Source organism: Acipenser ruthenus, chromosome 57, assembly GCF_902713425.1.
Source record: "Acipenser ruthenus chromosome 57, fAciRut3.2 maternal haplotype, whole genome shotgun sequence".
NCBI classification, from domain to species: domain Eukaryota; kingdom Metazoa; phylum Chordata; class Actinopteri; order Acipenseriformes; family Acipenseridae; genus Acipenser; species Acipenser ruthenus.
This window is the reverse complement of record NC_081245.1, coordinates 2,172,075-2,315,546: the sequence shown is the minus strand read 5'-3', so window position 1 is coordinate 2,315,546 and position 143,472 is coordinate 2,172,075.

Sequence of the window (143,472 nt, the reverse complement as noted above, 5' to 3'; positions counted from 1 at the left end):
TGCGGAAATGGGAGGGAGCGTTAATGAGACAATGCTGGGGGCTGGTGGGAGCCTGTTATAACGGTGAAAAACGTCAGTCGAAGGGGGTCGGAACGCAGTGTGACCGAGAGGGCGAGGTTACTGGGCCATCAAGGGCAGATGTTACTCCCGCCCCGCTCAATATACCGGACATGTGGCACTCGAATGTGAACCTAGTGTGGGAGCAGGACAATGACCCATCACTGGTGCACATTCGGGGACAAGTCCGGTCCATTGAAGGTAAGGATGTTGAAGGCGCTGGGGCACTAGTATTTTCACACTTCATTATCAAGGGGCAATTACTATATAGGGTAAACCTGGCCGCGGGCACAGGACATCCTGTAACACAATTATTGGTCCCCCCGTCTTGTCGGCTGGAGGTCATGAGGCTGGCGCATGATATCCCTTTTGCGGGGCACCTCGGAGTTGACAAGACAAGGGAACGGATATTGGCTCGATTCTTTTGGCCAGGTCTTTATAAGGAAGTGTCGAAATATGTAGCCACATGCCCAGACTGCCAGAGAGTAGCGCCGGGTCGAGTGCGCCCCGCCCCTTTGGTCCCACTGCCGATTATTTCCACCCCCTTTGAACGCATCGCAGTGGACATAGTCGGCCCTTTGCTACCTTCTGACTCTGGGTATACGCATATATTAGTGGTGGTAGATTACGCAACGCGATACCCAGAGGCAGTTCCATTGAGGTCCACTAGTGCTGCTGCGATAGCCAAAGAACTAGTGCAGATTATGGCAAGAGTAGGGATCCCCAACGAGATATTGACTGATCATGGAACTAATTTCTTGTCAAATACGCTACAGCAGGTATATAAATTACTAAAAATACGTCCCATCAGAACGTCGGTTTACCATCCACAGACGGACGGTTTGGTGGAACGTTTTAATCAGACTCTAAAGGCGATGCTGAGACGATTTGTGAATCAGGAGCAAAAACATTGGGCATCGCTTCTTCCCTACCTCCTTTTTGCAGTGAGAGAGGTGCCGCAGAGTTCGACAGGGTTCTCCCCCTTCGAGCTCTTGTACGGCCGACAGCCTCACGGCATCCTCGATCTGTTGAGAGAGGGGTGGGAGGAGCACAAAGGCTCGTCCAAAAATGTAGTGCAGCATGTGCTCCTACTGAGAGATCGCCTAGATTTGGTCGGTCGTTTGGCCCAAGACAATCTCAGATCGGCTCAGCATCGACAACAGCAGCATTACAATCAAAATGCATTAATCCGAACTTTTCGACCTGGAGACAAGGTAATGCTGCTACTTCCCTCAGCGGAATCCAAACTATGTGCTAAATGGCAAGGGCCATATGAGGTGATTCGGGCTATAGGAAAGGTAAATTACGAAATTAAACAGCCCGATCGCCGTAACAAAAAAGAAATTTATCACATAAATTTATTAAAGCCCTGGCAGGCAAGAGAGGTGTTATTTATAGCCCCAGGCAATATAGAGGATGATTTAGGGCCCGAGCTAGAACCCTCTAGCACAAAGAACATTTCGATGGGGGAACAGTTACTTCCTGATCAGCAACGTGAACTACGTAGGTTAATTGAGGAATTTAGCGATGTTTTTTCTAACACGCCCGGTAGAACTAACCTCGCTGAATATGACATTATCTCTCCCCCAGGTGTCACAGTGCGAGAGAGACCTTACCGGATCCCGGAAAGTCGACGGAGTGGCGTTCGCAAAGAGGTATGGGACATGCTCGAACTTGGGGTGATTGAGCCTTCCAGGAGCGAGTGGTGCAGTCCAATTGTGATAGTGGCCAAAAAGGACGGCACCAACCGCTTCTGCGTTGATTTCCGCAAGGTAAACGCTATTGCCAAGTTTGATGCGTATCCCATGCCTCGGGTCGACGAACTCCTAGATAGACTGGGGACGACGAGGTTCATCTCCACTCTGGATCTGACGAAAGGATATTGGCAGATCCCGTTAACTCGTAGGTCTAGAGAGAAAACCGCATTTTCAACACCAGAGGGGCTGTTTCATTTTACAACTATGCCGTTTGGGTTACATGGTGCGCCTGCTGCCTTCCAGAGACTGATGGACCAGGTTTTACACCCACATCGTGAATATGCTGCAGCGTATATTGATGATGTGGTCATTTACAGCTCCACCTGGCGAGAGCATTTGGCTAGGATCACAGCCGTCCTTCAGTCTCTAAGGGCAGCCCGGCTGACAGCTAACTTGCGAAAATGTGCGTTTGCCAAAAGAGAAACACAATATTTGGGATTTGTAATGGGGAATGGCAGGGTGAAACCCGTTGTCTCCAAGGTCCAGGCCTTGGTAGACGCGGCAATCCCCAAAACCAAGGCTCAAGTGCGGTCGCTACTGGGGTTAGCCGGTTATTACCGCCGCTTTATCCCCGAGTATGCCACAGTGGTTAATCCCTTAGTTGACCTCACCAAAAAGAGCGCACCAAATTTAATTAAATGGTCAGAAGAATGTCAGGGGGCGTTTAATACTGTTAAGCAGAGACTTTGCCAGGCCCCTGCTCTCATCACTCCAGACTTCACTAAGAGATTCATCCTCCACACCTATGCTTCGGATGTCGGTTTGGGTGCAGTCCTGTCTCAAATGGTAGGCGGAGTAGAACACCCTGTTTTGTACATAAGTAAAAAAATGCTCCCTCGGGAGCGCAACTACTCCGTCGTCGAAAAAGAGTGTTTGGCCATGAAATGGGCTACTCACTCTTTAAGATACTACCTGCTGGGACACTCATTTGATCTTGTCACTGACCACGCCCCACTCAAGTGGTTAAGCACAATAAAGGACAGCAATGCCCGGATAACTCGGTGGTATCTGGCATTGCAGCCCTTCATGTACCATATGGTACACCGTGCAGGGAAAGACCACCAAAATGCGGATTATTTTTCCCAGGAGGGGGTAGTAATGGGAAAGGTAGGTTTAGCCGAGTGTTCCTTCGGCTCCACTCTGAGCGGTGGGATATGTGACAGAGATCGAATGAGTCTTAGTGTTAGATCTCCCTCTCGACCTGTGAGAGCACGGTATACGAGGAACAGAGTACCCTTAATGAAATGGCACGACAATTTATTCCGTAGGGTAGATGGAAGTCGGTCAGTTCGGAAGGGGGCGGAGCCATGGCACCCGAGCTCAGTGACCCAGACGGTAAGCGGCGTGGCATCCGAGGACTGGAGGAGCGGATGCGCTCGTTAACCTCGGGGTCATGGGCGAGGGTATAAATAGGGGGCATGGCTTGAGTGATCTGTTCCTTTGCATATGGTTAAATTATATGACCAAGAAGGAGCCCGTTTGTGAAATCGACCGTGAGTGTTTTGTGTCTGTGTCCTAACACTGTGTGTCTTGTGTGTTGTTTCACTAAAGATTACTGAGCACGATCCGGAGCTGCAGCCGCAGGCCAGCGACAAACCCGGACTTCACCACTCACCTTTTCACTACTGGAACTGTCTTTTGTTTTGCACCTTTTAGCACTTGAATCACGCACTGTCTTTGTGTTTGTGTTTAGTGTGGGTGTCGGAACGGGACTTTGGGGTTGCGGGTCAAACCCGTAGGATTATAACGAGAAGTGATATATGCTGCTGTATCACTTCCAGCACCATTATTATTTACAGGTTTTGCCTTGAGGCTCTGGACATTTATTAATTTAAATAAACACCCTTGCACCTGTACCAACGTTTGTCTGTGTGATTATTCTGCACTGCACTCACCTGCACGTCATTACCACTTTGCCACATGGGCACATGCCTGGCAGGCTGGTTTATAATGGGCACATGCCTGGCAGGCTGGTTTATAATGGGCACATGCCTGGCAGGCTGGTTTATCTTGGGCACATGCCTGGCAGGCTGGTTTATATTGGGTGTTTATAATGGGCACTTGCCTGGCAGGCTGGTTTATATTGGGCACATGCCTGGCAGGCTGGTTTATATTGGTTGTTTATAATGGGCACTTGCCTGGCAGGCTGGTTTATATTGGGCACATGCCTGGCAGGCTGGTTTATATTGGGCACATGTCTGACAGGCTGGTTTATAATGGGCACATGTCTGGCAGGCTGGTTTATAATGGGCACATGCCTGGCAGGCTGGTTTATATTGGGTGTTTATAATGGGCACTTGCCTGGCAGGCTGGTTTATATTGGGTGTTTATAATGGGCACTTGCCTGGCAGGCTGGTTTATATTGGGCACATGCCTGGCAGGCTGGTTTATAAGGGGCACGTGGCTGGCAGGCTGATTAAAAAAATTGTGATTGAAAAAAAAAAAATGCTATAGCTTGCCATTATCATAATTTTATTCAGATATTTTTTTTCTCAGAGAAATGCCTCTCTGAAAGTGTAGGAAGTGTACTTCAGTCACTGGTAAGTATGAATTATTGTTTGTGAATAAATAATTATATTTTATCAAATTACTGAATAGTTTATGTAAAGAGCCACTATCGTAGTTTGTAGAAAATGTTATATGGCCTAATGTGTTGGTATGACTATCAGTAAAGTATCTGATTTTTTTTTTCTAACAACTTATAACACTTTAAAATGTAAACTCCACAATAATGTCTTCAGTATTGCTGCTCATGGACAGCACTTTGGTGCATACATTTTAAAGTGTTATAAGTTGTTAGAAAGGATGTTAACAATGAAAGAGAAAATATCAGGTACTTTACTGATGCAGTTGGACTAACACATTAGGCCATATACCAACACATTAGACCATATACCAACATTTTCTACAACCTACCATAGTGGCTCTTTAAAGCAAGTAACGTAGTGTTATTTACAAGTAAGGTGTTGTATTTTTTTCCTTCAGTGAAAAATCATGCTGACAAAGCTCATGCTACATCAGCAACCCCTGCTGCTTGTTCAGAAAGCGACACTGCTTCCCCACTGCCACAGGCATGCCCTCCTTCCTCCAGCACAGTCGCTGTGTCACTTCAGCATCCATCTGTATCACTGGCTTTGCCTCGCCCAGCTGTATTACCCGACAGCATGGATACACCACAAGTATTTGCTGAAGTTGAGATCCTTCTCCCTCTTTCTTTCAACAAGAGAAAGAAAAGGTAATATAACATAAATAAACAGATTAATGTGATATTGGAACATTCCATAATTTAAATATTCTCAAATTCATTCCAAAGGCTTAATGCAGAATTAAATTAATTCTGAATTAAGTAAATACCTTTTTATGGTTTCATTAAATTTACATTTGTGTATCAATTTTGCAATGTTGGCCATATTTTGTATCTTATTATTCTTATACCTTTCCCCCAAAGATACAATGTGACAGCAGAGGAGATCAGGAGAAGGATAGGTCCACCTGAGAATATGTCAGCCAATTCCCTGGTTGCATATCTAAGGGTAGATAAAAATAAAAAGAGTGAGCTTAAAAAGAAGATTGAAGAGACAGTTGGCGTTAGTCCTGGCCCAACAACCACTGTAACCTCCCTGTGTTCCAAACTGACTGAGGGTACATTAGTAAATGTCCAGTGCAATGTCAACACACTAAAACATTGATATATTTTATCAATCAGTATTATAACACATGGTAAAATATACAGACCACTGCATTCAACAGCTTCAAAATACCTTATCTCAATATTATAGTGTGGGTAGCCTTGTTTTTAAAACCTAACAATCTAATTATATGTTTCCATTCTAAGTTGTCTTGCATTCAGGCATCAGCTTAAGTCAAATGTAACATGCAAACAGTAAACATTATATTTATCATGAAATAAATCCATTATTTCTGAATATAGAAAAATGTAATGCCAGTCTTATTGTACGTTAAAAGTTGATTGTTACAATAGTAACACTTTTCTGTCTTCAGGAGAAGCCTGTGATTTAGGTGTGGGCATCGGCAAGTTGGCAGTAAGGATGATTCCTTTTGACAGGATCGCATTTTTGGAGGGCTCGATCACAACCAAAGATGTTGCCATTGGAAAGCTTCATGAATTTAAGTATGTTTCTTTACAGTTTTACACTAGTGATGAAAAACGCAGGTGTAGTGTAACCAAAACGTTAAATTACATCAAATCTGTAACAAAAAATATACACTATGAATATGAAATATAGAAAAAGTAAAATCAGACCAAAATATCTCCCATGTACAAAACAATAAAGTTAGAAAGAGGGGTCAACCAGAGAAAGATATGATTGCAATCAAATGTGCGAAATTGTAAAAAGACTTAATTAAACTATATATTTTACCTCTCCAGTTTGTTATGCATGGCACTCATTTTGTGGAAGCACAATTATATCATATTAAATATAGAAGGCAGGATTTGCACTCTGCCTTTACCCGCTATGCCACTTGTGAGCCCCAGATTATTATTTTTAAAGTGTAAAGGTACACATTAAAACTTCTAAATAGACTTGCAGATTTTCTCAGGATGATTTTTTCTGCTGGGCGTCTCAATATTTTTTGTTTTTATTTCATACCATTGCAAGATAAAATGTTTGGAGCTAAAAACAATCCTCATTAAATATTGGGTAAAATCAGTGTCTGAGGCTAAAAGCAGCTTACATAAAACCACATGACTGGTTTATTGAGTATTGCAGTGTGAATTGTATTATTCATTCTTTAAAAAAAAATATATATATATATATATATATATATATATATATATATTTCTTTTTTGTTTCTCAATGGCAGGGAAACCATCAAGAATACAACAGACCAAATTAAAGAAAGTGCTACGGACTTTGACATGGCTACTCATGGACTGGGCTTTCAAATGCTTGATGTTTACAGTTCTGTACTTCAAAAATGTGCTGATTCCCAGATAGAAAAACTGCAGAATGTGTAGTTTTAGATGACACTGAAAATAAGGCATCCTTTGCATATATGTTCATTATTTTAAAAAAAGGGCTTGTTCAAAACATTAAGAACAATTCTAAGCAAAGGAAACCTAAAGTAGCATTTTCTGTAAGGCATTTTCTTTTCTTTTCTAGACAAGCTCTTAAATATATATATTTAAAAATGTACCATAAAAATACATAAATAAAGGTACTGTACAACATCTCATGTCTATAGTTTCTTGTTTTATTTGTTTATGGTTTAAATATTAGCAGTATTAAAATGTAAAACTGCACATACATGCTTCAGCAGACTGATACAGAGCAATACAAAGTACTGGACCCAACTGTGGAAAAAAGTGCTGTACAGAAGAACCCTCCCCACTTCTCAGCTCTAATGACACCCTGACACGTTCCCCCTTTGAAAGAAATTCAGTTCAGGCTTAGATTTTTATGTTAACAATTTGCTTTTACACTACTCGCTACTTAAAGATTGCACATTCTATTTGCTACAAATCATATTTTTACAACTTCTATTTACAAAGTGTTACAATAATGCATATTTAAGTTTTATTTAAGTAATCTGATTAAGAGACAAAAGGGAGACATACCATATCAAATATCGACCAACTTGGCCAGAATACAATCATCAGCAATTAGAACTATGCAACATATATTTTATTTTTGATAACATGCTGCCACTATAAATATAAATAGCTATTTCACTCTTACTTGAAGAGACCTTTGAGGTCCTTAACGGTTGTAATTAACCTCTATACTTAGTCCAGTTTTGTGTGCTTTCTGTAATTCAAAAATAAAGACATGGGCTCATAACAGCACACGTTCAGCTCGATTTTACTATCTGATTCTTTGCTCTGCTACCAATTATTCTTTTTCTAAAGGAACAGACTTTGAATTTGGAATCAGGTCTATGGGTATATAAAGCTTGATTAAGGGGTTCTTTGAGCTGATATGAATGCATGTCTATAGCATGGCTTCTTGCTCTTTCAATGCGTTTTCTGTAAGCATGCAGCCTTATACTTTTTATTTTATTGCTGGCCATGCTATACTGTCCAAATGCTAGTTGGTGTGCACGTTTTACTACAGCATTCAACTGGAGATTCCTTATAATCACTGCTGTCACACCACTCCTTTAAGCCTGAAATCATCTTCTTTACACACAGCTGTTTATTGTGTGATTGACAATTTGCTGTGGTATTCGCAAAGCAGTCATTTACCTCTTGGTTAGGGTTCTGTGTACCAATTAACTCAGAAAGTCTTAGACAGACACATATTTCTCCAAGACTATTGGCAAGACAGGTACACTGTTGGTTTTGCACATGTACTACTCCAAAACTACCAGCACAATGTACAATTAAATGTTTTCCATCCCACTCATAGCAATGCTGTTCAGTTAGTGAACTGGCTAATTCTTTTCGAATTCCATCAATATCAATCCCCTGTTCTTTGCACATAATTTTTGCAAACTCAATATGCTTGCACAAATTACCCCTTTCAGAAACGGCGCATTCACATTTCATGCTAATTAAATCCACAGCATAACATTTTGCTTTATCTGCTTCTGAAGGCACTGTGCAATGGCCACCTGATTTGTAAACAATTATTTTGAAGGCCTTTGTTCTTCATACGTAATGCAGATACTGCAGTATCCTGTGTTTTGGAATCAGAAATCCTCTGAGCACCCTGAAGATCTTCCAGATACCTGCACCATATACAAGACAGAATACAATTAGTAGAGCAGTATTTTATTATTCACATGCTAAAAGTTATGGGTTGTGTAAATTATATACATGACAAAAATGCATTTACCTGTGGTACACTATCTCCTTATTTGAACAAATACTGAAATAAATGTACACAACAACTTTATGTTCTAGAAAATTACAAATATAAAGTATAATGTATTTATTTTTTGAAATTCAACACTCATTTGCGACACTAGACCACATAAAAATGCTAGTATTGGAAATGTCAAAGCCATATGCTATTTTTCTCACTACAAGCCCAGAGCGCCCACCCCCTAGCGTACACATCGTTTGGAGGAGTCGATGCAGCTAGAAATGCCAACGCCCTGAACCTGCAGGCGCCTTGTCAATTGTGCGCCGCCCTCTCAGAACTCCTGGCCAAAGCTGGCAATGGCGTAGGCAGGATTCGAGACAAGTCTGTCTCTTGCCTATAGTGCTGCAACTTATGTTTTTGTTTTAATCACTATTTTTACATAATGCATACCTCTCAACAAGGTTGTTCGTTTCACTGTCTTGGTGGTAAACTCTCCGTCCAAAATTGGCCCACATGTCTGCATTTCGAAACCAATGGTCCTGTAGATACTGTGAAATTACTGAACTGCCAGTTTCTCTGTCTATTTTGACAATCACTTCCTTTGACATCTTTTCAAACTCGGCAGCCTAAAATGAATAAAAATAAATAAAAAAAATGTTAACAGAAAGACATGCATACCAAATAATTTTTTTTCAACAAATACACGTTTGTCAATATACAAATTCTATTAAAAAGATGGGTAGTTTAATTATGGTAAATGGATTATCCATGAATGAGCAACAGTATGTCATTATTGTGGTGAGAAGGAAATTAAAAAACAAACTTTGAACTCATCAATAAAGATCAGCACCTTATGACATTTGCTAACGTGGAAGAAAGGAAAAAGAAACTTACTGTACTGCATTGTTTTAAGGCAATCATAGACCTAATCACTTCATTTTTTGCAGACAGATTCTGACTGCATCCTCCATCACGTCGGACAATCCATCTGTGTACCGCCTTTAAAAAACAAAAAACTAAACGTTGATAATTATCACTGTCTAAGTCTGTGTTAGAAAGTACTATAGCACATGGTCTGTTTTTTGTTTGCTTTCAAAATTGTAACTATTGTACACTGATTTTTTAAAACTTATTGTATATTAGTTTTTTAATTAGTTTTGAATTTGTTATGTATCATGGATTGTGTAAATTACACAATAATAATGATCATTATAATAAATCAAGTATAATCAAATCTAAGTATGAAGACACATGTAAAATGCAATTGGAATGAACAGTTTTCTGATTCTGCTACTTTGTTTCACTTTTGTTAGATCACATTAAGGAACAATGTTTTCATTTTTTATCAATCAGATTGTCATTCAATTCCCTTCCTGTAACCTTCAGACTTAGGAGATACCAAATTTCTACCATAAAATCTTTTTTTTATTTTATAATGCACACAAGTTTGCATTCTGTCATTTTGCCAAAAGCTGGTCTGGGAGGAGGCAGATATTTTTCTGAATATATAAAGCAGGGGTAGGCACCCCTGGTCCTGGAGTGCCACAGACCAGTGTTTCCCAACCCTGGTCCTGGAGGACCCCCTAACCTGCTGGTTTTTGTTCCAACCGAGCTTGCAATTACTTAATTGACCTAATAATTTGCCTAATCAGAGCCTAATCAGAGCCTTTTAATTATTTTAAACAGTTGGGGTTCCAAGTTAGGCATAACATTGTATAAGGAACTTGAATTCTCCAACTTTTTATAAGTTACATGATTTAAAAAGTCCAGTTTAAACTATTACTTAAATTAAGGGTTCAATTAAGTAATTGAGAGCTTGTTGGAACAAAAACCAGCAGGGTAGGTGGTCCTCCAGGACCAGGGTTGGGAAGCACTGCCACAAACACTTCAGTTTTTTGTTTACCCCAAGACCCTTAATAAATTCATTGACTCATTGATTAGCTTAATTTATCAGAATTACCATTTGTTCCAGGGATTTAATAATTGATGATTAAGAGATACCTACAAACTCTGCAGGATTGTGGCACTCCACTTTTCTCTATTAAATTTCATTTGCCATGTGTCTGCCCAATTTTGAATGCTGTCTAGATCATTTTGAATGACCTTTGCTGCTGCAACAGTGTTTGCCACTCCTCCTATTTTTGTGTCGTCTGCAAATTTAACGAGTTTGCTTACTATACCAGAGTCTAAATCATTAATGTAGATTAGGAATAGCAGAGGACCTAATACTGATCCCTGTGGTACACCACTGGTTACCTCACTCCATTTCGAGGTTTCTCCTCTAATCAGTACTTTCTGTTTTCTACTTGTTAACCACTCCCTAATCCATGTGCATGCATTTCCTTGAATCCCTACTGCGTTCAGTTCGAGAATTAATCTTTTATGCGGGACTTTGTCAAAAGCTTTCTGGAAATCTAAATAGACCATGTCGTATGCTTTGCAGTTATCCATTTTCAATGTTGCATCCTCAAAAAAGTCAAGTAGGTTAGTTAGACATGATCTCCCTTTCCTAAAACCATGCTGGCTGTCTCCCAGGATATTGTTACCATATAGGTAATTTTCCATTTTGGATCTTATTATAGTTTCCATAAGTTTACATATAATAGAAGTCAGGCTTACTGGTCTGTAGTTACCTGATTCGGTTTTGTCTCCCTTTTTGTGGATCGGTATTACGTTTGCTATTTTCCAGTCTGTCAGTACATCCCCTGTGTCAAGAGACTGTTGCATGATCTTGGTTAGCGGTTTGTAAATAACTTCTTTCATTTCTTTGAGTACTATTGGGAGGATCTCATCTGGCCCAGGGGATTTGTTTATTTTAAGAGCTCCTAGTCCCTTTAACACTTCTGCCTCTGTTATGCTAAAGTTATTTAAAATTGGATAGGAACAGGTCGACATGTGGGGCATGTTGTCCGTGTCCTCTTTTGTAAAAACCTGTGAAAAGTAATCATTTAATATATTTGCTATTTTTTTTTCCTTCATCTATGATTTTGCCATTTGTGTCTCTTAGACATTTAACTTCCTCTTAGAATGTTCTCTTGCTGTTAAAATATTGGAAAAACATTTTGGAATTGGTTTTAGCCTCCTTAGCAATATTGATTTCTATCTCTTTCTTGGCCTTTCTAACTTCCTTTTTGACTTGTGTTTGCAGTTCCAAGTACTCTTTTTGTGTACTTTGTTTTTGGTCCCTTTTAAACGCTCTGTAAAGTGCCTTTTTTCGCTGAATATTTTTTTTAATTGATCTATCCATTTTGTTTTACATTTAGATTTGTCTACTTTTGGGATGTAATTGTTTTGTGCCTCTAGTACTACATTTTTAAAAAACAGCCATCCTGCCAAACTACACCTGCCATCTTCCCAGCATGGAGCTGGTGCAGCACGCACACCAGCCCCATCGACCCCATGCGGGGTCAAAGCGGCTGGCCAATCGACACCTGCCACCTTCGCTGCACTCGCACGGACCCAGCGACCCCGCGTGGGGTCCTGGCAAATCGCCAAACGACACCTGCCATCTTCACAGCATGCGCACGGGCCCCAGCAACCTGTGCGGGGTCCCAGCGGTTCGTCAAACAACACCTATCACCTTCCCAGTGCGCGCATGGGGCCCAGCGACCCTGCGTGGGGTGCCAGCGGCTCGCCAAACGACACCTGCCATCTTCCCAGCGCACACAAGAGACCCAGCGACCCAGCTCGGGGTCCCAGCGGTTCGCTAAGCGACACCTGGCACATTCTCAGAGCACGCACAGGGCCCAGCGACCCACGGGGTGCCAGCGGTTCGCCAAACGACACCTGCCACCTTCCCAGCATGCGCACGGGCCCCAGCGACCCCGCGCTGGGGTCCCAGCGGCTCGCCAAACGACACCTGCCACCTTCCCAGCATGCGCACGGACACCAACGACACCGCGCCGGGTCCCAGTGGCTCGCCAAATGACAGCTGTCAACTTCCCAGCACTCGTACGGACCCCATCGACCCTGCACGGGGTCCCAGTGGCTCGACAAACGAAACCTGCCATCTTCCCACCGCGCAGAAGGGGCCCAGCGACAACACGCGGGATCCCAGCGGCTTGCCAAACAACACTTGCCTCCTTCTCTGCACGCGCACGGACCCCAGTGACACTGCGCAAGGTCCAAGCGGCTTGCCAAACGACAGCTGTCACCTTCCCAGCGTGCACACGGGCCCCATCGACCCGGCACGTGGTCCCAGCAGCAATCCAGACGACACCTGGCACCATCCCTCTGCACGCACAGGCCCCAGCGACCCCGCGCGGGGTCATAGCGGCTTGCCAAACATTACCTAGCAGCTAGCCAAACGGTCACTGTCGCCTCCGCAGCATGTGCACGGGCCCCAGCAACCCCGCGCGGGGTCCCAGCGGTTCACCAAAAGGTCCCTATCGGCTCCCCAGCGCACGCACGGGCCCCAGCAACCCCGCTAGGGGTCCCAGCAGCTCGCCAAACAGTCCCTGGCACCTCCCCAACGAGCGCACGGGCCCCATCAACCCCGGGCGGGGTCCCAGTGGCTCGCCAAATAGACCCTGGCACCTCCCTAAAACGCGTACGGGCCCCAGCGGCTCGCCAAATGGTTTCTGGCACCTCCCCTGCGAGTGCACGGGCTATAGCAACCCTGTGCGGGGACCCAGTGGCTCGCCAGATGGTACCTGGCACCTCCCCAGCATGCATACGGGCCCCAGAGACTTTGCACTGGGTCCCAGCGTCTCGCCAAAAGCTCCCTGTCGCCTCCCCAGTACGCGCACAGGCCCCAGCGACCCCGCTCGGGGTCCCAGCGGCTTGCCAAACTGTCCCTGGCATCTACTCAGCGTACACGGGCTCCAGCGGCTCACCAAATGGTCCCTGGCACCTCCACAGCGAGCACACGGGCCCCAGCGACCCAGTGCAGTGTCCCAGTTGCTCGCCAAATAGTCCCTGGCACCTCCCCAGCACGCGTACAGGCCACAGCGATTTCGCATGGGGTCCTAGTGGCTCGCCAAATGGTCCCTGACGTCTCCCCAGCAAGCGCACAGGCCCCAGGGACCCAGTGAGGTGTACCAGTGGCTCGCCAAATAGTCCCTGGCACCTCTCCAGTGCACATATGGGCCCTAGCAACCTTGCGCGGGACCCCAGCAGCTCGCCAAATGGTCCCTGGACCTCCCCAGTGAGCACACGGGCCCCAGCGACCCCGAGCGGGGTCCAGTGGCTCGCCAAATGGTTCCTGGCACCTCCCTAAAACGTGTACGCGCCCCAGCAGCACGCCAAATAGTCCCTGTTGCCTCACCAGCGAGTGCACGGGCCCCTGCAACCACGCAGGGGGTCCTAGCGGCTGGCCAAACGGTCTCTGGTGCCTCTCCATGACGTGCACGGGCCACAGCGACCCCGCGCAGCGTCCCAGCGGCTCGCCAAATGGTCTCTGGCACCTCCCCAGTGAACGCACAGGCCTCAGCGACCCCGCGCCGGGTGCAAGTGGTTTGCCAAATGGTCCTTGGCACCTCCCCAGCACGTATACGGGCCCCAGCGGCTCGCCAAACGATTCCTGTCGCCTCTCCAGCGAGCATATGGGTCCCAGCGACCCCAAGCGGGGTCAAAGCCGCTCATCAAGCGGTCCCTGGTGCCTCCCCAGTGCGCACAGGACCCAGCGGCTCGCCAAAAGCTCCCTGTCGCCTCCCCAGTACGTGCACAGGCTCCAGCGACCCCGCTCGGGGTCCCAGCGGCTCGCCAAACTGTCCCTGGCATCTCCCCAGCGTACACGGGCTCCTGCGGCTCACCAAATGGTCCCTGGCACCTCCCCAGCAAGCACACGGGCCCCAGCGACCAGGAGCAGGGTCCCAGTGGCTCGCCAAATAGTCCCTGACACCTCCCTAAAACGTGTACGGGCCCCAGCGGCTCGCCAAACGGTCCCTGTCACCTCCCCAGCGAGTGCACGGGCCCCAGCGACCCCGCGCGGGGTCACAGCGGTTCGCCAAATGGTCCATGGCCCCTCCCTATAGCATGTACGAGGCGCAGCGACCCCGCGTGGGGTCCCAAGGGCTCGATAAATGGTCCCTGGCACTTCCCCAGCGAGCGTACGGACCACTCGGGGTCCCAGCAGCTCACCAAGCGGTCTCTGTCACCTCCCGAGCGTGTGCACGTCCCTAGCAAACACTTGCAGCCCGCCAAATGGTCACTGGCACCTCCCCAGCACAGGCACAGGCCACAGCGCAGGGTCCCAGTGGCTCGGCAAACGGTCACTGGTGCCACTCCAGCTTGTGCACAGGCCCCAGCGACCCCGCGAGGGGTCTCAGCAGCCTGCCAAATGGTAACTGGCACCTCCAGATCGCACCCACGGGCTCTATCGACTTCGAGCCGGGTCCCAGCGGCTCAACAAACGGTACCTGGCTACTTCCCCAGCGCGCGCACGGGCCCCAGCGACCCTGCGCGGGGTCCCAGCAGCCTGCCAAACTGTTCCTGGCGCCTCCCCAGTGCGCTTACGGCCCCCACCGACCCAGCGCGGGGACCCAGCGACTCGCCAAATGGTACCTGGCACCTCCCTAGCACGCGCACGGGCCCCAGCGACGTGGGGACGGGGTCGCTGGGGCCCTTGCGCGTGCTGGGGAGGTGCCAGGGACCATTGGTGAGCCGCTGGGACCCAGTGCCAAGTCGCTGGGGTCCGTGCACGCGCTGTGGAGGTGACAGTGACCATTTGGCGGGCTGCTGGGACCCCGTACTGTGTCGCTGGGGACCGTGCGTGCGCTGTGGAGGTTCGAGGGACTGTTTGAACCGCTGGGACCTCGCGCAAAGTCGCTGGAGCCCGTGGGCGTGATGGGGATCTGCCAGGGAGCATTTGCCAAGCCGCGGGACCCTGCGCGGAGTCACTGTGGCCCGTGATCGTGCTGGGGAGGTGCCAGAGACCATTTGACGAGCCACTGGGACCCCGCACGCGGTTGCTGAGCAACGTACGCACGATAGGGAGGTGCCAGGGACCAATTGGCAAACTGCTGTGAACCTGCATGTGGTCACTGGGGCCCGTGAGCGTGCTGGGGAGGTCCAGGAACAATTTGGCAAGCTGCTGGGACTCCATGCAGGGTCGCTGGGGCCCGTGCGCGCACTGGAGAGGTGCCTGGGACCGTTTGGCGAGCCAATGGGACCCCGCACTGAGTCGCTGGTGCCCGTGCACGCGCTGTGGAGGTGCCAGGGAAAATTTGGCAAGCCGTTGGGACACCGTGCGGCATCGCTGGGGCCCGTGCCCGTGCTGGGGAGGTGACAGTGACCATTTGGCGGGCTGCTGGGACCCCGCATGGCATCGCTGGGGTCCGTGCACGTGCTGGGGAGGGGCCAGGGACCGTTTGTTGAACCGCTGGGAACCCGCGTGAAGTCGCTGGGGCTCGCTGGCGCGCTGGGGAAGTGCCAGGGACCATTTGGCAAGCCACTGGGATCCCATGCGTGTGCTGGGGAGGTGCCAGGGACCATTTGGCGAGCCACTGGGACCCCGCACAGGGTCGCTGGGATCTGTGCGTGCGCTGTGCAGGTGCCAGGGACCATTTGGCGAGCCACTGGGACCCCACATGGCGTCGCTTGGGCATGTGCATGCGCTGAGGAAGTGCCAGGGACTGTTTTTTGAGCCGCTGGGACCCCGCGTGAAGTTGCTTGGGCCAGTGGGCACTCTGCGGAAGTGCCAGGGACCATTTGGCGAGCCGCTGTGAACCAACGGGGGGTCGCTGGGGTCCGTGCGCTTGCTGGGGAGGTGACAGTGACCATTTGTCGGGCTGCTGGGACCCCAAGCGGCATCGCTGGGGACAGTGCGCGTGCTGGGGAGGGGCCAGGGACTGTCTGTTTAGCCGCTGGGGCCCGTGGGCGTGCTGGGGAAGTGCCAGGGACCATTTGGCAAGCCACTGGGATCACCCGCGTGGTCTCTGGGTCCCATGCGTTTGCTGGGGAGGTGCCAGAGATCATTTGTGGAAGCGACATCGTGGGAGAAGTACAGTCATGGACAAGTACAGCGCAGTTAGAAGCACAAAGGAGGAATTACATCTTTAAATTAAATCTGGAGTAAATCTGGAGTTGCTTTAATCTGAAAACATTGCAGCTTAAAGCCTTACCGCTGAGTGTATTTTTCTGATAACAAGCTGAAACTCGCAGCAGCTGATTCAAATTCTGCGGCGTTCTGAGACACGGGGGGCAGAGCCCGCAGCACTAGCACAAACAAACAAAAGACAGGCAGTCTTCCCAGCATCAGCGTGTGGAAGCGACATCATGGGAGAAGTACAGTCGTGGACAAGTACAGCGCAGTTAGAAGCAGTTTGAAGGCATGTTGACAGCTGCAGAAGCTAAACTAAACTTCTAAAATAAAAAAAAAAATGGTCTTCAAGCCAGTAATCTGTGACAACTGCATGATGTGGGAAATCCGAGAAAACCCAACAGAGCTCAACCAAGTTTGTGTAAAGTGCTGCACGATCCAGGACTTGCTTCAATGATAAGCCTGCTAGAAAAGGAGCTGGAGGAAATGAGACAGCAACAGGAGCTTGAGGAGCTGACACACCCACAATTCATGGAAGTCTGCACCCCTAGCAGACTGAAAGCCACCAGGGAGATGGAAGAGAGTTGAAACAGCTGGATTCAGATATGCAGAAGCAGGGGCCCCTGCGCTCGCTGGTGAGGTGCCAGGGACCGTTTGGCGAGTCGCTGGGACCCCGCGCAGGGTAGCTGGTGCACGTCCGTGCGCTGGGGAAGTACCAGGGACTATTTGGCGATCCTCTGGGACCCTACGCAGGGTCGCTGGGGCCCATGCGTGTGCTGGGGAGGTGCCAGGGATCATTTGGCGAGCCGCTGGGACCAAGGTCGGGGTCGCTGGGGCCCGTGCACAGTCTGGGGAGGTACCAGGGACAGTTTGGGGAGCCGTTGGGACCCCACGTGAGATCGCTGGTGTACGTGCGCGTGCTGGAGAGCTGCCAGAGACCGTTTGGCGAGCCGCTGGGACCCTGCACGAGGTCGCTGGGGCCCATGCTCGCGCTGGTGAGGTGCCATGGACCATTTGGCGAGCTGCTGGGACCCCACTCAGGGTCGCTGGGGCCTGTGCGCATGCAGGGGAGGTGCCAGGGACCGTTTGGCGAGCCGCTGGAACCCCGCGCGGGGTCGATTGGCCCCTTGCGTTCGCTGGGGAGGTGCCAGGGACCAATTGGTAAGCCGCTCGGACCCCGCGCGGGGTTGTTGGAGCCTGTGCGCGTGCTGCAGAGGTGCCAGGGACCGTTTGGCATGTTGCTGGGACCCTGCGCGGTGTCACTGGTTCCCGTGTGCGTGCTGGTGAGATGCCAGGGACCATTTGGCGAGCAGCTGGGACCCCGTGCGGTGTCACTGGGGCCCGTGTGCCTGCTGGGGAGGCGCCAGGGACGGTTTGGCGAGCCGTTGGGACCCTGCGTGAGGTCGCTTGGCCCCGTGAGCGTGTTGGGGAGGTGACAGGGAGCATTTGGCGAGCAGCTAAGACCCCGATTTGTGTTGCTAGTGTCCGTGAGCACGCTGGGGAGGTGCCAGGGACCTTTTGGCGAGCCGCTGGGACCCGGCGCGAAGTCACTAGGGCCCATGCGTGCGCTGGGGATGTGCCAGGGACCATTTGCCAGCCGCTGGGACCCCGCGCGGGGTCGTTGGGCCCCGTGCGCGTGCTGGGGAGGTGTCAGGGACCGTTTGGCGAGCCTCTGGAACCCCGCACTGGGTCGCTGGGCACCATGCACGTACTGCGGAGGTGCCAGGGACCATTTGGCGAGTCGCTTTTGACCACGAGCGAAGTCACTAGGGCCCGTGCGCGTGTCAGGGACAATTTGCGAGCCGCTAGGACCCTGTGTGGGGTCGCTGCACCCAAAGCTCGTGCTGGGGATGTGTCAGGGACCTTTTGCATGCTGATGGGATACCGCGCAAGGTCGCTGGATCCCGGCGCGAAGTCGCTGGGGCCCATGCGTGCGATGGGGACAATTTGCGAGCCCCTAGGACCCTGCGTGGGGTCGCTGCACCCAAAGCTCGTGCTGGGGATGTGCCAGGGACTATTTGTGAGCCGCTAGGACCCCGCATGTGGTCGCTTGGCCCAGTGCGTGTGCTGGGGAGGTCCCAGGGATATTTTGGCGAGCCGCTGGGACCCCACGCGAGGTCGCTGGGCCCAGTGTACGCGCTGGGGTGGTACCAGGGATCATTTGGTTTGCCGCAGGGACCCCGCGTGGGGTCGCTGGGCCCAGTGCCATGGATGTGACAGGGACCGTTTGGAGAGCCGCTGAGATCCCGCCCGGGGTTGCTGGGGCCCGTGCGCGCGCTGGGGATGTGCCAGGGAACATTTGCGAGCAGCTGGGACCACGCACGCAGTCACTGGGCCCCGTGCGCATCCTAGGGTGGTGCCAGGGACCATTTAGCTTGCTGCTGGGACCTCACGTGCGGTTGCTGGGCCGAGTGTGCGCATTGGGGAGGTGCCAGTGACCGTTTGGCGAGCTGCTAAGACCCCGTGCGTGGTCTCTTGGGCCCGTGTCTGCACTGGGGAGTGGCAGGGAGAATTTGGCGAGCCGTTTGGATACCGCGTGAAGTCACTAGGGCCCGTGCGTGCGCTGAGGATGTGCCAGGGACCATTTGTGAGCCGCTGAGACCCCGCGCTGGGTCATTGTGCCCTGTGCGCGTGCTGCAGAGGTGCCAGGGACCGTTTGGTGAGCCGCTGGAACCCCGCACTGGGTCGCTGGGCACCGTGCACGCATTGCGGAGGTGCCAGGGACCATTTGGCGAGTCGCTTTTGACCACGAGCGAAGTCGCTAGGGCCCGTGCGCGTGCCAGGGACAATTTGCAAGCCGCTAGGACCCTGCGTGGGGTCGCTGCGCCCAGAGCTCGTGCTGGGGATGTGTCAGGGACCTTTTGCGTGCTGATGGGATACCGCGCAAGGTCGCTGGATCCCGGCGCGAAGTCGCTGGGGCCCGTGCGTGCGCTGGGGACAATTTGCGAGCCCCTAGGACCCTGCGTGGGGTCGCTGCACCCAAAGCTCGTGCTGGGGATGTGCCAGGGACTATTTGCGAGCCGCTAGGACCCCGCATGTGGTCGCTGGGCCCAGTGCGTGTGCTGGGGAGGTCCCAGGGATATTTTGGCGAGCCGCTGGGACCCCACGCGGGGTCGCTGGGCCCAGTGTACGCGCTGGGGTGGTACCAGGGATCATTTAGTTTGTCGCAGGGACCCCGCACTGGGTCGCTGGGGCCCGTGCGCGTGCAGGGGATGTGCCAGTGACCGTTTGGCGAGCTGCTGGGACCCAGCATGGGGTCACTGGGCCCAGTGCACGTGCTGCGGAGGTGCCAGGATCCGTTTGGCATGCCACTGGTACCCCGTGAGGGGTCGCTGGGCCCAGTGCATGTGCTGGGGAGGTGCCAGGGACATTTTGGCAAGCTGCAGGGACCTATCACGGGGTCGCTGGGGACCGTGCACGTGCTAGGGAGTTGCCAGGGACCGTTTGCAAGGCAACTGGACTCCGCGTGGGGTCGCTGCTGCACGTGCGCAAGCTGGGGACATGACAGGGACCATCTGGCGAGCCGCTGGAACCCAGCACGGGGTCACTGGGCCCCGTGAGCGCGCTGTGGAGGTGCCAGGGACCATTTGGCGAGCCGCTTGCACCCCGCCCCGGGTCGCTGTGGCCCATGCGATTGCTGGGGAGTTGCCAGGGACCGATTGGCAAGCCGCTGGGACCCTACGCAAAGTCACTGGGGCCTGTGTGCGTGCTGGGGATGTGCCAGGGAACATTTGGCGAGCTGCTGGGATCCTGCGCGAGGTCACTGGGTCCCGTGCACGCGCTGTGGAAGTGGTAGGGACAGTTTGGCGAGCCGCTGGGACACGGCGTGGGGCCGCTGGGGCCCGTGCGCGTGCTGGTGCGGTTCCAGGGACCATTTGGCGAGCTGCTGGGATCCCGCGTGGGTTCGCTGGGCCCCGTGTGTGCACTGCGGAGGTGCAAGGGACATTTGGCGAGACGCTGGGACCCAGCGTGTGTGCTGGGGAGGTGCCAAGGACATTTTGGCGAGCCACTGGCACACCACGCGGGGTTGCTGGGGCCTGGGCGCATGCTGGGGAGGTTCCAGGGACCATTTGGCATGCCCCGCTGGGACACCACGCGAGGTCGCTGGGGCCCGTGCGCGTGCTGGGGAGGTTCCAGGGACCGTTTGGCAAGCTGCTGGGACCTCGAGCGGGGTCGCTGGGGCCCGTGCACGTGCTGGGGAGGTGCCAGGGACCATTTGTCGAGCCACTGGGACCCCGCGCGGGGTCGCTGGGCCCAGTGCGTGCGCTGGGGAGGGGCCAGGGACCAATTGGCAAGCCGCTGGGACCCCACGTGGGGTCACTGGGCCCAATGCATGCGCTGGGGAGGTACCAGGGACCATTTGGTGAGTCGCAGGGACCCCGCACCTGGTCGCTGTGGCCCGTGCGCATGCTGGGGAGGTGCCAGGGACAGTTTGCGTTCCCCAGGGACCCTGCGCGGGGTCTCTGGGCAGAGTGCGCATGCTGAGGAGATACCACGGACCGTTTGGCGAGCCGCTAGGACCCAGCACGCGTTCGCTGGTGCCTGTGCGCGTGCTGCGGAGGTTCCAATGACCGTTTGGCGAGCCGCTGGGACCTCGAGAGGGGTCGCTGGGGCCTGTGCGTGCACTGGGGAAGTGCCAGGGACCAATTGGCAAGCCGCTGGGACCCCACGTGGGGTCACTGGGCCCAATGCATGCGCTGGGGAGGTACCAGGGACCATTTGGTGAGTAGCAGGGACCCTGCACCCGGTCGCTGGGGCCTGCGCGCATGCAGGGGAGGTGCCAGGGACCGTTTGGCGAGCCGCTGGAACCCCGCGCGGGGTCGATTGGCCCCTTGCGTTCGCTGGGGAGGTGCCAGGGACCAATTGGTAAGCCGCTCGGACCCCGCGCGGGGTTGTTGGAGCCTGTGCGCGTGCTGCAGAGGTGCCAGGGACCGTTTGGCATGTTGCTGGGACCCTGCGCGGTGTCACTGGTTCCCGTGTGCGTGCTGGTGAGATGCCAGGGACCATTTGGCGAGCAGCTGGGACCCCGTGCGGTGTCACTGGGGCCCGTGTGCCTTATGGGGAGGCGCCAGGGACGGTTTGTCGAGCCGTTGGGACCCTGCGTGAGGTCGCTTGGCCCCGTGAGCGTGTTGGGGAGGTGACAGGGAGCATTTGGCGAGCAGCTAAGACCCCGATTTGTGTTGCTAGTGTCCGTGAGCACGCTGGGGATGTGCCAGGGACCATTTGCCAGCCGCTGGGCGTCGTTAGGTCCCGTGCGTGCGCTGCGGAGTGGCCAGAGACCATTTGGTGAGCCGCTGGGACCCCACGCGAAGTCACTGGGGCCCTTGCATGCACTGGGGATGTGCCAGGGATTATTCAGCGAGCCGCTGGGACCCCGCGCAAAGTCGCTGGGGCCCGTGCACACGCTGGGGATGTGCCAGGTACCAATTGGCGAGCCTCTGGGACCTTGCGCAAGGTCGCTGGGGCCCGAGCAATTGCTGGGGAGGTGCCAGGGACCGTTTGTCGAGCCGCTGGAACCCTACCCGAAGTCGCTGGTGCCCGTGCGTGTGCTGGGGATGTGCCAGGGACCATTTGGCAAGCCGCTCGGACCCCACGCTGGGTCTCTATGGCCCGTGTGCGCACTGGGGAGGTGCCAGGGAGCATTTGGCGAGCCGCTGGGACCCCGCGTGGGGTCGCTGGGCTCCATGCGTGAGCTGGGGAGGGGCCAGGGAGCATTTGGCGAGCCGCTGGGACCCTGCGCGAAGTCGCTGGGGCCTGAGCGATCGCTGGGGAGGTGCCAGGACCGTTTGTCGAGCTGCTGGAACCCCACGCGAAGTCGCTGGGGCCTGTACGTGCGCTGGGGAGGGGCCAGGGACCATTTTGGCGAGCCACTGGGACACCGTGCGGGGTTGCTGGGCCCCGTGCGCGAGCTGGGGAGGAGCCAGGTACCATTTGGAGAGCCGCTGGGACCCAGCGCGGGGTCAGTGGGCCCCGTGCACGCGCTGGAGTGGTGCCAGGGACCATTTGGCAAGCCACTGGGACCCCGCACAAAGTCGCTAGGGCCCGTGAGCGCGCTGGGAATGTGTCAGGGTCCATTTGCTAGCTGCTGGAACCCTGCGCAAAGTCAATGGGCCCCGTGCGCGCTAGGGAGGGGCCAGGGACCATTTGGCAAGCTGCTGGGACCCCGCGCGAAGTTGCTGGGGCCCGTGCATGCGCTGTGGATGTGCCAGGGTCCATTTGGCGAGCCTCTGGGACCCTGCGTGGGGTCGCTGCACCCAAAGCTCGTGCTGGGGATGTGCCAGGGACTATTTGCGAGCCGCTAGGACCCCGCATGTGGTCGCTGGGCCCAGTGCGTGTGCTGGGGAGGTCCCAGGGATATTTTGGCGAGCCGCTGGGACCCCACGCGGGGTCGCTGGGCCCAGTGTACGCGCTGGGGTGGTACCAGGGATCATTTAGTTTGTCGCAGGGACCCCGCACTGGGTCGCTGGGGCCCGTGCGCGTGCAGGGGATGTGCCAGTGACCGTTTGGCGAGCTGCTGGGACCCAGCATGGGGTCACTGGGCCCAGTGCACGTGCTGCGGAGGTGCCAGGATCCGTTTGGCATGCCACTGGTACCCCGTGAGGGGTCGCTGGGCCCAGTGCATGTGCTGGGGAGGTGCCAGGGACATTTTGGCAAGCTGCAGGGACCTATCACGGGGTCGCTGGGGACCGTGCACGTGCTAGGGAGTTGCCAGGGACCGTTTGCAAGGCAACTGGACTCCGCGTGGGGTCGCTGCTGCACGTGCGCAAGCTGGGGACATGACAGGGACCATCTGGCGAGCCGCTGGAACCCAGCACGGGGTCACTGGGCCCCGTGAGCGCGCTGTGGAGGTGCCAGGGACCATTTGGCGAGCCGCTTGCACCCCGCCCCGGGTCGCTGTGGCCCATGCGATTGCTGGGGAGTTGCCAGGGACCGATTGGCAAGCCGCTGGGACCCTACGCAAAGTCACTGGGGCCTGTGTGCGTGCTGGGGATGTGCCAGGGAACATTTGGCGAGCTGCTGGGATCCTGCGCGAGGTCACTGGGTCCCGTGCACGCGCTGTGGAAGTGGTAGGGACAGTTTGGCGAGCCGCTGGGACACGGCGTGGGGCCGCTGGGGCCCGTGCGCGTGCTGGTGCGGTTCCAGGGACCATTTGGCGAGCTGCTGGGATCCCGCGTGGGTTCGCTGGGCCCCGTGTGTGCACTGCGGAGGTGCAAGGGACATTTGGCGAGACGCTGGGACCCAGCGTGTGTGCTGGGGAGGTGCCAAGGACATTTTGGCGAGCCACTGGCACACCACGCGGGGTTGCTGGGGCCTGGGCGCATGCTGGGGAGGTTCCAGGGACCATTTGGCATGCCCCGCTGGGACACCACGCGAGGTCGCTGGGGCCCGTGCGCGTGCTGGGGAGGTTCCAGGGACCGTTTGGCAAGCTGCTGGGACCTCGAGCGGGGTCGCTGGGGCCCGTGCACGTGCTGGGGAGGTGCCAGGGACCATTTGTCGAGCCACTGGGACCCCGCGCGGGGTCGCTGGGCCCAGTGCGTGCGCTGGGGAGGGGCCAGGGACCAATTGGCAAGCCGCTGGGACCCCACGTGGGGTCACTGGGCCCAATGCATGCGCTGGGGAGGTACCAGGGACCATTTGGTGAGTCGCAGGGACCCCGCACCTGGTCGCTGTGGCCCGTGCGCATGCTGGGGAGGTGCCAGGGACAGTTTGCGTTCCCCAGGGACCCTGCGCGGGGTCTCTGGGCAGAGTGCGCATGCTGAGGAGATACCACGGACCGTTTGGCGAGCCGCTAGGACCCAGCACGCGTTCGCTGGTGCCTGTGCGCGTGCTGCGGAGGTTCCAATGACCGTTTGGCGAGCCGCTGGGACCTCGAGAGGGGTCGCTGGGGCCTGTGCGTGCACTGGGGAAGTGCCAGGGACCAATTGGCAAGCCGCTGGGACCCCACGTGGGGTCACTGGGCCCAATGCATGCGCTGGGGAGGTACCAGGGACCATTTGGTGAGTAGCAGGGACCCTGCACCCGGTCGCTGGGGCCTGCGCGCATGCAGGGGAGGTGCCAGGGACCGTTTGGCGAGCCGCTGGAACCCCGCGCGGGGTCGATTGGCCCCTTGCGTTCGCTGGGGAGGTGCCAGGGACCAATTGGTAAGCCGCTCGGACCCCGCGCGGGGTTGTTGGAGCCTGTGCGCGTGCTGCAGAGGTGCCAGGGACCGTTTGGCATGTTGCTGGGACCCTGCGCGGTGTCACTGGTTCCCGTGTGCGTGCTGGTGAGATGCCAGGGACCATTTGGCGAGCAGCTGGGACCCCGTGCGGTGTCACTGGGGCCCGTGTGCCTTATGGGGAGGCGCCAGGGACGGTTTGTCGAGCCGTTGGGACCCTGCGTGAGGTCGCTTGGCCCCGTGAGCGTGTTGGGGAGGTGACAGGGAGCATTTGGCGAGCAGCTAAGACCCCGATTTGTGTTGCTAGTGTCCGTGAGCACGCTGGGGATGTGCCAGGGACCATTTGCCAGCCGCTGGGCGTCGTTAGGTCCCGTGCGTGCGCTGCGGAGTGGCCAGAGACCATTTGGTGAGCCGCTGGGACCCCACGCGAAGTCACTGGGGCCCTTGCATGCACTGGGGATGTGCCAGGGATTATTCAGCGAGCCGCTGGGACCCCGCGCAAAGTCGCTGGGGCCCGTGCACACGCTGGGGATGTGCCAGGTACCAATTGGCGAGCCTCTGGGACCTTGCGCAAGGTCGCTGGGGCCCGAGCAATTGCTGGGGAGGTGCCAGGGACCGTTTGTCGAGCCGCTGGAACCCTACCCGAAGTCGCTGGTGCCCGTGCGTGTGCTGGGGATGTGCCAGGGACCATTTGGCAAGCCGCTCGGACCCCACGCTGGGTCTCTATGGCCCGTGTGCGCACTGGGGAGGTGCCAGGGAGCATTTGGCGAGCCGCTGGGACCCCGCGTGGGGTCGCTGGGCTCCATGCGTGAGCTGGGGAGGGGCCAGGGAGCATTTGGCGAGCCGCTGGGACCCTGCGCGAAGTCGCTGGGGCCTGAGCGATCGCTGGGGAGGTGCCAGGACCGTTTGTCGAGCTGCTGGAACCCCACGCGAAGTCGCTGGGGCCTGTACGTGCGCTGGGGAGGGGCCAGGGACCATTTTGGCGAGCCACTGGGACACCGTGCGGGGTTGCTGGGCCCCGTGCGCGAGCTGGGGAGGAGCCAGGTACCATTTGGAGAGCCGCTGGGACCCAGCGCGGGGTCAGTGGGCCCCGTGCACGCGCTGGAGTGGTGCCAGGGACCATTTGGCAAGCCACTGGGACCCCGCACAAAGTCGCTAGGGCCCGTGAGCGCGCTGGGAATGTGTCAGGGTCCATTTGCTAGCTGCTGGAACCCTGCGCAAAGTCAATGGGCCCCGTGCGCGCTAGGGAGGGGCCAGGGACCATTTGGCAAGCTGCTGGGACCCCGCGCGAAGTTGCTGGGGCCCGTGCATGCGCTGTGGATGTGCCAGGGTCCATTTGGCGAGCCTCTGGGACACCGCGCGGGGTTGCTGGGCCCGGTGCGCAAGCTGGGGAGGAGCCAGGGACTATTTGGCAAGCCACTGGGACCCCGCGCAAAGTCGCTGGGGTCCGTGCTGTCACGAAATCCGCGTGTTCAGATTTCTTTACGTACTCTTTATATTTGCTCAGCACACACTCTTATCTCAGGGGAGACGTTAGGAGGACAGAGATGTTATTACTCCTAGTGGGATATAGTTCGTGCTCTGGACCCGCAGATACGGATGACTAATATAGTACCCAAGAAATTGACAGACTCATGTATCTAAAGTGTTTTTTATGAATCAGAGTATGATCAGTACTCCTTCGGTTTATTAACAGTTAAATATTGGATTGAGTAGCTACAGGCTACTTCACATCCCCAGCTGACAGACGTTCTGGGCAGTCCAGTGTCTTAACAGATATTAACGTTAACACTTTAATACATCTTTATGTATTCGTGCAGCCTGCAGGCTTGGCCACGACCACGACACTAAAAAACACCCAGTAGCCTATTTCAGCACATTCAACAAATGTTCTCCTATTCTCTAAACATAGCGTGAGTCACCCATAGCAACACATGCTATACATACAAAATAATAATTGACTAATGCTTACCCTTTAATATAAATCGTAAAAGGATATGACTGTCTTCACTAGGCAAATGAAACTGAGTTAAATCAGTTCAATTGTGTCGGTCTGCAGAAGATGGACCACCTTACCCTGTCTGGGATGAGTGTGGTACTCCATTGTAATTACTTTGGAGTTATATAGGTTTTTCATCTCATTGGAATACTACATGGGATGCCTCAATTAAATCCAGTCATTAATCTAGTGAGACAGCTCTTATCCCTTTTACAAATAATAGTTTTCAAAAGATCCGGACTAACTTTTCAGAATTAATAGGTGTCATGTACCAATAAATTCAAGACTTCACATTTGTTCAACTCTATGATCTCATTCCTTGCTTTCCTCCCGAGCCCCTCCTTTATCTGAAAAGTCAAGTGAACCAAAGTTCCCAGGATCTTGGTTTATAATATAATATAAAAACACTACTGTTTATATGTGCATGCAAAACACTATTTATATATGTGTTATATATGAGAGATGTTCTTAATATGTGACATCATCTTCTAATTGATTATATTTTGCTAAATTAAAGGTATGTGTTTGTAACAGGGGGAGACCTGTGCTGACTCTTCTGATGTGTTCATAGTGCTGCAGGGAGAGGGCAGCAGTGATTAAGTTCACTTTTTAGCCAGAATGGTGCTTTTTATCAAGCGTCATGCTTTCTGAAGATAAGATATACAAGCGGTAAATCGTTCATTATATATTTTCTTTGAAATTCCCAGATTGCTAAGTACTTAATTAGAAACATATGTAGACTGACCTATTTCATGGAGCAAGAGAGCCACCTACTGGCGGTACAAGGATACTCTTTCTTTATCCCTCCTTCAACACTTCATTTTTATATGACAGTACATTCCATATTTAAAATTGCCTAGTACATATCCACACGTTCCCAGCAGGATTCAGCTTCTGTACCAGGTTTCGCTCTAGTTGTTTCCACAACAAGTCCCTTGATCCAATGTTTCTCCAGCACAGGTGTGGATTTCCATGGTCTGATTTCATTCCTATAAGATACTTAGAAACGTTTAGCTGTACATATTATTTCTAAATATTTCCTTTTGTTCACACAGGGTCATTTTGAAAGGTATGCCTTCCATCCTGAATACTGAAGGAGGTCAAAACTCACTGTGATTCATATTTTTGGGCACTCAGTTGTTGCCTTGCCCTACATCATCAATTGGCAAACTTAACATAACTGAATCTGAATCAGTTGATAAACCGTGCACTGTAGCTTACTGAGATCCTCCATGCAATGGAGTCCAATGTTTTACTACATGGAATAACTAGTTCAGCATCACCTGCGACAGTGCACACGCTGGGGATGTGCCAGGTACAAATTGGCGAGCCTCTGGGACTCTGCGCAATGTCGCTGGGGCCCGAGCGATCGCTGGGGAGGTGTCAGGGACCGTTTGTCGAGCCACTGGAACCCCACGCGAAGTAGCTGGGGCCCGTGCGTGTGCTGGGGATGTGCCAGGGACCATTTGCCGAGCTGCTCGGACCCCGCGCGGGGTCTCTATGGCCCGTATGTGCGCTGAGGAGGTGCCAGGGTCCATTTGGCGAGCCTCTAGAACCCAGCGCGGGGTCGTTGGTCCTCGTGCGCAGGCTGGGGAGGGGCCTGGGAGCATTTGGCGAGCCGCTGGGCCCCCACGCGAAGTCGCTGGACCCCGTGCATGCCCTGGGGATGTGCCAGGGACCATTTGCGAGCTGCTGGGAACCTGCGCGAGGTCGCTGGGGTCTTTGCGATCGCTGGTGAGGTGCCAGGGACCATTTGCCGCTTGGACCCCTGGCTGGGTCGCTGGGCCCCGTGCGCTATGGGGAGGTGCCAGGGATTATTCGGCGAGCCGGTGGGACTCCGCACGAGGTCGTTGGGGCCCGTACACGCGCTGGGGAGGGGCCAGGGACCATTTGGCGAGCCGCTGGGACCCTGCGCAAAGTCGCTGTTGCTCGTGGGCACACTGGTGATGTGTCAGGGACCATTTGGCGAGCCTCTGGGATCCTGTGCGAGGTCGCTGGGCCTCGTGTGCATGCTGGGGAGGGGTCAGAGACCATTTCCCGAGCCGCTGGGACCCCGCGCAAAGTTACTTGGTCCGATGCGCTCTAGGGAGGGGCCAGGGACCATCTGGCAAGCTGCTGGGACCCAGAGCGAAGTCGCTAGGGCCCATGAATGCGCTGGGGATGTGCCAGGGACCCTTTAGCGAGCTGCTGGGACCCTGCGCGGGGTTGCTGGGCCCCATGCGCGACCTGGGGAGGAGCCAGATACGATTTGACAAGCCGCTGGGACCCCGCACGAAGTCGCTGGGGCCCGTGCGCACACTGGGGATGTGCCCGGTACCAATTGGAGAGCCTCTGGGACCCTGCGCAAGGTCGCTGGGGCCTTTGCGATCACTGGGTAGGTGCTAGGGACCATTTTGTGAGCCGCTGGGACCCCTCGCGGGGTCGCTGTGCCCCGTGCGCTCTGGGGAGGTGCCAGGGATTATTCGGTGAGCCGCTGGGACCCCGCGTGAAGTCGAGGGGGCCTGTGCGCGCGCTGGTGAGGGGCCAGGGACCATTTGGCGAACCGCTGGGACCCCGCACGAAGTCGCTGGGGCCTGTGAGCACGCTGGGGATGTGCCAGGTACCATTTGGCGAGCCTCTGGGATCCTGTGCGAGGTTGTTGTGCCTCGTGCACACGCTGGGGATGTGCCAGGGACCATTTGGTCAAGAAGCTGGACCCCCGCCAGGGACCATTTGGCGAGCCGCTGGGAACCCGCACAAAATCACTGGGCCTGGTGCATGCTAGGGAGGGGCCAGGGACCATTTGGCAAGATGTTGGGACCCTGCGCGAAGTCGCCAGGGCCCATGCATGTGCTGGGGATGTGCCAGGGACGGTTTGCTGAGCCGCTGGGCCCCCGCACGGGGTCGCTGGGCCCCGTGCGTGCGCCCGGGTGGAGCCATATACCATTAGGCGAGCCGCTGGGACCATGCGAAAAGTCGCTGGGGCCTGTTTTCATGCTGGGGATATGCCAGCGACCATTTGTTGAGCTGCTGGGACCCCGCGAGGGGTCGCTTGGCCCCTTGCGCACGCTGGGGAGGTTCCAGGTACCATTTGGCTAGCCACTGGGACCCACCGTGGGGTCGCTGGGTCCCGTCAGTGTGCTTTGGAGAGGCCCAGGGAACCGCTGGGAGCCCGTACGACGTCGCTGGAGCGCGTGCGCGTGCTGGGGATGTGCCAGGGACCATTTTCGAGCCAATGGGACCCTGTGTGTGGTTGCTGGGCCCTGTGCGTGCGCTGGGTAGGAGCCAGGGACCATTTGGTGAGCCGCTGGGACCCCACACGGGGTTGCTGGGGCCCGTGCGCTTGCTAGTGAGGTGCAAGGGTCCATTTGACAAGCTTCTGGGACCCCGTCCGGGGTCGCTGGGTCCCCAGTGCTCACTGTGAAGGTGCCAGGGACCATTTGGAGAGCCACTGGGACCCAGCGCGAGGTCACTGGGCCCCATGTGTATGCTGGGGGGTGTCAGGGACCGTTTGGCGTGCCTCTAGGACCCTGTGCGAGGTCGATGGTGCCCGTGCGATCGCTTGGGAGGTGTCAGGGACCGTTTGGCGAGCCGCTTGGACCCTGCGCGAAGTCGCTAGGCTCCGTGCACGCACTGGGGATGTACCAGGGACCATTTGCGAGCTGCTGGGACCCCGCGCGAAGTTGCTGGGGCCCATGCGCGTGCTGGTGAGGTGCAAGGGACCATTTTGCGAGCCGCTGGGACCCTGCACAGGGTCACTGGGCCCCCTGCGCGCTGGGGAGGAGCCAGGTACCATTTGGCGAGCTGCTGGGACCCTGCGCGAATTCGCAGGGGCCCATGCGCTTGCTGGTGAGGTGCCAGGGTCCATTTGGTGAGCTGCTGGGACCCCACGCGAAGTTTCTGTGTCCCGAGCGCGCACTGGGGATGTGCCAGGGACCATTTGCGAGCTGCTGGGACACCACGTGAAGTCGCTGGGGCCCGTGCGCACACTGGGGATATGCCAGGGACCATTTGCGAGCCACTGGGACCCTGCGCATGGTTGCTGTGCCATGTGCGTGCGCTGGGTAAGAGCCAGGGACAATTTGGCGAGCCTCTGGGACCCTGCGCGAGGTTGCTGCGGTCGATGCGCATGCTGGTGATGTGCCAGGGTCCATTTTCCGAGCAACTGGGACCCCATACAGGGTCGCTGGGCCCTGTGCGAGCTGGGGAGGTGCCAGGGACCATTTGTGAGCTGCTGGGACACCGCCCGAAGTCGCTGGTGTCTGTGCATGTGCTGGGGAGGTGCCATGGATATTTGGCGAGCAGCTGGGAACTAGCGCGGGGTCGTTGGGCCCCCTGCGCGCTAGGGAGGGGCCAGGGACCATTTTGCAAGCTTCTGGGACCCCGCGCGAAGTTGCTGGGGCCCGTGCATACGCTGGGGAGGAGCCAGGTACCATCTGGCGAGCTGTTGGGACCCTGCGCGAAGTCGCTTGGGCCCATGCGCTTGCTGGTGAGGTGCCAGGGTCCATTTGCCGAGCAGCTGGTACCCCTTGCGGGTTCGCTGGGCCCCGAGCGCGCTGGGGAGGTGCCAGGGACCATTTGGCAAGCTGCTGGGACCACACGCGAAGTTTCTGTGTCCCGTGCGCGCTAGGGAGGGGCCATTGACCATTTGGCAAGCCGCTGGGACCCTGCGCGAAGTAGCTGGGGCCCGTGCGCGCACTGGGGATGTGCCAGGGACCATTTGGCGAGCCGCTGGGACCCCTCATGGGGTGGCTGGGGCCAGTGCGCGCGCTGGGGATGTGCCAGAGACAATTTGGAGAGCCGCTGGGACCATGCGCGAGGTTGCTGCGGCCAATGCGCATGGTGGTGAGGTGCCAGGGACCATTTGTAGAGCTGCTGGGACCCCACGCGAAGTTACTGGGCCCCATGCGCGATAGGAAAGGGCCAGGGACCATATGGCAAGTCGCTGCGACCCCATGTGAAGTAGCTGGGGCCCAAGCGTGCTCTGGGGATGTGCCAGGGACCATTTTCCGAGCAGCTGGGACCCCATACAGGGTCGCTGGGCCCTGTGCGCGCTGGGGAGTTGCCAGGGACCATTTGTGAGCTGCTGGGACAACGCCCGAAGTCGCTGGTGTCTGTGCGTGTGCTGGGGAGGTGCCAGGGATCATATGGCGAGCTGCTCATACCCCACGCGGGGTCTCTGGGCCCCGTGTGCGAGCTGGGGAGGTGCCAGGAATCATTTGGCGAGCCGCTGGGACGCCGCATGAAGTCGCTGGGGCCCCGTGCGCGTGCTGGGAGGGGCCAGGGACTGTTTGGCGAGCTGCTGGAACACCGCACAAAGTCACTGGGGCCCTTGTATGCACTGGGGATGTGCCAAGGACCATTTGGCAAGCTGCTGGGACCCCACGCGAAGTCACTGGGGCCCTTGCGCCCGCTGGGGATGTGCCAGGTACCAATTGGAGAGCCTCTGGGATCCTGCGCAAGGTCGCTGGGGCCCGAGCGATGGCTGGGGAGGTGCCAGGGACCATTTGTCGAGCTGCTGGAACCCCACGCGGGGTCGCTGGGCCCAGTGCGTGCGCTGGGGAGGGGCCAGGGACCAATTGGCAAGCCGCTGGGACCCCACGTGGGGTCACTGGGCCCAATGCATGCGCTGGGGAGGTACCAGGGACCATTTGGTGAGTAGCAGGGACCCTGCACCCGGTCGCTGGGGCCTGTGCGCATGCAGGGGAGGTGCCAGGGACCGTTTGGCGAGCCGCTGGAACCCCGCGCGGGGTCGATTGGCCCCTTGCGTTCGCTGGGGAGGTGCCAGGGACCAATTGGTAAGCCGCTCGGACCCCGCGCGGGGTTGTTGGAGCCTGTGCGTGTGCTGCAGAGGTGCCAGGGACCGTTTGGCATGTTGCTGGGACCCTGCGCGGTGTCACTGGTTCCCGTGTGCGTGCTGGTGAGATGCCAGGGACCATTTGGCGAGCAGCTGGGACCCCGTGCGGTGTCACTGGGGCCCGTGTGCCTTATGGGGAGGCGCCAGGGACGGTTTGTCGAGCCGTTGGGACCCTGCGTGAGGTCGCTTGGCCCCGTGAGCGTGTTGACGAGGTGACAGGGAGCATTTGGCGAGCAGCTAAGACCCCGATTTGTGTTGCTAGTGTCCGTGAGCACGCTGGGGAGGTGCCAGGGACCTTTTGGCGATCCGCTGGGACCCGGCGCGAAGTCACTAGGGCCCATGCGTGCGCTGGGGATGTGCCAGGGACCATTTGCCAGCCGCTGGGACCCCGTTCGGCGTCGTTAGGTCCCGTGCGTGCGCTGCGGAGTGGCCAGAGACCATTTGGTGAGCCGCTGGGACCCCACGCGAAGTCACTGGGGCCCTTGCATGCACTGGGGATGTGCCAGGGATTATTCAGCGAGCCGCTGGGACCCCGCGCAAAGTCGCTGGGGCCCGTGCACACGCTGGGGATGTGCCAGGTACCAATTGGCGAGCCTCTGGGACCTTGCGCAAGGTCGCTGGGGCCCGAGCAATTGCTGGGGAGGTGCCAGGGACCGTTTGTCGAGCCGCTGGAACCCTACCCGAAGTCGCTGGTGCCCGTGCGTGTGCTGGGGATGTGCCAGGGACCATTTGGCAAGCCGCTCGGACCCCACGCTGGGTCTCTATGGCCCGTGTGCGCACTGGGGAGGTGCCAGGGAGCATTTGGCGAGCCGCTGGGACCCCGCGTGGGGTCGCTGGGCTCCATGCGTGAGCTGGGGAGGGGCAAGGGAGCATTTGGCGAGCCGCTGGGACCCTGCGCGAAGTCGCTGGGGCCTGAGCGATCGCTGGGGAGGTGCCAGGACCGTTTGTCGAGCTGCTGGAACCCCACGCGAAGTCGCTGGGGCCTGTACGTGCGCTGGGGAGGGGCCAGGGACCATTTTGGCGAGCCACTGGGACACCGTGCGGGGTTGCTGGGCCCCGTGCGCGAGCTGGGGAGGAGCCAGGTACCATTTGGAGAGCCGCTGGGACCCAGCGCGGGGTCAGTGGGCCCCGTGCACGCGCTGGAGTGGTGCCAGGGACCATTTGGCAAGCCACTGGGACCCCGCACAAAGTCGCTAGGGCCCGTGAGCGCGCTGGGGATGTGTCAGGGTCCATTTGCTAGCCGCTGGAACCCTGCGCAAAGTCAATGGGCCCCGTGCGCGCTAGGGAGGGGCCAGGGACCATTTGGCAAGCTGCTGGGACCCCGCGCGAAGTTGCTGGGGCCCGTGCATGCGCTGTGGATGTGCCAGGGACCATTTGGCGAGCCTCTGGGATCCTGTGCGAGGTCGCTAGGCTCCGTGCACACACTGGGGATGTACCAGGGACCATTTGCGAGCTGCTGGGACCCCGCGCGAAGTTGCTGGGGCCCATGCGCGTGCTGGTGAGGTGCAAGGGACCATTTTGCGAGCCGCTGGGACCCTGCACAGGGTCACTGGGCCCCCTGCGCGCTGGGGAGGAGCCAGGTACCATTTGGCGAGCTGCTGGGACCCTGCGCGAATTCGCAGGGGCCCATGCGCTTGCTGGTGAGGTGCCAGGGTCCATTTGGTGAGCTGCTGGGACCCCACGCGAAGTTTCTGTGTCCCGAGCGCGCACTGGGGATGTGCCAGGGACCATTTGCGAGCTGCTGGGACACCACGTGAAGTCGCTGGGGCCCGTGCGCACACTGGGGATATGCCAGGGACCATTTGCGAGCCACTGGGACCCTGCGCATGGTTGCTGTGCCATGTGCGTGCGCTGGGTAAGAGCCAGGGACAATTTGGCGAGCCTCTGGGACCCTGCGCGAGGTTGCTGCGGTCGATGCGCATGCTGGTGATGTGCCAGGGTCCATTTTCCGAGCAACTGGGACCCCATACAGGGTCGCTGGGCCCTGTGCGAGCTGGGGAGGTGCCAGGGACCATTTGTGAGCTGCTGGGACACCGCCCGAAGTCGCTGGTGTCTGTGCATGTGCTGGGGAGGTGCCATGGATATTTGGCGAGCAGCTGGGAACTAGCGCGGGGTCGTTGGGCCCCCTGCGCGCTAGGGAGGGGCCAGGGACCATTTTGCAAGCTTCTGGGACCCCGCGCGAAGTTGCTGGGGCCCGTGCATACGCTGGGGAGGAGCCAGGTACCATCTGGCGAGCTGTTGGGACCCTGCGCGAAGTCGCTTGGGCCCATGCGCTTGCTGGTGAGGTGCCAGGGTCCATTTGCCGAGCAGCTGGTACCCCTTGCGGGTTCGCTGGGCCCCGAGCGCGCTGGGGAGTTGCCAGGGACCATTTGTGAGCTGCTGGGACAACGCCCGAAGTCGCTGGTGTCTGTGCGTGTGCTGGGGAGGTGCCAGGGATCATATGGCGAGCTGCTCATACCCCACGCGGGGTCTCTGGGCCCCGTGTGCGAGCTGGGGAGGTGCCAGGAATCATTTGGCGAGCCGCTGGGACGCCGCATGAAGTCGCTGGGGCCCCGTGCGCGTGCTGGGAGGGGCCAGGGACTGTTTGGCGAGCTGCTGGAACACCGCACAAAGTCACTGGGGCCCTTGTATGCACTGGGGATGTGCCAAGGACCATTTGGCAAGCTGCTGGGACCCCACGCGAAGTCACTGGGGCCCTTGCGCACGCTGGGGATGTGCCAGGGACCATTTGCGAGCCGCTGGGACTCCGCTCGTGGTTGCTGGGCCCTGTGCCCTTGCTGGGTAGGATCCAGGGACCATTTAGTGAGCCGGTGGGACGTCACAGGGGCCCGTGCGCCCGCTGGGGATGTGCCAGGTACCAATTGGAGAGCCTCTGGGATCCTGCGCAAGGTCGCTGGGGCCCAAGCGATGGCTGGGGAGGTGCCAGGGACCATTTGTCGAGCTGCTGGAACCCCGCACGAAGTCGCTGGGGCCCGTGCGCACACTGGGGATGTGCCAGGGACCATTTACAAGCCGCTGGGACTCTGCGTGGGGTCGCTGGGCCCAGTGCGTGCGCTGGGACCGATGCGCATGCTGGTGAGGTGCCAGGGTCCATTTGCCGAGCAGCTGGGACCCCGTACGGGGTCGTTGGGCCCCGTGCACGGCCTGGGGAGGAGCCAGGTATCATTTGGCGAGCTGCTGGGACCCTGTGCAAAGTCGCTGGCGCCCATGCGGATGCTGGTGAGGTGCCAGGTACCATTTGGCGAGCTGCTGGGACCCACCGCGGGGTTGCTGGGCCCCGTGGGTGCGCTTTGGAGGAGACAGGGACCATTTGGCGAGCTGCTGGGAGCCTACACGACGTTGCTGAGGCCCCTGCGCGCGCTGGGTAGCAGGCAGGGACCATTTGGCGAGCCGCTTGACCCCTGCGTGGGGTCTCTGGTGCCCGTGTGCACGCTGGGGATGTGCCAGGGATCATTTGGCGAGACGCTGGGATCTCGCACGGGGTCGCTGAGCACCGTGCGCGGGCTGGGGAAGTGCCAGGTATCATTTGCGAGCCGCTGGGACCCCGCGCGTGGTTGCTGGGCCATGTGTGCGCTCTTGGTAAGAGCCAGGGACCATTTGGCGAGCTGCTGGTACCCCGCACGTAGTAGCTTGGGCCCGTGTTGAGCTGGGGAGGTGCCAGGGACCGTTTGTTGAGCCGCTGGGAGCCCGCGCGAAGTCACTGTAGCCAGCGGACTCTCTGGGGAGGTGCAAGGGAGCATTTGGCAAAAAGCTAAAACACCGCGCGGGGTCGCTGGGGCCCTTGTGCGTGGTGGGGAGGTGGCAGGGACCGTTTAGCAAGCTGCAGGGACCCAGTGCCAAGTCGCTGGGGCCCGAGCGCGTGCTCGGGAGGTGCCAGGGACCGTGGAAAGTCACTGCGACCCCAACGCGGGGTCGCTGGGGTCCGTGCGCGCTGAGGAGGTGCAAGGGTGCATTTGGACAGCCGATGGGACCCCGTGCGTGGTCTCTGGGAACAGTGCGCGTTCTGGGGAGGTGCCAGAGACCATTTGGCGAGCTGCTGGGACCCTGCACAAAGTCACTGTGGTCCGTGCGCACGCTGGGGAGGTGCCCGGGATCATTTGACGAGCCGCTGGGACCCCGTGCTGGGTCGCTGGGGTCCGTGCGCGCGTTGGGGACTTGCCAGGGACCGTTGGGTGAGCCGCTGGGAACTTGTGCAGGTGCTGCAGAGGTGCCAGGGACCATTAGGCTAGCCGCTGGTACCCCGCGCGGCGTTGCTTGGGCCTGTGCATGGGCTGGGGAGGTGCCAGGGAGCATTTGGCAAGCCGCAAGGACCCCGCGCGGTCCCATCGGATCGCTAAATGGTCCCTGCCACCTCCCCATCGCGCGCATTGGTACCAGCGTCCCTGGGCGGGGTTCCAGCGGCTCGCCAAATGGTCACTGGCATCTCCCTAGTACACGCACGGGCCAAAGCGACCCTGCGCGGGGTCCCAGCGGCTCACCAAATTGTCACTTGCACCTCCCCAGAATCCGCACGGGCCCCAGGGACCCTGCGCCTGGTCCCAGCGGCTCGTGAAACGGTCTCTGGCACCTCTCCAGTGTGCGCACGGGGCCCAGTATCCTGTGCGAGGTACCAACAGCTCGCCAAACGGTCCTTCTGGCACCTCCCCAGCATCCACACGGGCAACAGCGACACAGCGCGGGGTCCCAGCAGCTCGCCAAATGGTCCCTGTCACCTACCCAGTGCGCGCACTGACCCCAGCAACCTCGCGCAGGGTCCCAGCAGCCCGCCATATGTTCCCTGGCACCTCCGCAGCACGGGCACGGGCCCCAGCGACCCCTCGCTGGGTCCAAGCGGCTCTCCAAATGATCCCTGGCACCTCCCCGCGCGCGCACGGACCCCAGCGACCCCGCGTTGGGGTCGCAGTGACTTTCCAAATGGTCCCTGGCACCTCCCCAGCACGCGCACGGGCCACAGCGACACCACGCGGTGTCGCAGCGGCTCGCAAAACGGTCCCTGGCATCTCTCCAGTGTGCGCACGGGCCCCTGCGACCCCTCTCTGGGTCGAAGTGGCTCGGCCAACGGTCCCTGGCACCACCCCAGCACGCGCACAGTCCCCAGCTACCCCCGCATGAGGTCCCAGCGACTTGCCAAATGGTCCCTGGCACCTCCCCAGCTCATGCATGGACCCCAGCAACTTCACGCTTAGTCCCAGCAGCTCGCCAAACGGTATCTGGCACCTCCCCAGCACGCGCACGGGCCCGGGCCCCAGCGACCCCACGCTGGGGTCGCAGTGGCTTGCCAAACAGTCCCAGTCACCTCCCCAGTGTGTGCTCGGGTGCCAGCAACCCCGCGTGGTGTCCTAGCGACTAGCCAAATGGTCCCTGGCACCTCCACAACACACGCCCTTGCCTCAGCCACCCAGCACGGGTTCCCAGCGGCTCGCCAAACTGTTCCTGGCACCTCCTTAGCACGCACAAGGACCCCAGCGACCACTCGCGGGGTCCAAGCGGCTCACCAAATGGTCCCTGGCACCTGAGCAGCGCACGCACGGGCCTCAGCGACACTGCACGGTGTCCCAACGGCTCGCCAAGCAGTGCCTGGCACCTCTCCATCGCGAGCACGGGCCCCAGTGACCCTGCGGGGGTCCCAGTGGCTCGCCAAATTGTCCCTGGCACCTCCCCAGCGCATGCACGGGCCCCAGTGACTTCAAGCTGGGTCCCAGCTGCTAGACATAATGTCCTTGGCACCTCCCAAGCATGGGCACAGGCCCCAGCGGCTCGCCAAATGGTCCCTGGAACATCCCCAGCACGCGTACGGGCCCCAGCGACCCTGCGCGGGGTCCCAGCGGCTCCCCAAACAGTCCTTGGCACCTCCACAGCGCGTAAAAGGGGCCCAGGGACCCCGCGCACTGTCCCAGTGGTTCACCAAACGGTCCCTGGCACCTCGTGCGGGGACCCAGCGGCTTGCCAAATGGTACCTGGCACCTACCCAGCGAGCGCACTGGTACCAGCCACCCCGCGCGGGGGCCCAGTTGCTCGCCAAACGGTCTGTGGCACCTCTCCAGTGCATGCATGGGCCCCAGTGACTCGCCAAATGGTCCCTGGCACCTCCCCAGCACGCGTACGGGCCCCAGCGACTTCGCGCGGGGTCCCAGCAGCCTGGCAAATGGTCCCTGTCGCCTCCCCAGCGCGCGCACGGACCTCAGCAACCGTGCGCAGGGTCCCAGCGGCTCACCAAATAGTCCCTGGCACTTCCACAGGGCGTGTACGGGGCCCAGCGACGCCGCACGTGGTCACAGTGGCTTGCCAAACGGTCCCTGGTACCTCTAGAGCCTGCGCACGGGCCCTAGCGACCCCGTGCGGGGTCCCAGAGGCTCCCCAAACAGACCTTGGCACCTCACCAACACACGCACAGGCCCCAGCGAACCCTTGCGGGGTCCGAGCGGCTCGCCAAATGGTCCCCGGCACCTCCCAAGCACGCACAGGGCCCAGCGACCCCTTGTGTGGTCTCACCGGCTCGCGAAATGATCCCTGGCACCTCCCCAGCACGTGCAGAGGGCCCAGCGACCCCGCGCGGGGTCCCAGCGACTCGCCAAATGGTCCCTGGCACCTCCTCAGTGCACGCTCGGGCCCTAGCGACCCCGCACTGGGTCCCAGCTGCTCGTCAAATGGTCCCTGACTCCAACCCAGCACATGCACAGGGCCCTGCAACCACACGCGGAGTCACAGCGGCTCGCAAATGGTCCTTGGCACCTCCCCAGCACCCGCACGGGGTCCAGCGACTTCACGCTGGGTCCTAGCGGCTCGCCAAATGGTCCCTGGCACCTCCCCAGTGCGCGCTCGGGCCCCAGTTACCCCGCACGGGGTCCCAGTTGTTCGACGAATGGTCCCTGGCACATCCTCAGCACGCACGGGGCCCAGCGACCCCATGCGGGGTCCAAGCGGTTCTCAAAATGGTCCCTGGCACCTCCCCAGCACGTGCACAGGCCCCAGTGAATTTGCGTGGGGTTCCAGCGGCTCGCCAAATACTCCCTGGCACCTCCCCAGCGATAGCACAGGCCCTAGCGACCTCGAGCAGGGTCCCAGAGGCACGCCAAATGGTCCCTGGCACATTCCCAGGGCGCGAACAGGCCCCAGCGGCTCACCAAATGGTCCCTGACACCTCACCAGCACGCTCACAGGCCACAGCGACCCCGTGCGGGGTCCCAGCGGCAAATGGTCCCTGGCAAATTCGTAGCGAGCACGGGTCCCAGCGACTTCGCGCGGGGTGCCAGCGGCTTGCCAAATGGTCCCTGACACCTCACCAGCAAGCGCACGGGCCTCAGCGACCCCGCGCAGGGTCCCAACGGCTTGCCAAATGGTCCCTGGGCCGTCACCAGGTCGCGCACGGGTACCAGCGACCCCGTGTGGGGTCCCAGCGGCTAGAGAAATGGTCCCTGGCCCTTCCCCAGCGTCGCACGGGGTCCCAGCAGCTCGCCAAATGGTCCCTGGCACTTGCCCAGCGCGTGCACAGGGCCCAGCGGGTTCCGAGTGGCTCGACAAATGGTACCTGGCTACTCCCCAGCGTGCGCATGGGCCCCAGAGACCCCGCACGGGGTTCAAGCGACTCACCAAATGATCCCTGGCACCTCCACAGCAAGCGCATGGGCCCCAGCGACTTCGCATGGGGTTCCAGCGGCTCGCCAAACAGTCCTTGGCACTTCTGTAGCGATTGCATGGGCCACAGTGACCTCGCGCAGGGTGCCAGATACTCGCCAAATGGTCCCTGGCACATCAACACCGCACGCATAAGCCCCAGCAACTTTATGTGGGGTCCCAGCGCCTCCCCAAATGGTACCTGGCTCCTCCCCAGCGCACACACTGGGCCCAACAATCCCGTGCTGGTTCCCACTGGCTCGCCGAAAGGTCCCAGTCACCTCCCCAGTGTGTGCTCGGGTGCCAGCAACCCCGCGTGGTGTCCTAGCGACTAGCCAAATGGTCCCTGGCACCTCCACAACACACGCCCTTGCCTCAGCCACCCAGCACGGGTTCCCAGCGGCTCGCCAAACGGTTCCTGGCACCTCCTTAGCACGCACAAGGACCCCCAGGGCCCAGGGACCCCGCGCACTGTCCCAGTGGTTCACCAAACGGTCCCTGGCACCTCGTGCGGGGACCCAGCGGCTTGCCAAATGGTACCTGGCACCTACCCAGCGAGCGCACTGGTGCCAGCCACCCCGCGCGGGGTCCCAGTTGCTCGCCAAACGGTCTGTGGCACCTCTCCAGTGCATGCATGGGCTCCAGCGGCTCGCCAAATGGTCCCTGGCACCTCCCCAGCACGCGTACGGGCCCCAGCGACTTCGCGCGGGGTCCCAGCAGCCTGGCAAATGGTCCCTGTCGGCGTGTACGGGGCCCAGCGACCCCGCACGTGGTCACAGTTGCTTGCCAAACGGTCCCTGGTACCTCTAGAGCCTGCGCACGGGCCCTAGCGACCCCGCGCGGGGTCCCAGAGGCTCCCCAAACAGACCTTGGCACCTCCCAAGCACGCACAGGGCCCAGCGACCCCTTGTGTGGTCTCACCGGCTCGCGAAATGATCCCTGGCACCTCCCCAGCACGTGCAGAGGGCCCAGCGACCCCACGCGGGGTCCCAGAGGCTCCCCAAACAGACCTTGGCACCTCCCAAGCACGCACAGGGCCCAGCGACCCCTTGTGTGGTCTCACCGGCTCGCGAAATGATCCCTGGCACCTCCCCAGCACGTGCACAGGGCCCTGCAACCACACGCGGGGTCACAGCGGCTCGCAAATGGTCCTCCCCAGCACCCGCACGGGGTCCAGCGACTTCACGCTGGGTCCTAGCGGCTCGCCAAATGGTGCCTGGCACCTCCCCAGTGCGCGCTCGGGCCCCAGTTACCCCGCACGGGGTCCCAGTTGTTCGACGAATGGTCCCTGGCACATCCTCAGCAGTCACGGGGCCCAGCGACCCCATGCGGGGTCCAAGCGGTTCTCAAAATGGTCCCTGGCACCTCCCCAGCACGTGCACAGGCCCCAGCGACCTCGAGCAGGGTCCCAGAGGCACGCCAAATGGTCCCTGGCACATTCCCAGGGCGCGACCAGGCCCCAGCGGCTCACCAAATGGTCCCTGACACCTCACCAGCACGCGTACGGGCCCCAGCGACCCCGTGCGGGGTCCCAGCAGCAAATGGTCCCTGGCAAATTCGTAGCGAGCACGGGTCCCAGCGATTTCGCGCGGGGTGCCAGCGGCTCGCCAAATGGTCCCTGACACCTCACCAGCACGCGCACAGGCCTCAGCGACCCCGCGCAGGGTCCCAACGGCTTGCCAAATGGTCCCTGGGCCGTCACCAGGTCGCGCACGGGTACCAGCGACCCCGTGTGGGGTCCCAGCGGCTAGAGAAATGGTCCCTGGCCCTTCCCCAGCGTCGCACGGGGTCCCAGCCGCTCGCCAAATGGTCCCTGGCACTTGCCCAGCGCGTGCACGGGGCCCAGCGGGTTCCGAGTGGCTCAACAAATGGTTCCTGGCTACTCCCCAGCGTGCGCATGGGCCCCAGAGACCCCGCACGGGGTTCAAGCGACTCACCAAATGATCCCTGGCACCTCCCCAGCAAGCGCATGGGCCCCAGCGACTTCGCATGGGGTTCCAGCGGCTCGCCAAACAGTCCTTGGCACTTCTGTAGCGATTGCATGGGCCACAGTGACCTCGCGCAGGGTGCCAGATACTCGCCAAATGGTCCCTGGCACATCAACACCGCACGCATAAGCCCCAGCGACTTTATGTGGGGTCCCAGCGCCTCCCCAAATGGTACCTGGCTCCCCCCCAGCGCAGACACTGGGCCCAACAACCCCGTGCTGGTTCCCACTGGCTCGCCGAAAGGTCCCTGGCACCTCCCCAGCGCGTGCACGGGGCCCAGCAACCCCCAGCGGGGTCCGAGCGGCTCTCCAAATGGTCCCTGGCACCTCCCCTGCATGCGCACGGGCCCCAGCGACTTCTCGTTGGGTTCCAGCAGCTCGCCGAACTGTCCCTAGCACCTCCCCAGCGATCGCATGGGCCCCAGCGACCTCGCGCCGGGTCCCAGAGGCTCGCCAAATGGTCCCTAGCACATCCCCACCACGCAGACAGACGCCAGCGATTCGGGCGGGGTCCTAGCAGCTCCCCAAATGGTACCCGGCTTCTCCCCAGCACATGCACGGGGCCCAGTGACCCCACGCAAGGTCCCAGCGGCTCGCCGAATGGTCCCTGGCACCTCTCCAGGGCGCACAGGTCCCTGCGACCCTTCCCGGGGTCTCAGTGACCTGCCTAATGGTCCCGGGCATCTCCCCAGCGTGCGCAGGCCCCAGAGACCCCGCACGGGGTCCAAGCGACTCGCCAAATGGTCCCTGGCACCTCCCCAGCAAGCGTAAGGGTCCCAGCGGCTCGCCAAACTCTCCCTGGCACCTCCACAGCACACACACGGTACCCAGTGACCCCGCGCAGGGTCCCAGTGGCTCGCCAAACGGTCCTTGGCGCCGCCCCAGTGCACACATGGACCCTAGCGACACCACGCGGTGTCCCAGCAGATCGCAAACAGTCCCTGGCACCTCCCCAGCACACGCACGGGGCTAGCGACCCCGCGCTGGGTTCCAGTGGCTCACCAAATGGTCCTTGGCACCTCCCCAACGCGCGCACGAGCCCCAGGGACCCAGCGTGGGGTCCCAGCTGATCGCCACACGGTCCCTTGCACCTACCTAGATCGCATACGGGCCGCAGCGACTTTGCGCCGGATCTCAGTGGCTTGCCAAACGGTCCCTGGCACCTCCCCAGCATGCGCACGGACCCCAGTGACCCAGCGCGGGGTCCCAGCGGCACGCAAATCGGTCCCTGGCACATCTCCGACACACGTACGGGCCCCAGCGACCCAGCACGGGGTCCCAGAGGCTCGCGAAACGGTCCCTGGCCCCTCCCCAGCGCACGCACTAGCAGAGCGACCCCTAGTGGGGATCCAGCGGCTCGCCAAACGGTCCCTGGCACCTCCCCAGCAGGCGCACGGGCCACAGTGACCCCGCGTTGGGTCCCAGCGGCTCACCAAATGGTCCCTGGCACATCCCCAGCGCGCGCACAGGACTCAGCGACCCAGCGCGAGGTCAAAGCGGCTCGCCAAGCGGTCCCTGGCACCTCCCCAGCACGCACACGGGCACCAGCGACCGCGTGTGGTGTCCCAGCGGCTCACAAAACGGTCCATGATGCCTCCCCAGTGCATTCACGGGCCCCATTGACCCTGCGCGGGATCCCAGCGGCTCGCCAAATTGTCCCTGGCACCTCCCCAGTGCATGCACGGGTCCCAGCGACATCGCACTGGGTCCCAGTGGCTCGCAAACAGTCCCTGGAACCTCCCCAGCGCAAGCACAGGCACCAGCGACTTCATGCGGGGTCCCAGAGGCTCGCCACACGGTCCCTGTTGCCTCCCCAGCACGTGCACGGTCCTAGCAACACCTCGCAGGGTCCCAGCGGCTCTCCAAACAGTCCTTGGCACCTCCCCAGCACGCGCACGGGCCCAAACGACTTTCTCCGGCGTCCCAGCAGCTCGCCAAGCGGTCCCTGGCACCTCCCCAGCACGCACACGGGCACCAGCGACCGCGTGTGGTGTCCCAGCGGCTCACAAAACGGTCCATGATGCCTCCCCAGTGCATTCACGGGCCCCATTGACCCTGCGCGGGATCCCAGCGGCTCGCCAAATTGTCCCTGGCACCTCCCCAGTGCATGCACGGGTCCCAGCGACATCGCACTGGGTCCCAGTGGCTCGCAAACAGTCCCTGGAACCTCCCCAGCGCAAGCACAGGTACCAGCGACTTCATGCGGGGTCCCAGAGGCTCGCCACACGGTCCCTGGCCTCCCCAGCACGTGCACGGTCCTAGCAACACCTCGCAGGGTCCCAGCGGCTCTCCAAACGGTCCTTGGCACCTCCCCAGCACGCGCACGGGCCCAAACGACTTTCTCCGGCGTCCCAGCAGCTCGCCAAACGGTCCCTGGCAACTCCCGAGCTCGCGTACGTGCTCCAGCGACTCCGCGCAGGATACCAGCAGCTCGGAAAATGGTACCTAAAGCCTCCCCAGTGCACGCACGTGCCCCAGCGATACCTTGCGGGGTCACAGCGACTTGCCAAATGGTCCCTGGCACCACCACAACATGCGCCCATGCTCCAGCGACCCAGCACGGGGTACCAGCGGCTCGACAAACAGTCCCTACCACAAACCCAGCAGCATGGGCCCCAGCGACCCAGAGCGGGGTCCTAGCTGCTCACCAAACTGTCCCTGGCACCTCTCCATGCGCATGCATGTGCCCCAACGACTACGCGCGGGGTCCCAGCGGCTCGACAAACGGTCCCTGACACCTCTCCAGCACGCATACGGGCCACAGCAACTTTGCCCGGCATCCAAGCGGCTCACCCAACGGTCCCTGGCACCTCCCCAGCGCGTGCACGGGCCTCAGCGACCCTGCGCGTGGTCCCAGAGGCTCGCCAAACGGTCCATGGCACCTCTCCAGCACACGCACGGGCCCCAGCTACCCTGCGTGGAGTCCCAGTGGCTCAACAAATGGTCCATGGCACCTCCCCAACAGACGCACCTGTCCCAGCGACACCGCGCGGGATCCCAGTGGCTCACAAAATGGTACCTGGAGCCTACCCAGTGCAAGCACGTGCCCCAGCGACCCCACGCGGGGTTCCAGCGGCTCGACAAACGGTCCCTGGCACCTCCTCAGCACGCACACGGGATCCAGCGACTTCGCGTGGGGATCCAGTTACTCGCCAAACGGTCTCTGGCACCTCTCCAGCACGCGCACGGACCCCAGCGGCTCGCCAAATGGTCCCTGGCACCTCCCAAGCTCGCGTATGTGCCCCAGTGGCCCAGAGACTCCCCAAACGGTCCCTGTTGCCTCCCCAGCGTGTGCACGGGCCCCAGCAACACCTCGCGGGTTCCCAGCGGCTCGCCAAACGATCCCTGGCACCTCACCATCACGCGCACGGGCCCCAGCTACCCCGCGCAGGGTACCAGCGGCTCGCAAAACGGTCCATGGCACCTCTCCAGCGCGCACGGGCCCCAGCAACTCAGCACAGGGTCCTAGCTGCTCGTCATACGTTCCCTGGCACATCCCAAGCGCACGTGCCCTAGCGACCCTATGCGTGGTCCCAGCGGCTCGCCCAACGTTCCCTGTTGCCTCCCCAGCACATGCACCGGCCCTAGCAACACCTCGCGGGGTCCCAGCAGTTCGCCAAACGGTCCCTGGCACCTCCCCAGCACGCGCACGGGGCCTAGCAACACCGCGCGGGTTCCCAGCGGCTCACCAAACGGTCCCTGACACTTCCCCAGCGCACGCAGGTGCCCCAGCGACCCAGTGCGGGGTCCCAGCGGCTTGTCAAACAGTCCCTGGCACCTCCCCAGCACACGCATGGGCCACAGCGACCCAGCGCGAAGTAACAGCGGCTTGCCAAACGACACCTGGCACCTCCCCAGCACGCGCACGTGGCCTAGCAACCTTACGTGGGGTCCCAGCAGCTCGCCAAATGATCCCTGGAACCTCCCCAGAACGCACACGGGCCCCAGCGGCCCATGAAATGTTCCCTGGCACCTCCCCAGCGCACAAACGGGCCACAGCAACCCCGATCGGGGTCCCAGCAGATCAGCAAATGGTCCCTGGCACCTCCCCAGCGCATGAACAGGCCCCAGCAAATCAGCCCGGGGTCCCAGTGGCTCAACAAACAGTCCCTAGCACCTCCCCAGTGCGCGCACGGGCCCAGCAACGCCGCGCGGGGTCCAAGCGCTTCGCCAAATGTTCCCTGGCACCTCCACTGCAGGCGCACGGGCCCAGCGATCCTGAGTGGGGTCCCATCGGCTCGTCAAATTGTCCCTAGCACCTCCCCAGCGTGTGCACGGGCCCAGCAAATTTGCGCTGGGTCCCAGCCGCTCGCCAAACGTTCCCTGGCACCACCCCAGCACACGCACGGGCCCCAGTGGCTCTCCAAATGGTCCCTGGCACCTCTGCAGTGCGTGCACAGACCGCAGCGACTTCGCGCGGGGTCCCAGAGGCTCGCCAAACGGTCTCTGTCGCCTCCCAGCGTGCGCACGGGCCCCAGCGACCCCGCGCTGAGTACCAGCGGCTCACCAAAGGGTGCCTGGCACCACCCCAGCACAAGCGCGGACCCCTGCGACCCCGCGCGCGGTCCCAGCAGCTCTCCAAATAGTCCCTGGCGCCTCCGTATAGCACGCACGTGGCCCAGCGACCCCGCGTGTGGTCCCAACAGTTCGCCAGATGCTCCCTGGCACTTCCCCATCACATGCACGGACCACAGTGACGTCAAGCGGGGTCAATCCCGTGCGGGCTCCAAGCGGCTTGCAAATAGTCCCTGGCCACTCGCCAGCGCGCACACGGGCCCCAGAGACACCGCACAGGGTCTTAGCAGCTCAACAAACGGTCCCTGGCACCTCCCCAGTGAACGCACGGTCTCCAGCGACCTCGTGCAGGGTCCAAGCCGCTCGCCAAATGATCTCTGGCACCTCCCCAGCGCGCACTCAGCTCAATGACTGTACGCGGGGTCTCAGCAGCACGCCAAATGGTCCCTGGCACCTCCCCAGCATGCACACGGGCTCGGCCAAACGGTCCCTGGCCACTCCCTAACGCGAGTACCGGGCCCAGCGGCCTCGCGCAGTTTCCCAGCAACTCGCCAAATGGTTCATGGCACCACCTCAGCGCGCGCACGGGCACAAAGACCCTGCGCGGGGTCCCAGCGGCTCGCCAAACGGTCCCTGGCACCTCCCCCGTGAATGCACTATCTCCAGCGACCTCACGCAGGGTACCAGCAGCTCGCCAAATGGTCCCTGGCACTTCCCAAGTGCGCGTACATGGCACAGCTACCCTGAGCGGAGTCTCAGTGGCTCAACAAATGGTCCCTGGCACATTCCCAGCGCACGCACGGGCCCCAGCGACTTCGCGGGGGGGTCCCAGCTGCTCGCCAAATGGTCCCTGGCCCCTCCCCAGCGGCCACATGGGGCCCAGCGACCACGCACGGGGCAGCAGTGTGGAGTAGTGGTTAGGGCTCTGGACTCTTGACCGGAGGGTTGTGGGTTCAATCCTCAGTGGGGGACACTGCTGTTGTACCCCTGAGCAAGGTACTTTACCTAGATTGCTCCAGTAAAAACCCAACTGTATAAATGGGTAATTGTATGTAAAAATAATGTGATATGTGAAATAATGTATAATGTGATATGTTGTAACAATTGTAAGTCGCCCTGGATAAGGGCGTCTGCTAAGAAATAAATAATAATAATAATAATAATAATAATACCAGCAGCAAGCTAAACGGTCCCTGGCACCTCCCCAGCACGCTCACAGTGCCCAGCGACCACGCCGGGGTCTCAGTGGCACGTTAAACGGTCCCTGGCACCTCCCCAGCACAAGCACGGGTCCCAGCGACCACGCACGGGGTACCAGCGGCATGCTAAACGGTCCCTGGCACCTCCCCAGCGCGCACACTGGGCCCAGCGACCTCACGCGGGGTCCAAGTGGCACGCCAAATGGTCCCTGGAACCTCCCCAGTGCGCACGGGACCCAGCGACCCAAAGCGGGATCTCAGCAGCTCGCAAATGGTCCCTGGCACTCCCCAGCGCAAGCACGGGCCCCAGCGATTTCGTGCGGGGTCCCAGCAGGTAGCCAAATGGTCCCTGGCACTCCCCAGCGCATGCACGGGGCCCTAGTGACTTCTTGCGGGGTCCGAAAGGCTCTCCAAGTGGTCCTGGCACCTCCCCAGCGCGCGGACAGGCCCCAGAGACCCCGCACGGGGTCTTAGCAGCTCGCCAAACGGTCCCTGGCACCTGCCCAGTGAACGCACGGTCTCCAGCGACCTCGTGCAGGGTCCAAGCAGCTCGCCAAACGGTCCCTGGCACCTGCCCAGTGAACGCACGGTCTCCAGCGACCTCGCGCTGGGGCCCAGCGGCTCGCCAAATGATCCCTGGCCCCTCCCCAACGGCCACACGGGCCCCATAGACCCCGCGCTGGGTCCGAGCGACTCGCTAAATGGTCCCTGGCACCTCCCCAGCACGCGCAAGGGGCTCAGCCACCCTGCGCGGTGTCCCAGCGGCTTGCCAAACAATCGCTGAAACTTCCCCAGCGTACGCACTTGGCCCAGCGACCCCGCGCGGGATCCCAGCGGCTCGCAAATGTTCCCTGGCCCCTCCCCAGCGCACGCACGTCCTTCAAAGACCCCGTGCTGGGTCCGACCGCTTCACAAAATGGTCCCTGGTCCCTCCCCAGCGCGCGCAAGGACCCCATAGACAAGGCGCGGGGACCGAATGGCACACCAAATGGTCCCTGGCCCAGCCTCAGCGCGCGCACGGGGCCCAGCGACCTCGTGAAGAGTCCAAGCAGCTCGCCAAATGGTCACTGACACCTCCCCAGCGCGTGCACAAGTCCCAGTGACACCACGTGGGGTCCCAGCAGCTCGCCAAAATCTCCCTGGCACCTCCCCAGCGCGCACACTGGGCCCAGCGACCTCACGCGGGGTCCAAGCGGCACGCCAAATGGTCCCTGGAACCTCCCCAGTGCGCACGGGACCCAGCGACCCAAAGCGGGATCCCAGCAGCTCGCAAATGGTCCCTGGCACTCCCCAGCGCGAGCACGGGCCCCAGCGATTTCGTGCGGGGTCCCAGCGGGTAGCCAAATGGCAAATGGTCCCTGGCACTCCCCAGCGCATGCACGGGGACCAGCGACCCAGCGAGGGGTCCCAGCGGCTCCCCAAACGGTCCCTGGCACATCCCCAGCACCCACGCAGGCCCCAGCCACCTCGTGCAGGCACCAAACAGCTTGCCAAATAGTCCCTGGCACCTCACCAGCATGAGCACGGGCCCCAGCGAACCCATGCGGGATTTCAGCGGCTCGCGAAACGGTCCCTTGCACCTCCCCAGCACGCACACGGGCACCAGCGACCGCGTGCGGGGTCCCAGCGGCTTACCAAACGGTCCCTGGTACCTCTGCTGCACGCCTACCGGGCCCATCGACCCCGCGTGGGGTTCCAGCGGCAAGCCAAATGGTCCCTGGTACCTCCCCAGCCCACGCACGGCGACCAGAGACCGAGTGCGGGGTCAAAGCAGCTCGAGAAATGATCCCTGGCACCTCCCCAGCACGGGCACGGGCCCCAGCGACCCCGCGCGGTGTGTCAGCTGCTCGCCAAACGATCCCTTGTACCTCCCCAGCACGCCCACCGGGCCCAGCGACCCCGCGCTGGGTCCCAGAGGCACGCAAATGTTCTCTGACACATCCCAAGCGCATGCACGTGCCCCAACGACTACGCGCGGGGTCCCAGCGGCTCGCCAAATGGTCCCTGGCACATCCCCAGCGCGCGAACGGGCTTCAAAGACCCCGCGCTAGGTCCCAACGTCTTGGCAAACACTCCCTTGCACCTCCCCAGCACGCGCACAGGCCCCAGCGACCTCGCACGGGGTCCCAGCGGCACGCCACATGGTACTTGGCACCTCCGCAGCACTCCCACCAGGCCCATCGACATCGCACGGGGTCCCAGCGGCTCGCCAAATGGTCCCTGGCCACTCTCCAGAGCACGCACTGGGCCCAGCGACTACGCTTGGGATCCCAGCGTCTCGCCAAATGGTCCCTGGTACCACCCCAGCACGCGCACTGGGTCCAGCGACCGCCCGCGGGGTCCCAGCGGCTCACCAAATGCTCCCTGGCACATCTCCAGCGCGCGCACTGGGCCCAGCGACCACACGCGGGGTCCCAGCGGCTAGCCAAATGGTCGCTAGCACCTCCGCAGCACTCCCACCAGGCCCATCGACATCGCACGGGGTTCCAGCGGCTCGCCAAACGGTCCCTTGCACATCCCCAGCGCGCACATGGGCCCTAGCGGCTTCGCGCGGGGTCCCAGCGGCTCGCCAAATGGTCCCTGGCCACTCTCCAGCGCACGCACTGGGCCCAGCGACTACGCTTGGGATCCCAGCGTCTCGCCAAATGGTCCCTGGTACCTCCCCAGCACGCGCACTGGGTCCAGCGACCACCCGCGGGGTCCAGCGACCGCCCGCGGGGTCCCAGCGGCTCACCAAATGCTCCCTGGCACATCTCCACCGCGCGCACTGGGACCAGCGACCACACGCGGGGTCCCAGCGGCTAGCCAAATGGTCGCTAGCACCTCCCCAGCCCGCGCACAGGCACCAGAGACCGAGTCCGTGGTCAAAGCAGCTCGAGAAATGGTCCCTGGCACCTCCCTAGCACGATCACGGGCCCCAGCGACCGCGTGCGGGGTCCCAGTGGCTTGCCAAACGGTCCCTGGTACCTCCGCTGCACGCTTACCGGGCCCATCGACCCCGCGTGGGGTTCCAGCGGCAAGCCAAACGGTCCTTGGCACATCCCCAGCACGCGCACGGACACCAGCGACCCCATGCGGGATTTCAGCTGCTCGCCAAACGGTCCCTGGCACATCCCCAGCACGCGCACAGGGCCCAGTGACCCCGCGCGGGGACCCAGAGGCTCGCCAAATGGTCCCTTGCACCTCCCCAGCCCGCGCACAGGCACCAGAGACCGAGTCCGTGGTCAAAGCAGCTTGAGAAATGGTCCCTGGCACCTCCCCAGCACGATCACGGGCTCCAGCGACCACGCGCGGTGTGTCAGCTGCTCGCCAAATGATCCCTGGTACCTCCCCAGCACGCCCACCGGGCCAGCGACCCCGCGCTGGGTCCCAGCAGCACACAAATGTTCCCAGGCACATCCCAAGCGCACGCACGTGCCCCAACGACTACGCGCAGGGTCCCAGCGGCTCGCCAAATGGTCCCTGGCACATCCCCAGCGCGCGCACGGGCTTCAAAGACCCCACGCTAGGTCCCAACGTCTTGGCAAACACTCCCTTGCACCTCCACAGCACGCGCACAGGCCCCAGCGACCTCACATGGGGTCCCAGCGGCACGCCAGACGGTACTTGGCACCTCCGCAGCACTCCCACCAGGCCCATCGACATCGCACGGGGTTCCAGCGGCTCGCCAAACGGTCCCTTGCACATCCCCAGCGCGCGCATGGGCCCTAGCGGCTTCGCGCGGGGTCCCAGCGGCTCGCCAAATGGTCCCTGGCCACTCTCCAGCGCACGCACTGGGCCCAGCGACTACGCTCGGGATCCCAGCGTCTCGCCAAATGGTCCCTGGTACCTTCCCAGCACACGCACTGGGTCCAGCGACCACCCGCGGGGTCCCAGCGGCTCACCAAATGCAAACTGGCACATCTCCAGCACGCGCATTGGGCCCAGCGACCACAAGCGGGGTCCCAGCGGCTAGCCAAATGGTCGCTAGCACCTCCCTAGCGCACACGGGGCCCAGCGACCTCGTGCAGGGTTCAAGCAGCTCGCCAAATGGTCACTGGCACCTCCCCAGCACGTGCACATGCCCCAGTGACCTCGAGCAGGGTACCAGCACACACGGGGCCCAGCGACCTCGTGCAGGGTCCAAGCAGCTCGCCAAATGGTCACTGGCACCTCCCCAGCGTGTGCACAGGCCCCAGTGACCTCGAGCAGGGTACCAGCGGCTCGCCAAACTGTCCCTGGCACATCCCCAGCGGCTCGCGCGGCCCAGCGACCTCGTGCAGGGTCCAAGCAGCTCGCCAAATGGTCACTGGCACCTCCCCAGCGTGTGCACAGGCCCCAGTGACCTCGAGCAGGGTACCAGCGGCTCGCCAAACTGTCCCTGGCACATCCCCAGCGGCTCGCGCGGCCCAGCGACCTCGTGCAGGGTCCAAGCAGCTCGCCAAATGGTCACTGGCACCTCCCCAGCATGTGCACAGGCCCCAGTGACCTCGAGCAGGGTACCAGCGGCTCGCCAAACTGTCCCTGGCACCTCCCCAACACGGGCATGGACCCCAGCGTCCCCGCGCGGTGTGTCAGCTGCTCGCCAAACGATCCCTGGTACCTCCCCAGCGCGCGCACGGGCTTCAAAGACCCCGCGCTAGGTCCCAACGTCTTGGCAAACACTCCCTTGCACCTCCCCAGCACGCGCACAGGCCCTAGCGACCTCGCACGGGGTCCCAGCGGCACGCCACACGGTACTTGGCACCTCCGCAGCACTCCCACCAGGCCCATCGACATCGCACGGGGTTCCAGCGGCTCGCCAAATGCTCCCTGGCACATCTCCATTGCGCGCACTGGGCCCAGCGACCACAAGCGGGGTCCCAGCGGCTAGCCAAATGGTCGCTAGCACCTCCCTAGCGCACATGGGGCCCAGCGACCTCGTGCAGGGTTCAAGCAGCTCGCCAAATGGTCACTGGCACCTCCCCAGCACGTGCACATGCCCCAGTGACCTCGAGCAGGGTACCAGCGGCTCGCCAAACTGTCCCTGGCACCTCCCCAGCACGCACACAGGAAATAGCGACCACGTGCAGGGTCCCAGCGGCTTGCCAAACAGTCCCTGGTACCTCTGCTGCACGCCCACTGGGCCCATCGACCCCGCGTGGGGTTCCAGCGGCAAGCCAAACTGTCCCTGGCACATCCCCAGCACGCGCACGGGCACCAGCGACCCCATGCGGGATTTCAGCGGCTCGCCATACGGTCCCTGGCACATCCCCAGCACGAGCACTGGGCCCAGCAAACCCGCGCGGGACCCATAGGCTCGCCAAATGGTCCCTGGCACCTCCCCAGCCCACGCACGGGCACCAGAGACCGAGTGCGGGGTCAAAGCAGCTCGAGAAATCCCCGGCCACTCTCCAGCGCACGCACTGGGCCCAGCGACTATGCTCGGGATCCCAGCGTCTCGCCAAATGGTCCCTGGTACCTCCCCAGCATGTGCACTGGGTCCAGCGACCACCCGCGGGGTCCCAGCGGCTCACCAAATGCAAACTGGCACATCTCCAGAGAGTGCACTGGGCCCAGCGACCACACGCGGGGTCCCAGCGGCTAGCCAAATGGTCGCTAGCACCTCCCTAGCGCGCACTGGGCCCAGCGACCTTGTGCAGGGTCCAAGCAGCTCGCCAAATGGTCACTGGCACCTCCCCAGCACGAGCACTGGGCCCAGCAACCCCGCGCGGGGACCCAGCGGCACGCCATACAGTCTCTGGCACCGCCCCACCACGCGCATAGGGCCCAGCAAACCCGCGCGGGACCCAGAGGCTCGCCAAATGGTCCCTGGCACCTCCCCAGCCCACGCACGGGCACCAGAGACTGAGTGCGGGGTCAAAGCAGCTCGAGAAATCCCCGGCCACTCTCCAGCGCACGCACTGGGCCCAGCGACTACGCTCGGGATCCCAGCGTCTCGCCAAATGGTCCCTGGTACCTCCCCAGCACGCGCACTGGGTCCAGCGACCACCCGCGGGGTCCCAGCGGCTCACCAAATGCAAACTGGCACATCTCCAGCGCGCGCACTGGGACCAGCGACCACACGCGGGGTCCCAGCGGCTAGCCAAATGGTCGCTAGCACCTCCCTAGCGCGCACTGGGCCCAGCGACCTTGTGCAGGGTCCAAGCAGCTCGCCAAATGGTCACTGGCACCTCCCCAGCACGAGCACGGGCACCAGAGAACGAGTGCGGGGTCAAAGCAGCTAGAGAAATGGTCCCTGGCACATCCCCAGCACGGGCACGGGCCCCAGCGACCCCGCGCGGTGTGTCAGCTGCTTGCCAAACGATCCCTGGTACCACCCCAGCACGCACGGGTTTCAAAGACCCCGCGCTGGGTCCGACCGGTTCACCAAATGGTCCTTGGTCCCTCACCAGCGCGCGCAAGGGCCCCAGAGACCACGTGCTGGGTTAGAGCGGCTCAACAAATGGTCCCTGGCCCCGCCCCAGCGTGCGCACGGGGCCAACCGACCTCGTGTAGGGTCCAAGCGGCTCGCCAAATAGTCCCTGGCACCTACCCAGTGCGTGCACGGGGCCCATCGACCACACGCGGGGTACCGGCGGCTCAGCAAATGGTCCCTGGCACCACCCAAGCACACAGACTGGGCCCAGCGATCGCACACGGGGTACCAGCGGCTCGCCAAATGGTCGCTGGCACCTCCCTAGCGCGCACAGAGCGCAGCGACGCTGTGTGGGGTCCCAGCGGCTCGCTAAATGGACCCTGGCCCCTCCCCAGCACTCGTAGAGACTTCGCCTGGGGTCCAAGCAGCTCGCCAAACTGTCCCTGGAACCTCCCCAGTGCACGCACGGGTCCCAGCGACCCCGCGCGGGATTTCAGCGGCTCGCCAAACGGTCCCTGGCACATCCCCAGCACGAGCACTGGGCCCAGCGACCCCGAGCAGGGTCAAAGCGGCTCGAGAAATGGTCCCTGGCACCTCGCCAGCAAACGCACAGTCTCCAGCGACCTCGCGCAGGGTCCCAGCGGCTCACAAAAATATCCCTGGCACCTCCCCATTGCGCGCACTGGGCTCAGCGACGGCACGCGGGGTACCAGCGGCTCAGCAAATGGTCCCTGGCACCACCTCAGCACACGGACTGGGCCCAGCGGCCGCACATGGGTCCCAGCGGCTCGACAAATCGTCACTGGCACCTCCCCAGCGCGTGCATGGGCCCCAGTGACTTTGCGTGGGGTCCAAGCAGCTCGCCAAACTGTCCCTGGCACCTCCTCAGTGCGCACACGGGTCCCATCGACCCCACGCGGTCCAAGCGGCTCGCCAAATGGTCCCTGGCATATCCCCAGCGAGCGCAGGGGGCCCCAACGACCTAAGAACATAAGAACATAAGAAAGTTTACAAACGAGAGGAGGCCATTCAGCCCATCTTGCTCGTTTGGTTGTTAGTAGCTTATTGATCCCAGAATCTCATCAAGCAGCTTCTTGAAGGATCCCAGGGTGTCAGCTTCAACAAAATTACTGGGGAGTTGGTACCAGACCCTCACAATTCTCTGTGTAAAAAAGTGCCTCCTATTTTCTGTTCTGAATGCCCCTTTATCTAATCTCCATTTATGACCCCTGGTCCTTGTTTCTTTTTTCAGGTCAAAGAAGTCCCCTGGGTTGATATTGTCTATACCTTTTAGGATTTTGAATGTTTGAATCAGATCGCCGCGTAGTCTTCTTTGTTCAAGACTGAATAGATTCAATACTTTTAGCCTGTCTGCATACGACATGCCTTTTAAACGCGAGATAATTCTGGTTGCTCTTCTTTGCACTCTTTCTAGAGCAGCAATATCCTTTTTGCAACGAGTTGACCAGAACTGAACACAATATTCAAGGTGAGGTCTTCCTAATGCATTGTAGAGTTTTAACATTACTTCCCTTGATTTAAATTCAACACTTCTCACAATATATCCGAGCATCTTGTTAGCCTTTTTTATAGCTACCCCACATTGTCTAGATGAAGACAATTCTGAGTCAACATAAACTCCTTGGAACTTTTTCATAGTTCCCCTCTTCAATTTCACTATCTCCCATATGATATTTATAATGCACATTTTTATTGCCCGCATGCAATACTTTACACTTTTCTCTATTAAATTTCATTTGCCATGTGTCTGCCCAATTCTGAATGCTGTCTAGATCATTTTGAATGACCTTTGCTGCTTCAACAGTGTTTGTCACTTCTCCTATTTTTGTGTCGTCTGCAAATTTATCAAGTTTGCTTACTATACCATAATCTAAATCATGAATGTAGATTAGGAACAGCAGACATAATAATGATCCCTGTGGTACACCACTAGTTACCTCGCTCCATTTTGAGGTTTCTCTTCTTATCAGTACTTTCTGTTTTTTACATGTTAACCACTCCCTAATCCATGTGCATGCATTTCCTTGAATCCCTACTGCGTTCAGTTTGAGAATTAATCTTTTATGCAGGACTTTGTCAAAAGCTTTCTGGAAATCTAAATAGACCATGTCGTATGCTTTGCAGTTATCCATTTTCAATGTTGCATCCTCAAAAAAGTCAAGTAGGTTAGTGAGACACGATCTCCCTTTCCTAAAACCATGCTGGCTGTCTCCCAGGATATTGTTACCATATAGGTAATTTTCCATTTTGGATCTTATTATAGTTTCCATAAGTTTACATATAATAGAAGTCAGGCTTATTGGTCTGTAGTTACCTGGTTTGGTTTTGTCTCCCTTTTTGTGGATCGGTATTACGTTTGCTATTTTCCAGTCTGTCGGTACAACCCCTGTCTCAAGACTGTTGCATGATCTTGGTTAGTGGTTTGTAAATAACTTCTTTCATTTCTTTGAGTACTATTGGGCAGCAGTGTGGAGTAGTGGTTAGGGCTCTGGACTCTTGACCGGAGGGTTGTGGGTTCAATCCCCAGTGAGGGACACTGCTGTTGTACCCTTGAGCAAGGTACTTTACCTAGATTGCTCCAGTTAAAACCCAACTGTATAAATGGGTAATTGTATGTAAAATAATGTGATATCTGTATAATGTGAAATAATGTATAATGTGATATCTTGTAACAATTGTAAGTCGCCCTGGATAAGGGCGTCTGCTAAGAAATATATAATAATAAAATAATAATACTATTGGGAGGATCTCATCTGGCCCAGGGGATTTGTTTATTTTAAGAGCTCCAAGTCCCTTTAACACTTCTGCCTCTGTTATGCTAAAGTTATTTAAAATTGGATAGGAACAGGTTGACATGTCGGGCATGTTGTCTGTGTCCTCCTTTGTAAAAACCTTCGAAAAGTAATCATTTAATATTTTTTTTTTCTTCATCTGTGATTTTGCCATTTGTGTCTCTTAGACATTTAACCTCCGCTTTGAATGTTCTCTTGCTGTTGTAATATTGGAAAAATATTTTGGAATTGGTTTTAGCCCCCTTAGCATTATTGATTTCTATCTCTCTCTTGGCCTTCTTAACTTCCTTTTTAACTTCCTTTTTGTGTTTGCAGTTCCAAGTACTCTTTCTGTGTGATTTGTTTTTGGTCCCTTTTAAATGCTCTGTAAAGTGCCTTTTTTCGCTGAATATTTTTTTAATTGATCTATTAAACCATTTTGGCCATTTTGTTTTAGATTTAGATTTGGCTACTTTTGGGATGTAATTGTTTTGCGCCTCTAGTACTACATTTTTAAAAAAACAGCCATCCTTTTTCTGTGGATGTTTTCTCTATTTTACTCCAATCTACTTCTGTTAGTCTCTGTTTCATACCTTCATAGTTTGCTTTTCTAAAATTGTAAGCCTTAGCTTTAGTCATTACTTTTGGGGTTTTAAAAAATATTTCAAATGAGACCATGTTGTGGTCTGAGTTTGCCAATGGCTCTCTGACCTCTGTTTTAGTTATTCTGTCTTCATTATTTGAAAAGACTAAGTCAAGGCATGCCTCCCCTCTAGTCGGTGCCTTGACAAATTGCGTTAGGAAGCAGTCATTTGTCATTTCCACCATCTCAATTTCGTCCTTCGTGCCCCCCATCGGGTTTTCCCATTTTATATAGGGGAAGTTGAAGTCCCCCATTAGTATGGCTTCTCCTTTTCTACACGCATATTGAACATCCCCAGCGAACGCACGGGACCCATCTACGCAGCGCGGGGTCCCAGCGGATCGACAAATCATCACTGGCACCTCCCCAGCGCGTGCATGGACCCCAGCGACTTCGTGTGGCGTCCAAGCGGCTCGCCAAATGGTCCCTGGCACCTCCCCAGCACGCGCACTAGGCCCAGCGACCCCGCGCAGGGTCCCAGCGGCTCGCAAATGGTCACTGGCACATCCCCAGCACACACACGGGACCCAGAGACATCGCGCAGGGTCCTAGCGCCTCGCCAAATAGTCCCTGGCACCTCCCCAGCGAACGTACGGTCTCCAGCGACCCCGCGCAGGATCCAAGCGGCTTGCCAAATGGTCCCTGCCCCCCCCCCAACACGCACACAGGCCCCAACGACCGCGCAGGTTCAAAAGCGGTTCGCCAAAATATCCCTGGCACCTCCCCAGCGTGCGCACAGGGCCTAGCGACCCAGCGCGGGGTCCCAACGACTCGCCAAATGGTCCCTGGTCCCTCCCCAGATCGCGCACAGGCCCCAGAGTCCCCGCGCAGGGTCTGAGCGGCTCGCTAAATGGTCCCTGGCACCTCCCCAGCATGCGCACGGGCACCACCGAACACGTGCGGGGTCAGAGCGGCTCGCCAAATACTCCCTGGCACTTCCCCTGCACGCGCACGAGCACCAGCGATCCCGCGCAGGGTCTTAACGGCTCTCCAAATGGTCCCAGACACCTCCCCAGCGTACACACACTCTCCAGCGACCTCGTGCAGTGTCCAAGCGGCTCGCCAAATGGTCCCTGGCACCTCCCCAGCACACGCACGGGCCCCAGAGTCCCCGCGCAGGGTTCGAGTGGCTCTCCAAATGGTCCCTGGCACCTACCCAGCGCGCGCACGGACACCAGCGACTTCACGCGGGGTCCCAGCGGCATGCCAAACGGTCCCTGGCACCTCCCCAGCGCGCACATGCCCCAGTATCCCCGTGTGAGGTCCCAGCGGCACGCAAAATGGTCCCTGGCAACTCCCCAGCACGTGCACGAGACCACGCAACCCCACGCGGGGTCCCAGCAGCTCACCAATTTGTCCCTGGAACTGCCCCAGCATGCGAACGGGCCCCAGAGACATGGCACGCGGTCCCAGCAGCATGCCAAACGGTCCCTGACACCTCCGCAGCACGCGCACGGGACCCAGCGACCCCGCGCGGGGTCCCAGCGGCTCTCCAAATGGTCCTTGGCACATCCCCAGCACGGGCACTGGGCCCAGCGAACCCACGCGGGGTCCCAGCGGCTCGACAAACAGTCCCTGGCACCTCCCCAGCACACACATGGGGTCAAACGACAGCGCGTAGGGTCTCAGCTGCTCGCCAAACGGTCCCTGGCATCTCCCTTGTGCGAGCACGGGGCCCAGCAAACGTGAGTGGGGTCCCAGCGGCTCACCAACTGGTCCCTGGCACTTCCCCAGCACGCGCACGGGCCCCAGCGACCCCGCACGGGGTCCCAGCGGCTTGCCAAACGGACCCTGTCACCTCCCCAGCATGCACACTGGGCCCAGCGACTTCACGCAGGGTTCAACTGGCTCGCAAACCGGTCCTTGGCACCTCCCCAGTGCGCGCACGGACACCAGCGACCGCGTGCCGGGTCCAAGCAGCTCGCCAAATGGTCCCTGGCAACTCCCCAACACGCGTACGGGCATCAGCGACTTCGCCAGGGGTCCCAGCGGCTCGCCAAACATTCCCTGGCACCTCCGCAGCATGCGCACGTGCACCAGCAACCCCATGCAGGGTCCCAACGGCTCACCAAACCGTCCCTGGCACCTCCCCAGCACGCACACGGGCCCCAGCGACCCCGCACAGGGTCCCAGCGGCTCGCAAATGCTCCCTGGCACCTCCCCAGCACACGCACGGGCACCAGCGACTTCGTGCGGAGTCCCACCAGATCGGCAAACGGTCCTTGGCACCTCCCCAGCGCGTGCACGGACACCAACGACTGCGTGCCGGGTCCGAGCGGCTCGCCAACTGGTCTCTGGCACCTCCCCGGCGCAAGCACGAGCACCACTGACCGCAGGCGGGGTCCGATCGGCTCGCCAAATACTCCCTGGCACCTCCCCAGCACGCGCACGGGCCCCAGAGACCCTGCGTAGGGTCTTAGCACCTCGCGAAACTGTCCCTGGCACCACCCATGCGAACGCTCGGTCTCCAGCGACCTCGCGCAGGGTCCCAGCGGCACCTCCCCAGCAGACGCACTGGTCCCAGAGACCCTGCATTGGGTCCTGGCGGCTCTCTAAACGGTCCCTGGCACCACCCCAGTGAACGCTCGGTCTCCAGCAACCTCGCGCAGTGTCCCAGCGGCTCGCCAAACGGTCCCTGGCACCTCCCCAGCACGCACACAGGGCCAAACGAACGCGCGCAGGGTCTCAACCGCTCGCCAACTGGTCTCTGGCACCACCCTGGCGCGAGCACGGGCACCACTGACCGCAGGCGGGGTCCGATCGACTCGCCAAATACTCCCTGGCACCTCCCCAGCACGCGCACGGGCCCCAGAGACCCTGCGTAGGGCCTTAGCACCTTGCGAAACTGTCCCTGGCACCACCCATGCGAACGCTCGGTCTCCAGCGACCTCGCGCAGGGTCCCAGCGGCACCTCCCCAGCAGACGCACTGGCCCCATAGACCCTGCATTGGGTACGGGGTCCCAGCGGCTCGCCAAACGGACCCTGGCACCTCCCCAGCACGCACACTGGGCCCAGCGACCCCGCGCGGGATCCCAGCAGGTCGCAAATGGTCCCTGGTACCTCCCCAGCACGCGCACGGGCACCAGCGACTTCGCGCTGGGACCGAGCGGCTCGCCAAACTGTCCCTGGCACATGGGGCCAAACGACAGCGCGCAGGGTCTCAGCTGCTCGCCAAACGGTCCCTGGCATCTCCCTTGTGCGAGCACGGGGCCCAGCAAACGTGAGTGGGGTCCAACTGGCTCATAAAAAGGTCCTTGGCACCTCCCCAGCGCTCGCACGGACACCAGCGACCGCGTGCCGGGTCCAAGCAGCTCGCCAAATGGTCCCTGGCAACTCCCCAGCACACGTACGGGCATCAGCGACTTCGCCAGGGGTCCCAGTGGCTCGCCAAACGGTCCATGGCACCTCCCCAGCGCGTGTACGTGCACCAGCGACCCCGCGCGGCGTCCCAGCGGCTCGCCAAACATTCCCTGGCACCTCCGCAGCATGCGCACGTGCACCTGCAACCCCATGCAGGGTCCCAACGGCTCACCAAACCGTCCCTGGCACCTCCCCAGCAAGCACACAGGCCCCATCGACCCCGCACAGGGTCCCAGCGGCTCGCAAATATTCCCTGGCACCTCCCCAGCGCGTGCACGGACACCAACGACTGCGTGCCGGGTCCGAGCAGCTCGCCAACTGGTCTCTGGCACCTCCCTGGCGCGAGCACGGGCACCACTGACCGCAGGCGGGGTCCGATCGGCTCGCCAAATACTCCCTGGCACCTCCCCAGCACGCGCACGGGCCCCAGAGACCCTGCGTAGGGCCTTAGCACCTCGCGAAACTGTCCCTGGCACCACCCATGCGAACGCTCGGTCTCCAGTGACCTCGCGCAGGGTCCCAGCGGCACCTCCCCAGCAGACGCACTGGCCCCATAGACCCTGCATTGGGTACGGGGTCCCAGCGGCTCGCCAAACGGACCCTGGCACCTCCCCAGCACGCACACTGGGCCCAGCGACCCCGTGCGGGATCCCAGCGGGTCGCAAATGGTCCCTGGCACCTCCCCAGCATGCGCACGGGCACGAGCGACTTTGCACGGGGTCGAACCGGCTCGCCAACGGTTCCTTGGCACCTCCCCAGCGCACGCACGGACACCAGCGACTGCGTGCTGGGACTGAGCGGCTCGCTAAACGGTTCCTGGCACCTCCCCAGCACGCACATGGGGCCAAACGACAGCACGCAGGGTCTCAGCCGCTCGCCAATCGGTCCCTGGCATCTCCCTTGTGCGAGCACGGGGCCCAGCAAATGTGAGTGGGGTCCAACTGGCTCGCAAACCGGTCCTTGGCACCTCCCCAGCACGCACACGGGGCAGGACGACCCCGCGCAGGGTCTGAGGGGCTTGCTAAATGGTCCCTGGCACCTCCCCAGCGCGCGCACGGGCACCACCGAACGCGTGCGGGGTCAGAGTGGCTCGCCAAATACTCCCTGACACTTCCCCTGCACGCACACGAGCACCAGCGATCCCGCGCAGGGTCTTAACGGCACTACAAATAGTCCCTGGCACCTCCCCAGCACACGCACGGGCCCCAGAGTCCCCGCGCGGGGTTCGAGTGGCTCTCCAAATGGTCCCTGGCACCTCCCCAGCGCGCACATGCCCCAGTGTCCCCGCGTGAGGTCCCAGCGGCACGTAAAATGGTCCCTGGCACCTCCCCAGCGCGTGCATGGGACCACGCAACCCCACACGGGGTCCCAGCAGGTCACCAATTTGTCCCTGGCACTGCTCCAGCATGCGAACGTGCCCCAGAGACATGGCACGGGGTCCCAGCAGCATGCCAAACGGTCCCTGGCACATCCCCAGCATGGGCACTGGGCCCAGCAAACCCGCGCGGGGTCCCAGCGGCTCGAGAAATGGTCACTGGCACCTCCCCAGTGCGCACAAGCCCCAGTGTCCCCGCGTGAGGTCCCAGCGGCACACCAAATGGTCCCTGGCACCTCCCCAGTGCGCGCACGGGACCCTGCAACCCCACGCGGGGTCCCAGCAGCTCGCCAATTGGTCCCTGTCACCCCCCCCAGATCGCGCACAGGCCCCAGAGTCCCCGCGCAGGGTCTGAGCGGCTCGCTAAATGGTCCCTGGCACCTCCCCAGCATGCGCACGGGCACCACCGAACACGTGCGGGGTCAGAGCGGCTCGCCAAATACTCCCTGGCACTTCCCCTGCACGCGCACGAGCACCAGCGATCCCGCGCAGGGTCTTAACGGCTCTCCAAATAGTCCCAGACACCTCCCCAGCGTACACACACTCTCCAGCGACCTCGTGCAGTGTCCAAGCGGCTCGCCAAATGGTCCCTGGCACCTCCCCAGCACACGGACGGGCCCCAGAGTCCCCGCGCGGGGTTCGAGTGGCTCTCCAAATGGTCCCTGGCACCTACCCAGCGCGCGCCCGGACACCAGCGACTTCACGCGGGGTCCCAGCGGCATGCCAAACGGTCCCTGGCACCTCCCCAGTGCGCACAAGCCCCAGTGTCCCCGCGTGAGGTCCCAGCGGCACACCAAATGGTCCCTGGCACCTCCCCAGTGCGCGCACGGGACCCTGCGACCCCACGCGGGGTCCCAGCAGCTCGCCAATTGGTCCCTGTCACCTCCCCAGCACGCGAACGGGCCCCAGTGACATGGCGCGGGGTCCCAGCGGCTCTCCAAACGGTCCTTGGCACATCCCCAGAACGGGTACTGGGCCCAGTGAACCCGCGCGGGGTCCCAGCGGCTCGCCAAATAGTCACTGGCCCCTCCCCAGCACACGCACCGGGCCCAACGACCCCGTGCGGGGCCCCAGCTGCTCGTCAAATGGTCCCTGGCACCTCCCCAGCGAATGCACTGGCCCCAGTGACTTCGCGTTGTGTCCCAGCGGCTTGCCAAATGGTCCTTGGCCACTCCCCAGCACGCGCACAGGGCCCAGCACGCGCACGGGAACCCAGCGGCTTGCCTAATGGTCCCTGGCACCTCCGCAACGCGCTCAGGGGCCCCAGAGACCCTGCGCGGGGTCCGAGCAGCTCGCCAAACGGACCCTGGCACCTCCCCAGCACGCACACTGGGCCTAGCGACCCCGCGCGGGATCCCAGCAGGTCGCAAATGGTCCCTGGCACCTCCCCAGCACGCACACGGGCACGAGCGACTTTGCACGGGGACGAACCGGCTCGCCAACGGTTCCTTGGCACCTCCCCAGCGCACGCACGGACACCAGCGACTGCGTGCTGGGACTGAGCGGCTCGCTAAACGGTTCCTGGCACCTCCCCAGCACGCACATGGGGCCAAACGACAGCACGCAGGGTCTCAGCCGCTCGCCAATCGGTCCCTGGCATCTCCCTTGTGCGAGCACGGGGCCCAGCAAACGTGAGTGGGGTCCAACTGGCTCGCAAACCGGTCCTTGGCACCTCCCCAGCACGCACACGGGGCAGGACGACCCCGCGCAGGGTCTGAGGGGCTTGCTAAATGGTCCCTGGCACCTCCCCAGCGAGCGCACGGGCACCACCGAACGCGTGCGGGGTCAGAGTGGCTCGCCAAATACTCCCTGACACTTCCCCTGCACGCACACGAGCACCAGCGATCCCGCGCAGGGTCTTAACGGCACTACAAACGGTCCCAGACACCTCCCCAGCTTACACACACTCTCCAGCGACCTCGTGCAATGTCCAAGCGGCTCGCCAAATGGTCCCTGGCACCTCCCCTGCACACGCACGGGCCCCAGAGTCCCCACGCGGGGTTCGAGTGGCTCTCCAAATGGTCCCTGGCACCTCCCCAGCGCGCACATGCCCCAGTGTCCCCGCGTGAGGTCCCAGCGGCACGTAAAATGGTCCCTGGCACCTCCCCAGCGCGTGCATGGGACCACGCAACCCCACACGGGGTCCCAGCAGGTCACCAATTTGTCCCTGGCACTGCTCCAGCATGCGAACGGGCCCCAGAGACATGGCACGGGGTCCCAGCAGCATGCCAAACGGTCCCTGGCACCTCCGCAGCACGCGCACGGGACCCAGCGACCCCGCGCGGGGTCCCAGCGGCTCTCCAAATGGTCCTTGGCACATCCCCAGCATGGGCACTGGGCCCAGCAAACCCGCGCGGGGTCCCACCGGCTCGACAAATGGTCACTGGCACCTCCCCAGTGCGCACAAGCCCCAGTGTCCCCGCGTGAGGTCCCAGCGGCACACCAAATGGTCCCTGGCACCTCCCCAGTGCGCGCACGGGACCCTGCGACCCCACGCGGGGTCCCAGCAGCTCGCCAATTGGTCCCTGTCACCTCCCCAGCACGCGAACGGGCCCCAGCGACATGGCGCGGGGTCCCAGCGGCTCTCCAAACGGTCCTTGGCACATCCCCAGAACGGGTACTGGGCCCAGTGAACCCGCGCGGGGTCCCAGCGGCTCGCCAAATAGTCACTGGCCCCACCCCAGCACACGCACCGGGCCCAACGACCCCGTGCGGGGCCCCAGCTGCTCGTCAAATGGTCCCTGGCACCTCCCCAGCGAATGCACTGGCCCCAGTGACTTCGCGTTGTGTCCCAGCGGCTTGCCAAATGGTCCTTGGCCACTCCCCAGCACGCGCACAGGGCCCAGCACGCGCACGGGAACCCAGCGGCTTGCCTAATGGTCCCTGGCACCTCCGCAACGCGCTCAGGGGCCCCAGAGACCCTGCGCGGGGTCCGAGCAGCTCGCCAAATGGTCTCTGGCACCTACCCCAGCGTGCACACTGGCCCCAGAGAAACCGCGCGGTGTCTTAGAGTCCCGCCAAACGGTCCCTGGCACCTCCCCAGCGAACGCACAGGCCCCAATGACTTTACGTTGTGTCCCAGCGGCTCACCAAATAGTCCCTGGCCCCTCCCCAACGCGCGCAACGGCCCCAGAGACCTTGCGCGGTGTCTTAGCGGCCCGCCAAACGGTCCCTGTCACCTCCCCAGTGCGCGCAGGGCCCCAGCGACCCCGCATGGGGTCCCAGCGCCTCGCCAAATGGTCTCTGGCACCTCCCCAGCACGCGCACATCCACCAGCGACTTCGCGCGGGGTATCACCGGATCGGCAACCGGTCCCTGGCACCTCACCAGCGCGTGCACGGACACCAGCGACTGCGTGCCGGGTCCGAGTGGCTCGCCAAATGGTCAATGGCACCTCCCCATCACGTGTACAGGCATCAGCGACTTCGCGCGGGGTCCCAGCGGCTCGCCAACTGGTCCCTGGCAACTCACAAGCACGCGCACGGGCCCCAGCGACCCCGTAACGAGGTCCCAGCGGCTCGCCAAACGGTCCCTGGCACCAACGCAGCATGTGAACGTGCACCGGCAACCACATGCGGGGTTCCAACTGCCCAACAAACCGTCCCTGGCACCTCCCCAGCACGCACACTGGGCCCAGCGACCCCTCGCGGGGTCCCAGTGGCTCGCCAAATAGTCACTGGCACCTACCTAGCACGCAAGGGGCCCAACGACCCTGCGTGGAGTCCCAGCGGCTCGCCAACAGGTCCCTGGCACCTCCCCAGTGTACGCACAGGCACCACCGACCATGTGCGGGGTCCGAGCGGCTCGCCAAATACTCCCTTGCCCCTCCCTAGCAAGCGCACGGGGTCCAGCGGCAGTGCACGGGGTCCCAGCGGCTTGCCTAAAGGTCACTGGCACCACCCAAGCGCGCACACGGGCCCCAGCTACTTCGCGCATGGTCGAAGCGCCTTTCCAAACTTGCCCTGGCACATCCCCAGCGCGTACGTGCACCAGTGACCCAACGCGTGGTCCCAACAGCTCGCCAAACCGTCCCTGGCGCCTCCCCAGCGCACGCACGGGGCCCAGCGGCTCGCCAAATGGTCCCTGGCACCTCCCTAACGAGCGCAGGGGCCCCAGCGACCTCTCGCAGATTCCCAGCGACCCGCCAAAATATCCCTAGCACCTCCCCAGCACGCGTACTTGCACCAGCGACCCCGTACGGGGTCCCAGCGGCTTGCCAAACGGACCCTGGCACCTCACCAGCATGCGCACGGACCCCGGCAACCCCGTGCGGGGTCCCAGCAGGTCTCCAAATGGTACCTGGCTCGTCTCTAGCGCGGGCACGGGTCTCCTAGTGGCTCGCCAAATGGCCCCCGGCACATCCCCAGCGATCGCACGCGCCCCAGCGGCTCACCTAGCGGTCCCTGGCACCTCCCCAGTGCGCGCACGGGTCCCGGTGACTTCCAGCGGGGTCCCAGCAGTTTCCCAAATGATCCCTGGCACGTCCCCAGGGATTGCACGGGCCCCAGCAACCTAGCGCAGGGTCCCAGAGGCTTGCCATATGGTCCCTGGCACATCCCCAGTGCATACATGGGCCCAAGTAACCACGCGCGGGGTCCTAGCGGCTTGCAAATGGTCCCTGGCACATCCACAGGGAACGCACGGGTCCCAGCGACTTCCCGCGGTGTCCCAGAGGCTTCCCAAATGGTACCTGGCCCCTCCCCAGCACGCGCACGGGCCCCAGCGACTTCGCGCGGGTTCCCAGCGGCTTGCAAATGGTCCCTGGCACATCCCCAGCCCGTGCACGGGCCCCTGCGACACCGCGCGGGATCCCAGCGGCTCGCCTAATGCTCCCTGGCACCTCCCCAGAGCGCGCGCGGGGACCCAGCACCTCGCCTAATGCTCCTTGGCACCTCCCCAGAGTGCGCGCGGGGACCTAGAGCCTAGTCAAATGGTCCCTGGCTCCTCCCCACACCGTGCACGGGGTCCAGCGACCCCGCGCATTGTCCCAGTGACTCGCCAAATGGTCCCTGGCACATCCCCAGCGCGAGCACGGGCCCCAGCAACTTCGACCGGGATCCCAGCGGCTCGCCAAATGGTACCTGGCTCCTCCCCAGTGCGCGCACGGTGCCCAGCGAACCCGTGCAGGGTTCCATCGGCTCGCCAAATGTTCCCTGGCACCTCCCCAGTGCACGCACTGGGCCCAGCGACCCAGTTTGGGGTCCCACCGGCTCGCCAAATGGTCCCTGGCACCTCACCAGCATGCGCACGGGCCCCGGCAACCCCATGCTGGGTCCCAGCAGCTCGCCAAATGGTCCCTGGCTCGTCTCTAGCGCGGGCACAGGTCTCATAGTGGCTCGCCAAATGGTCCCCGGCACATCCACAGCGAGCGCACGGGTCCCAGCGACTTCACACAGGGTCCCAGCGGCTCGCCAAATGATCCCTGGCACCTCCACAGCACACGCACGGGCCCCAGCGACTTCGCGTGGGGTTCCAGCGGCTCGCCAAACGGTCCCTGGCACGTCCCAAGGGATCGCAAGGGCCCCAGCGTCCTCGCACAGGGTCCCAGAGGCTCGCCAAATGGTCCCTGGCACATCCCCAGTGAATACACAGGCCCCAGTCACCATGCACGGGGTCCTAGCAGCTTACAAACGGCCCCTGGCACATCCACAGCGAACATACGGGCTCCAGCGACTTCGCGCAAGGTCCCAGCAGCTCGCAAATGGTCCATGGCATATCCCCAGCGAGTGCACGGGCTTCAGCGACTTCCCGCGGGGTCCTAGCGTACTCCCAAATGGGCCCTCCCCAGCACGCGCATGGGCCCCAGTGACTTTGCCCAGGTTCCAAGCGGCTCGACAAATGTTCCCTGGCACATCCCCAGCGAGCGCATGAGGACCAGCGACCCCGCGTGGGGTACCAGCGGCTCGCCAAAGGGTCCATGGCACCTCCCCAGCGGACGCACGGTCTCCAGCGACCTCGTGCACGGTCAAAGCTGCTCGCCAAAGGGTCCCTGGCACCTCCCCAGTGAACACACGGTCTCCAGCGACCTAGCGCAATGTCTCCCCAACGAGCACAGATTCCCAGCGACCTCGCGTAGGGTCCAAGCGGCATGTCAAACGGTCCCTGGCATCTACCCAGCGTGCGCAAAGGGCCCAGCGCCCCCACGCGGGGTTCCAGCGGCTCGCCAAATGCTCCCTGGCACCTCCCATGCGCGCGCACGGGGCCCAGCGACCTCGCACGGGGTCCCAGCGGCTCACCAAATGGTCGCAGGCGCCTCCCTACTTCACGCTCGGGCCCCAGCGACCCCGCACGGGGTCCCAGCGGCCCGCCAAATCGTCCCTGGCACCTCCCATGCGCGTGCACGGGGCCCAGCGACCTCGCACAGGGTCCCAGCGGCTCACCAAATGGTCGCAGGCGCCTCCCTACTTCACGCTCGGGCCCCAGCGACCTCGCACGGGGTCCCAGCGGCTCACCAAATGGTCGCAGGCGCCTCCCTAGTTCACGTTCGGGCCCCAGCGAACACGCACGTGGTACCAGCGGCTCGCCAAATGGTCCCTGGCCCCTCCCCAGCGAACGCAAGTGGCCCAGCGACCCCGCACGGAGTCCCAGTGGTTCGCCAAATGGTCCCTGGCACCACCCATGCGCTTGCACGGGGCCCAGCATCCTCGCGGTGGGTCCCAGCGGCTAGCCAAATGGTACCTGGAACCTCCCCAGTGCGCGCACGGGCCCCAGCGACCTCGTGCGGGGTCCCAGCAGCTCGCCAAATGGTACCTGGCACCTCACCAGCATGCGCATGGGTGCCAGCGACTTCGTGCAAGGTCCCTCCATACTGAAAATAAATATATTTTTAATATATGGAATTATATATTTTTTAAACCTGAAATGTATTAATAATATATTTTCTTAAACATGACATGTTGCTTAAATATATTTATAATATGCTATAAATGTATTTTGTAAATCAACATATTGACATTTATACATTTTATGTTTCTAAATTATATTCAAAATACATTGTAAAATATGTTGTAAATAAATGTATTCACATTAATATATTTAAAAGTGTATCCAGTATAACTGATATATTGTTACAAAAAATTATATTTTAAATATATTTAAAATATGTTTAAGCAAATACATTGTAAATATATTTTCAATATGATGAAAACGGGCCAATTTTGTAATATGTTAAATATATTTTATATAACGTTACATACATAATACATATATTTTTCCATATATTTTATCATTCCCAAAGAGTTTTATATGAATAATATATTTACAAAAATATATTTAAAATATATATTTTTTTAGTATGGGCCAGCTGCTCGTCAAGCATAGGCCTCAGCGCACGCACTGGTCCCAGCGACCCCACGCAGGGTCCCAGCGGCTCGCGAAGTGGTCCCTGGCACATCCCCAGCGAACGCAGGGCCCCAGCGAACGCAGGGCCCCAGCGACCTCGCGCATGGTCCCAGGGGCTCGCCGAATGGTCACTGGCACCTCCCCAGTGTGCGCAAAGGGCCCAGCGCCCCCATCGATAGCACGAGCCTCAGCGACCTCATCCAAGGTTCCAGCGGCTCGCCAAATGGTTCCTGGCACCTCCGAAAAGTGCGCACGGGGCCCAGCAACCCCACGCGGGTTCCCAGCGACTCGCGAAATATTCCCTGGCACTCCCCTGGCACATCCCCAGCGCACGGACGACTTTGCACGGGGTTCCAGAGGCTCGCCAAATGCTCCCTGGCACCTCCCCATCGATAGCACGGACCCCAGCGACCTCGTGCAAGGTCCCAGCGACTCGCCAAATGGTACCTGGCTCCTTCCCAGAGCGCGCACGGGGCCGAGCGACTTCGCGTGGGGTTCCAGCGGCTCGCCAAATGGTTTCTGGCACCTCCGAAAAGTGCGCACGGGGCCCAGCAACCCCACACGGGTTCCCAGCGACTTGCGAAATATTCCCTGGCACTCCCCAGCGATCGCACAGGCCCCAATGACCTCTCGCAGGGTCCCAGACGCTCGCCAAATGGTACCTGGAACATCCCCAGCTGGCGCATGGGCCCCAGTGACTTTGCGTGAGGTCTAAGCAGCTCGCAAAATGGTCCCTGGCACCTCCCCAGCGCGCGCACATAGCCCAGGGACCCCTCGCGGGGTCCCAGCAGCTCGCCAAATGGTCGCTGGCACCTCCGCGGCGCACACAAAGGCCCCAGCTACCAGGTGTGGTCCCAGCGGCTCCCCAAAAGGTCTCTGCCCCCTCCCCAGCGCGCGCACGGGGCCCAGCGACCCCACGCAGGGTCCCGGCGACCTCGTGCAAGGTCCCAGAGGCTCACCAAATGGTCCCTGGCACATCTCCAGTACGCGCACGGAGCCCAACGACTCTGCCCGGGTTCCCAGCGGTTTGCAAATGGTCCGTGGCACATCCCCAGCCCGTGTACGGGCCCAAGCGACACCGCGCAGGATCCCAGCGGCTCGCCATATGCTCCCTGGCACCTCCCCAGAGCACACGCGTGGACCCAGCGACTCGCCAAATGGTCCCTGGCCCCTCCCCAGCACGTGCACAGGGCCCAGCGACCCTGTGCGGGGTTCCAGAGACTCGCCAAATGGTCCCTGGCAAATCCCTAGCGCGCACTGGGCCCAGCGACCTCACGCAGGGTCCCAGCGATTCGCCAAATGGTCCCTGGCACATCCTCAGCACGCTCACAGGCCCCAACTAACTTTGCGCGAGGTCCCAGCGGCTCGCCAAATGGTCCCTGGCCCCTCCCCAGTGCACGCTCGTGCACCAGCGACCCCGCAAGGGGTCCCAGCTGCTCATCAAATTGTCACTGGCACCTCACCAGCATGCGCACGGACCCCAGCGACACCGCGCAGGATCCCAGCGGCTCGCCAAATGCTCCCTGGCACCTCCCATGCGCGCGCACGGGGCCCAGCAACCTCGCACGGGGTCCCAGCGGCTCACCAAATGGTCGCAGGCGCCTCCCTACTTCACGCTCGGGCCCCAGCGGCCCGCCAAATGGTCGCAGGTGCCTCCCTAGTTCACGTTCGAGCCCCAGCGAACACGCACGTGGTACCAGCGGCTCGCCAAATGGTCCCTGGCCCCTCCCCAGCAAGCGCAAGTGGCCCAGCGACCCCGCACGGAGTCCCAGTGGTTCGCCAAATGGTCCCTGGCACCACCCATGCACTTGCACGGGGCCCAGCAACCTCCCGGTGGGTCCCAGCAGCTCGCCAAATGGTACCTGGCACCTCACCAGCATGCACATGGGTGCCAGCGACTTCGTGCAAGGTCCCCCCATACTGAAAATAAATATATTTTTAATATATGGAATTATATATTTTTTAAACCTGAAATGTATTAATAATATATTTTCTTAAACATGACATGTTGCTTAAATATATTTATAATATGCTATAAATGTATTTTGTAAATCAACATATTGACATTTATACATTTTATGTTTCTAAATTATATTCAAAATACATTGTAAAATATGTTGTAAATAAATGTATTCACATTAATATATTTAAAAGTGTATCCAGTATAATTGATATATTGTTACAAAAAATTATATTTTAAATATATTTAAAATATGTTTAAGCAAATACATTGTAAATATATTTTCAATATGATGAAAACGGGCCAATTTTGTAATATGTTAAATATATTTTATATAACGTTACATACATAATACATATATTTTTCCATATATTTTATCATTCCCAAAGAGTTTTATATGAATAATATATTTACAAAAATATATTTAAAATATATATTTTTTTAGTATGGGCCAGCTGCTCGTCAAATGGACCCTGGGACCTCACCAGCATAGGCCTCAGCGCACGCACTGGTCCCAGCGACCCCACGCAGGGTCCCAGCGGCTCGCGAAGTGGTCCCTGGCACATCCCCAGCGAACGCAGGGCCCCAGCGACCTCGCGCATGGTCCCAGGGGCTCGCCGAATGGTCACTGGCACCTCCCCAGTGTGCGCACGGGGCCCAGCGTCCCCGCGTGGGGACCCTGCGGCTCGCAAATGGTCCCTGGCACCTCCTCATTGCGCGCACAGGGCCCAGCGACCCCACGTGGGGTCCCACCGACTCACCAAATGATCCCTGGCACCTCCCCAGCGCACGCACAGGCCCCAGAGTCCCTGTGCGGGGTCTAAGCAGCTCGCCAAAGGGTCCCTGGCACCTCCCCAGCGAACGCACGGTCTCCAGCGACCTCGCACAATGTCCAAGCGGCTCGTCAAATGGTCCCTGGCACCTCCCCAGCGAACGCACAGGCCCTAGCGACTTCGCGTGGGGTCCCAGCAGCTCGCCACACGGTCCCTGGCACATCCCTAGTGAGCACGGACCCCAGATGCTTTGTGCAGGGTCCCAGCTGCTCGACAAATGGTTACTAGCACCTCACCAGCACGAGCACGGGGCCCAGCGACCCCACGTCGGATCCCAGCGGTTCTCCAAATGGTCCCTGGTACCTCCGCAGCGCGCACAGGGCCCTGCGACCCCGCTTTGGGTCCCAGCAGTTGGTCCCAAATGGTCCCTGGAACTTCCCCAGTGCGCGTACGTACACCAGCAACCCCACGCGGGGTCCCAACGGCTCGTCAAACCATTCCTGTCGCCTCCCCAGCGCATGCACGGCTCCCAGTGACCACGTGCGGGGTCCCAGCGGTTCGCCAAGTGGTCCCTTGCATCTCCCCAACGAGCGCAGAGCCCAAGCGACCTCACGCAGGGTCCCACCGGCTCGTCAAACGGTCCCTGGCATCTCCCCAGCACTCGCACAGGGCCCAGCGACCTCAGGCGGGGTCCCACCGACTCGCCAAATGGTCCCTGGCACCTCCTCAACAAACGCACGGTCTACAGTGACCTTGTGCAGGGTTCAAGCTGCTCGCCAAATGGTCCCTGTCACCATCCCATCGTGCGCACAGGCCCCAGCGACCGTGCAGGTTCCAAGCGGCTCACCGAAATATCCCTGGCACCTCCACAGTGTGCACACTGGGGCCAGCGACCGCACGCGGGGTCCCAGCGGCTCGCCAAATGGTCCCTGGCACCTCCCCGACGCGACCACGGGCCCCAGCGACTTCTCGTGGGGTCCCAGCGGCTCACCAAATGGTCCCTGGCACCGCCACAGCGAGCGCAGAGGCCCCAGCGACCTCGCGCAGATTCCCAGCAGCTCGCATAAAAGTCCCTGGCAGCTCCCCAGCATGCACACGGACAGTAGCGACACCACGCGTGGTCAAAGCGGCTCGCCAAAGGGTCCATGGCACCTCCCCAGCGGACGCACGGTCTCCAGCAACCTCGTGCATGGTCCAAGCTGCTCGTCAAAGGGTCCCTGGCACCTCCCCAGTGAACACACGGTCTCCAGCGACCTAGCACAATGTCTCCCCAACGAGCACAGATTCCCAGCGACCTCGCGTAGGGTCCAAGCGGCACGTCAAACGGTCCCTGGCATCTACCCAGCGTGCGCAAAGGGCCCAGCGCCCCCACGCGGGGTTCCAACGGCTCTCCAAAAGGTCCCTGGCATCTCTTCAGCGAGCGCACGGGCCCCAGCGACTTCGCGTGGGGTCCAGGCAGCTCGCCAAAGGGTCCCTGGCACCTCCCCAGCGAATGCACGGTCTCCAGCGACCTAGCGCAATGTCCAAGCGGCTCGCCAAATGGTCACTGGCACCTCCCCAGCACGCTTACGGGCCCCACTGACACCGCGCGGGGTCCCAGCGGCTCGCCAAATGCTCCCTGGCCCCTCCCTGCACGCGCACAGAGCCCAGCGATCCCGCTCTGGGTAAGTCCGACTCGCCAAATGATCCCTTGCTCCTCCCCAGCGAGCGAAGGAGCCCCAGCGACCTCGCGCAGGGTCCCAGCGCCTCGCAAAACGGTGCCTGGCAGCTCCCCAGCACGCGCACGGACACTAGCGACCCCACGCGGGGTCCCAGCGGCTATCCAAATGGTCTCTGGCACCTCCCCAGGGCGCGAACAGGGCCCAGCGACCCCGCGCAGGGTCCAAGCGGCTTGCCAATTGGTGCCTTGCATCTCCCCAGCACGCGCACAGGGCCCAACGTCCCCGCCCGGGTCACAGCGGTTCGCCAAATGGTCCCTGGCACCTCCCCAGCGCGCGAAATGGGGCTAGCGACCGCACGTGGGGTCCCAGCGGCTCGGCAAATCGTCCCTGCCACCTCCCCAGCACGAGCATGGACCCCAGCGATTTCGTGCAGGGTCCCAGCGGCCCGCCAAATGGTCCCTGGCAGCTTTCCAGCAAGCGCACGTACACCAGCGACCCCGCGCGGGGTCCCAGCGGCTCGCAAATGGTCCCTGGCACATCCCCAGCACGAGCATGGACCCCAGCGATTTCGTGCAGGGTCCCAGCGGCTCGCAAATGGTCCCTGGCACATCCCCAGCGCGTGCACGGGACCAAGCGACTTCGCGCGGGGTCCCAGCAGCTCACCAAATGCTCCCAGGCCACCTCCGCAGCACAGGCACGGGGCCCAGCGATCCCACGCGGGGTAAGAGCGACTCTCCAAATGGTCCCTGGCCCCTCCCCAGCGCGCGCACGGGGCCCAGCGACCCCGAGCAGTGTCTCAGAGGCTCACCAAATGGTCCCTGGCACCTCCCCAGCGCACGCACGGACCCCAGCAACTTTGCGCAGGGTCCCAGCTGCTCGCCAAATGGTCCCTGGCAGCTCCCCAGCGCGAGCACGGGCCCCAGCGATTTCTCGTGGGGTCCCAGTGGCTGGCCAAAATATCCCTGGCACAACCCAAATGCGATCACGAGCCACAGCAACCCCACGCGTGGTTCGAGCGACTCGCCAAATGGTCCCTAGCCTCTCCCCAGTGGGCGCACGGGGCCCAGCGACCCCGTGCGTGGTCCCAGCAGCTCGCCAAATGGTCCCTGGCACCTCCCAAGCACACGCACGGGCACCAGCGACCGCGTGCGGGGTCCAAGCAGCTCACCAAAGGGTCCCTGGCACCTCCCCAGCGAACGCACGGTCTCCAGCGACCTCGCGCAATGTCCAAGCGGCTCGCCAAATGGTCCCTTGCACCTCCCCAGCGAACGCACAGGCCCCAGCGACCCCACTTGGGGTCCCAGCGGCTCGCCAAAATATCCCTGGCACCTCCCAAGCGCGCGCACGTGCACCAGCGAATGCGTGCGAGGTCCCAGCGGCTCACCACACGGTCCCTGGAACCTCTCCAGCGCATGCACGAGGCCCAGCGACACCGCGCAGGATCCCAGCGGCTCGCCAAATAGTCCCTGACCCCTCCCAGTGTGTGCACAGGGCCCAGCGACCCCACGCAGGGTCCAAGCGACTCGCCAAATGGTCCCTGGCCCCTCTGCAGTGAGTGCAGGGGCCCCAGCAACCTCGTGCAGGGACCCAGCGGCTCACCAAACGGTCCCTGGCTGCTTCCCGGATCACGCTCGGACACTAGCGACCCTACGCTGGGTCCAAGCGGCTCGCCAAATGGTTCATGGCACCTCTCCAGCGCGCTCACAGGGCCCAGTGACGGCATCCACCGTCCGAGCGGCTCGCCAAATATTACCTGCCACCTCCGCAGCACAGGCACGGGGCCCACCGACCCCGCGCAGAGTCCCAGCAACTCGACAAACGGTGCCTGGCAGCTCCCCAGCACGCGCACGGACACTAGCGACCCCACGTGGGGTCCCAGCGGCTATCCAAATGGTCTCTGGCACCTCCCCAGGGCGCGAACAGGGCCCAGCGACCCCGCGCAGGGTCCAAGCGGCTTGCCAATTGGTGCCTTGCATCTCCCCAGCACGCGCACAGGGCCCAACGTCCCCGCCCGGGTCACAGCGGTTCGCCAAATGGTCCCTGGCACCTCCCCAGCGCGCCCGGGCACCAGCGACCATGTGCGGGGTCTGAGCGGCTCGCCAAATGGTCCCTGGCACATCCCCAGCACGAGCACGGGCCCCAGCGACTTCGCGTGTGGTCCCAGCGGCTCGCTAAACACTCCCTGGCACCTCCCCAGTGAGCGTAGGGGCCCCTGCAACCTCGCGCAGGCTCCCAGTGGCACGCCAAACGGTCCCTGGCATCTCCCCAATGACCACAGTGGCCCAAGCGACCTCGCACAGGGTCCCAGCGGCTCACAAAACGATCCCTGGCACCTCTCCAGCGCACACACGGGCGCCAGAGACCCAGCGCGGGGAACCAGCTGCTCGCCAAAGGGTCCCTGGCACCTCCCCAGCACGTGCAGAGGCCCCAGCGACCCAGCATGGGGTACCACCGGCTCGCCAAAATGTCACTGGCACCTCCCCAGCGCGCGCACAGACCCCAGCGACCCAGCGTGGGGTCCCAGCGGCTCGCCAAATGTTCTCTGGCACCTCCCAAGCACGCACGGGCACCAGCGACCATGTGCGGGGTCTGAGGCTCGTCAAATGGTCCCTTGCACCTCCCCAGCACGAGCACGGGCCCCAGCGACTTCGCGTGTGGTCCCAGCGGCTCGCTAAAGGGTCCCTGGCACCTCCTCAGTGCGCAAGGGGCCCAGCGTCCCCGTGCGTGGTCCCATCGACTCACCAAATGGTCCCTGGCACCTAACCAGCGGACGCACAGTATCCAGCGACCCCGTACAGGGTCCAAGTGCCTCGCCAAATGGTCACTGGCACCTCCCCAGCGCACGCACATACCCCAGCGACCGCGCAGGTTCCAAGCAGCTTGCCAAAATGTCCCTGGCTTCTCCCCAGCGCACGCATGGGCCCCAGCGACACAGCGCGGGGGCCCATCGGCTCACCAAATGATTCCTGGCACTTCCCCAGAGTGAGCATGGGCACCAGCGACTTCTCATGGGGTCCCAGCGACTCGCCAAACGGTCGCTGGCACCTCCCCAACGAGCGCAGGGGCCCAGCGACGTCGCGCAGGGTCCCAGCGGCTCGCCAAACATTCCCTGGCAGCTTCCTAGCGCACGGACATTAGCGACCCCACGCGGGGTCCAAGCAGCTCGTCAAATGATCCCTGGCACATTCCCAGCGAGCGCACGGGGCCCAGCGACCCCGTGCGGGGTACCAGCGACTCGCCAAATGTTCACTGGCATCTCCCCAGCACGCGCACTGGGGCCAGCGACCGCATGTGGGGTCCCAGCGGCTCAGCAAAATGTCCCTAGCACGTACCCAGCGTACGCATGGGCCCCAGCGACCCAGGGCAGGGTCCCAGTGGCTCACTAAATGATCCCTCTCACCTCCCCAGCGCGCGCACGGGGCCCAGTGACCGCGTGCGCCGTCTGAGCGGCACGCCAAATATTACCTGCCACCTCCCCAGCACAGGCACGGGCCCCACAAACCCAGCGCAAGGTGCCAGCAGCTCGCCAAAAGGTCCCTGTCACCTCCACAGCACGTGCACTGGGCTCAGCAACCCCGTGCAGGGTCCGAGCGGCTCTCCAAACGGTCCCTGGCTACTCCCCAGCTTGCGCAGAGAACCAACGACCCCACACGGGGACCAAGCGACTTGCAGAATAGTCCCTGGCCACTCACAGCGCACGCACGGGGCCCAGCGACCCAGCGTGAGGTCCCAGCGGCTCGCCAAATGTTCCCTGGCACCTCCCAAACGCGCACGGGCACCAACGACCATGTGCGGGGTCTGAGCGGCTCGCCAAATGGTCCCTAGCACTTCCCCAGCGCACGCACGGGCCCCAGCGACTTCGCACGGTGTCCCAGCGGCACGCCAAACGGTCCTTGGCACCTCCCCAGCACGCGCACGGGCCCCAGCGACTTTGCGCGGTGTCCCAGCGGCATGCCAAACGGTCCTTGGCACCTCCGCAGCATGCGCACCGGTCCCATCGAACCCACGCGGGGTGCCAGCAGCTCACCAAACTGTCCCAGGCACCTCCGCAGCATGCGCACTGGGCCCAACAACCACGTGCAGGGTCTCAGCGGCTCGCAAATGGTCCCTGACACTTTCCCATTGCGCGCATGGGCCCTAGTGACTTTGCGCGTGGTCCCAGCGGCTCGCCAATTGGTCCCTTGTACCTCCCCAGCACGCACACTGGGCCCAGCGACCCAGTGCGGGGTCCCAGCAGCTAGCAAATGTTCCCTGGCACATCCCCAGCACGAGCACTGGGCTTTGCAACCCCGCGCGGGTTCCCAGTGACTCACCAAATGGTCCCTAGCACCTCCCCAGCGCACGCAATGGCTCCAGTGAACGCGCGCTGGGTCCTAGAGGCATGCCAAATGGTCCCTGGCACCTCCCCAGCGCACACACGGACACTAGCAACGCCAGGCAGGGTCCAGTGGCTCGCCAAACTGTCCCTGGCGCATCCCCCGTGCGTACACGGGCCCCACCGACCCGGCGCAGGGTCCGAGCAGGTCGCCAAATGGTCCCAGGCACCTCCCCAACACACACACGGACACTAGCAACGGCAGGCAGGGTCCAGTGGCTCGCCAAACTGTTAAAGGCGCCTCCCCCGTGCATACACGGGCCCCAGCAACCCGGTGCGGGGTCCGAGAGGCTCGCCAAATGGTCCCTGGCACCTCCCTGTGGCAATGTGCCCCACCCCTGTGTTCATTTGTGTGTTATATGTTGTATGTTGCTGTGGTGTGTTAATGTTGGTGTATAGAGATGGCTGCACGGGATATAAATGGGTGTGTGCAGCACGAGTTATTTTAAATGTATAATTGTATTTAGGCACGAAGATGGCACATCACTTCACGTGCATTTAAAGTATTTAATATGTGAGCACGAGGTTGCACATAATTAATTCACGTGCTGGGATTCAAGTCAATAATTAATTAGTAATTGAATCCTGGCACAACAGTATATATAGGTGCACGTTTCACTCACTCGGTGAGTGGAGAAAAAAAGGAGGTAAAACAAACGAGAATAAAAAGAATAATAATAACAACTGTTTAAACTCACCGTGTTTGTCTGTCTGTGCATCCACCGTTTGTTAAGTGATAGTCCGTTTTGTTTGTCTATTTATTTTGGCCTCAAGTGCCGAGTCCTGTGTTTTGTTTTGTTCAAACCTTTTATTACAATAAAACAGCACAAGCAAGCGCATTTACCATTTCATCCATCGTCTGCCTGTGTACTCCTTTCTGGTCTGACGTAACCACTAGAGCCTGCTTGTCACACTCCCCAACACGCACACGGGCCCCAGCGACTTCGCGTGGCGTTAAAGCGGCACGCCAAACGGTCCCTGACACCTCCCCAGCGATTGCACGGACCCCAGCGACCTCGCGCAGGGTCCCAGATGCTCGCCAAATTGTCCCTGGCACATCCCCAGCGCGTGCACGGGACCAAGCGACTTCGCGCGGGGTCCCAGCAGCTCACCAAATGCTCCCAGGCCACTCCCAGCATGCGCTCGGGGCCCAGCGATCCCACGCGGGGTAAGAGCGACTCTCCAAATGGTCCCTGGCCCCTCCCCAGCGCACGCACGGACCCCAGCGACTTTGCGCAGGGTCCCAGCTGCTCGCCAAATGGTCCCTCGAACCTCCCCAGCGCGCGTACGTACACCAGCGACACCACGCGGGTTCCCAACAGCTCGCCAGACCATTCCTGGCGTCTCCCCAGCACACGCACTGGGCCCAGTGACCCCGTGCGGGGACCCAGCAGCTCACCAAACGGTCCCTGGCATCTCCCCAACAAGCGCAGAGCCCCAGCGACCTCATGCAGGGTCCCAGCAGCTCGTCAAACGGTCCCTGGCGTCTTCCCCATTGCGCACAGGCCCCAGCGACCTTGCGCGTGGTCCCACCAACTCGCCAAATGGTCCCTGGCAGCTCCCCAGCGCGAGCACGGGCCCCAGCGATTTCTCGTGGGGTCCCAGCGGCTGGCCAAAATATCCCTGGCACAATCCAAATGCGATCACGAGCCACAGCAACCCCGCGCGTGGTTCGAGCAACTCGCCAAATGGTCCCTAGCCTCTCCCCAGTGGGCGCACGGGGCCCAGCGACCCCGTGCGTGGTCCCAGCAGCTCGCCAAATGGTCCCTGGCACCTCCCAAGCACACGTACGGTCTCCAGCGACCTCGCGCAATGTCCAGGCGGCTCGCCAAATGGTCTCTTGCACCTCCCCAGCGAACGCACAGGCCCCAGCGACCCCACTTGGGGTCCCAGCGGTTCGCCAAAATATCCCTGGCACCTCCCAAGTGCGCGCACGTGCACCAGCGAATGCGTGCGGGGTCTGAGCGGTTCGCCAAATGGTCCCTGGCAGCTCCCCAGCACGAGCACGGGCCCCAGCGACTTTGCGTGAGGTCCCAGCGGCTCACCACACGGTCCCTGGAACCTCTCCAGCGCGTGCACGAGGCCCAGTGACCCCGCGCAGGATCCCAGCGGCTCGCCAAATAGTCCCTGACCCCTCCCAGTGTGTGCACAGGGCCCAGCGACCCCACGCAGGGTCCAAGCAACTCGCCAAATGGTCCCTGGCCCCTCCCCAGCGAGTGCAGGGGCCCCAGCAACCTCGTGCAGGGTCCCAGCGGCTCACCAAACGGTCCCTGGCTGCTTCCCGGATCGCGCTCGGACACTAGCGACCCTACGCTGGGTCCAAGCGGCTCGCCAAATGGTTCATGGCACCTCTCCAGCGCGCGCACAGGGCCCAGTGACGGCATCCACCGTCCGAGCGGCTCGCCAAATATTACCTGCCGCCTCCGCAGCACGCGCACTGGGCCCAGCAACCCCGCACAGGGTCCGAGCGGTTAGCCAAACGGTCCCTGGCTACTCCCCAGGGAGCGCACAGACACTAGCGACCGCACGCGGGGTCCAAATGGCTTGCAAAATGGTCTCTGGCCCCTCCTAGCACACGCACGGGGCCCAACAACACCCCGCGGGGTCCCAGCGGCTTGCCAAATGTTCTCTGGCACCTCCCAAGCGCGCCCGGGCACCAGCGACCATGTACGGGGTCTGAGCGGCTCGCCAAATGGTCCCTGGCACATCCCCAGCACGAGCACGGGCCCCTGCAACCTCGCGCAGGCTCCCAGCGGCTCGCCAAACGGTCCCTGGCATCTCCCCAATGAAAACAGTGGCCCAAGCGACCTCGCGCAGGGTCCCAGCGGCTCACAAAACGATCCCTGGCACCTCTCCAGCGCACACACGGGCGCCAGAGACCCAGCGCGGGGAACCAGCTGCTCGCCAAAGGGTCCCTGGCACCTCCCCAGCACATGCAGAGGCCCCAGCGACCCAGCGTGGGGTACCACCGGCTCGCCAAAATGTCACTGGCACCTCCCCAGCGCGCGCACAGACCCCAGCGACCCAGCGTGGGGTCCCAGCGGCTCGCCAAATGTTCTCTGGCACCTCCCAAGCACGCACGGGCACCAGCGACCATGTGCGGGGTCTGAGGCTCGTCAAATGGTCCCTTGCACCTCCCCAGCACGAGCACGGGCCCCAGCGACTTCGCGTGTGGTCCCAGCGGCTCGCTAAAGGGTCCCTGGCACCTCCCCAGTGCGCAAGGGGCCCAGCGTCCCCGTGCGTGGTCCCATCGACTCACCAAATGGTCCCTGGCACCTAACCAGTGGACGCACAGTATCCAGCGACCCCGTACAGGGTCCAAGTGCCTCGCCAAATGGTCACTGGCACCTCCCCAGCGCACGCACATACCCCAGCGACCGCGCAGGTTCCAAGCAGCTCGCTAAAATGTCCCTGGCATCTCCCCAGCGCACGCATGGGCCCCAGCGACACAGCGCGGGGGCCCATCGGCTCACCAAATGATTCCTGGCACTTCCCCAGAGTGAGCATGGGCACCAGCGACTTCTCATGGGGTCCCAGCGACTCGCCAAACGGTCGCTGGCACCTCCCCAACGAGCGCAGGGGCCCAGCGACGTCGCGCAGGGTCCCAGCGGCTCGCCAAACATTCCCTGGCAGCTTCCTAGCGCACGGACATTAGCGACCCCACGCGGGGTCCAAGCAGCTCGTCAAATGATCCCTGGCACATTCCCAGCGACCCCGTGCGGGGTACCAGCGACTTGCCAAATGTTCACTGGCATCTCCCCAGCACGCGCACTGGGGCCAGCGACCGCATGTGGGGTCCCAGCGGCTCGGCAAAATGTCCCTAGCACGTACCCAGCGTACGCATGGGCCCCAGCGACCCAGGGCAGGGTCCCAGTGGCTCACTAAATGATCCCTCTCACCTCCCCAGCGCGCGCACGGGGCCCAGTGACCGCGTGCGCCGTCTGAGCGGCACGCCAAATATTACCTGCCACCTCCAGCACGAGTTATTTTAAATGTATAATTGTATTTAGGCACGAAGATGGCACATCACTTCACGTGCATTTAAAGTATTTAATATGTGAGCACGAGGTTGCACATAATTAATTCACGTGCTGGGATTCAAGTCAATAATTAATTAGTAATTGAATCCTGGCACAACAGTATATATAGGTGCACGTTTCACTCACTCAGGGTTGTGTGTTCGGTGAGTGGAGAAAAAAAGGAGGTAAAAAAACGAGAATAAAAAGAATAATAATAACAACTGTTTAAACTCACCGTGTTTGTCTGTCTGTGCATCCACCGTTTGTTAAGTGTTAGTCTGTTTTGTTTGTCTATTTATTTTGGCCTCAAGTGCCGTGTCCTGTGTTTTGTTTTGTTCAAACCTTTTATTTTACAATAAAAAAGCACAAGCAAGCGCATTTACCATTTCATCCACCGTCTGTCTGTGTACTCCTTTCTGGTCTGACGTAATCACTAGAGCCTGCTTGTCACACTCCCCAACACGCACACAGGCCCCAGCGACTTCGCGTGTGGTTCCAGAGGCACGCCAAACGGTCCCTGACACCTCCCCAGCGATTGCACGGACCCCAGCGACCTCGCGCAGGGTCGCAGATGCTCGCCAAATTGTCCCTGGCACATCCCCAGCGTGCGCACGGGCCCCAACGACTTACCGCGTGGTCTCAGTGGCTAGCCAAATGGTCCCTGGTACCTCCCCAGAGCACGCACTGGGCCCAGCAACCCCACGGGGGAACCCAGAGGCTTGCGAAATGGTCCCTGGCACCTCCCCAGCGCGCGCATGGGCCCCAGCGACTTCGCGCGGGTTCCCAGCGGCTCGCCAAAGGATACCTGGCTCCTCCCCAGCGCAGGAGTGTGGCACAGCGACACCATGCCGGGTCCCAGCGACTCGCCGAATGGTCTCTGGCACCTCCCAAGTGCACGCACAGTGCCCAGCGACTTCGCGCAGGGTTCCAGTGGCTCGCCAAACGGTCCCTGGCACCTCCCCAGCAATCGCACGGACACCAGCGGCTCGCGAAATGGTCCCTGGCACCTCCCCAGCGCGCGCACGGGCCCCAGCAACTTCGCATGGGGTCCCAGCACATAGAGGCATGGCAAAACACATGAAGGTATTGTAAATCACAGGGAAGAATTTTACATCACAGAGAGGTATGGTAAAGCATAGATAAGCATTGTTAAGCACAGAGAGGTCTGGTAAAGCATTTTGGAAGTATTGTAAATCACTGAGATGTATGGTAAAGCACAGGGAACCATTGTAATGCACAGATAGGTATTGTTATAGCAGTTTGAAGTATTTTAAATCATAGAGAGGTATGGTAAAGCACAAAGAAGCATTCTAAAGCAAAGACATGTATGATAAAGCTCAGGGAAGCATTTTATAGCATGAAGAGGTCTGGTAAAGCATAGGGAAGCATTGTTAAGCACATAGAGGTCTGGTAAAGCATAGGGAAGTATTGTAAATCACTGAGATGTATGGTAAAGCACAGGGAACCATTGTAACGCACAGATAAGTATTCTTATAGCAGTGGGAAGTATTGTAAATCACAGAGAGGTATGGGAAAACACAGGGAAGCATTGTAATGCACAGATAGGTATGGTAAAGGACAGGGAAGCATTGTAAGGCACAGGCATACATTGCAAAGTACAGACAGGTATGGTAAAGCACAAGGAGGCATTGCAATCCACAGAGATACATTGCAAAGCACAGAGAGGTATGGCAAAACACATGAAGGTATTGTAAATCACAGGGAAGAATTTCCCAGCGACCTCATCCAAGGTTCCAGTGGCTCGCCAAATGGTTCCTGGCACCTCCGAAAAGTGCGCACGGGGCCCAGCAACCCCACGCGGGTTCCCCGCGACTCGCGAAATATTCCCTGGCACATCCCCAGCGCACAGACGGGCCCCAACGACTTTGCACGGGGTTCCAGAGGCTCGCCAAATGCTCCCTGGCACCTCCCCATCGATAGCACGGACCCCAGCGACCTCGTGCAAGGTCCTAGCGACTCGCCAAATGGTACCTGGCTCCTTCCCAGCTGGCGCACGGGGCCCAACGACTCTGCGCGGGGTTCCAGCAGCTCGCCAAATGGTACCTGGCTCCTCACCAGCACGCTCACTGGGCCCAGAGACCTCGCGCAGGGTCCCAGAGGCTCACCAAATGGTCCCTAACACATCCCCAGCACGCGCACAGGCCCCAACGAGATCGCGTGGGGTCCCAGCAGCTCACCAAATGGTACCTGGCTCCTCCACAGCGCGGTCATGTGGCACAGTGACCCCATATGTCGGGTCCCAGCGGCTCTCAGAATTGTCCCTGGCACCTCCCAAGCATGCGCACAGTGCCCAGCGAACCCGCGCGGGGTCCCAGCGGCTCGCCAAATGCTCCCTGGCACCTCCCCAGCAATCGCACGGGCCCCAGAGACTTTGGGCAGGGTCCCAGAGGCTTGCGAAATTGTCCTTGGTACCTCCCCAGCTTGTGCATGTTGGCCAACGACCCCGTGCGGGGTCCCAGCGGCTCACCGAATGGTCCCTGGCACCTCCTCAACGCGCGCACGGTGCCCAGTAACCCCGCGCGGGGTCCCAGCAACTCGCCAAATGGTACCTGGCACCACCCCAGCGCGCGCACGGGCGCCAGCGACTTCGCGCGGGGTCCCAGCAGCTCACAAATGGTCCCTGGCACATCCCCAGCACGCACAGGGCTCAACGACCACACGCTGGGTCCCAGCGAATCGCCAAGCACAGAGAGGTATGGCAAAACACATGAAGGTATTGTAAATCACAGGGAAGAATTTCCCAGCGACCTCATCCAAGGTTCCAGTGGCTCGCCAAATGGTTCCTGGCACCTCCGAAAAGTGCGCACGGGGCCCAGCAACCCCACGCGGGTTCCCCGCGACTCGCGAAATATTCCCTGGCACATCCCCAGCGCACAGACGGGCCCCAACGACTTTGCACGGGGTTCCAGAGGCTCGCCAAATGCTCCCTGGCACCTCCCCATCGATAGCACGGACCCCAGCGACCTCGTGCAAGGTCCTAGCGACTCGCCAAATGGTACCTGGCTCCTTCCCAGAGCGCGCACGGGGCCGAGCGACTTCGCGTGGGGTTCCAGCGGCTCGCCAAATGGTTTCTGGCACCTCTGAAAAGTGCACACGGGGCCCAGCAACCCCACGCGGGTTCCCAGCGACTCTCGAAATATTCCCTGGCACTCCCCAGCGATCGCACAGGCCCCAATGACCTCTCGCAGGGTCCCAGACGCTCGCCAAATGGTCCCTGGAACATCCCCAGCTGGCGCACGGGGCCCAACGACTCTGCGCGGGGTTCCAGCAGCTCGCCAAATGGTACCTGGCTCCTCACCAGCACGCTCACTGGGCCCAGAGACCTCGCGCAGGGTCCCAGAGGCTCACCAAATGGTCCCTAACACATCCCCAGCACGCGCACAGGCCCCAACGAGATCGCGTGGGGTCCCAGCGGCTCACCAAATGGTACCTGGCTCCTCCACAGCGCGGTCATGTGGCACAGTGACCCCATATGTCGGGTCCCAGCGGCTCTCAGAATTGTCCCTGGCACCTCCCAAGCATGCGCACAGTGCCCAGCGAACCCGCGCGGGGTCCCAGCGGCTCGCCAAATGCTCCCTGGCACCTCCCCAGCAATCGCACGGGCCCCAGAGACTTTGGGCAGGGTCCCAGAGGCTTGCGAAATTGTCCTTGGTACCACCCCAGCGCGCGCACGGGCGCCAGCGACTTCGCGCGGGGTCCCAGCAGCTCACAAATGGTCCCTGGCACATCCCCAGCACGCACAGGGCTCAACGACCACACGCTGGGTCCCAGCGACTCGCCAATTGGTCCCTGGCACGTCCCCAGCGCGTGCATGGGGCCCAACGACCCCGCGCGGTGTCCCAACGGCTCGCCAAATTGTACCTGGCTCCTCCCCAGCGAGGGGCATGTGGCCCAGCGACCCAAAACAGGGTCCCATCGGCTCACCGAATGGTCCCTAGCACCTCTCCAGCACGCACAATGCCCAGCGACCCCGCACGGGGTCCTAGCGGTTTGCCAAATAGTCCCTGGCACCTCCCCAGTGCACGCACAGGCCCCAGCCACTTGGCGCGGGTTTTCCAGTGTTTCGCCAAATGGTCCCTTGCCCTTCCCTAGCGCGCATGGGGCGCAGCGACCCCGTGCGGGGTTCCAGCGGCTCACCAAATGGTCCCTGACACCTCCCCAGTGCGCTCACGGGGCCCAGAGACTCGCCAAATGGTCCCCGGCACATCCCCAGCACACGCACAGGCCCCAACGACTTCGTGCCCGGTCGCAAAGGCTCGCCAAATGGTACCTGGCTCCTCCCCAGCACGGGCGGTGGCACAGCGACCCCATGCCGAGTCCCCGCGGCTCGCCGAATGGTCCCTGGCACCACCCAAGGATGCGCACAGTGCCCAGCGACCCCGCGAAGGGTCCCAGAGGTTCACCAAATGGTCCCTGGTACATCCCCAGAGCACGCAATGGGCCCAGCGACCAAAGGCGGGGTCCAAGCGGCTCGCCAAATGCTCCCTGGCGCCTCCCCAGTGCTCGCTCGGGCCCCAGCGACACTGCACGGGGTCCCAGCTGCTCATCAAATGGTCCCTGTCACATCACCAGCACGCGCACGGGCCCCAGCGACCCCGTGCGGGGTCCCAGCGGCTCACCAAATGGTCCCTGACACATCCCTAGAAGCACGGGCCCCAACAACGTCACGCAGGGTCCCAGCGGCTACCCAAATGGTCCTTGGCACCTCCCCAGCACGCGCACGGACAACAGCGACTTTGCATGGGGTTCCAGCGGCTCGCCAAACGGTCCCTGGCACCTCCCCAGCACGTGCACGGGCGACAGCGACTTTGCATGGGGTTCCAGCAGCTCGCAAATGGTCCCTGGCACATCCCAAGTGCGTGCACGGGGCACAACGACCCCTCGTGGGATCCCAGCGACCCGCCAAATGGTCCGTGGCCCGGCCCCAGAGAGCACACGGGGCCCAACGGCTCGCCGAATGGTCCCTAGCACCTCCCCAGCGCGCACAATGCCCAGCAACCCCGCGCGGGGTCCTAGCGGTTTGCCAAATGGTCCCTGGCACCTCCCCAGTGCACGCACGGGCCCCAGCCATTTGGCACGCGGTTCCAGCGGGTCGCCAAACGGTCCCTGGCACCTCCACAGCGATCGCACGGGCGCCAGCGACCTCGTGCAAGGTCCCAGAGCCTCGCCAAATGGTCCCTGGCACTTCCCCTACTCGCGCACAGGCCCCAGTGACCCAGCGCGGGGTCCCAGCGGCTCGCCAAACGGTCCCTGGCACATCTCCAGTGATCGTACGGGCCCCAGCGACCTTGTGCAAGGTCCCAGAAGATCGGCAAATGGTCACTGGCACACCCCCAACGCTCACACAGGCCCCAGCGACTTCACGCAGGTTCCCAGCGGCATGCCAAATGGTACCTGGCTCCTACCCAGTGAGCGTACAAGGCCCAGCAACCACGCACGTTGTCCCAGCGGCTCACAAATGGTCCCTGGCACATCTCCAGCGCGCGCACGGGCCCCAGCGACTTCGTGCGGGGTCCCAGCGGCCCCCCATACTGTCCCGGGAAAATCCCCAGCGCGCGCACAGGGCCCAACACACCCGCGCGGGGGTCCCAGCGGCTCACCAAATGGTAACTGGCCCCTCCCCAGCTCTCACACGGGGCCCAGCGACCTCACGCAGGGTACCAGAGGCTCGCCAAATGGTCCCTGGCACATCCCCAGCGCACAGACAGGCCCCAACGACATTGCACGGGGTTCCAGTGGCTTGCCAAATGCTCCCTGGCACCTCCCCATCGATAGCACGAGCCTCAGCGACCTCATCCAAGGTTCCAGAGGCTCGCCAAATGGTTCCTGGCACCTCCGAAAAGTGCGCACGGGGTCCAGCAACCCCACGCAGGTTCCCAGCGACTCGCGAAATATTCCCTGGCACTCCCCTGGCACATCCCCAGCGCACGGACGGGCCCCAACGACTTTGCACGGGGTTCCAGAGGCTCGCCAAATGCTCCCTGGCACCTCCCAATCGATAGCACGGACCACAGCGACCTCATGCAAGGTCCTAGCGACTCGCCAAATGGTACCTGGCTCCTTCCCAGAGCGCGCACGGGGCCGAGCGACTTCGCGTGGGGTTCCAGCGGCTCGCCAAATGGTTTCTGGCACCTCCGAAAAGTGCGCACGGGGCCCAGCAACCCCACGCGGGTTCCCAGCGACTCGCGAAATATTCCCTGGCACTCCCCAGCGATCGCACAGGCCCCAATGACCTCTCGCAGGGTCCCAGACGCTCGCCAAATGGTACCTGGAACATCCCCAGCTGGCGCATGGGCCCCAGTGACTTTGCGTGAGGTCCCAGCAGCTCGCCAAATGGTCCCTGGCACCTCCCCAGCACGCGCACATAGCCCAGGGACCATTCGCGGGGTCCCAGCAGCTTGCCAAATGGTCGCTGGCACCTCCCCAGCGCACACAAAGGCCCCAGCTACCAGATAGGGTCCCAGCGACCTCGTGCAAGGTCCCAGAGGCTCGCCAAATGGTCCCTGGCACATCTCCTGCACGCGTGGGGTCCCAGCGGCTCACCAAATGGTACCTGGCTCCTCCACAGCGCGGTCATGTGGCACAGTGACCCCATATGCCGGGTCCCAGCGGCTCTCAGAATTGTCCCTGGCACCTCCCAAGCATGCGCAAAGTGCCCAGCGAACCCGCGCGGGGTCCCAGCGACTCGCCAATTGGTCCCTGGCACATCCCCAGCGCGTGCACGGGGCCCAACGACCCCTCGCGGGATCCCAGCGACCCGCCAAATGATCCGTGGCCCAGCTCCAGAGCGCGCACGGGGCCCAACGACTCGACAAATTGTACCTGGCTCCTCCCCAGCGCGGGCATGTGGCCCGGCAACCCCATGCAGGGTCCCAGCGGCTTGCCGAATGGTCCCTAGCACCTCCCCAGCGCGCACAATGCCCAGCGACCCCGCGCGGGGTCCTAGCGGTTTGCCAAATGGTCCCTGGCACCTCCCCAGTGCACGCACGGGCCCCAGCCACTTGGCGCACGGTTCCAGCGGGTCGCCAAACGGTCCCTGGCACCTCCACAGAGATCGCACGTGCGCCAGCGACCTAGTGCAAGGTCCCAGAAGATCAGCAAACGGTCCCTGGCACCTCCCCAGCAATCGCACGGACACCAGCGGCTCGCGAAATGGTCCCTGGCACCTCCCCAGCGCGCGCACGGGCCCCAGCAACTTCGCATGGGGTCCCAGCACATAGAGGCATGGCAAAACACATGAAGGTATTGTAAATCACAGGGAAGAATTTTACATCACAGAGAGGTATGGTAAAGCATAGATAAGCATTGTTAAGCACAGAGAGGTCTGGTAAAGCATTTTGGAAGTATTGTAAATCACTGAGATGTATGGTAAAGCACAGGGAACCATTGTAATGCACAGATAGGTATTGTTATAGCAGTTTGAAGTATTTTAAATCATAGAGAGGTATGGTAAAGCACAAAGAAGCATTCTAAAGCAAAGACATGTATGATAAAGCTCAGGGAAGCATTTTATAGCATGAAGAGGTCTGGTAAAGCATAGGGAAGCATTGTTAAGCACATAGAGGTCTGGTAAAGCATAGGGAAGTATTGTAAATCACTGAGATGTATGGTAAAGCACAGGGAACCATTGTAACGCACAGATAAGTATTCTTATAGCAGTGGGAAGTATTGTAAATCACAGAGAGGTATGGGAAAACACAGGGAAGCATTGTAATGCACAGATAGGTATGGTAAAGGACAGGGAAGCATTGTAAGGCACAGGCATACATTGCAAAGTACAGACAGGTATGGTAAAGCACAAGGAGGCATTGCAATCCACAGAGATACATTGCAAAGCACAGAGAGGTATGGCAAAACACATGAAGGTATTGTAAATCACAGGGAAGAATTTCCCAGCGACCTCATCCAAGGTTCCAGTGGCTCGCCAAATGGTTCCTGGCACCTCCGAAAAGTGCGCACGGGGCCCAGCAACCCCACGCGGGTTCCCCGCGACTCGCGAAATATTCCCTGGCACATCCCCAGCGCACAGACGGGCCCCAACGACTTTGCACGGGGTTCCAGAGGCTCGCCAAATGCTCCCTGGCACCTCCCCATCGATAGCACGGACCCCAGCGACCTCGTGCAAGGTCCTAGCGACTCGCCAAATGGTACCTGGCTCCTTCCCAGCTGGCGCACGGGGCCCAACGACTCTGCGCGGGGTTCCAGCAGCTCGCCAAATGGTACCTGGCTCCTCACCAGCACGCTCACTGGGCCCAGAGACCTCGCGCAGGGTCCCAGAGGCTCACCAAATGGTCCCTAACACATCCCCAGCACGCGCACAGGCCCCAACGAGATCGCGTGGGGTCCCAGCAGCTCACCAAATGGTACCTGGCTCCTCCACAGCGCGGTCATGTGGCACAGTGACCCCATATGTCGGGTCCCAGCGGCTCTCAGAATTGTCCCTGGCACCTCCCAAGCATGCGCACAGTGCCCAGCGAACCCGCGCGGGGTCCCAGCGGCTCGCCAAATGCTCCCTGGCACCTCCCCAGCAATCGCACGGGCCCCAGAGACTTTGGGCAGGGTCCCAGAGGCTTGCGAAATTGTCCTTGGTACCTCCCCAGCTTGTGCATGTTGGCCAACGACCCCGTGCGGGGTCCCAGCGGCTCACCGAATGGTCCCTGGCACCTCCTCAACGCGCGCACGGTGCCCAGTAACCCCGCGCGGGGTCCCAGCAACTCGCCAAATGGTACCTGGCACCACCCCAGCGCGCGCACGGGCGCCAGCGACTTCGCGCGGGGTCCCAGCAGCTCACAAATGGTCCCTGGCACATCCCCAGCACGCACAGGGCTCAACGACCACACGCTGGGTCCCAGCGAATCGCCAAGCACAGAGAGGTATGGCAAAACACATGAAGGTATTGTAAATCACAGGGAAGAATTTCCCAGCGACCTCATCCAAGGTTCCAGTGGCTCGCCAAATGGTTCCTGGCACCTCCGAAAAGTGCGCACGGGGCCCAGCAACCCCACGCGGGTTCCCCGCGACTCGCGAAATATTCCCTGGCACATCCCCAGCGCACAGACGGGCCCCAACGACTTTGCACGGGGTTCCAGAGGCTCGCCAAATGCTCCCTGGCACCTCCCCATCGATAGCACGGACCCCAGCGACCTCGTGCAAGGTCCTAGCGACTCGCCAAATGGTACCTGGCTCCTTCCCAGAGCGCGCACGGGGCCGAGCGACTTCGCGTGGGGTTCCAGCGGCTCGCCAAATGGTTTCTGGCACCTCTGAAAAGTGCACACGGGGCCCAGCAACCCCACGCGGGTTCCCAGCGACTCTCGAAATATTCCCTGGCACTCCCCAGCGATCGCACAGGCCCCAATGACCTCTCGCAGGGTCCCAGACGCTCGCCAAATGGTCCCTGGAACATCCCCAGCTGGCGCACGGGGCCCAACGACTCTGCGCGGGGTTCCAGCAGCTCGCCAAATGGTACCTGGCTCCTCACCAGCACGCTCACTGGGCCCAGAGACCTCGCGCAGGGTCCCAGAGGCTCACCAAATGGTCCCTAACACATCCCCAGCACGCGCACAGGCCCCAACGAGATCGCGTGGGGTCCCAGCGGCTCACCAAATGGTACCTGGCTCCTCCACAGCGCGGTCATGTGGCACAGTGACCCCATATGTCGGGTCCCAGCGGCTCTCAGAATTGTCCCTGGCACCTCCCAAGCATGCGCACAGTGCCCAGCGAACCCGCGCGGGGTCCCAGCGGCTCGCCAAATGCTCCCTGGCACCTCCCCAGCAATCGCACGGGCCCCAGAGACTTTGGGCAGGGTCCCAGAGGCTTGCGAAATTGTCCTTGGTACCACCCCAGCGCGCGCACGGGCGCCAGCGACTTCGCGCGGGGTCCCAGCAGCTCACAAATGGTCCCTGGCACATCCCCAGCACGCACAGGGCTCAACGACCACACGCTGGGTCCCAGCGACTCGCCAATTGGTCCCTGGCACGTCCCCAGCGCGTGCATGGGGCCCAACGACCCCGCGCGGTGTCCCAACGGCTCGCCAAATTGTACCTGGCTCCTCCCCAGCGAGGGGCATGTGGCCCAGCGACCCAAAACAGGGTCCCATCGGCTCACCGAATGGTCCCTAGCACCTCTCCAGCACGCACAATGCCCAGCGACCCCGCACGGGGTCCTAGCGGTTTGCCAAATAGTCCCTGGCACCTCCCCAGTGCACGCACAGGCCCCAGCCACTTGGCGCGGGTTTTCCAGTGTTTCGCCAAATGGTCCCTTGCCCTTCCCTAGCGCGCATGGGGCGCAGCGACCCCGTGCGGGGTTCCAGCGGCTCACCAAATGGTCCCTGACACCTCCCCAGTGCGCTCACGGGGCCCAGAGACTCGCCAAATGGTCCCCGGCACATCCCCAGCACACGCACAGGCCCCAACGACTTCGTGCCCGGTCGCAAAGGCTCGCCAAATGGTACCTGGCTCCTCCCCAGCACGGGCGGTGGCACAGCGACCCCATGCCGAGTCCCCGCGGCTCGCCGAATGGTCCCTGGCACCACCCAAGGATGCGCACAGTGCCCAGCGACCCCGCGAAGGGTCCCAGAGGTTCACCAAATGGTCCCTGGTACATCCCCAGAGCACGCAATGGGCCCAGCGACCAAAGGCGGGGTCCAAGCGGCTCGCCAAATGCTCCCTGGCGCCTCCCCAGTGCTCGCTCGGGCCCCAGCGACACTGCACGGGGTCCCAGCTGCTCATCAAATGGTCCCTGTCACATCACCAGCACGCGCACGGGCCCCAGCGACCCCGTGCGGGGTCCCAGCGGCTCACCAAATGGTCCCTGACACATCCCTAGAAGCACGGGCCCCAACAACGTCACGCAGGGTCCCAGCGGCTACCCAAATGGTCCTTGGCACCTCCCCAGCACGCGCACGGACAACAGCGACTTTGCATGGGGTTCCAGCGGCTCGCCAAACGGTCCCTGGCACCTCCCCAGCACGTGCACGGGCGACAGCGACTTTGCATGGGGTTCCAGCAGCTCGCAAATGGTCCCTGGCACATCCCAAGTGCGTGCACGGGGCACAACGACCCCTCGTGGGATCCCAGCGACCCGCCAAATGGTCCGTGGCCCGGCCCCAGAGAGCACACGGGGCCCAACGGCTCGCCGAATGGTCCCTAGCACCTCCCCAGCGCGCACAATGCCCAGCAACCCCGCGCGGGGTCCTAGCGGTTTGCCAAATGGTCCCTGGCACCTCCCCAGTGCACGCACGGGCCCCAGCCATTTGGCACGCGGTTCCAGCGGGTCGCCAAACGGTCCCTGGCACCTCCACAGCGATCGCACGGGCGCCAGCGACCTCGTGCAAGGTCCCAGAGCCTCGCCAAATGGTCCCTGGCACTTCCCCTACTCGCGCACAGGCCCCAGTGACCCAGCGCGGGGTCCCAGCGGCTCGCCAAACGGTCCCTGGCACATCTCCAGTGATCGTACGGGCCCCAGCGACCTTGTGCAAGGTCCCAGAAGATCGGCAAATGGTCACTGGCACACCCCCAACGCTCACACAGGCCCCAGCGACTTCACGCAGGTTCCCAGCGGCATGCCAAATGGTACCTGGCTCCTACCCAGTGAGCGTACAAGGCCCAGCAACCACGCACGTTGTCCCAGCGGCTCACAAATGGTCCCTGGCACATCTCCAGCGCGCGCACGGGCCCCAGCGACTTCGTGCGGGGTCCCAGCGGCCCCCCATACTGTCCCGGGAAAATCCCCAGCGCGCGCACAGGGCCCAACACACCCGCGCGGGGGTCCCAGCGGCTCACCAAATGGTAACTGGCCCCTCCCCAGCTCTCACACGGGGCCCAGCGACCTCACGCAGGGTACCAGAGGCTCGCCAAATGGTCCCTGGCACATCCCCAGCGCACAGACAGGCCCCAACGACATTGCACGGGGTTCCAGTGGCTTGCCAAATGCTCCCTGGCACCTCCCCATCGATAGCACGAGCCTCAGCGACCTCATCCAAGGTTCCAGAGGCTCGCCAAATGGTTCCTGGCACCTCCGAAAAGTGCGCACGGGGTCCAGCAACCCCACGCAGGTTCCCAGCGACTCGCGAAATATTCCCTGGCACTCCCCTGGCACATCCCCAGCGCACGGACGGGCCCCAACGACTTTGCACGGGGTTCCAGAGGCTCGCCAAATGCTCCCTGGCACCTCCCAATCGATAGCACGGACCACAGCGACCTCATGCAAGGTCCTAGCGACTCGCCAAATGGTACCTGGCTCCTTCCCAGAGCGCGCACGGGGCCGAGCGACTTCGCGTGGGGTTCCAGCGGCTCGCCAAATGGTTTCTGGCACCTCCGAAAAGTGCGCACGGGGCCCAGCAACCCCACGCGGGTTCCCAGCGACTCGCGAAATATTCCCTGGCACTCCCCAGCGATCGCACAGGCCCCAATGACCTCTCGCAGGGTCCCAGACGCTCGCCAAATGGTACCTGGAACATCCCCAGCTGGCGCATGGGCCCCAGTGACTTTGCGTGAGGTCCCAGCAGCTCGCCAAATGGTCCCTGGCACCTCCCCAGCACGCGCACATAGCCCAGGGACCATTCGCGGGGTCCCAGCAGCTTGCCAAATGGTCGCTGGCACCTCCCCAGCGCACACAAAGGCCCCAGCTACCAGATAGGGTCCCAGCGACCTCGTGCAAGGTCCCAGAGGCTCGCCAAATGGTCCCTGGCACATCTCCTGCACGCGTGGGGTCCCAGCGGCTCACCAAATGGTACCTGGCTCCTCCACAGCGCGGTCATGTGGCACAGTGACCCCATATGCCGGGTCCCAGCGGCTCTCAGAATTGTCCCTGGCACCTCCCAAGCATGCGCAAAGTGCCCAGCGAACCCGCGCGGGGTCCCAGCGACTCGCCAATTGGTCCCTGGCACATCCCCAGCGCGTGCACGGGGCCCAACGACCCCTCGCGGGATCCCAGCGACCCGCCAAATGATCCGTGGCCCAGCTCCAGAGCGCGCACGGGGCCCAACGACTCGACAAATTGTACCTGGCTCCTCCCCAGCGCGGGCATGTGGCCCGGCAACCCCATGCAGGGTCCCAGCGGCTTGCCGAATGGTCCCTAGCACCTCCCCAGCGCGCACAATGCCCAGCGACCCCGCGCGGGGTCCTAGCGGTTTGCCAAATGGTCCCTGGCACCTCCCCAGTGCACGCACGGGCCCCAGCCACTTGGCGCACGGTTCCAGCGGGTCGCCAAACGGTCCCTGGCACCTCCACAGAGATCGCACGTGCGCCAGCGACCTAGTGCAAGGTCCCAGAAGATCAGCAAATGGTCACTGGCACATCCACAACGCTCACACGGGCCCCAGCGACTTCGCACAGGGTCCCAGTGGCTCGCCAAATGGTACCTGGCTCCTACCCAGCGAGCGTACAAGGCCCAGCAACCACGCACGTTGTCACAGCGGCTCACAAATGGACCAGGCACATCTCCAGCACGCACACGAGCCAATGTGCACGGGGCCCATTGACCCCAAGCGGAGAACCAGCGGCTCGCCAAATGGTCCCTGGCACATCCCCAGCGCGCACACGGACAGCGGCTTTGCGACGGGTCCCAGTGGCTCGTTAAACCGTCCTTGGCGACTCCCCAGCGCACGCACGGGGCCCAGCGACCTTCGTGGGGTCCCAGCGGCTCGCCAAATGGTCCCTGGCACGTCCCCGGCACGCGCACAGGCCCCAGCAACCCCGCGCGGGGTCCCTGGCACCTCCCCAGTGCACACACGGGCCCCACCGACTTGGTGCGGGGTTCCAACGGCTCGCCAAACGGTCCCTGGCACCTCCACAGCGATCGCAAAGGCACCAGCGACCTCGTTCAAGGTCCCAGAGGCTCGCCAAATGGTCCCTGGCACATCTCCAGCACGTGCACGGGGCCCAACGACTCTGCGCGGGGTTCCAGCGGCTCACCAAATGGTACCTGGCTCCTCACCAGCACGCTCACTGGGCCCAGAGACCTCGCGCAGGGTCCCAGAGGCTCGCCAAATGGTCCCTGGCACATCCCCAGCACGCGCACCGGCCCCAGCGACCCTGCACGGGGTCTCCACTGCTCGTCAAATGGTCCCTGGCACCTCACCAGTACGTGCTCGGACCTCAGCGACTTCGAGCGGGATTCCAACGGCTCGCCAAATGGTCCCTGTTACCACCCCAGCTCACTCACTGGGCCAAGCGACCCCACGCGGAGTCCCAGCAGCTCGCCAAATGGTCCCTGACACCGCCCCAGCACGAACATGGGCCCCAGCTATCAGACGTGGAGTCCAAGTGGCTCCCCAAAAGGTCCCTGGCCCCACCCCAGCTCGTGCACGGGGCCCATTGACCCCAAGCGGAGAACCAGCGGCTCGCCAAATGGTCCCTGGCACCTCCCCAGCGTGCACACGGACACTAGAGACGCCAGGTGGGGTCCAGTGTCTCGCCAAACCGTCCCTGGGCCCTCCCCCATGTGTACATGGGACCCAGCGACCCGGCACGGGGTCAGAGCGGCTCGCCAAATGGTCCCTGGCACCTCCCCAACACGCGCACGGGCCCCAGCGACTTCACGTTTCATTCCAGCTGCTCGACAAATGGTCCCTGGCACATCCCCAGCGCGCACGGGCCCAGCGACCCAGCACGTTGTCCGAGCGGCTCTCCAAATGTTCCCTGGCACGTCTCCAGCGAGCGCATGGTCCCCAGCTACCTCGCGCAGGGTACCAGCGGTTCACCAAATTGTCCCTGGTCCCTGGTTCCTCCCCAGTGTGCGCACGGTGCCCAACGACTTTGCGCGGGGTCCCAGCGCCTCTTCCAATCCCTGGCCCATCCCCAGCGCACGTACGAGCCCCGGCGACTTCGAGCAGGGTCCCAGCGGCTTGCCAAATGGTCCCTGGCCCTTCCCTAGCACGCGCACGGGTAGCAGCGATCCCGCGTTCGGTCCCAGAGACTTGCTAAATGATCCCTTTTACCTCCACAGCGCATGCACGGGCACTAGCGACCTCTCACGGGGTCCCAGCAGCTCGCCACATGGTTCCTGGCACCTCACAAGCACCCGCATAGGCCCCAACGACCTTGCACAGGGTCCCAGCGGCTCGCTAAATAGTCCTACGCCCCTCCCCAGCGCTAGCACGGGCACCAGCAACCCTGTGCTGGGTCCGAGCGGCTCTCCAAATGTTCCCTGGCACCTCCCCAGCGCACGTACGGTCCCCAGCGACCCCACGTGGGGTCCCAGCCATTCGCAAAATGTTCCCTGGCACCTCCCCAGCGATCGCACGAACACCAACGTCCTCACACAGGATCCCAGAGGCACGGCAAATGGTCCCTGGCATCTCACCAGCACGTGCACACGCCCCATCGACCCCGTGCGTGGTCCCAGCGGCTCTTCAAATGATCCCTGGCCCATCCCCAGCATGTGCACCGACCCCAGCGACTTCGTACGGGGTCCCATCGACTCGCCAAATGGTCCCTGACCCCTCCCCAGCACGCGCACGGTTCCCAGCGAATTCGTGCATGGTCCCAGCCACTCGCAAATGATCCCTGGCACATCCCCAGCGCACGTACGGGCCCCAGCGACTTCGCGCTGGGTATGAGCGGCTCTCCAAATGTTCCATGGCACCTCCCCAGCATGCACACGGAACCCAGCGACTTCACTTGGGGTCCCAGCGGCTCGCCAAACGGTCCCTGGTGCCTCCCCAGTGCACCTGCACAGGCCCCTTCGACTTCGAGCAGGGTCCCAGCGGCTTGCCAAATGATCCCTGGCAGCTCCCCAGCATGCGCACGTGGCACAGCGACCTCGCGCAGGGTCCCAGGGGCTCGCCAAATGGACCCTGGCACCTCTCCAGCGTCTGAACGGGTCACAACGACCTTGTGCAGGGTCCCAGCGACCCACCAAATGGTCCCTGGCACCTCCCTAGCGCGCATGTGGCCCAGCAACCCCGCGCGGGGTACCAGCGGCTCGCCAAATGGTCCCTGGTGCCTCCTCAGCGCTAACACGGGCACCAGCAACCCTGCGCTGGGTCCCAGCTGCTCGCCAAATGCTCCCTGGCACCTCCCCAGCACGCTCACTGGGCCCAGTGAGTTTGCACGGTTTACCAGCAGTTTGCCAAATGGTCCCTGGCCCCTCCCCAGCGCGCGCACTAGGCCCAACGACCCTGCGCGGGGTCCCAGCGGCTTGCCAAATGGTCCCTGGCCCCTACCCAGCGGGCGCACGGAGCCCAGCGACCGCGAGTGGGATCCTAGCGCCTCGCCAAATGGTCCCTGGCACGTCCCAAGCACAAGCACGCTGCCCACCGACCCTGCACGGCGTACAAGCTGCTCCTCAAATGGTCCCTGGCACTTCACCAGGACGCGCACGAGCCCCAGTGACCCCGCAGCGGGTTCCAGCTGCTCGTCAAATGGTCCCTAACACCTCCCCAGAGCGCGCACGGGCCCCACCGACTTCGCGCGGCGTCCCAGCGGGTTGCCAAATGGTGCCTGGCCCCTCCCTAGCGCACACTGACCCAGTGACTTTGCGCGGGGTCCCAGAGGCTTTCCAAATGGTCCCTGGAACTTCCCCAGTACACGCACAGTTCCCAGTGACCCCGCGCTGTGTCCCAGCGGCTCGCCAAATCGTCCCTGGCACCTCCCCAACGCGCACACGGGCCCCAGCTACCAGGCGTAGAGTCCCAGTGGCTCCCCAATTGGTCCCTGGCCCCTCCCCAGCGACCCCACACTGGTTCCAGCGGCTCGCCAAATGCTACCAGGCACCACCCTAGCGACCACATGGGCACCAGCGACCTCGCGCAGGGTACAAGCGGATCGCCAAATGGTAGCTGGCACATCCCCAGCGCGAGCACGGGCCCCACAGACCCTGCGCGGGGTCTCAGCGGCTCGCCAAATGGTCCCTGGCACCTCTCCAGCGAGCGCACGGTCCCCAGCGGCTTTGCGACAGGTCCCAGTGGGTCGTTAAACCGTCCTTGGCGACTCCCCAGCGCACGCACGGGGCCCAGCGACCTTCGTGGGGTCCCAGTGGCTCGCCAAATGGTCCCTGGCACGTCCCCGGCACGCGCACAGGCCCCAGCAACCCTGCGCGGGGTCCTAGCGGCTCACTAAATGGTCCCTGGCACCTCCACAGCACAATAATGGGCCCCACAGACACTGCGCGCCATTTGATTGGCTCACCAAATATTCCCTGGAAGCCCCCAAGCACGCGCACAGACCCCTGTGACTTCGCCTGGGGTCCCAGCAGCTCACCAAACAATCCCCGGCACATCCCCAGCGCGCGCACGGGCCCCAGCACTCGCATGAGCACCAGCGACCCCGCGTGTGGTCCCAGCAGCTCGGCAAATGGTCACTGGGACATCCCCAGCACGCACACGGGCACCAGCGACCGTGCCCGGGGTCCCACCGGGGCGCTAAACAGTCAATGGCACCTCCCCAGCGCGCATACGTCCACTAGCAACCCCAGCCGGGGTCCAGCGGCTCGCTAAACCGTCCTTGCCGTCTACTCAGCGCATGCACGGGACCCAGCGACCCCGCACGAAGTCCCAGCGGCTCGCCAAATGGTCCCTGGTGCCTCCCCAGCACAAGCACTGGACCCAGCGACCACACGTGTGGTCCCAGCGGCTTGCCAAATGGTCCCTGGAACGTCCCCAGCGCGCGCACAGGCCCCAGCGACATTGCACGGGGTCTCAGGGGCTCGCCAAATGGTACCTGGCTCCTCCTCAGGGCGAGCACGGAAACCAGCAACCACGCTCGGTGTCCCAGCGGCTCGCCAGATGGCACCTGGCTCCTCCCCAGAGCGAGCACGGGGACCAGCGACCCCGCACGGAGTCCCATCGGCTCACTAAATGGTCCCTTGCCATCCCCCAGCGTGCGCACGGGCACCAGCGACACCACGCTGGGTCACAGAGGCTCGCCAAATGGTCCCTGGCACCTCCACAACACAATCATGGGCCCCACAGACACTGCGCACCATCTGAGGGGCTCACCAAATATTTCCTGGAAGCTCCCAAGCACGCGCACAGACCCCAGCAACTTCGCCTGGGGACCCAACGGCTCGCCAAATTGTCCCTGGCCCCTCCCCAACACTCGTATGAGCACCAGCAACCACGCGTGGGGTCCCAGAGGCTCGCCAAATGGTCCCTGTCCCCTCCCCAGCACTCGCATGAGCACCAGCGACCCCATGTGGGGTCCCAGCGGCTCGCCAAACGATCCCTGGCTTCTCTCAAGCGCGCGCATGGACACTAGCGACCCCAGCCGGGGTCCAGCGGCTCGCTAAACGGTCATTGCCGACTCCCCAACGCACGCACGGGGCCCAGTTACCCTGCGCGGAGTCAGAGCGGCTCATCCAATGGTCCCTGGTACCTCTCCAGTGCACGCACTGGACCCAGCAACCCTGCGTGGGGTCCAAGCGGCTCGCCAAACGATCCCTGGCACCTCCCCAGCGCGCACGGACACTAGCGACCCCTGCCGGGGTCCAGCTGCTCGCTAAATCGTCATTGCCGACTCCCCAGCGCACGCACAGGGCCCAGTTACCCTGCGCGGAGTCAGAGTGGCTCGCCCAATGGTCCCTGGTACCTCCCCAGTGCACGCACTGGACCCAGTGACTTCACATGGGGTCCCAGCGGCTCACCAAATGGTTCCTGGCACCTCACCAGCACAAGCACGGACAAACAGCGACCCCGTGCGGGACCCAGCGTCTCGCTCCTACCCAGCGCGCGCACAGGGCCCAGCAACCACACGCGGGGTCCATCGCCTCGCAAATGGTCCCTGGCCCCTCCCCAGCGCACTCACAGGCCCCACAGACCCTGCGCGGGGTCTCCCCAGCGAGCTCACAGACTTCAGTTACCTCGCGCAGGATCCCAGTAGTTCGCCAAATAATCCCTTGCGCATACCCAGTGCGCTCATGGGCACCAGCAACCATGCGCTGGGTCCCAGCGGCTCGCCAAATCGTCCCTGGCACATCACCAGCATGCGCACGATGCCCCCAGTGACATCGCGTGGTGTCCCAGTGGCTCGCCAAATGGTCCCTTACACTTCCTTAGCGAGCGCAGGGGCTCCAACGACCTTGCGTAGTGTCCCTGGCTCCTCCCCAGCACGCGAACGGGGCCAAGCGACCCCGCGTAGGGTCCCAGCAGCTCGCCAAATGGTCCCTGGCTCCTACCCAGCGCGTGCACAGGGCCTAGCAAACACGCGCGTGGTCCAAGCAACGCGCAAATGATACCTGGCACATCCACAGCGTGCGCACGGGCCCCAGCGACGTCGCGCGGGGTCACAGCAGCTTACCAAACGGTACCTGGTCCCTCCCCAGCGCACGCACGGGGACCAGCGACCTTGCGCGTGATCCCAGCGGCTCGACAAATGGTCCCCCGCACATCCCCAGCGCACGCACAGGCACCAGTGACTTCGCGTGGTGTTCCAGTGGCTCGCAAACAGTCCCTGGCACATCCCCAGTACACGCACGGGACCCAGCGACTTCGCGCGGGGTCCCAGCGGCTTGCCAAATGGTCCCTGGCACCTCCCCAGCACGTGCACGGGGCCCAGTGACCTTGCACGGGGTCCCAGCGGCTCGCAAATGGTCCCTGGCACATCACCAGCATGCGCACGACGCCCCCAGTGACATCGTGTGGTGTCCCAGCGGCTCGCCAAATGGTCCCTGGCACGTCCCCGGCGCGCGCACAGGCCCCAGCAACCCCGCGCGGGGTCCCAGGGACTTGCCAGATGGTCCCTGGCTCCTCCCCAGCGTGCGCACGGGCACCACCGACCCCAAGCGGGGGAACAGATACTCGCAAATGGTCCCTGGCCCCTCAGCAGCGTGCGCACGGGGCCCAGCGATTCCACGCGTAATCCCAGCGGCTCGCCAAATGGTCCCTGGCACCTCCACAGCACAATCATGGGCCCCACAGACACTGCGCGCCGTCTGAGTAGCTCACCAAATATTCCCTGGAAGCTCCCAAGCACACGCACAGACCCCAGCGACTTCGCCTGGGGTCCCAGCAATCCCCAGCACATCCCCAGCACACGCACGGACCCCATTAACTTTGCGCGGGATCCCAGCGGCTCGCCAAATGGTACCTGGCTCCTCCTCAGCGCGAGCACGGGAACCAGCAACCACGCACGGAGTCCCATTGGCTCGCTAAATGGTCTCTCCGCCAGCGTGCGCACAGGCACAAGCGACCCCACGCTGAGTCACAGAGGCTCGCAAATGGTCCCTGGTCCCTCCGCAAAGTCCCTCCGCAAAGTGCGCATGGGGCCCAGTGATCCCACGCAGACACAGACACTGCGCACGGTCTGAGGGGCTCACCAAATATTCCCTGGAAGCTCCGAAGCACGCGCACGGACCCCAGCGACTTTGCCTGGGGACCCAGCGGCTTGTCAAATGGTCCTTGGCCCCTCCCCAGCACGTGCACAGGGCCCAACGCCCCGCGCGGGGTCCCAGCTGCTCACCAAATGGTTCCTGGCACCTCACCAGCACAAACACGGACAAACAGCGATCCCGTGCGGGACCCAGCGTCTCGCTCCTACCCAGCGCGCGCACAGGGCCCAGCAACCACACGCGGGGTCCATCGCCTCGCAAATGGTCCCTGACACCTCCCCAGTGTGCGCTCGGGCCCCAGCGACTTTGCGTCGTGTCCCAGCTGCTCGCCAAACAGTCCCTGGCACCTCCACAGCTCGCACGGGCCCCAACTACCCCGCGCAGGGTCCCAGCGGCTCGCCAAATGATCCCTGGCACCTCCCCAGCACGCGCACAGTTCCCAGTGACCCCTCGCTGTGTCCCAGCGGCTCGCCAAATCGTCCCTGGCACCTCCCCAGCGCGCACACGGGCCCCAGCTACCAGGCGTAGAGTCCCAGTGGCTCCCCAAAAGGTCCCTGGCACCTCCCCCCCGCGTGCACAGTTAAGCGACTTTGCCGCGAGGACCCAGCGGCTCGCCAATTGGTCCCTGGCCCCTCCCCAGCGACCCCGCGCTGGTTCCAGCGGCTCACCAAATGCTACCTGACACCACCCTAACGAGCACATGGGCCCCAGCGACCTCGTGCAGGGTACAAGCGGATCGCCAAATGATCCCTGGCACCTCCCCAGCACGCGCAGGGGTAGCAGCAATCCTGCGTTCGGTCCCACCGACTCGCTAAATGATCCCGGCACCTCCCCAGCATGCCCAGGGATCCCAGCGACCCCTTGCGGGGTCCCAGCGACTCGCCAAATGGTCCCTGGCACCTCCCCATAAGAACATAAGAACATAAGAAAGTTTACAAACGAGAGGAGGCCATTCAGCCCATCTTGCTCGTTTGGTTGTTAGTAGCTTATTGATCCCAGAATCTCATCAAGCAGCTTCTTGAAGGATCCCAGGGTGTCAGCTTCAACAACATTACTGGGGAGTTGGTTCCAGACCCTCACAATTCTCTGTGTAGAAAAGTGCCTCCTATTTTCTGTTCTGAATGCCCCTTTATCTAATCTCCATTTATGACCCCTGGTCCTTTTTTCTTTTTTCAAGTCAAAGAAGTCCCCCGGGTTGACATTGTCTATACCTTTTAGGATTTTGAATGTTTGAATCAGATCGCCGCATAGTCTTCTTTGTTCAAGACTGATCAGATTCAATTCTTTTAGCCTGTCTGCATACGACATGCCTTTTAAACCCGGGGTAATTCTGGTTGCTCTTCTTTGCACTCTTTCTAGAGCAGCAATATCCTTTTTGTAACGAGGTGACCAGAACTGAACACAATATTCTAGGTGAGGTCTTACTAATGCATTGTAGAGTTTTAACATTACTTCCCTTGATTTAAATTCAACACTTCTCACAATATATCCAAGCATCTTGTTAGCCTTTTTTATAGCTTCCCCACATTGTCTAGATGAAGACATTTCTGAGTCAACATAAACTCCTAGGTCTTTTTCATAGTTCCCTTCTTCAATTTCACTATCTCCCATATGATATTTATAATGAACATTTTCATTGCCCGCATGCAATACTTTACACTTTTCTCTATTAAATTTCATTTGCTATGTGTCTGCCCAATTTTGAATGCTGTCTAGATCATTTTGAATGACCTTTGCTGCTTCAACAGTGTCTGCCACTCCTCCTATTTTTGTGTCGTCTGCAAATTTAACGAGTTTGCTTACTATATCAGAGTCTAAATCATTAATGTAGATTAGGAATAGCAGAGGACCTAATACTGATCCCTGTGGTACACCACTGGTTACCTCACTCCATTTCGAGGTTTCTCCTCTAATCAGTACTTTCTGTTTTCTACATGTTAACCACTCCCTAATCCATGTGCATGCATTTCCTTGAATCCCTACTGCGTTCAGTTTGAGAATTAATCTTTTATGCGGGACTTTGTCAAAAGCTTTCTGGAAATCTAAATAGACCATGTCGTATGCTTTGTAGTTGTCCATTTTCAATGTTGCATCCTCAAAAAAGTCAAGTAGGTTAGTGTGGCAAAGTGGTAATGACGTGCAGGTGAGTAAAGTGCAGAAGAATCACACAGACAACGTTGGTACAGGTGCAAGGGTGTTTATTTAATTTAATAAATGTCCAGAGCCTTAAGGCAAAACCTGCAAATAATAATAATGCTGGAAGTGATACAGCGGCGTGTATCACTTCAAAGTCCCGTCCAGACACCCACACTAAACACAAACACAAAGACAGTGCGTGATTAAAGTGCTAAAGGTGCAAACAAAAGGTGCGTGGTGAAGTCCGGGTTTTTCGCTGGCCGGCGGCTGCAGCTCCGGATCGTGCTCAGTAATCTTTGTGAGAAACGACACACAAGACAAACAGTGTAAATACACAGACAAGCAATCACTCACGGTTTTTAGCACAAACAAGACGGGCTCCTTCTAGGTTATTTGGTTTAACCATCTGCAAAGGAACAGATCACTCAAGCCATGCCCCCTATTTATACCCTCGCCCATGACCCCGAGGTTAACGAGCGCATCCGCTCCTCCAGTCCTCGGATGCCACGCCGCTTACCGTCTGGGTCACTGAGCTCGGGTGCCATGGCTCCGCCCCCTTCCGAACTGACCGACTTCCATCTACCCTACGGAATAAATTGTCGTGCCATTTCATTAAGGGTACTCTGTTCCTCGTATACCGTGCTCTCACAGATCGAGAGGGAGATCTAACACTAAGACTCATTCGATCTCTGTCACATATCCCACCGCTCAGAGTGGAGCCGAAGGAACACTCGGCTAAACCTACCTTTCCCATTACTCCCCCCTCCCGGGAAAAATAATCCGCATTTTGGTGGTCTTTCCCTGCACGGTGTACCATATGGTACATGAAGGGCTGCAATGCCAGATACCACCGAGTTATCCGGGCATTGCTGTCCTTCATTGTGCTTAACCACTTGAGTGGGGCGTGGTCAGTGACAAGATCAAATGAGTGTCCCAGCAGGTAGTATCTTAAAGAGTGAGTAGCCCATTTAATGGCCAAACACTCTTTTTCGACGACGGAGTAGTTGCGCTCCCGAGGGAGCATTTTTTTACTTATATACAGAACAGGATGTTCTACTCCGCCTACCATTTGAGACAGGACTGCACCCAACCCGACATCCGAAGCATCGGTGTGGAGGATGAATCTCTTAGTGAAGTCTGGCGTGATGAGAGCAGGGGCCTGGCAAAGTCTCTGCTTAACAGTATTAAACGCCCCCTGACATTCTTCTGACCATTTAATTAAATTTGGTGCGCTCTTTTTGGTGAGGTCAACTAAGGGATTAACCACTGTGGCATACTCGGGGATAAAGCGGCGGTAATAACCGGCTAACCCCAGTAGCGACCGCACTTGAGCCTTGGTTTTGGGGATTGCCGCGTCTACCAAGGCCTGGACCTTGGAGACAATGGGTTTCACCCTGCCATTCCCACAGCCAGTTTTACCAGGTCATATTGAGCGGCGTCGTCATCCCCCATCGCCTGGTAGGCTGCCTGCGCTTCCCCAATCAGGCAGGGTCCCAGCTGGCTTGCCCAGAACTGTCGGGGCCATGACGCGGTGGTAGCCAGCCGCTCAAATGCCACCAGGTATGCTTCTGGATCATCATCCGCCGTCATTTTATGCGTCCTGGCTTTGGGCGCTATGAAGCCGCGTTCCGCTGCTGCTGTGGGAGGTATTGCCAGCCCGACCCTCTCGATCAGCGCGGTGTACCTCTCCTCTCTCCGTCTTTCCTCCACCTCCCGTCTGCTGTCCAGCTGCTCCAGCAGCGCCGACAGTGTTGCGTAGTCCATCCTCACTTCTGACAACCAGGTGTGGCAAAGTGGTAATGACGTGCAGGTGAGTAAAGTGCAGAAGAATCACACAGACAACGTTGGTACAGGTGCAAGGGTGTTTATTTAATTTAATAAATGTCCAGAGCCTTAAGGCAAAACCTGCAAATAATAATAATGCTGGAAGTGATACAGCGGCGTGTATCACTTCTATTTGTAAATCCTACGGGTTTGACCCGCAACCCCAAAGTCCCGTCCAGACACCCACACTAAACACAAACACAAAGACAGTGCGTGATTAAAGTGCTAAAGGTGCAAACAAAAGGTGCGTGGTGAAGTCCGGGTTTTTCGCTGGCCGGCGGCTGCAGCTCCGGATCGTGCTCAGTAATCTTTGTGAGAAACGACACACAAGACAAACAGTGTAAATACACAGACAAGCAATCACTCACGGTTTTTAGCACAAACAAGACGGGCTCCTTCTAGGTTATTTGGTTTAACCATCTGCAAAGGAACAGATCACTCAAGCCATGCCCCCTATTTATACCCTCGCCCATGACCCCGAGGTTAACGAGCGCATCCGCTCCTCCAGTCCTCGGATGCCACGCCGCTTACCGTCTGGGTCACTGAGCTCGGGTGCCATGGCTCCGCCCCCTTCCGAACTGACCGACTTCCATCTACCCTACGGAATAAATTGTCGTGCCATTTCATTAAGGGTACTCTGTTCCTCGTATACCGTGCTCTCACAGATCGAGAGGGAGATCTAACACTAAGACTCATTCGATCTCTGTCACAGTTAGTTAGACATGATCTCCCTTTCCTAAAACCATGCTGGCTGTCTCCCAGGATATTGTTACCATATAGGTAATTTTCCATTTTGGATCTTATTATAGTTTCCATAAGTTTACATATAATAGAATTCAGGCTTATTGGTCTGTAGTTACCTGGTTCAGTTTTGTCTCCCTTTTTGTGGATCGGTATTACATTTGCTATTTTCCAGTCTGTCGGTACAACCCCTGTGTCAAGAGACTGTTGCATGATCTTGGTTAGCGGCTTGTAAATAACTTCTTTCATTTCTTTGAGTACTATTGGGAGGATCTCATCCGGCCCAGGGGATTTGTTTATTTTAAGAGCTCCTAGTCCCTTTAACACTTCTGCCTCTGTTATGCTAAAGTTATTTAAAACTGGATAGGAACAGGTCGACATGTGGGGCATGTTGTCCGTGTCCTCCTTTGTAAAAACCTGTGAAACGTAATCATTTAATATATTTGCTATTTTTTTTTCTTGATCTATGATTTTGCCATTTGTGTCTCTTAGACATTTAACCTCCTCTTTGAATGTTCTCTTGCTGTTATAATATTGGAAAAACATTTTGGAATTGGTTTTAGCCCCCTTAGCAATATTGATTTCTATCTCTCTCTTGGCCTTTCTAACTTCCTTTTTGACTTGTGTTTGCAGTTCCAAGTACTCTTTCTGTGTGCTTTGTTTTTGGTCCCATTTAAACGCTCTGTAAAGTGCCTTTTTTCGCTGAATATTTTTTTAATTGATCTATTAAACCATTTTGGCCATTTTGTTTTACATTTAGATTTGTCTACTTTTGGGATGTAATTGTTTTGTGCCTCTAGTACTACATTTTTAAAAGACAGCCATCCTTTTTCTGTGGATGTTTTCTCTATTTTACTCCAATCTACTTCTATTAGTCTCTGTTTCATACCTTCATAGTTTGCTTTTCTAAAATTGTAAACCTTAGCTTTAGTCATTACTTTTGGGGTTTTAAAAAATATTTCAAATGAGACCATGTTGTGGTCTGAGTTTGCCAATGGCACTCTGACCTCTGTTTTAGTTATTCTGTCTTTGTTATTTGAAAATTCTAAATCGAGACATGCCTCCCCTCTAGTCGGTGCCTTGACAAATTGCGTTAGGAAGCAGTCATTTGTCATTTCCACCATTTCAATTTCATCCATCGTGCCCCCCATTGGGTTTTCCCATTTTATATGGGGGAAGTTGAAATCCCCCATTAGTATGGCTTCTCCTTTTCTACACGCATTTCTAATGTCATTGTACAACAGATTATTTTGCTCAGCGTCTGAATTTGGCGGTCTATAGCATGCTCCTATTATTATGCCCTTTGAATTTGTGTCCATTATTCTGACCCATATTGATTCTGCATTGTTTTCTTTGTCCTGATTTAACACCTGGGCTTCAAGGCTATTTCTTATGTATACCGCTACCCCTCCGCCTCTTCTGTCCTGCCTGTCTTTCCTATACAGTGTGTACCCACTAATATTATATTCGTCTTCATCACTCTCAGACAACCAAGTTTTTGTAACACCTATCACATCGTAGTTAATTGTTAGTGCAGTAGATTCAAGTTCTAACATTTTACACTGTCCCCAGCAACTTCGCCTGGGGTCCCAGAGGCTCACCAAATGGTCCCTCGCATCTCCCCAGCGAGCTCACAGACTTCAGCTACCTCGCGCAGGATCCCAGTAGTTCGCCAAATAATCCCTTGCGCATACCCAGTGCGCTCATGGGCACCAGCAACCATGCGCTGGGTCCCAGCGGCTTGCCAAATGGTCCTGCACGGGGTCCCAACGCCCCGCACGGGGTCCCAGCGGCTCGGCAAATGGTCCCTGGCACCTCCCCAGCGCGTGCACGGGGCCCAGCGACCACACGCGGGATTCCAGCGGCTCGCCAAATCGTCCCTGGCACATCACCAGCATACGCACGACGCCCCCAGTGACATCGCGTGGTGTCCCAGTGGCTCGCCAAATGGTCCCTTACACTTCCTTAGCGAGCGCAGGGGCTCCAACGACCTTGCGTAGGGTCCCAGCAGCTTGCCAAACGGTCCCTGGCTCCTCCCCAGCACGCGAACGGGGCCAAGCGACCCCGCGTAGGGTCCCAGCAGCTCGCCAAATGGTCCCTGGCTCCTACCCAGCGCGTGCACAGGGCCTAGCAAACACGCGCGTGGTCCAAGCAGCGCGCAAATACCTGGCACATCCCCAGAGTGCGCATGGGCACCAGCGACACCACGCTGGGTCACAGAGGCTCGCAAATGGTCCCTGGTCCCTCCACAAAGTCCCTCTGCAAAGTGCGCACGGGGCCCAGTGATCCCACGCAGACACAGACACTGCGCACGGTCTGAGGGGCTCACCAAATATTCCCTGGAAGCTCCCAAGCACGCGAGCGGACACCAGCGACTTCGCCTGGGGACCCAGCGGCTTGACAAATTGTCCCTGGCCCCTCCCCAACACTCGCATGAGCACCAGCAACCCCGCGTGGGGTCCCAGAGGCTCGCCAAATGGTCGCTGGCCCCTCCCCAGCACTCACATGAGCACCAGCGACCCCATGTGCGGTCCTAGCGGCTCGCCAAACGATCCCTGGCTTCTCCCCAGTGTGCGCACGGACACTAGCGACCCCAGCCGGGGCCCAGCAACCACACGCGGGGTCCATCGCTTCGCAAATGGTCCCTGGCCCCTCCCCAGCGCACTCACAGGCCCCACAGACCCTGCGCGGGGTCCCAGCAGATCGCCAAATGGTCCCTGACACCTCCCTAGCGTGCACAGGGCCCAGCGAACCAGCGCGGGATCCCAGCGGCTCACCAAATGATCCATGGCACCTCCCCAGCATGCACACGGGGCCCAGCGACCTTGCGCGTGATCCCAATGGCTCGACAAATGGTCCCTGGCGCCTCCCCAGTGTGCGCTCGGGCCCCAGCGACTTTGCGTCGTGTCCCAGCTGCTCGCCAAACAGTCCCTGGCACCTCCACAGCTCGCACGGGCCCCAACTACCCCGCGCAGGGTCCCAGCGGCTCGCCAAATGATCCCTGGCACCTCCCCAGCACGCGCAGGGGTAGCAGCAACCCTGCGTTCGGTCCCACCGACTCGCTAAATGATCCCGGCACCTCCCCAGCACGCCCAGGGATCCCAGCGACCCCTCGCGGGGTCCCAGCGGCTCGCCAAATGGTCCCTGGCACCTCCCCAGCATGTACACTGGCCCCAGCAACTTCGCCTGGGGTCCCAGCGGCTCACCAAATGGTCCCTCGCATCTCCCCAGCGAGCTCACAGCTACCTCGCGCAGGATTCCAGTAGCTCGCCAAATAATCCCTTACGCATACCCAGTGCGCTCATGGGCACCAGCAACCATGCGCTGGGTCCCAGCGGCTCGCCAAACGATCCCTGGCTTCGCCCCAGCGTGCGCACGGACACTAGCGACCCCAGCCGGGGTCCAGCAGCTCGCTAAACAGTCATTGCCGACTCTCCAGCGCACGCACGGGGCCCAGTTACCCCTCGCGGGGTCCCAGCGGCTCACCAAATGATCCCTGGCACCTCCCCAGCATGTACACTGCCCCAGCAACTTCGCCTGGGGTACCCAGGGGCTCGCCAAATGGTCACTGGCTCCTACCAAGAGCGCGCACAGGGCCCAGCAACCACAGGCGGGGTCCCAGCGGCTCGCAAATGGTCCCTGGTCCCTCCCCAGCGCACGCATGGGCCACACAGAACATTGAGCGGGGTCCGAGCGGCTCACCAAATGTTCCCTGGCACCTCAGAGCGCACGCACGGACCCCAGCGACTTCGCGTGGGGTCCCAACGGCTCTCCAAATGGTCCCTGGTACCTCCACAGCGCACGCACTAGGCCCAGCGACCCTGCGCGGGGTCCCAGCGGCTCGCCAGATGGTCCCTGGCATCTCCCCAGCGCGCAAACAGGGCCCCAGTAACTTTGCGCGGGGTCCCAGCGGCTCACCAAATGGTTCCTGGCTCCTCCCCAGTGTGCGCTCGGTCCCCAGCGACCCCGCAAGGGGTACCAGCTGCTCGTCAAATGGTCATTGGCACCTCACCAGCACGCGCTCGGTCCCCAGCGACCCCGCAAGGGGTACCAGCTGCTCGTCAAATGGTCACTGGCACCTCACCAGTGCGCACACGGGGCCCAACGACGCCGTGCGGAGTCACAGTGGCTCGTCATATTGTCCCTGGCCCCACCCCCAGCACAAGCACGGGCCCCTGCGACTTCGTGTAGGGTTCCAGCAGCTCAATAAGCAATCCCTGGCACATCCTCAGCGATCACACAGGCCCCAACGACCTCGCGGAGGGTCCCAGCGGCTCGCGAAATGTTCCCTGGCACATCCCCAGCACCCGCACAGGCCCCATCAACTTTGCGCGTGGTCCCAGCGGCTCGACAAATGATCCCTGGCACGGACACGGTCCCAAGAGACCCCGCGCAGGGTCTGAGCCGCTCGCCAAATGGTCGCTGGCACCTCCCCAGCAATGGGCCCCAGCGAACTTGCGCAGGGTGCCAGAGACTTCCCAAATGGTCCCTGGCACATCCCCAGCGGGCGCATGCGCCCCAGTGACTTCAACAGGGGTCCCAGCAGCTCGGAAATGGTCCCTGGCACATCTCCAGTGCGAGCACGGGCCCCAGCGACTTCGCGCGGGGTCCCAGCGTCTTGCCAAATGGTCACTGTCCCCTCCCCAGCGAGCGCAGGTGGTCCAACGACCTCGCATAGGGTCCTTGCGGCTCGCTGAACGGTCCCTGGCACATCCCCAGCCCACGAATGGGGCCCAGCGACACTGTGCGGGGTCCCAGCTGCTCGCCAAACGGTCCCTCGCACCTCCCCAACGCAGAAACAGGGCTCCAGCGACCTCGCGTAGGGTCCCAGCGGTTCGCAAAATGGTCCCTGGCACCTCCCCAGCGCGCACAGGGCCCAACGACCCCGCGCGGGATCCCAGCGGCTCACCAAATGATCCCGGGCAACTCCCCAGTGCGTACACAGGCCCCAGCGACCAGTCGTTGAGTCCCAACGGCTCCCCAAAGGGTCCCTGGCACCTCCCCAGCGCGCGCATGATGCAGCTACTTCACACGGGGTCCCAGAAGGTCGCGAAATGCTCCCAGGCACCTCCCAGCGTGCACACGGGGCCCAGTGACCTCAAGCGGGGTAACAGGGGCTCGCCAAATGGTCCATGCCACCTCCCCAGTGTGCGCTCGGGCTCCAGCGACCCTGCACGGGGTCCCAGCTGCTCGTCAAATACTCCCTGGTACATCCCCAGCACGCGCACGGGCACCAGTGACTTCGCGTGGGGTCCCAGCGGCTTGCAAATGGACCCTGGCACATCCCCAGCGTGCGCATGGGCCCCAGCGACTTCGCGCGGGATCCCAGCGGCTTGCAAATGGTCACTGGCACCTCACCAACACACACACAGACAACAGCGACCCCTCACGGGGACCCAGAGGCTCGCCAAACGATCCCTGGCTTCTCCCCAGCGTGCGCACGGACACTAGCGACCCTAGCCGGGGTCCAGCAGCTCGCTAAATCGTCATTGCCGACTCCCCAGCGCACGCACGGGGCCCAGTTACCCCGCGCGGAGTCAGAGTGGCTCGCCCAATGGTCCCTGGTACCTCCCCAGCGCACGCACTGGACCCAGCGACTTCACGTGAGGTCCCAACGGCTCACCAAATGGTTCCTGGCACCTCACCAGCACAAACACGGACAAACAGCGACCCCGTGCGGGACCCAGCGTCTCGCTCCTACCCAGCGCGCGCACAGGGCCCAGCAACCACACGCGGGGTCCATCGCCTCGCAAATGGTCCCTGGCCCCTCCCCAGCGCACTCACAGGCCCCACAGACCCTGCGCGGGGTCCAAGCACATCGCCAAATGGTCCCTGACACCTCCCCAGCATGCACAGGGCCCAGCGACCTTGCGCGTGATCCCAGGGGCTCGACAAATCGTCCCTGGCACCTCCCCAGTGTGCGCTCGGGCCCCAGCGACTTTGCGTCGTGTCCCAGCTGCTCGCCAAACAGTCCCTGGCACCTCCACAGCTCGCACGGGCCCCAACTACCCCGCGCAGGGTCCCAGCGGCTCGCCAAATGATCCATGGCACCTCCCCAGCATGCACACGGGGCCCAGCGACCTTGCGCGTGATCCCAGTGGCTCGACAAACAGTCCCTGGCACCTCCACAGCTCGCACGGGCCCCAACTACCCCGCGCAGGGTCCCAGCGGCTCGCCAAATGATCCCTGGCACCTCCCCAGCACGCGCACAGTTCCCAGTGACCCCTCGCTGTGTCCCAGCGGCTCGCCAAATCGTCCCTGGCACCTCCCCAGCGCGCACATGGGCCCCAGCTACCAGGCGTAGAGTCCCAGTGGCTCCCCAAAAGGTCCCTGGCACCTCCCCCCCGCGTGCACAGGTAAGCGACTTTGCCGCGAGGACCCAGCGGCTCGCCAATTGGTCCCTGGCCCCTCCCCAGCGCGCGCAGGGGTAGCAGCAATCCTGCGTTCGGTCCCACCGACTCGCTAAATGATCCCAGCACCTCCCCAGCATGCCCAGGGATCCCAGCGACCCCTCGCGGGGTCCCAGCGGCTCGCCAAATGGTCCCTGGCACCTCCCCAGCATGTACACTGTCCCCAGCAACTTCGCCTTGGGTCCCAGCGGCTCACCAAATGGTCCCTAGCATCTCCCCAGCGAGCTCACAGACTTCAGCTACCTCGCGCAGGATCCCAGTAGCTCGCCAAATAATCCCTTGCGCATACCCAGTGCGCTCATGGGCACCAGCAACCATGCGCTGGGTCCCAGCGGCTTGCCAAATGGTCCTTGGCCCCTCCCCAGCACGCGCACAGGGCCCAACGCCCCGCGCGGGGTCCCAGCGGCTCGGCAAATGGTCCCTGGCACTTCCTTAGCGAGCGCAGGGGCTCCAACGACCTTGCGTAGGGTCCCAGCGGCTTGCCAAACGGTCCCTGGCTCCTCCCCAGCACGCAAACGGGGCCAAGCGACCCCGCGTAGGGTCCCAGCAGCTCGCCAAATGGTCCCTGGCTCCTACCCAGCGCGTGCACAGGGCCTAGCAAACACGCGCGTGATCCAAGCGGCGTGCAAATGATACCTGGCACATCCACAGCGCAAGTACTGAGACCAGCGACCTTGCGCGTGATCCCAGCGGCTCGACAAATGGTCCCTGGCACCTCCTCAGTGTGCGCTCGGGCCCCAGCGACTTTGCGTCGTGTCCCAGCTGCTCGCAAATGGTCCCTGGCACCTCACCACCATGCACAAGGGGACCAGCGACCCCGCGCGGAGTCCCAGCGGCTCGCCAAATGGTCCCTGGCACGTCCCCGGCGCGCGGACGGGCAGCACCGACCCCAAGCGGGGGCACAGATACTTGCAAATGGTCCCTGGCCCCTCCGCAGCGTGCGCACGGGGCCCAGCGATCCCACGCGTAATCCCAGCGGCTCGCCAAATGGTCCCTGGCACCTCCACAGCACAATCATGGGCCCCACAGACACTGCGCGCCGTCTGAGTAGCTCACCAAATATTCCCTGGAAGCTCCCAAGCACATACACAGACCCCAGCGACTTTGCCTTGGGTCCAAGCACTCCCCGGCACATCCCCAGCACACGCACGGACCCCATTAACTTTGCACGGGATCCCAGCGGCTCGCCAAATGCTACCTGGCTCCTCCTCAGCGCGAGCACGGGAACCAGCAACCACGCTCGGTGTCCCAGCGGCTTGCCAGATGGCACCTGGCTCCTCCCCAGAGCGAGCATGTGGACCAGCGACCCCGCACGGAGTCCCATCGGCTTGCTAAATGGTTTTTCCGCCAGCGTGCGCACAGGCACAAGCGACCCCACGCGAGGTCACAGAGGCTCGCAAATGGTACCTGGCTCATCCCCAGCACGCGCACGGGAACCAGCGACCCCGCACAGGGTCCCAGCGGCTCGCCGAATAGTCCCTAGCACCTCCCCAGCTCGTGCATGGGGCCCCGCGACCCCGTGCGTGGTCCCAGGGGCTCGCCAGATGGTCCCTGGCACCTCAACAGCTCGCGCACGGGCCCAGCAACCACGCGCGGGATCCCAGCGGCTCACCAGATGGCACCTTGCAACCCCCCAGAGTGCGCATGGGCACCAGCGACACCACGCTGGGTCACAGAGGCTCGCAAATGGTCCCTGGTCCCTCCGCAAAGTCCCTCCGCAAAGTGCGCACGGGGCCCAGTGATCCCACGCAGACACAGACACTGCGCACGGTCTGAGGGGCTCACCAAATTGTCCCTGGCACCTCCCCATCATGAGCACGTGCCCCAGCGACTTCGCGTGTGGTCCCAGGGCCTCGCCAAATGGTCACTGGCTCCTACCAAGAGCGCGTACAGGGCCCAGCAACCACAGGCGGGGTCCCAGCAGCTCGCAAATGGTCCCTAGTCCTTCCCCAGCGCACACACAGGCCACACAGAACATTGAGCGGGGTCCGAGCGGCTCACCAAATGTTCCCTGGCACCTCAGAGCACGCGTACGGACCCCAGCGACTTCGCGTGGGGTCCCAGTGGCTCGCCAGATGGTCCCTGGCACGTGCCCAGTGTGCGCACGTGCCCCAGCGACCTCGCGCAGTATCCCATTGGCTCGCCTATTGAACCCTGGCACATCCCCAGTACCCGCACGGGCCCCCATAACTTCGCGCGGGTTCCCAGCGGCTCGCCAAATGGTCCCTGGCCCCTCTCCAGCACTCGCATGAGCACCTCTCCAGCGGCTCGCTAAACAGTTCTTGCCGAATCCACAGCACACGCATGGGCCCAAGTGACCCCGCACGGAGTCCCAGCAGCTCGCTCAATGGTCCCTGGTACCTCCCTAGCGCACGCACTGGACCCAGCGCCTCCCCAGTGTGTGCTCTGGCCCCGGCGATCCCACACGGCGATCCCACAGGCACGCCAAACGGTCCCTGGTACCTCCCCAGCGTGCAAACAGGGCTCCAGCGACTTCGCGCGGGGTCCAAGCGGTTCACAAAATGGTCCCTGGCACATCCCCAGTTTGCACACGGGGCCCAGCGACCTCGCGCGTGGTCCCAGCGGCTCACCAAATGGTTCCTGGCTCCTCCCCAGTGTGCGCTCGGTCCCCAGCGACCCCGCAAGGGGTACCAGCTGCTCGTCAAATGGTCATTGGCACCTCACCAGCACGCGCACGGGCCCCAGCGATCCCGCACAGGGTCCTACCTGCTCGTCAAATATTCCCTGGAACCTCACCAGCACGCGCACCGGCCCCAGCGACCCCGCGCGAGGTCCCCGCTGCTCATCAAATGGTCCCTGGCACCTCACCAGCGCGCGCATGATGCAGCTACTTCGCACGGGGTCCCAGAAGGTCGCGAAATGCTCCCAGGCACCTCACCAGCACGCGCACCGGCCCCAGCGACCCCGCGCGAGGTCCCCGCGGTTCGCCAAATGGTCCCTGGCCCCTCCCCAGCGACCCTGCGCTGGTACCAGCGGCTCACCAAATGCTCCCTGGCACCTCCCCAGCGAGTGCATGGGGCCCAACGACCCCGCACAGGGTCCCAGCGGCTCGCCAAATGGTCGCTGGTACCTCCCCAGCAATTGCATGGGCCCCAGCGAACTTGCGCAGGGTGCCAGAGACTTGCCAAATGGTCCCTGGCACATCCCAAGTGGGCGCATGCGCCCCAGCAGCTTCAACAGGGGTCCCAGCGGCTCGGAAATGGTCCCTGGCATATCCCCAGTGCGAGCAAGGGCCCCACCGACTTCGCGCGGGGTCCCAGCGTCTTGCCAAATGGTCCATGGTACCACCCCAGCACATAAACAGGGCCCAGACACCCCGCACGGGGTCCCAGCCGCATGCCAAATGATCCCTGACACCCCCCCAGCGCGCGCACGTGGCCCAGCGACTTTGCGCAGGGTCCCAGCGGCTAGCAAATAGTCCCTGCCACATCCCCAGAGCATGCATGCGCCCCACCGACTCTGCGCGTGGTCCCAGCGGTTCGACAAATGGTCCCTGGCCCCTCCCCAGCGCACGCAAGGAGTCCAACGACCCCGCACGGGATCCCAGCGGCTCGCCAAATGGTCTCTGGCACCTACAAAGCGCACGCACAGGGCCCAGCAACCCCGCGCAGGGTTTCAGCGGCTCGCTAAATGGTCAATGGCACCTCCCCAGCGCACGTACATACACTAACTACCCCAGCCAGGGTCCAGCGGCTAACAAAACCGCCCTTGGCGACTCCCCAGCGTGTGGTCCCAGGGGCTCGCCAAATGGTCACTGGCTCCTACCAAGAGCACGCACAGGGCCCAGCAACCACAGGCGGGGTCCCAGCGGCTCGCAAATGGTCCCTGGTCCCTCCCCAGCGCACGCATGGGCCACACAGAACATTGAGCGGGGTCCGAGCGGCTCACCAAATGTTCCCTGGCACCTCAGAGCGCACGCACGGACAACAGCGACTTCACGTGGGGTCCCAACGGCTCTCCAAATGGTCCCTGGTACCTCCACAGTGCACGCACTAGGCCCAGCAACCCTGCGCGGGGTCCCAGCGGCTCACCAGATGGTCCCTGGCACCTCCCCAGCGAGCGCACGTGCCCCAGCGACCTCGCACAGTATCCCAGTGGCTCGCCAAATGATCCCTGACACATCCCCAGTACCCACGCGGGCCCCAGTAACTTTGCGCGGGGTCCCAGCGGCTCACCAAATGGTCCCTGGTGCCTCACCAGTGTGCGCTCTGGCCCATACGACCCCGCACGGGGTCCCAGGGGTTCGCCAAACGGTCCCTGGCACCTCCCCAGCGCGCAAACAGGGCCCCAGTAACTTTGCGCGGGGTCCCAGCGGCTCACCAAATGGTTCCTGGCTCCTCCCCAGTGTGCGCTCGGTCCCCAGCGACTCCTCAAGGGGTACCAGCTGCTCGTCAAATGGTCACTGGCACCTCACCAGCACGCGCACGGGCCCCAGCGACCACGCACGTGGTCCCCGCTGCTCATCAAATGGTCCTTGGCACCTCACCAGCACGTGCACAGGCCCCAGCGACACTGCACGGGGTACCAGCTGCTTGTCAAATGGTCCCTGGCACCTCACCAGCACGTGCACGGGCCCCAGCGACACTGCACGGGGTACCAGCTGCTTGTCAAATGGTCCCTGGCCCCTCTCCAGTGCGCACACGGGGCCCAACGACGCCATGCGGGGTCACAGTGGCTCGTCATATTGTCCCTGGCCCCACCCCCAGCGCAAGCACGGGCCCCAGCGACTTCGTGTAGGGTTCCAGCAGCTCAATAAGCAGTCCCTGGCACATCCTCAGCGATCACACAGGCCCCAACGACTTCGCGGAGGGTCCCAGCGGCTCGCTAAATGTTCCCTGGCACATCCCCAGCATGCGCACAGGCCCCATCAACTTTGCGCGCGGTCCCAGTGGCTCGCAAATTGTCCCTGGCACATACGCAGCGCACGTACAGGGCCCAGCAACCCGGGAGGGGGGGTCCCAGCAGCTCGACAAATGATCCCTGGCACCTACCCAGCACGTACACGGTCCCAAGAGACCCCGCGCAGGGTCTGAGCCGCTCGCCAAATGGTCGCTGGCACCTCCCCAGCAATTGCATGGGCCCCAGCGAACTTGCGCAGGGTGCCAGAGACTTGCCAAATGGTCCCTGGCACATCCCCAGTGGGCGCATGCGCCCCAGCGACTTCAACAGGGGTCCCAGCGGCTCGGAAATGGTCCCTGGCATATCCCCAGTGCGAGCAAGGGCCCCACCGACTTCGCGCGGGGTCCCAGCGTCTTGCCAAATGGTCACTGTCCCCTCCCCAGCGAGCACAGGGGGTCCAACGTCCTCGCATAGGGTCCTTGCGGCTCGCTGAACGGTCCCTGGCACATCCCCAGCCCACAAATGGGGCCCAGCGACACCGTGCGGGGTCCCAGCTGCTCGCCAAACGGTCCCTGGCACCTCCCCAACGCGGAAACGGGGCTCCAGCGACCTCGCGTAGGGTCCCAGCGGTTCGCAAAATGGTCCCTGGCACCTCCCCAGCGCAAGCACGGACCCCAGCGACTTCGTGTAGGGTTCCAGCAGCTCAATAAGCAATCCCTGGCACATCCTCAGCGATCACACAGGCCCCAACGACCTCGCAGAGGGTCCCAGCGGCTCACCAAATGGTCCCTGGCTCTTCCCCAGTGTGCGCTCTGGCCCATACGACCCCGCACGGGGTCCCAGGGGATCGCCAAACGGTCCCTGGCACCTCCCCAGCGCGCAAACAGGGCCCCAGTAACTTTGCGCGGGGTCCCAGCGGCTCACCAAATGATCCCTGGCACATCCCCAGCACGTACACGGTCCCAAGAGACCCCGCGCAGGGTCTGAGCCGCTCGCCAAATGGTCGCTGGCACCTCCCCAGCAATTGCATGGGCCCCAGCGAACTTGCGCAAGGTGCCAGAGACTTGCCAAATGGTCCCTGGCACATCCTCAGCGGGCGCATGCGCCCCAGTGACTTCAACAGGGGTCCCAGCAGCTCGGAAATGGTCCCTGGCATATCCCCAGTGCGAGCAAGGGCCCCAGCGACTTCGCGCGGGATCCCAGCGTCTTGCCAAATGGTCACTGTCCCCTCCCCAGCGAGCGCAGGGGGTCCAACGACCTCGCATAGGGTCCTTGCGGCTCGCTGAACGGTCCCTGGCACATCCCCAGCCCACGAATGGGGCCCAGCGACACCGTGCGGGGTCCCAGCTGCTCGCCAAATGTTCCCTGGCACCTCCCCAGCGCGCACAGGGCCCAGCGACCTCGCGTAGGGTCCCAGCGGTTCACCAAATGATCCCGGGCAACTCCCCAGTGCTTACACAGGCCTAAGCGACCAGTCGTTGAGTCCCAACGGCTCCCCAAAAGGTCCCTGGCACCTCCCCAGCGCGCGCATGATGCAGCTACTTCGCACGGGGTCCCAGAAGGTCGCGAAATGCTCCCAGGCACCTCCCTGCGTGCACACGGGGCCCAGTGACCTCAAGCGGGGTAAGAGGGGCTCGCCAAATGGTCCATGCCACCTCCCCAGTGTGCGCTCGGGCTCCAGCGACCATGCACGGGGTCCCAGCTGCTCGTCAAATACTCCCTGGTACATCCCCAGCACGCGCACGGGCACCAGTGACTTCGCGTGGGGTCCCAGCGGCTTGCAAATGGACGCACGGGGCCCAGCGCTGGGTCCCAGCAACCCCGCGCGGGGTCCGAGTGCCTTACCCAATCGTCGCTGGCACCTCCCCAGCGTGAGCACGGGCCCCAGCGACTTCGCGCGGGGTCCCATCATCTTACCAAATGGTCCGTGGCCCCTCCCCAGCGCTCGCACGGGGCCCAGCGCACGGGCTCCAGCAACCCCGCGCGGGGTCCGAGTGCCTTACCCAATCGTCGCTGGCACCTCCCCAGCACGCACACGGGCCCAAGCCATCCTGCGTGGTGTCCCCGCGGGTCGCAAAATGGTCCCTAGTACCTCCCAAGAACGCGCACTGGGCCTAGCGACCCCACGTTGGGTCCCAGCGGTTCGGCAAATGATCCATGGCAACTCCCGAGAGCGCACACAGGCCCCAGCGACCCAGCGTGGCGTACCAGCGAATCACCAAAATGTCCCTGGCATCTCAACAGCATGCGCACGGGCCCCAGCGACACCGTGCAGGGTCCCAGCGGCACACCAAATGATCCCTGGCACCTCCCCAGCACGTGCACTGGACACAGCGACCCCGCCCGGGGTCCCAGCGGCACGCCAAATGATCCCTGGCACCTCCCCAGCACGTGCACTGGACACAGCGACCCTGCATGGGGTACGAGTGGCTTACCAAATGACCCTGGCACATCCCCAGCGCACGCACAGTGCCCAACGACCTTGTGCTGGGTCCAGGCAGCTCACCAAACGGTCCCTGGAACCTCTGCAGCACGCACACGGGCTCCAGCAACCCTGCATGGGGTCCCAGCTGCTCGTCAAATGGTACCTGGTACCTCCCCAGCGCGTGCACTGGGCTTAGCAACCCCAGGCGGGGCCCGAGTGGCTTACCAAATGGTCCCTGGCACCTCCCTAGCGCACGCACGCTGCCCAGTGACCACGTGCAGGGTCCAGGCGGCTCACCAAACGGTCCCTGGCACCTCTGCAGCACGCGCACGGGCTCCAGCAACCCTGCGTGGGGTCCAAGCGGATCACCAAATGGTCCATGGTACCTCCCCAGTGCACATACTCGGCCCAGCAACCCTGCGTGGGTCTCAGCGTCTCGCCAAATGGTCCCTGGCACCTCCCCAGCGTGCGCACGGGTACCAGAGACCCCACGTGGGGTCCCAGCGGCTCGCCAAACCGTCCCTGGTGTCTCCCCAGCGCGCGCACTGGCCCCAGTGACCCAGCACGGAGTCCCAGCTGCTCACCAAATGCTACTTAGCACCTCACCAGCAAGGGCACGGGCCACAACGACACCATGCTAGGTCCAAGCAGCTCACCAAATGGTCCCTGGCTCCTAACCAGCGCGCGCACAGGGCCCAGCATCCCCGCGTGGGGTACCAGCAGCTCACCAAATTGTCCCTGGCACCTCCCCATCATGAGCACGTGCCCCAGCGACTTCGCGTGTGGTCCCAGGGGCTCGCCAAATGGTCACTGGCTCCTCCCAAGAGCGCGTACAGGGCCCAGCAACCACAGGCGGGGTCCCAGCAGCTCGCAAATGGTCCCTAGTCCTTCCCCAGCGCACGCACGGGCCACACAGAACATTGAGCGGGGTCCGAGCGGCTCACCAAATGTTCCCTGGCACCTCAGAGCACGCGTACGGACCACAGCGACTTCGCGTGGGGTCCCAGCGGCTCGCCAGATGGTCCCTGGCACCTGCCCAGTGTGCGCACGTGCCCCAGCGACCTCGCGCAGTATCCCATTGGCTCGCCTAATGAACCCTGGCACATCCCCAGTACCCGCACGGGCCCCCATAACTTCGCGCGGGTTCCCAGCAGCTCGCCAAATGGTCCCTGGCCCCTCTCCAGCACTCGCATGAGCACCAGTGACCCCAGCCGGGGTCCAGCGGCTCGCTAAACAGTTCTTGCCGAATCCACAGCACACGCATGGGCCCAAGTGACCCCGCACGGAGTCCCAGCAGCTCGCTCAATGGTCCCTGGTACCTCCCTAGCACACGCACTGGACCCAGCGACTTCGCGCGGGGTACCAGAGGCTCACCAAATGGTCCCTGGCACCTCACCAGCACACGCACGGACAACAGCGACCCTGTGCGGGGACCCAGCGACTCGCCAAATAGTCCCTGGCTCCTACCTAGCACGCGCACAGGGCCCAGGAAACACAGGCGGGGTCCCAGCAGCTCGCAAATGTTCCCTTGCACCTCAGAGCACGTGCACGGACCCCAGCGACTTCGAGTGGTGTCCCAATGGCTCTCAAATGGTCCCTGGTACCTCCACAGCGCACGCACTGGGAACAGCGACCCTGCGCGGGGTCCCAGCGGCTCGACAGATGGTCCCTGGCACCTCCCCAGCGAGGACGTGTGCCCCAGCGATCTTGCACAGTATTCTAGTGGCTCGCCTAATGATCCCTGGCACATCCCCTTTACCCGCACGGGCCCCAGTAACGTCGCATGGGGTCCCATTGGCTCGCCAAATGGTCCCTGGTGCCTCCCCAGTGTGTGCTCTGGCCCCGGCGATCCCACACGGGGTCCCAGGGGTTCGCCAAACGGTCCCTGGTACCTCCCCAGCGTGCGAACAGGGCTCCAGCGACTTGGCGCGGGGTCCAAGCAGTTCACAAAATGGTCCCTGGCCCCACCCCCAGCGCAAGCACGGGCCCCAGCGACGTCGTGTAGGGTTCCAGCAGCTCAATAAACAGTCCCTGGCACATCCCCAGCGATCACACAGGCCCCAACAACCAGCTGCTCGTCAAATGGTCATTGGCACCTCACCAGCACGCGCACAGGGCCCCAGCGATCCCGCACGGGGTCCTACCTGCTCGTCAAATATTCCCTGGAACCTCACCAGCACGCGCACCGGCCCCAGCGACCCCGCGCGAGATCCCCGCTGCTCATCAAATGGTCCCTGGCACATCACCAGCGCGCGCATGATGCAGCTACTTCGCACGGGGTCCCAGAAGGTCGCAAAATGCTCCCAGGCACCTCCCAGCGTGCACACGGGGCCCAGCGACCTCAAGCGGGGTCACAGGGGCTCGCCAAATGGTCCATGCCACCTCCCCAGTGTGCGCTCGGGCACCAGTGACTTCGCATGGGGTCCCAGCGGCTTGCAAATGGACCCTGGCACATCCCCAGCGTGCGCAAGGGCCCCAGCGACTTCGCGCGGGGTCCCATCATCTTATCAAATGGCCCGTGGCCCCTCCCCAGCGCTTGCACGGGGCCCAACGGCGAGCGCTGGAGCCCAGCGGTTAGCCAAATAGTCCCTGGCACGTCCCCCGCACGGGCACAGGCCACTGCGACTTTGCGCGGGATCCCAGCGGCTCGCAAATGGTCACTGGCACCTCACCAACACACGCACGGACAACAACGACCCCACGCAGGGTACCAGCGGCTCGCCAAATGGTCCCTGGCCCCTCTCCAGCACTCGCATGAGCACCAGTGACCCCAGCCGGGGTCCAGCGGCTCGCTAAACGGTTCTTGCCGAATCCACAGCACACGCACAGGCCCAAGTGACCCCGCGCGGAGTCCCAGCAGCTCGCTAAATGGACCCTGGTACCTCCCCAGCGCACGCACTGGACCCAGCGACTTCGCACGGGGTACCAGAGGCTTACCAAATGGTCATTGGCACCTCACTAGCACACGCACGGACAACAGCGACCCTGTGCGGGGACCCAGCGGCTCGCCAAATAGTCCCTGACTCCCACCCAGCGCGCGCACAGATCCCAGCATCCCCGCGTGGGGCACCAGCGGCTCGCCAAATAGTCCCTTACACTTCCCCATCATGTGCATATGCCCCAGCGACATTGCGCGTGGTCCCAGGGGCTCGCCAAATGGTCACTGGCTCCTACCAAGAGCGCACACAGGGCCCAGCAACCACAGGCGGGGTCCCAGCAGCTCGCAAATGGTCCCTGGTCCCTCCTCAGCGAACGCATGGGCCACACAGAACATTGAGCGGGGTCCGAGCGGCTCACCAAATGTTCCCTGGCACCTCAGAGTGCACACACAGACCCCAGCGACTTCGCGTGGGGTCCCAACGGCTCTCCAAATGGTCCCTGGTACCTCCACAGCGCACACACTGGGCCCAGCGACCCTGCGCGGGGTCCCAGCGGCTCGCCAGATGGTCCCTGGCACCTCACAGGACACGTACGGACCCCAGCGACTTCGCGTGTGGTCCCAGGGGCTCGCCAAATGGTCACTGGCTCCTACCAAGAGCGCACACAGGGCCCAGCAACCACAGGCGGGGTCCCAGCAGCTCGCAAATGGTCCCTGGTCCCTCCCCAGCGAACGCATGGGCCACACAGAACATTGAGCGGGGTCCGAGCGGCTCACCAAATGTTCCCTGGCACCTCAGAGTGCACACACAGACCCCAGCGACTTCGCGTGGGGTCCCAACGGCTCTCCAAATGGTCCCTGGTACCTCCACAGCGCACACACTGGGCCCAGCGACCCTGCGCGGGTTCCCAGCGGCTCGCCAAATGGTCCCTGGCCCCTCTCCAGCACTCGCATGAGCACCAGTGACCCCAGCCGGGGTCCAGCGGCTCGCCAAACAGTTCTTGCCGAATCCACAGCACACGCATGGGCCCAAGTGACCCCGCGCGGAGTCACAGCAGCTCGCTCAATGGTCCCTGGCACCTCCCTAGCGCACGCACTGGACCCAGCGACTTCGCACGGGGTACCAGAGGCTCACCAAATGGTCCCTGGCACCTCACCAGCACACGCACGGACAACAGCGACCCTGTGCGGGGACCCAGTGGCTCGCCAAATAGTCCCTGGCTCCTACCCAGCACGCGCACAGGGCCCAGGAAACACAGGCGGGTTCCCAGCAGATCGCAAATGTCCCCTTGCACCTCAGAGCACGTGCACGGACCCCAGCGACTTCGCGTGGTGTCCCAATGGCTCTCAAATGGTCCCTGGTACCTCCACAGCGCACGCACTGGGAACAGCGACCCTGCGCAGGGTCCCAGCGGCTCGCCAGATGGTCCCTGGCACCTCCCCAGTGAGGGCACGTGCCCCAGCGATCTTGCGCAGTATTCTAGTGGCTCGCCTAATGATCCCTGGCACATCCCCTTTACCCGCACGGGCCCCAGTAACGTCGCACGAGATCCCAGCGGCTCGCCAAATGGTCCCTGGCGCCTCCCCAGTGTATGCTCTGGCCCCGGCGATCCCGCACGGGGTCCCAGGGGTTCGCCAAACGGTCCCTGGTACCTCCCAAGCGTGCGAACAGGGCTCCAGCGACTTCGCGCGGGGTCCAAGCGGTTCACCAAATGGTCCCTGGCCCCACCCCCAGCGCAAGCACGGCCCCCAGCGATGCCGTGTAGGGCTCCAGCAGCTCAATAAACAGTCCCTGGCACATCCCCAGCGATCACACAGGCCCCAACGACTTCGCGGAGGGTCCCAGCGGCTCGCGAAATGTTCCCTGGCACATCCCCAGCATGCGCGGTCCCAGTGGCTCGCAAATTGTCCCTGGCACATACGCAGCGCACGTACAGGGCCCAGCAACCCGGGAGGGGGGGTCCCAGCGGCTCGACAAATGATCCCTGGCACCTCACCAGCACGTACACGGTCCCCAGAGACCCCGCGCAGGGTCTGAGCCGCTCGCCAAATGGTCGCTGGCACCTCCCCAGCAATTGCATGGGCCCCTGCAAACTTGCGCTGGGTGCCAGAGACTTGCCAAATGGTCCCTGGCACATCCCCAGCGGGCGCATGCGCCCCAGCGACTTCAACAGGAGTCCCAGCGGCTCGGACATGGTCCCTGGCACATCCCCAGTGCGAGCACGGGCCCCAGCGACTTCGCGCGTGGTCCCAGCGGCTCACCAAATGGTCCCTGGCTCCTCCCCAGTGTGCGCTCGGTCCCCAGCGACCCCGCAAAGGGTACCAGCTGCTCATCAAATGGTCATTGGCACCTCACCAGCACGCGCACGGGCCCCTGCGATCCCGCACGGGGTCCTTCCTGCTCGTCAAATATACCCTGGTACATCCCCAGCACGCGCACGGGCACCAGTGACTTCGCGTGGGGTCCCAGTGGCTTGCAAATGGACCCTGGCACATCCCCAGCGTGCGCAAGGGCCCCAGCAACTTCGCGCGGTGTCCCATCATCTTACCAAATGGCCCGTGGCCCCTCCCCAGTGCTTGCACGGGGCCCAACGCCCAGCGCTGGAGCCCAGCGGTTAGCCAAATAATCCCTGGCACGTCCCGAGCACGCGCACAGGCCCCAGCGACCTCGCGCGGTATCCCAGAGGCTTGCAAATGGTCACTGGCACCTCACCAACACACGCTTGAGCACCAGTGACCCCAGCCGGGGTCCAGCGGCTCGCTAAACAGTTCTTGCCGAATCCACAGCACACGCACAGGCCCAAGTGACCCCGCGCGGAGTCCCAGCAGCTCGCTAAATGGACCCTGGTACCTCCCCAGCACACGCACTGGACCCAGCGACTTCGCACGGGGTACCAGAGGCTTACCAAATGGTCCCTGGCACCTCACCAGCAGACGCACGGACAACAGCGACCCTGTGCGGGGACCCAGCGGCTCGCCAAATAGTCCCTGACTCCCACCCAGTGCGCGCACAGGTCCCAGCATCACCGCGTGGGGTACCAGCGGCTCGCCAAATAGTCCCTTACACCTCCCCATCATGCGCATATGACCCAGTGACTTTGCGCGTGGTCCCAGGGGCTCGCCAAATGGTCACTGGCTCCTACCAAGAGCGCGCACAGGGCCCAGCAACCACAGGCGGGGCCCCAGCAGCTCGCAAATGGTCCCTGGCGCCTCCCCAGTGTGCGCTCTGGCCCCGGCGATCCCGCACGGGGTCCAAGGGGTTCGCCAAACGGTCCCTGGCACCTCCCCAGCGCGCAAACAGGGCTCCAGCGACTTCGCGCGGGATCCCAGCGGCTCACCAAATGGTTCCTGGCTCCTCCCCAGTGTGCGCTCGGTCCCCAGTGACTCCTCAAGAGGTACCAGCTGCTCGTCAAATGGTCACTGGCACCTCACCATCACGCGCACGGGCCCCAGCGATCCATCACGAGGTCCTACCTGCTCGTCAAATATTCCCTGGCACCTCACCAGCACGCGCACGGGACACAGCGACCACGCACGTGGTCCCCGCTGCTCATCAAATGGTCCCTGGCACCTCACCAGCACGTGCACGGGCCCCAGCGACACTGCACGGGGTACCAGCTGCTTGTCAAATGGTCCATGGCCCCTCCCCAGTGCGCACACGGGGCCCAACGACACCGTGCGGGGTCACAGTAGCTCGTCATATTGTCCCTGGCCCCACCCCCAGCGCAAGCACGGGCCCCAGCGACTTCGTGTAGGGTTCCAGCAGCTCAATAAGCAATCCCTGGCACATCCTCAGCGATCACACAGGCCCCAACGACCTCGCGGAGGGTCCCAGCGGCTCGCGAAATGTTCTCTGGCACATCCCCAGCATGCGCACAGGCCCCATCAACTTTGCGCGCGGTCCCAGTGACTCGCAAATTGTCCCTGGCACATACGCAGCGCACGTACAGGGCCCAGCAACCCGGGAGGGGGGTTCCCAGCGGCTCGACAAATGATCCCTGGCACCTCCCCAGCACGTACACGGTCCCCAGAGACCCCGCGCAGGGTCTGAGCCGCTCGCCAAATGGTCGCTGGCACCTCCCCAGCAATTGCATGGGCCCCAGCGAACTTGCGCAGGGTGCCAGAGACTTGCCAAATGATCCCTGGCACATCCCCAGCGGGCGCATGCGCCCCAGCGACTTCAACAGGGGTCCCAGCGGCTCGGAAATGGTCCCTGGCACATCCCCAGTGCGAGCACGGGCCCCAGCGACTTCGCGCGGGGTCCCAGCGTCTTGCCAAATGGTCACTGTCCCCTCCCCAGCACGCACATGGGGCCCCAGCGACATCGCGTGGTGTCCCAGAGGCTCGCCAAATGGTCCCTGGCACATCCCCAGCCCACGAATTGGGCCCAGCGACACCGTGCGGGGTCCCAGCTGCTCGCCAAACGGACCCTCGCACCTCCCCAACGCGGAAACAGGGCTCCAGCGACCTCGCGTAGGGTCCCAGCGGTTCGCAAAATGGTCCCTGGCACCTCCCCAGCGTTCACAGGGCCCAGTGACCCCGCGCGGGATCCCAGCGGCTCACCAAATGATCCCGGGCAACTCCCCAGTGCTTACACAGGCCTAAGCGACCAGTCGTTGAGTCCCAACGGCTCCCCAAAAGGTCCCTGGCACCTCCCCAGCGCGCATGATGCAGCTACTTCGCACGGGGTCCCAGAAGGTCGCAAAATGCTCCCAGGCACCTCCCAGTGTGCAGACGGTGCCCAGTGACATCAAGCGGGGTCCCAGCTGCTCGTCAAATACTCCCGGGTACATCCCCAGCACGCGCACGGGCACCAGTGACTTCGCGTGGGGTCCCAGCGGCTTGCAAATGGACCCTGGCACATCCCCAGCGTGCGCACGGGCCCCAGCGACTTCGCGCGGGGTCCCATCATCTTACCAAATGGTCCGTGGCCCCTCCCCAGCGCTCGCACGGGGCCCAACGCCCAGCGCTGGGTCCCAGCGGCTTGCCAAATAGTCCCTGGCACGTCCCCAGCACGCGCACAGGCCCCAGCGACTTTGCGCGGGATCCCAGCGACTTGCAAATGGTCACTGGCACCTCCCCAGCGTGCGCACGGGCCCCAGCGACTTCGCGCGGGGTCCCATCATCTTACCAAATGGTCCGTGGCCCCTCCCCAGTGCTCGCACGGGGCCCAACGCCCAGCACTGGGTCCCAGCGGCTCGCCAAATAGTCCCTGGCACGTCCCCAGAACGCGCACAGGCCCCAGCGACTTCGCGTGGGATCCCAGCGGCTTGCAAATGATCACTGGCACCTCACCAACACACACATAGACAACAGCGACCCCTCACGGATTCCCAGCAGCTCGCCAAACGGTCCCTGGCACCTCTGCAGCACGCGCACGGGCTCCAGCAACCCCGCGCGGGGTCCGAGTGCCTTACCCAATGGTCGCTGGCACCTCCCCAGCACGCGCACGGGCCCAAGCCATCCTGCGTGGTGTCCCCGCGGGTCGCAAAATGGTCCCTAGTACCTCCCCAGAATGCGCACTGGGCCTAGTGACCCCACGTCGGGTCCCAGCGGTTCGCCAAATGATCCATGGCAACTCCCCTGTGCGCGCACAGGCCCCAGCGACCCAGCGTGGCGTACCAGTGGCTCGCCTAATGATCCCTGGCACATCCCCTTTACCCGCACAGGCCCTAGTAACGTCGCACGGGGTCCCAGCGACTCGCCAAATGGTCCCTGGCGCCTCCCCAGTGTGTGCTCTGGCCCCGGCAATCCCGCACGGGGTCCCAGGGGTTCGCCAAACGGTCCCTGGTAACTCCCCAGAATGCGAACAGGGCTCCAGCGACTTCGCGCTAGGTCCTAGCGGTTCACAAAATAGTCCCTGGCACCTTCCCAGTTTACACACGGGGCCCAGCGACCTCTCGCGTGGTCCCAGCGGCTCACCAAATGGTCCCTGGCCCCACCCCCAGCGCAAGCACGGCCCCCAGCGACGTCGTGTAGGGTTCCAGCAGCTCAATAAACAGTCCCTGGCACATCCCCAGCATGCGCACAGGCCCCATCAACTTTGCGCGCGATCCCAGTGGCTCGCAAATTGTCCCTGGCACATACGCAGCGCACGTACAGGGCCCAGCAACCCGGGAGTGGGGTCCCAGCGGCTCGACAAATGATCCCTGGCACCTCCCCAGCACGTACACGGTCCCCAGAGACCCCGCGCAGGGTCTGAGCCGCTCGCCAAATGGTCGCTGGCACCTCCCCAGCAATTGCATGGGCCCCAGCGAACTTGCGCAGGGTGCCAGAGACTTACCAAATGATCCCTGGCACATCCCCAGCGGGCGCACGGGCACCAGTGACTTCGCGTGGGGTCCCAGCGGCTTGCAAATGGACCCTGGCACATCCCCAGCGTGCGCATGCGCCCCAGCGACTTCAACAGGGGTCCCAGCGGCTCGGACATGGTCCCTGGCACATCCCCAGTGCGAGCACGGGCCCCAGCGACTTCGCGCGGGGTCCAAGCGGTTCACAAAATGGTCCCTGGCACCTCCCCAGTTTGCACACGGGACCCAGCGACCTCACGCGTGGTGTCCCACGGGTCACAAAATGGTCCCTAGTACCTCCCCAGAACGCGCACTGGGCCTAGCGAACCCACGTTGGGTCCCAGCGGCTCGCCAAATGATCCATGGCAACTCCCCAAAGCGCACACAGGCCCCAGCGACCCAGCGTGGCGTACCAGCGAATCACCAAAATGATCCCTGGAACCTCTGCAGCACGCACACGGGCTCCAGCAACCCTGCATGGGGTACCAGCCGATCACCAAATGGTCCCTGGTACCTCCCCAGCGCGTGCACTGGGCGTAGCAACCCCAGGCGGGGTCCAAGTGGCTTACCAAATGATCCCTGGCACCTCCCCAGCGCACGCACAGGGCCCAGTGACCTCGTGCAGGGTCCAGGCGGCTCACCAAACGGTCCCTGGCACCTCCCCAGTGCACATACTCGGCCCAGCAACCCTGCGTGGGTCTCAGCGTCTCGCCTAATGGTCCCTGGCACCTCCCCACCGCGCGCACGGGTACCAGAGACCCCACGTGGGGTCCCAGCGGCTCGCCAAACCGTCCCTGGTGTCTCCCCAGCGCGCGCACGGGCCCCAGTGACCCAGCACGGAGTCCCAGCTGCTCACCAAATGCTACCTAGCACCTCACCAGCAAGGGCACGGGCCGCAACGACACCGTGCTAGGTCCAAGCAGCTCACCAAATGGTCCCTGGCTCCTAACCAGTGCGCGCACAGGGCCCAGCATCCCCGCGTGGGGTACCAGCAGCTCACCAAATTGTCCCTGGCACCTCCCCATCATGAGCACGTGCCCCAGCGACTTCGCGTGTGGTCCCAGGGGCTCGCCAAATGGTCCCTGGCCCCTCTCCAGCACTCGCATGAGCACCAGTGACCCCAGCTGGGGTCTAGCGGCTCGCTAAACAGTTCTTGCCGAATCCACAGCACACGCACAGGCCCAAGTGACCCCGCACGGAGTCCCAGCAGCTCGCTAAATGGACCCTGGTACCTCCCCAGCGCACACACTGGACCCAGCGACTTCGCGCGGGGTACCAGAGGCTTACCAAATGGTCCCTGGCACCTCACCAGCACACGCACGGACAACAGTGACCCTGTGCGGGGACCCAGCGGCTCGCCAAATAGTCCCTGACTCCCACCCAGCGCGCGCACATGTCCCAGCATCCCCGCGTGGGGTACCAGCGGCTCGCCAAATAGTCCCTTACACCTCCCCATCATGCGCATATGCCCCAGCGACTTTGCGCGTGGTCCCAGGGGCTCGCCAAATGGTCACTGGCTCCTACCAAGAGCGCACACAGGGCCCAGCAACCACAGGCGGGGTCCCACCAGCTCGTAAATGGTCCCTAGTCCCTCCCCAGCGCACGCACGGGCCACACAGAACATTGAGCAGGGTCCGAGCGGCTCACCAAATGTTCCCTGGCACCTCAGAGTGCGCAAGGGCCCCAGCGACTTCGCGCGGGGTCCCATCATCTTACCAAATGGCCAGTGGCCCCTCCCCAGCGCTTGCACGGGGCCCAACGCCCAGCGCTGGAGCCCAGCGGTTAGCCAAATAGTCCCTGGCACGTCCCCAGCACGCGCACAGGCCCCAGCAACTTCGCACGGGATCCCAGCGTCTTGCCAAATGGTCACTGTCCCCTCCCCAGCACGCGCATGGGGCCCCAGCGACATCGCGTGGTGTCCCAGAGGCTCGCCAAATGGTCCCTGGCACATCCCCAGCCCACGAATTGGGCCCAGCGACACCGTGCGGGGTCCCAGCTGCTCGCCAAACGGTCCCTCGCACCTCCCCAACGCGGAAACAGGGCTCCAGCGACCTCGCGTAGGGTCCCAGCGGTTCGCAAAATGGTCCCTGGCACCTCCTCAGCGTTCACAGGGCCCAGTGACCCCGCGCGGGATCCCAGCGGCTCACCAAATGATCCCGGGCAACTCCCCAGTGCTTACACAGGCCTAAGCGACCAGTCGTTGAGTCCCAACGGCTCCCCAAAAGGTCCCTGGCACCTCCCCAGCGCGCATGATGCAGCTACTTCGCACGGGGTCCCAGAAGGTCGCAAAATGCTCCCAGGCACCTCCCAGCCTGCACACGGGGCCCAGTGACCTCAAGCGGGGTCACAGGGGCTCGCCAAATGGTCCATGGCAACTCCCCAGAGCGCACACAGGCCCCAGCGACCCAGCGTGGCGTACCAGCGAATCACCAAAATGTCCCTGGCATCTCAACAGCATGCGCACGGGCACCAGCGACACCGTGCAGGGTCCCAGCGGCACACCAAATGATCCCTGGCACCTCCCCAGCACGTGCACTGGACACAGCGACCCCGCCCGGGGTCCCAGCGGCACGCCAAATGATCCCTGGCACCTCCCCAGCACGTGCACTGGACACAGCGACCCTGCATGGGGTACGAGTGGCTTACCAAATGACCCTGGCACATCCCCAGCGCACGCACAGTGCCCAACGACCTTGTGCTGGGTCCAGGCAGCTCACCAAACGGTCCCTGGAACCTCTGCAGCACGCACACGGGCTCCAGCAACCCTGCATGGGGTCCCAGCCGATCACCAAATGGTACCTGGTACCTCCCCAGCGCGTGCACTGGGCTTAGCAACCCCAGGCGGGGCCCGAGTGGCTTACCAAATGGACCCTGGCACCTCCCTAGCGCACGCACGCTGCCCAGTGACCACGTGCAGGGTCCAGGCGGCTCACCAAACGGTCCCTGGCACCTCTGCAGCACGTGCACGGGCTCCAGCAACCCTGCGTGGGGTCCAAGCGGATCACCAAATGGTCCCTGGTACCTCCCCAGTGCACATACTCGGCCCAGCAACCCTGCGTGGGTCTCAGCGTCTCGCCAAATGGTCCCTGGCACCTCCCCAGCGTGTGCACGGGTACCAGAGACCCCACGTGGGGTCCCAGCGGCTCGCCAAACCGTCCCTGGTATCTCCCCAGCGCGCGCACGGGCCCCAGTGACCCAGCACGGAGTCCCAGCTGCTCACCAAATGCTACCTAGCACCTCACCAGCAAGGGCACGGGCCGCAACGACACCGTGCTAGGTCCAAGCAGCTCACCAAATGGTCCCTGGCTCCTAACCAGCGCGCGCACAGGGCCCAGCATCCCCGCGTGGGGTACCAGCAGCTCACCAAATTGTCCCTGGCACCTCCCCATCATGAGCACGTGCCCCAGCGACTTCGCGTGTGGTCCCAGGGGCTCGCCAAATGGTCACTGGCTCCTACCAAGAGCGCGTACAGGGCCCAGCAACCACAGGCGGGGTCCCAGCAGCTCGCAAATGGTCCCTAGTCCTTCCGCAGCGCACGCACGGGCCACACAGAACATTGAGCGGGGTCCCAGCGGCTCGCCAGATGGTCCCTGGCACCTGCCCAGTGTGCGCACGTGCCTCAGCGACCTCGCGCAGTATCCCATTGGCTCGCCTAATGAACCCTGGCACATCCCCAGTACCCGCACGGGCCCCCATAACTTCGCGCGGGTTCCCAGCGGCTCGCCAAATGGTCCCTGGCCCCTCTCCAGCACTCGCATGAGCACCAGTGACCCCAGCCGGGGTCCAGCGGCTCGCTAAACAGTTCTTGCCGAATCCACAGCACACGCATGGGCCCAAGTGACCCCGCACGGAGTCCCAGCAGCTCGCTCAATGGTCCCTGGTACCTCCCTAGCACACGCACTGGACCCAGCGACTTCGCGCGGGGTACCAGAGGCTCACCAAATGGTCCCTGGCACCTCACCAGCACACGCACGGACAACAGCGACCCTGTACGGGGACCCAGCGACTCGCCAAATAGTCCCTGGCTCCTACCTAGCACGCGCACAGGGCCCAGGAAACACAGGCGGGGTCCCAACAGCTCGCAAATGTTCCCTTGCACCTCAGAGCACGTGCACGGACCCCAGCGACTTCGCGTGGTGTCCCAATGGCTCTCAAATGGTCCCTGGTACCTCCACAGCGCACACACTGGAAACAGCGACCCTGCGCAGGGTCCCAGCGGCTCGCCAGATGGTCCCTGGCACCTCCCCAGTGAGGGCACGTGCCCCAGCGATCTTGCGCAGTATTCTAGTGGCTCGCCTAATGATCCCTGGCACATCCCCTTTACCCGCACGGGCCACAGTAACGTCGCACGGGGTCCCAGCGGCTCGCCAAATGGTTCCTGGCGCCTCCCCAGTGTATGCTCTGGCCCCGGCGATCCCGCACGGGGTCCCAGGGGTTCGCCAAACGGTCCCTGGTACCTCCCCAGCGTGCGAACAGGGCTCCAGCAACTTCGCGCGGGGTCCAAGCGGTTCACAAAATGGTCCCTGGCACCTCCCCAGTGCGAGCACGGGCCCCAACAACTTCGCGCGGGGTCCCAGCGTCTTGCCAAATGGTCATTTTCCCCTCCCCAGCACGCGCATGGGGCCCCAGCGACATTGTGTGGTGTCCCAGAGGCTCGGACATGGTCCCTGGCACATCCCCAGCCCACGAATGGGGCCCAGCGACACCGCGCGGGATCCCAGCGGCTCACCAAATGATCCCGGGCAACTCCCCAGTGCTTACACAGGCCCCAGCGACCAGTCATTGAGTCCCAACGGCTCCCCAAAAGGTCTCTTGCACCTCCCCAGCGCGCATGTTGCAGCTACTTCGCACGGGGTCCCAGAAGGTCGCAAAATGCTCCCAGGCACCTCCCAGCCTGCACACGGGGCCCAGTGACCTCAAGCGGGGTCACAGGGGCTCGCCAAATGGTCCATGCCACCTCCCCAGCGTGCGCTCGGGCACCAGAGACCCTGCACAGGGTCCCAGCTGCTCGTCAAATACTCCCTGGTACATCCCCAGCATGCGCACGGGCACCAGTGACTTCGCGTGGGGTCCCAGCGGCTTGCAAATGGACCCTGGCACATCCCCAGCATGCGCATGCGCCCCAGCGACTTCAACAGGGGTCCCAGCGGCTCGGACATGGTCCCTGGCACATCCCCAGTGCGAGCACGGGCCCCAGCGACTTCGCGCGGGGTCCAAGCGGTTCACAAAATGGTCCCTGGCACCTCCCCAGTTTGCACACGGGACCCAGCGACCTCGCGCGTGGTGTCCCCCGGGTCGCAAAATGGTCCCTAGTACGTCTCCAGAACGCGCACTGGTCCTAGCGAACCCACGTTGGGTCCCAGCGGTTCGCCAAATGATCCATGGCAACTCCCCAGAGCGCACACAGGCCCCAGCGACCCAGCGTGGCGTACCAGCGAATCACAAAAATGATCCCTGGAACCTCTGCAGCACGCACACGGGCTCCAGCAACCCTGCATGGGGTCCCAGCCAATCACCAAATGGTCCCTGGTACCTCCCCAGCGCGAGCACTGGGCGTAGCAACCCCAGGCGGGGTCCGAGTGGCTTACCAAATGGTCCCTGGCACCTCCCCAGCGCACGCACGGTGCCCAGTGACCTCGTGCAGGGTCCAGGCGGCTCACCAAACGGTCCCTGGCACCTCCCCAGTGCACATACTCGGCCCAGCAACCCTGCGTGGGTCTCAGCGTCTCGCCAAATGGTCCCTGGCACCTCCCCAGGGCCCATTTAGCAGGGCGCGCACGGGACCCAGTGACCCAGCACGGAGTCCCAGCTGCTCACCAAATGCTACCTAGCACCTCACCAGCAAGGGCACGGGCCGCAACGACACCATGCTAGGTCCAAGCAGCTCACCAAATGGTCCCTGGCTCCTAACCAGCGTGCGCACAGGGCCCAGCATCCCCGCGTGGGGTACCAGCAGCTCACCAAATTGTCCCTGGCACCTCCCCATCATGAGCACGTGCCCCAGCGACTTCGCGTGTGGTCCCAGGGGCTCGCCAAATGGTCACTGGTTCCTATCAAGAGCGCGTACAGGGCCCAGCAACCACAGGCGGGGTCCCAGCAGCACGCAAATGGTCCCTAGTCCCTCCCCAGCGCACGCACGGGCCACACAGAACATTGAGCGGGGTCCGAGCGGCTCACCAAATGTTCCCTGGCACCTCAGAGCACGCGTGGGGTCCCAGCGGCTCGCCAGATGGTCCCTGGCACCTGCCCAGTGTGAGCACGTGCCCCAGCAACCTCGCGCATTATTCCATTGGCTCGCCTAATGAACCCTGGCACATCCCCAGTACCCGCACGGGCCCCCATAACTTCGCGCGGGTTCCCAGCGACTCGCCAAATGGTCCCTGGCCCCTCTCCAGCACTCGCATGAGCACCAGTGACCCCAGCCGGGGTCCGGTGGCTCGCTAAACAGTTCTTTCCGAATCCACAGCACACGCACAGGCCCAAGTGACCCCGCGCGGAGTCCCAGCAGGTCGCTAAATGGACCCTGGTACCTCCCCAGCGCACGCACGAACAACAGCGACCCTGAGCGGGGACCCAGCGGCTTGCAAAATAGTCCCTGACTCCCACCCAGCGCGCGCACAGGTCCCAGCATCCCCGCGTGGGGTACCAGCGGCTCGCCAAATGGTCCCTTACACCTCCCCATCATGCGTATATGCCCCAGCGACTTTGCGCGTGGTCCCAGGGGCTCGCCAAATGGTCACTGGCTCCTACCAAGAGCGCACTCAGGGCCCAGCAACCACAGGCGGGGTCCCAGCAGCTCGCAAATGGTACCTGGTCCCTCCCCAGCGCATGCATGGGCCACACAGAACATTGAGCGGGGTCCGAGCGGCTCAACAAATGTTCCCTGGCACCTCAGAGTGCACACACGGACCCCAGCGACTTCGCGTGGGGTCCCAACGGCTCTCCAAATGGTCCCTGGTACCTCCACAGCGCACACACTGGGCCCAGCGACCCTGCGCGGGGTCCCAGCGGCTCGCCAGATGGTCCCTGGCACCTCAGAGCACGCGTACGGACCCCAGCGACTTCGCGTGGGGTCCCAGCGGCTCGCCAGATGGTCCCTGGCACCTGCCCAGTGTGCGCACGTGCCCCAGCGACCTCACGCAGTATCCCATTGGCTCGCCTAATGATCCCTGGCACATCCCCAGTACCCGCACGGGCCCCCATAGCTTCGTGCGGGTTCCCAGCGGCTCGCCAAATGGTCCCTGGCCCCTCTCCAGCACTAGCATGAGCACCAGTGACCCCAGCCGGGGTCCAGCGGCTCGCTAAACAGTTCTTGCCGAATCCACAGCACACGCATGGGCCCAAGTGACCCCGCACGGAGTCCCAGCAGCTCGCTCAATGGTCCCTGGTACCTCCCTAGCACACGCACTGGACCCAGCGACTTCGCGCGGGGTACCAGAGGCTTACCAAATGGTCCCTGGCACCTCACCAGCACACGCACGGACAACAGCGACCCTGTGCGGGGACCCAGCAACTCGCAAAATAGTCCCTGGCTCCTACCTAACACGCGCACAGGGCCCAGGAAACACAGGCGGGGTCCCAGCAGCTCGCAAATGGTACCTGGTCCCTCCCCAGCGCACGCATGGGCCACACAGAACATTGAGCGGGGTCCGAGCGGCTCAACAAATGTTCCCTGGCACCTCAGAGTGCACACACGGACCCCAGCGACTTCGCGTGGGGTCCCAACGGCTCTCCAAATGGTCCCTGGTACCTCCACAGCGCACACACTGGGCCCAGCGACCCTGCGCGGGGTCCCAGCGGCTCGCCAGATGGTCCCTGGCACCTCAGAGCACGCGTACGGACCCCAGCGACTTCGCGTGGGGTCCCAGCGGCTCACCAGATGGTCCCTGGCACCTGCCCAGTGTGCGCACGTGCACCAGCGACCTCACGCAGTATCCCATTGGCTCGCCTAATGATCCCTGGCACATCCCCAGTACCCGCACGGGCCCCCATAGCTTCGTGCGGGTTCCCAGCGGCTCGCCAAATGGTCCCTGGCCCCTCTCCAGCACTAGCATGAGCACCAGTGACCCCAGCCGGGGTCCAGCGGCTCGCTAAACAGTTCTTGCCGAATCCACAGCACACGCATGGGCCCAAGTGACCCCGCACGGAGTCCCAGCAGCTCGCTCAATGGTCCCTGGTACCTCCCTAGCACACGCACTGGACCCAGCGACTTCGCGCGGGGTACCAGAGGCTCACCAAATGGTCCCTGGCACCTCACCAGCACACGCACGGACAACAGCGACCCTGTGCGGGGACCCAGCGACTCGCCAAATAGTCCCTGGCTCCTACCTAACACGCGCACAGGGCCCAGGAAACACAGGCGGGGTCCCAGCAGCTCGCAAATGGTCCCTGGTCCCTCCCCAGCGCACGAACGGGCAACACAGAACATTGAGCGGGGTCCGAGCGGCTCATCAAATGTTCCCTTGCACCTCAGAGCACGTGCACGGACCCCAGCGACTTCGCGTGGTGTCCCAATGGCTCTCAAATGGTCCCTGGTACCTCCACAGCGCACACACTGGGAACAGCGACCCTGCGCAGGGTCCCAGCGGCTCGCAAGATGGTCCCTGGCACCTCCCCAGCGAGGGCACGTGCCCCAGCGATCTTGCACAGTATTCTAGTGGCTCGCCTAATGATCCCTGGCACATCCCCTTTACCCGCACGGGCCCCAGTAACGTCGCACTGGGTCCCAGCGGCTCGCCAAATGGTCCCTGGCGCCTCCCCAGTGTATGCTCTGGCCCCGGCGATCCCGCACGGGGTCCCAGGGGTTCGCCAAACGGTCCCTGGTACCTCCCCAGCGTGCGAACAGGGCTCCAGCAACTTCGCGCGGGGTCCAAGCGGTTCACAAAATGGTCCCTGGCACCTCCCCAGTTTGCACACGGGGCCCAGCGATCTCGCGCGTGGTCCCAGCGGCTCACCAAATGGTCCCTGGCCCCACCCCCAGTGCAAGCACAGGCCCCAGCGACTTCGTGTAGGGTTCCAGCAACTCAATAAACAGTCCCTGGCACATCCCCAGCGATCACACAGGCCCCAACGACTTCGCGGAGGGTCCCAGCGGCTCGCGAAATGTTCCCTGGCACATCCCCAGCATGCGCACAGGCCCCATCAACTTTGCGCGCGGTCCCAGTGGCTCGCAAATTGTCCCTGGCACATACGCAGCGCACGTACAGGGCCCAGCAACCCGGGAGTGGGGTCCCAGCGGCTCGACAAATGATCCCTGGCACCTCCCCAGCACGTACACGGTCCCCAGAGACCCCGCGCAGGGTCTGAGCCGCTCGCCAAATGGTCGCTGGCACCTCCCCAGCAATTGCATGGGCCCCAGCGAACTTGCGCAGGGTGCCAGAGACTTGCCAAATGGTCCCTGGCACATACGCAGCGCACGTACAGGGCCCAGCAACCCGGGAGGGGGGGTCCCAGCGGCTCGACAAATGGTCACTGTCCCCTCCCCAGCACGCGCATGGGGCCCCAGCGACATTGTGTGGTGTCCCAGAGGCTCGGACATGGTCCGTGGCACATCCCCAGCCCACGAATGGGGCCCAGAGACACCGCGCGGGATCCCAGCGGCTCACCAAATGATCCCGGGCAACTCCCCAGTGCTTACACAGGCCCCAGCGACCAGTCATTGAGTCCCAACGGCTCCCCAAAAGGTCCCTTGCACCTCCCCAGCGCGCATGATGCAGCTACTTCGCATGGGTCCCAGAAGGTCGCAAAATGCTCCCAGGCACCTCCCAGCCTGCACACGGGGCCCAGTGACCTCAAGCGGGGTCACAGGGGCTCACCAAATGGTCCATGCCACCTCCCCAGTGTGCGCTCGGGCACCAGCGACCCTGCACAGGGTCCCATCTGCTCGTCAAATACTCCCTGGTACATCCCCAGCACGCGCACGGGCACCAGTGACTTCGCGTGGGGTCCCAGCGGCTTGCAAATGGACCCTGGCACATCCCCAGCGTGCGCATGCGCCCCAGCGACTTCAACAGGGGTCCCAGCGGCTCAGACATGGTCCCTGGCACATCCCCAGTGCGAGCACGGGCCCCAGCGACTTCGCGGGGTCCAAGCGGTTCACAAAATGGTCCCTGGCACCTCCCCAGTTTGCACACGGGACCCAGCGACCTCGCGCGTGGTGTCCCCCGGGTCGCAAAATGGTCCCTAGTACCTCCCCAGAACGCGCACTGGGCCTAGCGAACCCACGTTGGGTCCCAGCGGTTCGCCAAATGATCCATGGCAACTCCCCAGAGCGCACACAGGCCCCAGCGACCCAGCGTGGCGTACCAGCGAATCACCAAAATGATCCCTGGAACTTCTGCAGCACGCACACGGGCTCCAGCAACCCTGCATGGGGTCCCAGCCGATCACCAAATGGTCCCTGTTACCTCCCCAGCGCGAGCACTGGGCGTAGCAACCCCAGGCGGGGTCCGAGTGGCTTACCAAATGGTCCCTGGCACCTCTCCAGCGCACGCACGGTGCCCAGTGACCTCGTGCAGGGTCCAGGCGACTCACCAAACGGTCCCTGGCACCTCCCCAGTGCACATACTCGGCCCAGCAACCCTGCGTGGGTCTCAGCGTCTCGCCAAATGGTCCCTGGCAAATCCCCAGCGCGCGCACGGGTACCAGAGACCCCACGTAGGGTCCCAGCGGCTCGCAAACCGTCCCTGGTGTCTCCCCAGCACGCGCACGGGCCCCAGTGACCCAGCACGGAGTCCCAGCTGCTCACCAAATGCTACATAGCACCTCACCAGCAAGGGCATGGGCCGCAACGACACCGTGCTAGGTCCAAGCAGCTCACCAAATGGTCCCTGGCTCCTAACCAGCGCGCGCACGGACAACAGCGACCCTGTGCGGGGACCCAGCGGCTCACCAAATAGTCCCTGGCTCCTACCCAGCACGCGCACAGGGCCCAGAAAACACAGACGGGGTCCCAGCAGCTCGCAAATGGTACCTGGTCCCTCCCCAGCGCACGAACGGGCAACACAGAACATTGAGCGGGGTCCGAGCGGCTCATCAAATGTTCCCTTGCACCTCAGAGCACGTGCACGGACCCCAGCGACTTCGAGTGGTGTCCCAATGGCTCTCAAATGGTCCCTGGTACCTCCACAGCGCACGCACTGGGAACAGCAACCCTGCGCGGGGTCCCAGCGGCTCGACAGATGGTCCCTGGCACCTCCCCAGCGAGGACGTGTGCCCCAGCGATCTTGCACAGTATTCTAGTGGCTCGCCTAATGATCCCTGGCACATCCCCTTTACCCGCACGGGCCCCAGTAACGTCGCATGGGGTCCCATCGGCTCGCCAAATGGTCCCTGGTGCCTCCCCAGTGTGTGCTCTGGACCCGGCGATCCCGCACGGGGTCCCAGGGGTTCGCCAAACGGTCCCTGGTACCTAAACAGCGTGCGAACAGGGCTCCAGCGACTTCGCGCGGGGTCCAAGCGGTTCACAAAATGGTCCCTGGCACCTCCCCAGTTTGCACACGGGGCCCAGCGATCTCGCGCGTGGTCCCAGCGGCTCACCAAATGGTCCCTGGCCCCACCCCCAGTGCAAGCACAGGCCCCAGCGACTTCGTGTAGGGTTCCAGCAACTCAATAAACAGTCCCTGGCACATCCCCAGCGATCACACAGGCCCCAACGACTTCGCGGAGGGTCCCAGCGGCTCGCGAAATGTTCCCTGGCACATCCCCAGCATGCGCACAGGCCCCATCAACTTTGCGCGCGGTCCCAGTGGCTCGCAAATTGTCCCTGGCACATACGCAGCGCACGTACAGGGCCCAGCAACCCGGGAGTGGGGTCCCAGCGGCTCGACAAATGATCCCTGGCACCTCCCCAGCACGTACACGGTCCCCAGAGACCCCGCGCAGGGTCTGAGCCGCTCGCCAAATGGTCGCTGGCACCTCCCCAGCAATTGCATGGGCCCCAGCGTACTTGCGCAGGGTGCCAGAGACTTGCCAAATGGTCCCTGGCACATCCTCAGCGGGCGCATGCACCCTAGCGACTTCAACAGGGGTCCCAGCGGCTCGGAAATGGTCCCTGGCACAACCCCAGTGCGAGCACGGGCGCCAGCGACTTCGTGTAGGGTTCCAGCAGCTCAATAAACAGTCCCTGGCACATCCCCAGCGATCACACAGGCCCCAACAAATTCGCGGAGGGACCCAGCGGCTCGCGAAATGTTCCCTGGCACATCCCCAGCATGCGCACAGGCCCCATCAACTTTGCGCGCGGTCCCAGTGGCTCGCAAATTGTCCCTGGCACATACGCAGCGCACGTACAGGGCCCAGCAACCCGGGAGGGGGGGTCCCAGCGGCTCGACAAATGGTCACTGTCCCCTCCCCAGCACGCGCATGGGGCCCCAGCGACATTGTGTGGTGTCCCAGAGGCTCGGACATGGTCCGTGGCACATCCCCAGCCCACGAATGGGGCCCAGAGACACCGCGCGGGATCCCAGCGGCTCACCAAATGATCCCGGGCAACTCCCCAGTGCTTACACAGGCCCCAGCGACCAGTCATTGAGTCCCAACGGCTCCCCAAAAGGTCCCTTGCACCTCCCCAGCGCACGCATGATGCAGCTACTTCGCATGGGTCCCAGAAGGTCGCAAAATGCTCCCAGGCACCTCCCAGCCTGCACACGGGGCCCAGTGACCTCAAGCGGGGTCACAGGGGCTCACCAAATGGTCCATGCCACCTCCCCAGTGTGCGCTCGGGCACCAGCGACCCTGCACAGGGTCCCATCTGCTCGTCAAATACTCCCTGGTACATCCCCAGCACGCGCACGGGCACCAGTGACTTCGCGTGGGGTCCCAGCGGCTTGCAAATGGACCCTGGCACATCCCCAGCGTGCGCATGCGCCCCAGCGACTTCAACAGGGGTCCCAGCGGCTCAGACATGGTCCCTGGCACATCCCCAGTGCGAGCACGGGCCCCAGCGACTTCGCGGGGTCCAAGCGGTTCACAAAATGGTCCCTGGCACCTCCCCAGTTTGCACACGGGACCCAGCGACCTCGTGCGTGGTGTCCCCCGGGTCGCAAAATGGTCCCTAGTACCTCCCCAGAACGCGCACTGGGCCTAGCGAACCCACGTTGGGTCCCAGCGGTTCG